General features: G+C 41.6%; 2 protein-coding genes across 6 annotated transcripts in view; one reads left to right on the top strand and one right to left on the bottom strand.

Annotated features, from left to right (window-relative positions):
* Positions 1-7,336, bottom strand: part of LOC134619024 (ecdysone-induced protein 75B-like) — a 51,662-nt gene extending 44,326 nt beyond the window's left edge. For 2 of the 4 annotated variants that reach the window (XM_063464709.1, XM_063464712.1), the window contains exon 1: positions 7,229-7,312. The gene's annotated coding sequence lies outside the window, so the exon portion shown is untranslated. Of the gene's footprint in view, positions 1-4,512; positions 5,031-7,228 lie in introns of all 4 variants that reach the window. The other 2 variants (XM_063464711.1, XM_063464710.1) reach the window with 2 other exon arrangements.
* A 30,669-nt stretch (positions 7,337-38,005) lies between these two features.
* On the top strand, positions 38,006-99,470 carry LOC134619169 (PDZ domain-containing protein 4-like). Of its 2 annotated transcripts, none has more exons than XM_063464943.1 (17): positions 38,006-38,289; positions 76,306-76,359; positions 79,351-79,453; positions 81,912-82,152; positions 82,272-82,356; positions 84,588-84,686; positions 85,549-85,611; positions 87,985-88,086; positions 91,625-92,088; positions 92,197-92,401; positions 93,604-94,036; positions 94,269-94,683; positions 94,791-94,861; positions 95,066-95,412; positions 95,853-95,993; positions 96,255-96,367; positions 97,520-99,470. In XM_063464943.1, exons 1-17 carry the CDS (start codon positions 38,230-38,232, stop codon positions 97,761-97,763), a joined length of 3,240 nt encoding a protein of 1,079 aa, XP_063321013.1. In that variant the 5' UTR covers positions 38,006-38,229; the 3' UTR covers positions 97,764-99,470. The 2 variants fall into 2 exon arrangements, with proteins under 2 accessions (XP_063321013.1, XP_063321012.1); XM_063464942.1 differs by having other exon boundaries at positions 94,791-94,876.
* The last annotated feature ends 44,709 nt before the right edge of the window (positions 99,471-144,179 follow it).

Here is a 144,179-nt window from a genome sequence, read left to right as displayed (position 1 = left end):
AAAACACCCACTAATCAGCACAGAGAGGAGAACAAAATGTCTTCACAGAAAACTGAAATTATCTGAATGTATTTGTTGGTAATGGAACTTTAAACACTTCATACCAGATTGATCTTGGGGTCACTGCTGTGCTTTAGAAGACATTTCAGCCATATGGACTGCACCATCACAGACAATGTCCTTGTTTGCATGGCTGTTTTGTGAACGTGTTCCCTGATCTACTGGCATCATGGAGCTTCTTACTCCAACCTTAAAAATGACCACTAACTGCATAATTCCCACCCAAATGCAGAGCTGATCCTAAACCTAACCCTAAGCCAAGGCTTTACCCTCACACAGTCTGAAGGCATGTGGGAACCAACAACGTCCACACTGACGGTCTAAAAGTGAAACCGGTCCTCAGAAGAACAGCTCTACATGCTCACACTCTAGTGCACAGCCTTCTGGTGTCTATTGCAGCGCGGCCAAACAGTTTCAGTTTTTATATCCCTTCCCATTAAGCACATTCAATTATTCATGGCTCACTAACTGACCACCATCCCTCTCTCTCTCTCTCTCTCTGCACATCACTGCTTTATGTCTGCTCCACACAGAGCGTTTGTGTGTAACTGTTAAGTTCGCTCACACTGAATAGATTTTAAGTTTGTTCCAGCCAAGACATCAGTTATCAGCGTTGATATGAAGCCAAACTTTGAGGACAAAAACTGACAGTGTTTCTGTTGATGACAAAGGACTTAAAGAGGAGCGAGTTAATGATGAACAACTGAATCATTAAACATTTCTTTACAAAGAAGTTGATGGTGGAATTGCACTTTAACCCTTTCTTGGCTGTTTGAGCATCTAAACTGCGCCTTCGGCGCTGGCTGGACAAAGGCTGCATCAGAAGACTTTTCAAGCTTATTGAAAGATCAGATAGTTTTACTCGTTTAATTAGCTAACATAGGATAACTGAAATGGCTAATTTCTTACTCTAACATATTAACAATCATCCTTAGTTAGCCCAGCAGCGCATCCTCAAGTACATCCTTCTCTGAGTGTCCATCAGCGATTATAAGATGAATAAATGCTTACAAACTAACAACAAACAAGTAGAAGCAGTCTTCTTTTACACAGTGACCTCATTAATGGACGAATGATTTCAGGATCAGATGTGCACAGCAGATCTGGTGTAAACAGTGTTGCATTTAGCAGATGAAGAACCAATCGTGTCCCTCGATGCAAACCAGAACAGACCATCATTACTCACTTCAATCACAGTTTGCATCCATTTATTGCTCAGTCGCACTGGAACAATCTGTGGATGCACAGTGATTGCGCTGAATGTCTTTGTATTTGGTGACTGACAAAGTAGTCGTGGTAACCAATTGGTTGAGTACAGGTTAACCATCTAATTTTATTTTATTTATATGGCACCAAATCACAACAACAGCAACCCCGAGGTGCCTTATATTGTAAAGACCTGAAAATAATACAGAGAACACCCCAGCCACCCGGCCTGTTGGTGAGGGGAGGGAGAACCCTCAGCTCCTAGAGGTCCATTTTAACAGGTGGGAAACAACCTCCAAACAATCAGACTGACTCACTCTCAGCCAATGAAAACAACTCGTCAACAGGGGACTTCATTCAACTGGTAGCCCACTGCTGTATTCTGGTAATATATTCTATATAAAAGAAAAGTTGCTCATGGAATTTTGCAGTTAAACTGTTTTCCTGCAGCAACTATGTTGTCTATGATGTTATTGCTGGACTCTGAATATATTATGGGGAATTCCTGTACATGCAGGTGAATGCCTTTCCATGTAGTTGCCAACTTGGCAACATTCCTTTGCTATCTGATTAGACTCTTATTGCTGTTTTTTTGCCATCTTTATGCACCAAAGTTGATTGAAGATAGCAAATGGCTGTAAATTGTCACAGACTCGGTCTCTTTCTTCAGAGTAACCATTTCAAATTCAGTAATTTTAGTCGTGCGGCGATCTCCAGCCACTGTTCATTTTGAGTACCACTGTAACATTAACTAATTGCATTCCCACATTGTCTTTCTTGGCTCCGTTTGTATTGCATCCACAACTGCTGAATCCGAGTGGTCAAAACAATCACTTATTGCAGGCTTAAGTGAATTACAATGACTTTTTCAGATTTTATAAAAAAAAAATATGGGGATGCATTTTCTCCATTTGTCTTGTTCTTTTGAGCTTGAGAGATTTAGTGGCTTCAAAAAACCAGCAGCATGTCTCCAAACACAACACGCGGTGGATAGTTTCTCTTCGTTCTTTGTTTATTATAACGTCTGTTTTCTCTGCACAGGAGCCAAGCTAAAACTTCAGCAGCACAAACATTACAGTAGACCACATTACTTTTCCACATATTTCTCACACTGCCCCAAGTGGTGCTACACAGTTAAAACATCTAAGCATGGGTTTGCAAACGTCTGGTAGAATTTACTGACTTCCACAACAGGAGAGGTAATCCATCCACGTGAAAGATGCTGCGCTATAGACCTGGATACAGTTTGACAATATTAAAGCAGACATGTGCAGAGGTGGACTTTGGATATACTGGACAAAGGACGTTTCAGAACGAGCTGCCAGGCAGGAGCAAAAAGAGGAGGATGACAGAGAAGATTCATGGATGTAGTGCAGAGAGTTGGTGTGACAGACGATGCTAGAGGATAGGATGAGTAGATGATCTGCTTTGGCAACCCCTAAAGGGAGAAGCTGAAAAAAGAAGAAGAAGAAGAAAAAAAAACCTGGATACATAAGTCTGTGAAGGTTCTCAGTCATCACGGTCATTGTAGTCTAAGGAGCTGGGAAAGAAAAGCGTCTGGACTTCTTTAAGTTTCTTGAAGATGTTTCACCTCTCAGCTTCTTCAGTGAGTTGAAGCTTCTCGGATGAGACGCTTTTCTTTCCAAGCGCCTTACAATACCCAGATACAGTTTGTATTTGGAGTCTGGTGTAAGAGAGTGCAGTAAGGTTTGAGTTACTTTTACTGTTGCAGCACTTGTTGTGTTTTAAACTGTGTTTTTCTGCAAATAAGGCAGGCTACGTGTCGTATGGGTGGTGCAGGCCTACTCATAACCAGCAGGAGGATACACAGTTAGCACTGATGGTGGTGCAATTATCATGATTGTAGCTTTCTGTGTTTCTGCAACTCAATTTAATGAAATTTATATAGCGTGGTTTACAAGATGCTTCACAATGTAAGTCAGGAACCCCGCACCATCAGGACCTACGTGCTCGTTATAAATCTTTGCTGTAGAAGAATTTTTAACTATGGTTGATAAGAGTCTCAACAAGTGGAAACAACCTGTTTTATTCGTGGACATACAGAAAAGTAATTCATTACATTTATTTTCTTAACAGCGTATCCATCACAGCGCTGCGGTGGGGCTGGGTGGTGTACACCTGGACAGGTTGCCAGCCTATCACAGCACGTGGTATTTCCAGGCAGCGCCTCATCCAAGAACTAACCCGGCCTGGCACTGTTACACGTGTGTCATCAGATGAAATCAGGGTGTTATGGTATCAGCTGCTCTGAATTTTATTATTTTTCCTGCCTTTACCATGGAGGTCACAGGATTGGTTCAATTTGTTGGTTTTTCAGAAAGAAATCTCGAAACGTTCAAGACTGACATAGACGACATGTTTCTAGAAGTGAGGCTTTGTCTAAATCAGAAATAGACCTTTATTGTTATTGTACATGTACAACAGAATTATGGGAAGTGGATTCAGGCATTTTTGAAAGGTTTCATTACTTTTGTGAGCAGAATTGGACAAATACATATCAAATTTTAACTTTAATGGTCTTTATGGTCTAATATGGATCCATTCACGCCGGACATGGAGGAAATGCTCAGCCTTGGTGGAGGTACGGTAACCCAGACTGATCTCGTTAAACTACAGTTTCTAAAATCGCTGATGAATTTTAAGTATTTCCATAAATCTTTGTTATTATGCACTGGTTTCATGGGAAAATGCTTAAGAAATAGCAGAAAAACAGTCATTTACTGTGTGACATAATCCTATTTCTGAGTTCTAAATTTTACACTGAAATCAATCTTCACTCTTTGCTCTGCATGTGCACACAGTTCATCAGTGTGTGGGCGGCCTGAACCTTTTTTCCTCTATGATCTTTTACATAATTTCGATCTTATTTAACAGCAGCGGGACTATTTTAATTGGCCATTTTCAGTCATGTTATTTGCCACAAACACACAAGTTCTTACAACCCACACGTTTCACACACAGCAGCCTCATTCCACTCGCATACACACGTGAAGCACATGCAAACATACACACGAACATGTGCAACATATGCACAGTTAAAAACAGGCCACACACACACACACACACACACACCATAATGGTCTGTGTGGCCTATATAGCTGACAGCTACACGCACATGACACACATATGAGAGCGCACACTCACTGACAGACACACACACACACACACACACACACACACACGATGCAGCATCCAGAAAAAACAAAAAACAAAACCGAGTCTCACAGGTTTCAGCGGCTCCTGCAGAGGTGATGGAGGGATGAAGGTGGAGGAGGAGGAGGGAGGATTATTGATCCAAGCTCATCCCTCTCTCCCCTCCTTCGCTGACGCTGCTGTCACCATCATCTCTCTCAGAAAAAAAAAAAAAAAAAAAAAATGCTGCTGATGCTCCGAGGTTTCGCTCTCTTCTTTTCCCTCTTCACCAGATTACGATCAGTTCAATCCCTCCTTCTGTTCTCGCTCTCCGTCTTCACGTATTCCTCTGCTCGCCCCGCTGCTGCAGGCCGGCTCCTCTCCTCTTCTTGCTGCCGAGTCAATCTCTTTCTAATTATCATTCCTCTGCGTCTGACAGACGAGGGATCCGCTGCTGCGGCGCTGATGATCTCCCCTCTTCGTCCGCGTGAGCATGTGAACAGATGAAGCTTTGGTTAATGTCACTGATGAAGTATTAGTTTTCTTCTCCTCCTCTGCTATGTTGCTGTAGAAAGAGGAGGAAGGAGGGGGAGGTGTTGTGTCCAGAAAGGCTGCTTGGATGGATGGATGGATGGATGGAGGAGGTAGAAACCGTAGAGAGGGAGAAAGGAGGGAGGAAGAGTATGTGTAGGTAGAAGAGAGGGAAAATGTGCACCGTCAAACAGCGACACATGCAGAAAACACATCAGCTGCAAGCGCTGGTTTACCGCACGACCAGAATCATTGCACCGATATCACAGAGGGTGTTAGAGGCTGAATGCAGTTCTGTAGTTCCTGCATATTTTACTAATACTGTGACAGCGCTGTGGTCCAAAGACCAAGTGCAATAAAATCTATCCATCCTTGATAAGAATGCAATTAATAAAAACTTAGCTGGTGGACCCAGGTATGCTAAATTAACCTCTAGCATCTCATGCTCGACAGTTACATGTCAGAGTTAGGGCTTGTTCACATCTGTTCCTTTATATGGAATTTTCACCTATTTGTTCCTTAGGGCGGGATATTTGTAGCCAAGAGCATGTTAAAGACTTGATCTGATAGTTAGCATCTTTTAGTCTCTACAACTAGTCTAAAATTTAGCATGTGGCTAAAACGCGAGCTAACCCTAACCCTACCTACATGGTTTACTCATGACCTGTTGTTGGTTAATGGCCTTGTTTTAGATTTATTATCTGGTGGTTATTTACTCACTGCAATAACAGGTCACTTTTAAAATGTCTGATATTTAACGACAGGTGTTTCTCTTGTAGACTGTGCATAAAATCACTTGTAGAAATGCCTTAAACCTGCATTCTGCCAGCAGGGGGCGACTCCTCTGCTGCATTGAACACACCCAGTGAACACTTTCCTGATGAGTTTATGGGCTACATCAGCAGTCTCCAACCTTTTTTGTGCCACGGACCGGTTTATGTCTGAGAATATTTTCACGGACCGGCCTTTAAGGTGTCGCGGATAGATACAACAAAATAAAACCAGTATCTGTACCGAAAAAAAAGAAGATTTATTCATAACACACGGGAAAAGACCCAGGAAAACCAAGTTAACAATAAAAAACAAAACAAATACCCTGAAAACCATAAATTTCACACCCGAGCCTCAACTCCTGCAGCCTGTTACCAAACGACTCATGGACCGGTACCGGTCCGTGTCCCAGGGGTTAGGGACCGCTGGGCTAAATCACTAGTTCCAGGCTGCTAATGGTGTTCCTATTAGCGTGAGAAGGGCATACAAAGCAGCCCATTCTCATTGACAGCTCAGACCAAGTCTTCACAACAAGAATTCACTAACCATCGGGTAACGTCACAGTTGTGTTCATCATTCATATACAGTCTATGTTTTGTCTCTGGTATTATGTGTAGTGAAGGAACCATAAACACTGTGCTGGAGATATTAATCAGTAACTTGTGCATTAATGTCAGAGTAATTTTTGGCTGGGGGTTGATCCAGATTTGATCCTTCTTCATATTTGGTTCGTGTGTCCTTGTGGTCTTTCATCTCTCACTACAGTCGACTTTTTCTCATTTTGGTCAGCAGCAGCAGCCTCTGACCCCTCAGGCCTGCACCACGTTTCGGTTTTCACTAATCCTGCCTTACATAAATAAATGACAGAAGCAGCACATAACAGTTATGACATTAAATAATAACCTGAGATATAAAAACAGTAAGAAGATTAGAGACACCATGCTTCTTTAGCTCGGTGGCTGCAGTTAAGCTGCACTGGTACAGTTTGCGACATCTATAAAATCATATGTAATTTGAATAAAAGGCCCACACTTAATAGCGCAGGGTCAGTTCACACGCATCACAGTGAGGATTTCACTGGACTCGTGTACAGGCTGATTTAGGCCTACAGGCTGCTGACATGATTCAGAGGATCGATACAGCTGATCGCAGATTCTGAGCGTCTCCGCGGAGATCAGGGCAATGTTTTCGGTTATGGTCTCATTCTGCGCGCGCTGTTTTCACGCTATGTGACAGGAAAGCCAATTAACCGCCAGCGCTAATTAACGATGACAGCACGAGCGCTCAAACGTGACAGCAGAGCTGACAAAACTGTTTTTAATAAAGCACCAAAATGAAAAGTTGACGCTCTCTGCTATCTGCGGTCATTCATACACGGCAGAAAATACGCACGCGCGCGCGCGCGCGCACGGTCCATCACAGCCGTTACACACACACACACACACACACACACACACACACAGTCGCCGTTACGCAAAGGTTCATGAAGGACTTGAGAATAACTCACCTCGTCCTCTGTCCTCTGCTGTGAAATGAGAATAATCCCCATCTCACACACACAGACACACACTCTCTGTCACCGCGATCCGCTGCTGGGAGCTGTGGCTGCAGACGGAGCCAAAGATCCTCCAAAACCAACAGGATGCACCACTCTGTCGGTAAAAGCAGGCTGAAGCATTAAGATAAGGCGGAGGCGCGCGCGCCTGCAGTTCCTGTGATGGCTGCTTGAGGCAGACTCCAAACTGAGTCCGTCTCCACAGACTCTCATGTTAAACTGTACCTGAGGTTTTTTTAATGGCTCATACTGAATGCAGGGAATGCTTCAGCTTTGGCTGACTGGCTGCTTTGTTTGTCCTCACATCCACTAACACAGGGGGGTCCAACTCCAGGCCTCGAGGACCGCTGTCCTGCAGGTTTTAGATGTGTCCTTGATCCAACACAGCTGATTCAAATGGCTAAATTCTTGAATGCGGCTAGTGTCAGTCAATCAATAGTTGTCACGTGATGTTAGACCTACAGGGACACGCCCACTTAGAGGACAACACAATACTTTGGTCCTTTGCCAAACACAGACATCCTTTGAAAGTCAACATTTATTTCGAGCTGTCAGCAGGACGTAGAGTGTGGCACCAGCATGTCAGCCCTTCATGTTTTGAACTTCTGAGACCTTTTCTGTGGTTCGTTCCAAACTTGGACAAAATCTCACAAAGCTGAACATTAAGAACCAGGAGGGGGTGAAAACGCACCAGAGTGAGACCTCCTGGCTTTGTGACACTCTCTGATGGCTCGGTTAATCAGAGTCCTGCATGCACTTCTGCTGCTGCACCTGCTGCAGCCCCTTCCTGCTCAGCTTCCGGCCCTTCTACCTCCTATTGGTGTGTTCCATCACCCATGCTACCATTCGGTCTACATTTTTTTTAATGCACAGAAAGCATTTTTAGTGCTGCGCTGTTCACAAATAAATGCTAATACTTTAACATCTTAAGGTTTAATATCATATTGCATCACCATTTGTCTTTGAGGTAGAGTGCACAGCTATATCCTGCTGCCAAATACTAATAAACATCATAAAAACATCATAAATGACTTCTGTGCAGCTACAGTAATGTATAATAGAAAACATCAAGATTAAGATTTGTATTCTTTTACAGAATGCCCCCAAATGTGATTTTCCACGAAGATAAGGTAACTGTAACCAATAATCCAACTGAAACATCAATATGAAACACTGTAGTCTGGATGGAAAAAAGCAAACATTTGTTTTCTTCTGTAACAAGTTGTTACAACCGTTCACTCACCATAATTTTGCTCTTCCATCCTCCATGTTTGGATCTTTTCATAACCCTCCTCCTCCGTGTTCTGCTCTGCCTCCCTCCTACTCTCTCTGTAAAAGCTGATTGGAAAGAACATATTTCTCTATGGGAATCGATAAATTTGAGCACACGGACCAAACCGAGATCCAGCCTTACTGCATGTTTCCATGTTTCCAAGATTGTTTTCAAGGTCCACGCAGAGAAAACAAGTTAAAAAAGAATCCGACTTCTGTAGAGCTGCAACTTCTCCAACAGTAAATCTATAGTCTGTCCTCTGAGAGCACACACATGTGGTATCATAGTGGTGTTTGAACAAAGACCTGCAGGAGTGCTACCAGCAAAAGTTTCATATTTTACAAAAGATTTATAACAGTAGCATTTTGTGAATTATCACATACTAGTGGGAAGAAAAACAGCACAAGATTGGTATCATTCTTGTATCTGCGTATTTAACTGAAGCGAGGACGAGCCAAACTAGCCCAGCACAAAAACTAGAAGCATCAGCAGCAAACACCGGGAACCTGACGTCCTCTCATCCAATCACGGTCTCAAACCAACGTGCGGTAGGCCAGAGCGCTAAAGTCGAGGCTTTAAAATGTGGAATCAATGGGTGATGAGTCCACTTTCACTCTTGGCTGTGTCTCACAGAAACACCAGCATCTTCTCTCAGAGTCTCATGACTTAATTCTTAAAGTCAAAAGCTGCCAGTCACTTCGGACTTTTATGTAGTGATGCATGACTCTGTTTTCCTTTTGCTCCTATGGAGACAGTTATGATTCATAGTCCCAGTGTAAAGTGTTACTGTTGAAAAACAACCTGTAAATCATACATGATGAATCTTTATAACAGCCTGTGCTCATGGTGGTGCTTAGCCCAGTGTAGCAGTGACTGACGCTGATAAACATCAGATATTCTGTAAGACTTGACATTTAATCGTTACTCAGATCAGTCTGAAAGTGTTTTTTTTACTGTGATGAAATGAATGCCTGTCAAAAGCTTTGCCTACTACTATATATTTTATATGAATACCAGCTAGGCTTACTATGAACTCAAAGGAGCTTCATTATTATTATAACAATGATCATTATCAGTTTCATCCCTCAGAAACACGGCGCTGCTCTCTGTCCTCCTCTGCACATATTTATAACAGCAGAGAGTTCAGCAAAGTATAATTAGTTGGAGTGATCAGTGGGAGGATGAGGTGTGTGTGTGGATTGTAATGCCATGATTTATACAGTTATGTTGTTGTGTGTGGAGGTGTGTAATGTGCTTATACGTTACAGTGTTTGCGTGTGCAGTGTCTTGAAGAGGCAGCAAAGGAGCATCAGAGCTGTGATTATCCCCGCGGCTAGCTTCAGTGTATACATGCATTTCTGTACAGATTGATGTTTGCACGGTTGACTCCGTGGGCGAATGTCAAATGAAGCTGTGTGTATCGTGTGTGTACATATACACTGTCCGTACAGAAGAACAGCTACTACAGCTCTAAATATTTTCAACCTTTTGTCACATCAGCACATTTTCTGTGACTTTTTCAGTCCTAAAAAGATTGAATTGGTTACTTAAAGAGGTTTTTGAATAAGCAGCTTTCTGAGCCGACCTGTAACACACTGGGGCTGAAAAATCCAAGTTCCTCCTATCAGTCAAAACTGAGTCAGTCCCCACAGACTCCCTGTTCAAACAGCCATCATTACAGCAGAAATTAAAATGTTTACAGTCTGTTAGACATCTTTTCTTCTTCTTCTTTTGTCCACAACTGTTGGTCAGCAGGGGAGGTCGTCACTGTGGGTCCCGTAGGGTTTCCGTCTTGGTCAACGATGCACTTCCAGGCCTTGGATCTCTGGCCTTGACCTTTGCTTGCTCGAGGGTTAGACATCGTTGTTTAAGATATTCTTCAGTTTGCTCGATCCAAGTCTTCTTGGGCGCATCACGCTTGATTCTCCAGTGGGCGGGGCGCTGCTGCAGCAGAAGGCAGTATAGCAGGCGATGGTTACTCATGCGGCAGACTTGGCCAAACCACTGCATTCGTCGCTTCTGGATCAGCTCTTCCATCAAGGGCTGGTGGTGACATTGACTACGTATCACGCTGTTGCTGAGACGGTCATGGAGAATCTGATGCAAACAGCACATTCTGGTCATTCCCATCTCGACTGTAACATTTGAAACTCCCTGTGATGATGTACAGAGTAAAACTACAAAAACTGTCTGTGTCCAACAAGTTTGCTTTGTGCCTGCTCTGAAGACTTCTGTCACTTTATTACCTGAACCTGTGAAGCAGGTTAGCCATGCACCATAAACCTTCATGATAATCTGCTCTTTAGAAGTCAGCTTTGTGAGTCCAGAAATCTAAAGAAAACAGGGTAACACATTAATCTCTGATTGTGGTGCAGGCCAAGTAGTATATGAATGGTAACCCAAACACTCTTTGGTCCAAAAGCACACTGATGATAATTCTGTTTAAAACTTGAGGCTTGGTGAAGTCCAAGTCCAAAGAACTGAAATCCGCCTACATAGAGCCCAGACTCTGTGAACTGTGCGGCCATGAAAGACCTCAAGGGTTTAAATACGTAACATTTTCTTTTGTTAAGGTTTGTTAAGGTTTAGTATTCTGAGTTCACTGCCACAGTCCATCATAAAACATACAACACTTCACACTGCAAATGTTTAAAGATTAAATACGTTGTATAAAAGCTTGTAGCTTCATCCCTGCACACCTGTACTGTACATGTGAACATGCCTCTGTGTGTGCGGAGGCCGAGGTGTCCTCCCCTGCCCTCCGTGCTTTCAGATAAGTTGCTGCTGGTCCGTCACTTCTCTACTGTTTGCTAATACAGACCCACCTCTGAACCCTGATCAGTGTGTAGGCTGCAGATCTGCAGGCTGTGTGGGAGAGCAACACAGTGTGATCACACTCGACATCTGAGGCAAGATGTACAGCAGATATGCTATACAATGGTAATAATAGAGATCCAGCACTTCTACACGGTTAGAGGAAGACGCTTTTCTTTTCAGGTTTCAGTCCCCTGAATGATTCTTTATTAAAAGTTCAGAATGTAAGAGTGAAAAAAAACCCCAAAGAATTTTTAAACTCTCATTTTTATGCAAAATGTATATATACCTGTGTGTGTGTGTGTGTGTGTGTGTGTGTGTGTGTGTGTGTGTGTGTGTGTGTGTGTGTGTGTGTGTGTGACCATAACTGAAAGCACCCAGCTGATCATCGTTGAGATGCTCGGCTCTCATCTACACGAGCAGGAGAAGGAGACTAGAAGCCAAGATTAAGGCAGCATGAAGGGAAGTTAGCCGACTACTGGAGCTGCTGAAAGGTGCGATGAAGAAAGGGTAGCTGAAGAGTGCAACAATTATCTGATGTTATCCACTCTAGAATAAAATTTTGATAAAACACGGCAGCTAGCAACCAGCAACCAATCCAAAAGCCAATTTTTATTTATTTATTTTTGTCTTGTACAGCTGGTTGGCCAAAAGTGAAGGTCGTCACTGACCAAATGAAATCAACTCCAGGCTTTTTTTTGTGATAAGATTAGCTTATGCTAGCTTACCTGCAAATATAAAAACAAACAAACAACAACAAAAATACTGTAATCTACTTTACATTTCCAATTTTGTTGTACTATTGTACGAGGTATGACTGTGCAATGACAATAAAGAGTTATCTTATGTTATCATACATAGAAAATGTGTATTGAGTGGATCAGATTAATGAACCTGGAATCATTGGGGTGATCTGCTGGAAAGATAATTGGAGGATGGAGCCATTAATTTTAAGCTCCTGTTTTATTGTTCCTAATAACACTTTACAATATAAATGTTTGATGATGTTCTGTTGTTTGATTTTTGCCTCTGAATATTGATTACATCGATAGTTTTGTATTCTGGACACAAACTTGAAATATAGTTTTATTTAAAAAACTTCTGTATTAAAATACAGAAAACCTCGGTACTTGTACATTATTTGTACATTGATCTCCTCCCCACCCCATCTCACACAGGAGCCTTTCCGGTGTGTGAAGTACCCTCAGTTGTGATGTGCTGCCCTCTAGGGGACAACATTTTGAGTTGCACATTAAATAAACGGTTTATCCAAATACATCAGAGTCAAAATGAAGGTGTGAAGGAAGCAAAACATACTTAATCAGAACTTTTGCAAATAAAAGAAAACTGGATCGCCAACTCTAAGAAAACTTTCTCAAAAACAAAAAGCACAGGAATGAGGAAAAACAGAGTGTGTGTTTGAGAGAGTGTCTGTATATGTGGCAACAGCGCCCCCTGGAAGCCAGAGGCAAACATACCCCCCCCCCCCAAACAGTACTGCAACGAAGAAATAAGGAGGAGAAGACGAAGGGGAGAAGGCAGCTGTAGGGAGGGGGCAACACCCCACCCTCCTTGAACATAGCCCACAGAGGCCAAAGGACAACAAGCCTCAGACCAGGAATAGAAGTGGGAGTGAATCTGCTCCACCAGTAATCAGAGCTCTGAACCCGAACTCAGCATTCAGCCACAGCATGGACATGGAACGCTCAATGTTCCTGTTCCAACCTTTGTACACACACACACACACACACACACACACACACACACACACACACACACACACACACACACACACACACACACACACACACAAACACACACACCTAGCCATAACCCAAGAGTGTAACCCTGACACATAAACAACTGTGTAAATATTTGCAATTTATTAATCAATTAAGGAAAATCAGAGTCATATAAATACTTACGTACTTGTTCTTTTACACACTTTTGTAATGTTATTGTTACATTCTTATGCTTTTTAAAATTATTTCTAAATGTAAACAAAATCAAATGTTTGCAGTGATTATCAGCTGCGCCCTCGGTGACCTGGGAGGGGATCGAATTCCCAGCCTGAATTCTTCTGGCGGTGACTCGGTGTGGCTGCTTCATGAAATGCCTCAGAAATAGGTTCTCACTCCAGGAACTTCCATGAAATGAGAAATGAGAGGGCCTGCAGTTGTTGCAGTGGGACTGAAGCAGTGGGGAAGAGGGGAGATGAAACAGGAGTTGGGTGAACCAAATAGTTGCTGGGTAGGTTTGAAATATCAGACTGCAGGAGGAGGCCGGAGAAGGCAGGCAGGAGAAGGCAGGCAGATAGGCAGCGGTTTGTTGTAGCGTCGCTGTGCAGAGTGAGTCGGTCTGTTCCCATATGACAGAAGACACACAAGGTAACGTATAAGAACTGACACTATTCTGTGGAAGCGGTTTAACTGATAATGCTGAATGGTTTATGTAATCTGCATGATTATGGAGTGAAAGACATAAGGAGACTGAAGCGCTCCTCTCTGTCTGTTGTTTTCTTGATTTCTTATTTTCCCCTTCCTGCTGAACCTTATTCAGGAAGTAACCTGTTACATCAGCTGTGAAATCCATCAGTTACAGCAGTTTTAGTTGTGTTACTGTGAGAGTCGAATAGAACGGAGTATGTAACCCTCAAGTTGCCAAACTCATATTTATAAATGCACATGTTTTATATGATAGAACGTTTAATGCCAATAATTGTTGCTTTTATATATTTTTTAAAATCCAAAAACAAGTTAAAAATGTACAAACAGTTATTAAAACTTACTTCTTAAAAAACAAAATGAATTTGTTCAGAACATTTTCATTCAGAAAACTGATGCTCACAACTGGTTATAGATTAAAAATATACACGAAAAAATGTGATTCTGTCCTTTGGTTCTGATGCTGGTGGTTCTACATTTGAAGTTATGAAGCCTCAAAAATGGCAGATGTGTTTTGACTCTGTGAAAGGCTCCAGGCTCCCGAGCTCTTGAGCCTAAACTTGGGAGTCCGTAACTCAGAAAATATTCTTAACAGGAATCTTGCTAATAAACTAAACTTATTGTACTTTATTGTTATTTTGAACATTTTACCGACTGTGAAAAAAAACAAACAGTTTTTTTTGCCCCATTTCACAGTTTTTATACTTCTGCTGTAGATATAATTTATATGCATTTGGCCCCCACAAGCGGGCCCTCTGCTCTGAGGGACTGAGTGAGGAGAGGTTGTCTGGGTTTCATGTGTTCCTGGTGCTTCATCTCTGTCTCCTCCTACAGGAAGATGATCGACAGAGTCCTGCTGCTCATCATCCTCCTGTCCTGTGTCTGTGGTTCGTCTAAACCTTCTCTTCATTATGCCATGCCATCATTTACATAAGCTCACTCACTGATTCGACTGCTTTAAGCTTTTTTCTGTTCTCAGCGTGGGCTCCTCGGGTTGTGTCTCCTCCACAGGATCGCTGATCGTGACGGTGTCAGAGAGCTTCTATCAGGCAGAGGAGAACGACAACATCACTCTGGAGTGGAACTTCAGCACTAGAACGAACAGCTCGCCCAGTCTGCTTTTTGTCTTCTGCGACCTGATAGCCGATCAGGAGCTCTCAGTCCTGTATCGTGTGCAGGATGGCGTCGAGGTCTCAGAGCTTCAAGATAAACGGTTTGCAGGGCGAGTCTGGAGCGACAGCGATGCCCTCAGAGAAGGGCGAATCGCGCTTCAGCTGTCCGGCCTGACGACTCACGACTCAGGTCTGTATGTGTGCAAAGTGAGCACGGATCACGGCTACGCCTCTGACAGCTGCCGGCTCAACGTCACCGGTAAATCTGTTCAGTAAAACCTTTCAAACATGTTTAACAATGCAGCGTCTTTAAAATCAAACGTGTTTCTTAATGGATTGTTTTTTAAAATGACCACGATGACATATCTGCTTGGTCTTTCTACAGCAGCAGGGGACCTGACCGAACCTGAGACGTCACACGCAGGACGGGTCGGCATCTTCGTGGGAATAGCTCTGATGGGAACGACGGTGCTGGTTCTGTTCTGCTATCTGTTCATTCACTCTCTGCCTAAAGAGCAGGATTACGACTCAGAGTCCAGTTACGAAGCTGAGAAAACTTTCAGTGCGTCAGACGGATCACTTTAAAATGAGTCCGTGTGCACGGGCGTGTTTATGGCTGCCCCAGTGTCATGAGCCATTTCCCAAGACGAACCGGCTCACCCCTCATTAGCTCGTGAGGGCTGCCATTGGTCAGAAAATAAAGCCAAACAGATAAAAACTATTTTGGATCAAACTTATTCAGCTGTGATGCAAACCTGATGCAGAGGAGAAAGGAAAGGGGACATTTTAGGAAACTTCACATTGAGCCGACGTCATCAGTGTATTTCTGGGAATTTTAATGTGAAAGTTTACAGTCACAAATTATGATTAAGGCTGATTCTGATGCTTCTTCACTTAGTTTGGTGGACCCACACTTGATGAGAGATCAAGATCAGAGTTTAAACCGTCCTCGCCCACTCCCCCATTTATCAGGGTTTGGTACCAGCACTGCGAGTACACTGGTTTGTGTCTCCTTCATGTGGAAGGTGAATCTGCAGCTGGTCCATAACGCTGTAGAAAGAAGGTTATTGATAAAGCAAAACTAAGTAAGAGTCGTAGTTTGTAGATGGTCTTTCTCACTCGTCTCACAGCAGAATGCATGAAAATAGCAGCAACTTCAATGAAGACAGCAAAAAGTGTGAAAACGTGCAGCTCAGTGCTTCCTCATATAAGAAAAGCTGTTTATAACCCTTTGACTGCCTGCTCAACCATTTGGTTGAGCATATACATTTGTTTGTTTGATTGTGATCATTATTGACCTAAAGGAATAGAAAATATGGACAAATAATTCTTTCATTGTATTTTTCTTGGTGAGGCAGTCAAAGGGATAAACACGGGCAAAAATAGAACATGTGAAAGAGGTTTAGTGGAAAAAGATTAGCAGAGGCAGAAATGGACATACACACTCATGAATGGTTGACAGTAGCGATGTCAGCCGTCATTTATTTTGCTGGAATAACTCAAACAGGTCAGGTCAGTAGCAGTGTGCTCACTTCACCTGCAGATGGCAGTGCTTACATTACATGTGGAGCTCATAGTGTGACTCTTATTTTTGTCATTTTCATAACCTTTAATAGCGTGCTTCTCAGCCAGGTCTCCCTTTAATATGAAATTTACATTTCATGAAACTAAAAAGAAACAATGAATAAAAAAGAGAGTTATTTTTAACCTTTGTTTCACTAACAGTTCATTTACAGTTTCAGTTCAGTCAGAATGTTTTGCACGAGCAGTGATGGAGGACGATGTAGACCTGTGAGGGAGGTTAATCCAGATTCATGTTTATGGTCGGAGGAACATAGAGGAGATTTCTTAGCCTTGTAGATCCATAAAAGAGATGAATTTATCACTAGATCTCCACAGATTTTGACTGTATCAAATGCTTCAAATGACAGATTCCAAAATAATTTCAAAATAATTCGCTTTGCTGCCTTTTAAAACTTCATTATCCTCACAGCTCTCACAATGATTACAGAGACTCTGCTCTGCCTTACTGCTTGCCAAAAATGCAGTACAGGTTCAGATGTGTGTGTGTGTACATGTTTAGACATCTTTGTAAGGGCAGAAAATTTGCCATGCCACTATACTTGTGGGGACCAACAGTCACTCCTCATGAGTTTAAAGGCATGTTTGAGGCTCAAAATGTGGTTTTAGTGTCAGGATCACAGTTAGGTTATGGTTAGGTTTAGGCTCAGGGTTAGTTCATGTTTGATGGTTAGGTTAAGCTGCAAGAGAAAACATTATTTCAATTAATGTCCTCACTAAGATATGAAAGTGTGTGTGTGTGTGTGTGCATTACCTATATTGTGACTTCCAGTCATCAACTGCAGTGCTGAAAGTATAAAAAGGCAAAGGGTTCTTTCATAAACAATAAACTTGATTTTTTAAATTGTCCTCACATCTCTGCAGTGATTGTTTTTTTTTTACAGTGGCCTGAAAATGGAGGTGCAGTTCCTCTAATGGCCACTTGAGGTTGAATCTAGAAGTGAGTCAGTCCCCACAGACTCCCATGTTAAAATGTCCAGCAGAAATAAACATAATAATACATTTTATGTATCACAGCCTGCCACAAAAAAGTACAACTGTACATCTCTTTATATTCTTTACTCTCTGTGTAACTCTTTATTGACTCAAGGTTCAACAAAGGCAGGAGTAGCAGCTGGCAGTCTGCTGAGGCTTCATCTCACCTCACCAGACCTCTGCAAATGATTTGGCTCCAAAAATAAAGAAATTTGCAGCCAAAATAGAATAGAATAGAATAGAATGTCTTTATTGTCGTTGTCACACATACAACGAAATTGAAAGTGGTCTCTGGTCCATGCATCATCCAAAAAATTAAAATGCTTCAAATGTGGACATCGCTATGGCCATGCCATCTTTTATATACAGTCAATGGTTTTTCCAACTTTTATTGTGTTGCTGTCACAATTTTTAAATTTTTTTTTAATCTACCCTGCTTAAACTGCAGTAAGCAGTTCAGAGTGTTCAAAAATGTGCGATCATATTTCTGAGCACATCTCTCAGCTCAGAGATCTTGATTTGAATCAAACGGTGACCTTTCCTCTGCACACACCGTCAGGCCCAGTGAATGTGATGTAAATTAGAATTCCTTCTGACAGAGAGGGAGAGGTCGAAGCTATTGACCAGTTTGACCTCCTCCGGTCTCTTGTGGTCCCTGCTGATCAGTTAATGCAGCCTCCCTCTCACAGCAGGGTGGACTGCTCGCAGCACTCGCATTCACAAACCGGTCAAATCGACGATGTGAGTCTTTCTGCGAGACGACGGCAGCATGAAAGCGCCACTGAAACATCCACACATTCAGTCCACGGCGTCTCCAGGTCCCGCTGTGCTGTCGCTGGTTTCAAAGGACAGCTGAGAAGAAAGCCAGAGCACCAACTCACCGAGCTGAAGAAAGAGCAACACAGATGAAAACAGAATTCATCAAATATATGGAAACAGCGAGGAGCTGAAAGATGTCATGTGATGAATTTGTTCAAAACGAAATACATTAATTATGATCACGTTCAAAATGTTATCAAGGAAATTACTTCTTTTAATAAGTAGAAAAATATATGAATAAGACAGAATGAAGCACTCAGAGGGGCTTAATGAGGCCATACAGCAAATTAAGAGCAGTTTAGGAGAATATCAGAGGATGTGGAGACGATTAAATGAATTCTTTTGTCTGTTTTAATGTTCAATAGGCCACAATTATTTTCTTTTTCTTTTTTCCATGGCTGCTCTTGATGAGTTAGCCTGGAATATAAAATCAAGCAGCAACCGTCAGAGCTTAAAAATGATGTGGAAAACCAAAAACCGCAGTTCCTTCGATGACCACTGGAGGCTGGCTCCTACAGTGACGCAAGGACACGTCAACAGTAATAGCACACATCAGGGTAAACATGACATTTTTATTAATTTAATAATAAATAAATTCAGCATTAACTCTGCAACAAATCTACTCTGTTATGCTCCCAGAGAACATTTTGGATGTTTTACAATCTGAAAAAAAAAGTTTTTAAATTTTGCTTGTGTTGCTGTTTTTTTTAATTTACCTGTCCATGAAAATGTTTGCTCTGAAACCGACTGAAATGTGTGTTTGGCTTATGTTGTTCTGACAGAGCTCTTCCTGAAGAGCTTTTTCATTGTTTGGGCTTTTAAACCAGATGTATTCGAGTACTAGGCTTCGTGTGTTCTGATCTTACTGAAACAAACAGCTGAGAATCTTCACGCTCTCAGTGATCTGGGACTTTCGAGCTCTATGCACAGACTAGTCGAGTCTCCGTGAGCACACATTCCTTCCTTCAAAACATTTTTATTGAATAAACAGGAGGAGCCGGCCTCAGCGAGTCACTTTCTAAAACTGAATAAGAGTGTGTTCAGTTATTTTAGAACCACATGGTGACATTCAGCTCTCTCTCTGTCCTCAGGTCTGATAGAGCATCAATCAGTGCGGTCGCTGTTTGATCACACACTCATTAACCTGCAGGTTAAACCATCGGCAGGCTGGGTTTTCTGTCCAGCAGGATAATTAACTCTTTCATCATCAGAAAAGCTGCTGCAGCACGCACATCTGCACGTTTTTGATCATAATGGAAAATCATGCTCTGTGTGAAAAACTAAGAATATTTTACATGAAAAATATTAAATATACTCCAGGATGACCAACAGTGAATATGTCCAAGTCTGGTATCAACCAGCATCTATTAAAAACACATCAGTGGAACGTGGTCCTTGAAACACAAGCATGCGAGTATCATATGGCACGGCTCTACAGTGTAGGTCCTGCACTGTGCTGCCAAAAGAGTGAACGTCACGTGGATTAATCCATAAGGTTTAATATGATGTCGAGCCTTTGCAGCTATAACAGCTTCAGCTCTTCTAAGAGGGTTTCCCACAGCTTTAGGAGTTTTATGGGAATTTCGACCATTCTTCCAGAAGAACAGTTGTGAGGTCAGAACTGATGCTGGACAAGAAGGCGTGGCCTGTCTCCGCTGCTCTACACCTCTTCACCTCTTCACCTGATGCTTTGCACTTGGTGATGTAAAGCTTGGATGCAGCTGCTCAGCAATGGAAACCCACTCCATGAAGCTCTCTATGTGCTGTTCTCCAGCTAATCTGAGGTCTGTGGTGACTGACTCTGCAGGAAGCTGGCGACCTCTGCACACTCTGTGTCTCAGCATCTGCTGACCCCGCTCTGTGATTTGACTTTGCCACTGAGTTGCTGTTGGTCCCAATTAGTCTCACAGTGTTATTATACCAAATGAATTCTAAAACCACAGGTGTCTGTGGAATATTTAGTATTGTGGAAATTTCATGACTGGGCTTGCATCCTGTGACAGTTCCACGCTGAAATACACTGAACTCCTCACAGCGTCCCATTCTTTCACATATGTTTGTAGAAGCCGTCTGTGCTCGATTTTATACACCTGTGGAAGTGACTGGAACACCTGATTTCAATGATTTGAATGGATGAGTGAATACTTTTGGAAGCAAATGCAAAAATTAAGACCAAGCAAATACAAAAAGTAATCCACAGATAGAACCTTGAAGTCCTCACAGCAGGAGGTCAGACAGAGTTATAATCTCAGTACATCCTCTGACTTTCTCCTCATTATTTCACTGCATGTTTTTTATTTAGAAAGCCTTTTTCTTTGTTCTGTTTAACACGTCTTTTACTCTGAGTCCATTCCTGTGTTTGTACTAAAACCCCCTCTCTGTGCTCCCTGTGACCTCCCTTTAATATAGATCTCAGATACCAGGAGGACAATTAACAAGATTTACTCCTTCAGCCTGAAAGCTCATCGACTCGCTCTCTAAAATTCATTATGAGCTCACAGAGAATAGATTTTTTCCCCTCCCAACATGAATAGAGCGATCACACCTCTGTGCAAAACACCCCATTTGTTTCCTTCTGAGTGCAGTGCTGATCAATTTTATCAGTAAAAAAATCCACTAGGACTGAAGTGTTTGCAGCCTGGCATCATGACGTGTCACATCGCCAACACGACGAGTCACTTTGTGCAGAATCACAACTCGCTTTTTGGTTTCTGTGTGAGAAAAGTTTCCCCTAACCTGAACATTGTCACACGTAACACAGAAAACAGACAAAAAAGTGCAATTTTCACCAAAACTATGATTACTGATAAATAAAAATAACACTCAGTTCTGATGAGTTAAGAGAATGAAGCTCCATATTTGTGTGACTCTGTCTGCTTGCAGGCAGCTAACACACGAACACACTAACACACGAACACACTAACACTAAACCCGAGTTCAGAGTTAAAGAAGTCTGCAGCGCATTTAAATGTAAGAAACAAACATTGCGCCTCAGCTGGGAGAGAAAGGTCATTTATTTTTGTTTTCATTAATATTTCACTTTATCTTTTGTTTTTGAATAACTGAAATAATCCACGGGTATTTTATTTTGAAAGTCAATCCCACAGATTAATTGAACTGATTAAAAGGTGAACATATAAGGGGTATATAAGAGAAATCTGATTGAATCTTTATTGAAAAAGGTGAACTATAACTGGATAAATAAAATAAATAAAATGATAGTGTGAGGAGACATGAAGGCCTCCCGTTCTGCGTCTGCGTTTCGATTATTTTTCTCATTCCTTCCTTCTTTGCTCCTTTTCTTTTTCCAGCCCATAATCACTTCATCTCCTCCCTCTAACCCCCCTCTTCACCGAGATCCCTGTCAAATGATTTCAACAATCTCCTCTCCTCTTATTTTCTTCTCACTCCTCCCCCCTCTTCCTCGCGTTCCTCTTCGCTGCCTCTCCTTCTTGACCTCTCCTCTTCTCTAAATTATTCCCTCTTTTTCCTTCCAACATTCCTCCTGCTTGTAGGAACCTGTCAAAGTAGCTGCACAGTGAATTTCCGTGCCTTGTCAATCAAACAGTGTCTCAGGTCGTGTGGCTGCAGTCTCTTTCACTGCTCCTTACATAACCTGTGTCGGATAATTGTCTTTTAACGCACGTGATTTTGTTTTAGGTTGAAAAGAAGCTCTTCTGGGGAGCGAGCTCTCCTCTGTCCTCGTCACCTTCTCTCCTCGTTTCGTCTCCTCTCCCGGTCTTTACTTCTTCTCTCTGTAATTGCTTGTCAGAAGCCGCCGTCTCCCTCCCTCTCTCTCTCTCAGTGTGATTTTATGGCAGATCTTCCAATCTGCTGCTGTTGAACTGTCACCCTGTCAGCTCCCCCCCCCGCTGTGCTTGTGTGTGTGTGTGTGTTGGTACAGTATGTAGTCTGTGCGTGTAATCGATGATGATACTGTGTGTGTTTGTGTCACCTTTAACCTTCAGGAGACTGTTGAGGCTTTCAGTCTGTCAGCTTGTGAAGATTGTGTAGGTGCTGCTGCTCGCCCGACATTCGCACAAACACACTAATTCATCCCTCGACTGCCACTTACTATGTCTGCATCCCTCCCTGCACACGCACACACACCCTGACCTCCTCTCTGCATTATGCGACTCTGAGCTTTGAACAATGACTGAAAGCAGAAAATGGATTTCAAAATGTCACAAATGGAGAGAAAATGTCATAAAAACATGTGAGTGTTTCAGTGTTGATACGGCTCAGTGATAAAGACCCGACTGAAACCAGTTATGGACGTCATTAAGCTTCCTCAACATCACACACACACACACACACACACACACACACACACACACACACACACACACACACACACACACACACACACACACACACACACACCCCATTGGTGTCATTTTGATTTGATTTGTATAAGAAGCCAGCTTAATAAAATATTTTATATGTACTTTAGCAGAAGAGAGGAAACACACAGAGAACATGACAGAGATAAAAATCCAAACAAAGCGAACAGAACACGAGGGATGAAGAACAGACTCACGGAGGCAAAACAGACAATCTGACAACAGACAGGCAGCAAATACAAGCTGATTAGACACAAATGAAACCACTGAGGGGGGTTAAAGGAAGGAGCTCTGACACAGACAAGCAACAGATAGAAACAATCATGGAAGAAGAAGGCAGGACGTTAATGCAAAGGTGACACACGAGGAAGAGCAATGACTAAAAATTAAATGGGAAGTGGAAACAAGGAAGACAAGGAGACAACGCAAAGAGAAACAAAACGAGGAAACACTGGAGACTCAAAAATCTATGAACACAAGAAATAATGTCAATAAATACAAACAAAGATTACAGAGACCAAATATTGAATCTTTAAAGACCAACAAAGGACTGAGCTTTGAACATTTAGAAAGGTCTTTTTTCTGACTGAGAAAAAAGAGAAAAAAAAATATTTTTGGGCGACTTTTAGACGCAGATTCTGTTCTCATCTTTCTGATTTTGACTGGCTACGATTTTAGCATCTCGTACTATCAAAGCTTAGACATGAAGGAAGAGCCCAGCTCAACAGCTTCGAGTCCTCCTTGTTTCCATTATTTGCTTTATGTTTTTGTGAGTGCATTTGATTACTAGAGTCTTATTTCTTTAGGAGACAGGACTTAGGACTTGACTGCAGCGTTGCATGTGTTTTCTTTAGTTTTTGAAAGTACAACAGAAAATATCTGTGAAGCTCTTCTCGCACTCATTTTAAGATTTAACTTCAGAGCTGATCAGAAGAGTTTGCCTGAGCAGATCGGTGCTTCTCTCCCTGCACCGTCTCCTCCGTCGCTCCAAGTGGTCGAGGCAGATGGCCCTGAGTGCTTCTGTTGGATGAAATCTTTCCTTCCAGTGTCTCCAAATGATTCTGTAAGGGAATAGATGATACAAATACTGTGTTAGCTTAATAAACTATAAAGTACTGCAGAAATGGACTGAGATGACTTCTGATTGAAGTGAATACAGACTGATACATGTGCACTGTACCATGTCTGCTGGGTCCTTTCGGGAACTTGACAAACTCACACACGTAACCACAGGCAGACACTGTTTATGCTAAAGCGACAGAGATAAATGGATGTTTGGGCAGCAGACTCACTTCAGCACACACGTCACCATTGCGTTTCAGACAACAGCAGAAATACACACTAACCACTCTGTGTGTGTGTGTGGGTGTTTGAATAGTGAGTGTGTGCAAGTGCAGAAACCTTCTAGTTCAAAATAGCAAGAGTGTGTTGTTTGAAGAGATGTGCATGCCTGTGTGTGTGTGTGTGTTTGGTGGGTGGGTGTGACACACTGTAGACACTGCAGAGGCATCTCTCCCTCTGTCGATGTAATTACTGTGTTGAGCTGATAAACTGCTCTCACAGGACTCACCGTCGGGGGGGGGGGGGGGGGGGGGGCAGAGGAAGGTGGGAGGAGGAGAGGAGAAATTACAGGATGGAAGGAAAGGAGAGAGGGTTAGGAATCAGGACAAGATGACAGATGAGCAGAGGAGGATGCAGAACAGAGAGCAGCAAGAGAAGGGAGAGGAGTGTGGACAGATGGAGGTGAGAGGAGATGCTGTGCAGAGAAAACAAAGGATCTGAAAAAGGGTGGAGGGGAAAGAAAGGGTTGGGGAGGAGAGCAGAGCGAAAGGAGGTGAAGAGGAGGAGTGAGGATGAGTTAAAGGATGGAGAAGGAAGAGAAGATGAGGAGAGGGGAGGTGTATTGATTCAGTGCTATGACAGTGTTGTGTATTTCATCTGGACAGGGCTGGAGCCATAAACACACACACACACACACACACACACACACACACACACACACACACACACACACACACACACACTACAAAGTGACCTTTAAGATGATAAAATGATAAAGATGAAAACAAACAGTGAAATCTACGTCCAGGCTCTACACAGCAGGTGGTGTGTTTAATGACCTGCAGTGAAAGTACGCAGAAATATCAAAGTCTAATGATTCATTTGTTCATCCAGTTTGAAACATATTTAGTGCCATCTTGTGGATTTGGGGTAATGCCACTGATGCCCACTGGATGCTCTGACTAGGGTTTGGTTTTCCTCTCTAGGTCCAATGGTTCATTGATCTGATTGGCTGAAGTTTGCCCATGATAGACACTGTTAGCCAGATGGTTTATCCAATCAGCTGCCAATTTTTCTTTGAAAGTGCCTGACCTTTTCCAAACCATTTCCAAGGACAACTTCCCAGATGGTGTAACTAAGCATCTGGCACGTGTGGTTTTGGACGTCTTTAGTTTACGTCAAATATCTTCATATGGTTTGCCATCACATCGTGCTCGGGCATTCATGTCCCCCTGAGGATAAATTAGAACAGTATTTTAAGAACTTCCTCATTCGACACCATCACTAAATGAAGAAGATTGATAAAGACTTGAATTCCCCAGTTCTGTGTTTCATGGAATCTAATGAATGATGAATGGTCTTTTTTTATAGAGCAACTTTATACATAAAAAAGTTATTTTCATTTCTTTCACACACACACACATGTAACATGTAAGCCTTGCACAAGAACATTTTGGCATGTATGCACTACAACCTGAGCCACAGCTGCCCATAAATCTGAAATCTATCTATCTATCTATCTATCTATCTATCTATCTATCTATCTATCTATCTATCTATCTATCTATCTATCTATCTATCTATCTATCTATCTATCTATCTATCTATCTATCTATCTATCTATCTATCTAGGCACTTTAAATTGTAAGGTAGAGACACTTCAATAAAAAGATCAAACCCCAGCAATCAAACAATCAGCAAACAGTCAGCACTTGGTGACAGTGGGAAGGAAAAAACTTTTAACAGGAAGAAGAAACCTCCAGCACAGCCAGGCTCAGGGAGAAGAAGACGGGTCAAAACCAATGTTCCCTCTAATTTTTCATGTGTCTGAGCGAACACACAAACTCCCTGAGCGGTCCCTTGGACCACTGTGAGCAACAGCAGACGTGTGCACTGTGGTCACGCCAGCATCGAATCCATCCAAGTTACATGGTTTATTAAAATAATCAAATTACAGCATTTACATTTATGTTAGACTACTTTTACAGTTTTTCTCAGTTGCTTTGGTGCATTTCTCACAACAGAATTACACTTTGCACAACAGTTAGTTCAACCTCCACAACATGTAGTCGTTTTGGCACAACCTTGTGGCGGTTTCATGTTCATTTCGTCCAAAGGCAAATGCCTTTGGACATGAAGCAGTTGAGTAAGTACAAATATCTAAAGAATGGTCACTTTTGACCTGCTATTCATCACTATCTCCTTGCTTTCATCATGAATGTCACAATTATTTATACTTGTACCGGCTGAATAGTCATTGTCGATACAACTAATAGTCTTCATTTCATTGCTTGTGTCAGTGCACTCAAAATTGTTGAACATCTTGTCAAACAATTTGTACACCCATTTTGAAAACCCTATTTTTAAGGAGTTTCCATGAAAATCTCCATAAATTACTTTTCTCAGGTGAACTTTATCTCACATTAATGAAAATTGGTGTGTGTTACTCTTACTTGCAACCAATGAAAAGCCTCTTCTACCCAGTCACAGGTGAATTGCGTTACAGTATCCCCTACCCTACAAGTATATATATATAATGTAAACCAACAGACAGGATTGGCATGAGGTGCATACTGAATCTACAAAACTGGACGCTCTTTATAGGGACCTAATCCCACAAAATGAAAGGGATGATCCTGGTGACAATCGAACAATGTATGTAGTGGTTTGGGATAATGTTAGCTTCCATCACTCTGCTGTAGTCAGGCAGTGGTTTGCAGCACACGACAGGATGCTTATGGAGTTTCTTCCTCCTCACACTCCATTCCTAAATCCAATTGAGGAGTTTTTCTCTTCCTGGAGGTGGAAGGTATATGACAGGCATCCACATACCCAAATGACCCTGCTAGCAGCTATGGATGCAGCTTGTGATGACATCACAGCAGAGTCCTGCAGAGGGTGGATTCGACACTCCAGAAGATACTTTCCCCGATGCAACGATAGAGCTGACATTCGCTGTGATGTTGATGAAAATATGTGGGCAGACAGACGGGAGCGTCTAGATATCAATGGTTGATATGCAGCAGTGTCTGTTTTTCAGTTTTTTTTTTGTTTCATAACTACTGCAGTAAGGTTTACTGTCTAAGTGAGTTTATGTTTGCTGTAAAATGTTTGATTTACTGTATTTCCCCAGTTGCACAATGCTGTGCACAGTTTCAATTGAATATTATCAAGAGTGCATATGAAGTGTCTTGATTTTCCTTTACAATTTATGGTTTTCAACATGCCATGCATGCTGTCCAGACTTGACATGTCATTGGGAAGCACCTCCAAAGAAATCCGTCACAATGAGAACATGTTCAAACCATTTGATTTTGTGACCAAAGGTGCTGGTGTAATGACTTGTAATTGTGACAGCCCTGACACTTTGATTGATATAAGTACTTGCTTTTGATGAATATATTATCTGTTTTGATGAAGGGACTTGCTTTTGCAAGTTATCCACCATGTTTTGCAGTTTGCACTAACTGTTTTGAGAAAAGCCTTAGTAGTGGTGCAGAGATCAATTCTGTTGTGAGAAATGCACCAAAGCAACTGAGAAAAACTGTAATTAACTGCTTTAGCCCACTTACAATGAAAATGTAAAAAAAATCTTGTTCATGACCTGTGTAGTATGTTAACACTATTGGAAGTAAAAATAACTTGAACTCCAATTTTGAAAACAAAACTTTCTTTCTTTTCTTTAATAAAGCTCTGACTTGTATTCTGACTCTGAGTCTGTGGTCTGGGAGAGAGTCCTGTAACTCTGTCTGCAAAATACAGTAAATAATGACCAATGTTGGGCAATTAATTATATAGTTACTTCTTCAAAAAAGTAACTGAGTTTTGCAAACAAAGTTTTTTGTAGCTGTTTACCTAAAAATGCAGCCAAGGCGTTTTTTTAAATAAACATTTCAAACTATTTACAGAACAATCAGCTGTTCTGCATCAAATCTGATGCCACACAAATTATTTGGCACAAATAATTTGTGTCCACTATGAGATAAAGGAGAACAACAGCCTGATACCTGCAGGCCTGACAACAGGAGATGTATCACTGCTGTAACACCTGTAACATTCAGCAGTCGCCTCATTGTTCTGACACACAGAACAAAACTATTGACTACACTACACACTAACTACACACTAACTACACAAGATTTGCGCTAAACGTCGCAAATCTCTCACATCTCAAAACACCGCCGTCACTCCTAAAACTTCCCCCTTCCCTAAACAACTAAATGCCATGTTGCCATATCAGTTTTTGATTGGTCGACATGGTAAATTTTTCCACCAATAGGAAAGGGTGGGGTTCTTTGGTTTTGTTATTGCTCACAGGCGGAGAGCGTTTTCCTTATAAAACGCCGTTTTTACCGTTTCTTCCCGCAGTAAATATAAACAACGATAGTATTCAGGAAGAAAACCAAACATTGCAGATATTTTTATCATAACTCTGGTTTTACGTGGCCGATCAACAAAATTTAAAAACTGGTATAAAGTCCACACTTTTCCCGTCAGTTGTTCCGTCTGTCCTGCTCACATCTCCAATGGTTGTACACGTTGTCATTAACGTGGCTTCACTCCACATCAGCCGCGCCGCTTTGCTAGCTGAAACACCGGTGTCGGCACATAAGGACGCTGTCATAGCCTGTCAACCACGTTGATTAGCTGCGTATATACGAATGTAAATCGCATCATTGGCTGGACTATAGGATAAGGTGGCATCGTTCTAATCCCATACGGGAGCAGCCAGTCACTTACTGACTAACACTGCAAAACAGAATTGTTAAAGTATTTATTTTAATTTCAATTCAGGTTAGATTTTTTTTTTGTGCGCAACGCAGATTTTCTGTGCGCAGAGACCGTGCCAGCAGTGCGCAATTGCGCACAAGCGCAGCTTAGAGGGAACATTGGTCAAAAGGTATTATGAGGTCTTTAAGAAAAGATGGGGCGGATTGTATGTGAGGGGAAGGATTTGAGTCCAGTAGCAACCCAAAGAAGGGCTGCAATGTGTGTGGGCCCAAGATGGGCAGGAAGACACAGGATACATGCATCAAGTGCAAGAAGCAGATATGCAACACTCTCACTCAGGTACAAACAGGTTATTTGTCCATTGGTGCTGATGGATAGTGTAGAAGGAGTAAACCTCAATAATGATCAGAAACCCTGCTTCATCTGTAGATAAACATGTTGCTTCAACCCTTGTCTTAGTTATGATTGATTTTTCTTTTTTATTACATTTCATCACAAAAAAGGACATAAATTCATAAATTAGTTTCAAGAGGTGTAAAAGCTAATTATTAACCATACACGTGGCCTGTATTGCTTGGAACTCAGTTAAAGTAAACACCTTTTTTATATAGATTATTGTTGGTGCATTGATTTAATAATCCAATAATGAGGTGGTTCCACCAGACCTGCCAATATTGGCTGAGTAACAAAAACAAAAATGCCTCATGGGGCTTAATTACAGCTCAAGTGTTAGGACCTGAAATTGAGCGTAGTGCTAGCTCACAGCTGGCACCCTTCTTCACACCACGTAACCAAACCTCATGTAGGATGGACTGTTTAAGCTGCGTCAGAGGCAGGATACTGTCCCTGTGGATCTGCATGCCACTTTGCAACCCAGTTCACCCCAGCTCCTTTCAACTGGGTTCCACTTCCTACTTATAGAAGGACTTCCTCTACACAATCTGTACTTTCTATAGATTAAACAAATCAGGTCTGCGGTTTTTGGTAGTTTTCTGAGCTGTTTGGAGATGCCATCACTTTAACCACTCAGCCACGACGCACAAATACAAACACAAAAAACAGACTGACAGACAGACGACTGTCTACAGACATGTCCTGATTAGCTGAGTGAGAATATTATTGGCTGTTGTTTCTAGCTAGGTTAATCAATAAATGAACAGCAGTGCAATAACAGCCGATGGTCTGCTTCGTAATTATTTAAACCATGATTATTCGAGTGTCGCTGGGTTGGTCCTGTAGTGGTCAGGAGACACTGCTCCACGATCTTCCCACTTTAATAAAACAAAACAACAGCTGTGTTCATCGAGGCCAACGTGCTCCAAAGATTTACGATTGCATTCAGATGTCATGAAGTGACATACTCATTCTTAAATTATCCAACTCCATTAGCTAGCTTTGTGAGGTGATGGACATTGGCTGTTTTTGCAGTTGCCTGGCAACAGCAGGTGGACGCTGTCTGTAACCTGTGTCGTCTGTGATCAGCTTCACCTGGTAATTAAATACATTAGAAATCGATATCTGTTGCTGTGGCACTATAATAACATCAGAGTGTGATTCCTCCGGGCGATGGAGCTGTTCATTGTTCACACACACACACACACACACACACACACACACACACACACACACACACACACACACACACACACACACACACACACACACACACACTTATACTGTTATAGCAGGACTCGTGGTGCCAGTGACGTTTATCAGTGTTTATGAGGACTCATTAAAAACAGATTCACATTAACACGCAGGCACAAGTTTTTAATCTTCATTTCATGTATGTTAATATGAAAGTAATTCATGACTCTGTGTGTGTGTGCGTGTGTGTGTTAGGGTACGACGACTAAATTGAATTAAACTAGATACATATAAATGTCTGCAGAGTTAATTTATAAGAAGATTAATTGGTTAGGAAACACACACACACACACACACACACACACACACACACACACACACACACACACACACACACACACACACACACACACACACTGCAATCCTGTAGTTAAATTGTTGAAATGTTTGCTGCCCCTCCCCCTCTGAGCCATTATCTTTTGCCCTTTCTGTTTCTCTCCTTCCTTTCTTCTGCTGTCACCATGTTTCTCTCTTTTTCACCGCACACACATTCAGTAAAAGAAAAGCAGGCTGCCGTGGTAACAAAGACGAGAGGAAGGAAATGAAGACAAAGACAGAAGAAAATAAGAGAGATTGAGGACTTGAGAAATTCGGGTTTCATGGTTTTTATTCCTCCTCTGCAGCTGAGATTAAATTATTTAAAAAAGCCTCGGGAACATTAAAAATAGCAACAATATAGTGATGATTTTACTAAGCTCAAAGGGCAGAAGCTAGAAGTTTCGCTAAAAATCTAAAGTTTGTGGCATTAGAGAAGCAGCGGGATCATAAACTGGAATGTGATCAGGAAGTTGAATGGAGGACGTTTTGTGTTGCACAGGGATTCATTTGGAATCAGGAATATGTGCACAATATGGATTTGGCTTCTTTCTCCCAATCATTTCTTCTCAAACTGCCACTTCAGGCAGGGCATGGATAATCAGGGGAGTAGGTTATCAGTCAAGAAAGTCTCTAACTCCGCTTTTGTCTCATGTTAATGACACAGATCCCTCGAGACTCACAGAACTAAATGATTTCTTATGCTGTGCAGATAGAGAGGTGAAGACGGTGAATGGCAGCTGAAGAGTAAAGTGCTGTTCAGCGGTCCAATCCTTCACAGGGCTTCATCTGTGTCAGCATCATACACACGCCTACACCAGGGACGCCAACATACATGTGATCCAGAGAAACACTGGAAATTAATATTATTCTCACAAACGATCTGACCTCAGGGAAGAGTATAAATAGAGAATTAAACCGAGCCGAGGCTCATCCCCTGCTGTTCCCCAGGACTTCATCCTCTTCTCTCCTCTGCTTGCCTTCAGCCCACAAGGCAGATGGCTGCGCCCCACTGAGCCTGGTGCTGCTGGAGGTGTGTTCCTGTTAAAGGGGAGTTCTTCCTCCCCACTGCTAATTCTGTCTATGTACAGTGTAAAGAGCCTTGACATAACTGTTGGTGTGATCAGTGAGGACGTCATCAGACTGACGCAGACTACTTCTGCTGCTGTGTCATTTGTCTTTTTGGGTGTTTATGTGCATAAATTATGACCTGCATTGCTTTTTACAGAGAATTAATTAATACCATTAAATCACCTTCTGTTAAGGTTAATGGGGTTACTGGTTTATTGGACTGGAACCAATTTATACCAGTCTCTGTGTGGTGTGTTTGTATGTGCACAGTAATCGGTGTACTGTTGTCTTCATTTTGAATCACAAATCATCCTCAGTCTTAAATCAGCTGTTTTAACTCCTCCCACATTTAAGACCACTGTCTTCTGATTGGCTGCCCCTCAGCATCAGAGGGTTTGAAGAGCAGGTGGGTGGGGCATCTGTACTGACAGTCAGAGACTGAGATGCAGGAGATGAACTGAGTGTTTCACAGTCTGCAGCTGGAGCTGTTGGCTCAGGCACACGTGGACAAGTAGGACAGAAAGTAAGAATAATAAAGAAAATAAGGTCTACTTACAGATGTGTTTGGTTACAGACTGCTTAAACTGTTTAAACTAGAAGATTTATTATAAATATGGGATAAATACACTTTCTAAGTAGAATCTAGTGTATTCTGCTTGCTATCAGTGGGTCTGAAAACCCCCCACACATGCCTGCTGTGTTCTTTACTGTGATTTTTTTCGTCTTGCCAGAACACAAAGCTGACACGTTGACCGTCCTCTGCAGGAAGAAGAAGCCAGCCGTGTAAAACTCAAATGTTCCTGCTGGTTTAAACTGTTAAAGTTGACATTTTGAAGATAAGAGGATTCCCCCTGACAAACAGCACGCACATGCAGATAACAGTCTGCTCGGTGTTCTTTTAACCGCAAAGACAACACAAAAAAATGTTTACATGCATGCACGCTGAGTAAGAGTTAAATGTCAGAGAGATAAATGAACAGGTGAAGAACAATAAGAAGAAGAGACAAAAAAAGGAAAGATGGGAGGGCGGACAGAGCAGGTGGGAGGGAGAAGCAGAGGAGGAGGAAAGAGCCATCGTGGAGGGGAAAATTAATTGCCCGCTGCAGGTTATTGGCTGGCCGCACCGCCACGGAGGCTGCTGTTGTTCCAGCGTGGGGAGGATGCTGCAGAAGAAGAGAGAGCGGCGAGCAGAGAGCTGCAGATCTCTCTGCTGATTCCCGATGCACCGCCGGCTCCTTTTCATCCGTCTGTAGAGAGCCACGGCCGCTCAGACTGGGAGGGAAACGCCACATATCTGTTTTAATTTGGAAGAAAGCAGAAGGAAGACGAGCAGGTGGGGACACAAGTGTGCCGGTTTTACCCACTTCAGGATCACCTTCTGTGGGAGGAGAAGGCGACTGATTCCCCTGGGGAAATCAAGGAGTTGATGGTTCCCAAAACATCTGGAAAGGTGCAGCTGGTAATATTCTTTAAATGAGATTTAAAATGAAATCACTTTGGCTAAATTCTGTTTAGATTTGTTTTTTATTCCAGGAGCGAGAGAGGGCTTTGGAGTTTCTGAATTTTACTTCTTCTTGTAAAGCTGAACTTCAAAAATCCTCTTCTTATCCATCTGCAGTTTCAGTTCCTACATATTTTATCTATGAAAGTCTTATTTTCTGGTATTCCAGTGCAGTAAATTGTCTTTTATCACTGGGATGCTTTAACGAAGCTGAGATGAAACATTCTTCATGATCTTATTTGATCGACTGATTATTTTCTCGATCGCTCCCAGAATGTCAGAGTCGGTAGTTTTGCATGACTGAACTTCAGGTTTTGATCCTTCAAGTTAAAGAAAAAGCCACAAATCTTGCAGTTTGACAAACTGAGCCTGAACATTGTTGGTAAATTTTATTCAGTGTTTACTGATTTACTGTTGATTTATTCAGTCATTTCCAAATCACGCTTTCTGCCCTGAAAAAAAAAATCCCCACCATTTAAAATCTTTTATGGTCGATCTGCATTCCTGCTCTCACCAACGGTCGTGAGCTGATGAGCAGTGCGTGGTCTCATGTCGTGGATAAACCTCTTCTTGAGGCAAAATACTTTGTAGCAATATTAGTATGAAATGTCAGCGTTAGCCTTAGCTGCTGTTCATCTGCAAACCACTTTGGAACCCACCCCCACCCTTTCACACTGTATCTGACTGAATCGGTGTCATATCTGATGTTTGGCTTTCTGAGGTTAGAGTGAAATTAGAGGGCGGGGTGTCAGAACAGAGCTATACCTACAAATGCTGCGAGAAAACAGGATTGTGGTGGTTTTGTGGCAGTTTTCTGCTTTAACAGTCCGATCGCACAGATTTAACTTTCACTCCGGATAGCACTGGATTTATCGACTCATGGTTGTAGATGTGAAGTTTAAAGGTTGACATATTTTCACTGGATTGATTCTTGAAAATAACTGACAGGATGAGCATGTCTGTGGGTCTGAAAGGTCAGCTGCACTGATAAACTCTCGCAGGGCAAAAAACTCAATGACATTCGAACAAAAACAAAGAGCTAAAAATGGAAAAGATTAAAAGATTTTGACCAGCGAGATCAGCTTTTGGCTGCAGACATGTGAGTCTATTCGCTGCTCTGAGCAGAAGGACAAAGAACAAATTCATAGAAATTCAGAGAAATGAGCAAAAACCAAGCCTGTGTGTGTTCATGTGCTCATTCAAGAACCTCTTTCTCTCTGTTTTTCTGCGTCTCTGTGTCCAGGAGCGAGACTAAGCCGGATTTAACCTCTGTAGAGAAATGACGGAGCAGCAGAGGAAATCAAAGGATGAAAGGATAGAGGAGGAGAAAGGAGAGAAGGCCGGCACTCTCAGGGTCTAGCTCCTCTCAGAAAACCTGCTGGCTGCTCCTGGAGGAGGATTTTTTTGGGGAGATTACACGGAGAATAAAGTCAGCTTCATGGCAGACAGAGGGCGACTGTTTGAGGCTGAAGTTTGCTGAAACAAAGCCGGTCTTCACCTGTGTGGATTATCACACCTGGAGGAGGAGTTTTGGGGATTGAGGAGTTCACAAATTGATTTTTCTTTCTGGTCAACAAAGATGTAAAGATACTTGGAATTCAGTGCGGTGACCTAAACACTGGAAATTTCATCGACTGAGGAAAATAATTAGTGTAATTTTCTGTTTAGTAGCACATTTGGAAAATACAGATCCACCAGCCTCGGGTCATTTGCTGAATTAGACGCATGTAACTGAAAAACAAACTGTCAAAAAGGCATTTTGAGAAATTCCCAGAATGGCATCTCTCCATTTAAACGACTTTCACGCTGCAGTTTTTCTCTCCCTCTGTTTTTTCCTGTGAACACACTTTTTTAATCCTCCCTCTTTGTCTGGGTGTGTGTCTTTTGCTCCTTTTCCCTCTGAGACGTCTGACAGGAATCCTGTGTTGGATCAGGGTGCATAAAACAGGTGCTGATGACAGATAACAGGTGCAGAGAGGCGCAGGTAGACTCTGATAAAGCCAGATAACTGATGCTCGGTGACAGAAGCAGCAGGCGATACAGGCTGAATGTGCTTCTGCAGAGAGTCGATCCTGTCTGTCATCTTTCTGCAGGCTAATCGAGGACCGTCTGTGGGCGAGGTGGGCGGTGATAAAACCGGAGGGAGACGCTGTTCTCTGCAAAAAACCAACATGCAAAAGGAGAAAAGTTAAACAGCCCCGAGCAGCGAGTGAGAAATAAATCTTTACTTAGAATAAAAAAGTGAAGGAAAAGATTCAGAAACTGCAAAGCACTGATTTTTAAAACAACCTTTTACACAGAAACATGCAGGCACAGGAAACACCTGTCAGTAAATATTCATCATCAGATCATTTTGGAGCTCACAGGTTTGTCTTTGAAGAAACTTCAGCTCTTTAACACAATAAAATACAGTTTACAAAACTAAATGTGCTTCGAGACTTTGCAGCTAACTTTAGATTTTTTGAGGTAGAAACAGCAAAAAGGACTGACACCAAACAGAAATCAGGCTCAAGAAGGAAACAACATGTGATATTCAACTGGATATTAAAACACACAGACATAAACTGAGAGACGCGAAGTGTGCATGTGGCAGAGACAGATGTGAGCCGTTAGTGAACCAGGAGGAAATTGGCCAAAAGTGCACAAAAATGACAAATTTACTGATATAAGATGGGAGCATTTTCCATCTGCAGACATCAAAGCTGAGTGCAAACGTAACACTTTAGGTGGAAACGCTGGATTCAGAGAGGAGAGGCTGAAATGTGGAGTCACTGCTAAAAGCACAAATGCTGCTTCTCCTTTCTGACCCTACAAACGCATCATTAATGCCACAGTGCTCAAAGCATTCAGCTCTAAACACAACCAACCTTTCAAAAAACACAAAAGCACAAACTTTGATACGTAAAATAAAAAACAAATTGTTTGGTTTGTTAGGTGAGCGGTTTGGGTATAAAACCACATTTTAAAGTTCAAGCAGTAGAAACAGATGCCGGCTGTTTCAAAAGAAAAAAAAAGTTCTTGGTCTTTTACTTCTGCACAGACACGATCAGCTCGAGTTTTGGACAAAATGTTTACAGTGGAGCCGCAGGCTTCTTATTTCTTGTGGTGATTCAAACCCTCAGATGAATTATTGAGAGCTCTTGAACCTCTCTCATCAAGAAACTGTTCCAATCTTTTATTGAAGCTCTTGGCGTTTGCAATATTTCAAAATTTCTGACACAAGCCAGCAGCCTGTTAGAGTCAGTCAGTTTGGGGGAGAAGGAACGTCGCTCTAAACGCTCACTGATGTTCACATGAATTATTGAAGCGAACTGAAAACAGTTTACAACCGGGAGAAGAGTTTCTTCAGTTCTTATTAAAGTCACAGACCTCGATTCCAAACGCACCTCAGGAGACACACAAACTAACATTTAGCTGGAGAGTTTGTGTTTGATTAGAGGCGTAAAAAAGAGGCTCAGATTTAATCCATTTTGGAAAAGCAGGAAAAAGAATTTTTTAAGCTAAGAACCTTTTCCTTCCTGTTTGCAGGAACACACACTTTATTTAACCAAACAAACAGAGATCACACAAACGTCATCCTTCATTGAGTTTGAAGTTTGTCGTCTATAAACTTTCAGCTGTTACATTTACTCGAAACAGAAGCTGAAAACACACAATTTGCAGTCATTTTCTTCTCCATCAGCTTTTCTGCACTCATCATTTTTTAAAAGCACCACAATTTGGATGTATTATGTTTTTATTCATCACTCTCGCAGAAGCTACCAAATTTATTCAAAACAGAGAGAGAAGCAATTTGTTTGGTCATAAAGATAAAATATTCAGTGCAAGACAAAAATCAAACCATTTCTGCTGCAAACATCCAACAAACTGAAGCTTAAGTTGATTTAAACTATTTGATATTTGCACTGAGACTACAGCTGCGACCAACAGCTGAATGATGCTGTAAGCACACGTGTACACGCTCTCTGTGGGAGCCGCGAACCAGCACTCGGACTTCATCCTTCCATCAGGAGAGATTCAGCCGCTGTTCGTTTTTGCTTAAACAAATTGAACTGATTATTCATGTTAACAGTTTCAAGCACAAACCGGAGATCGCCTTCCTCCTCCTCCTCCTCCTCATCTTTCCCCCTGTAGGGCTGAAACAATCTACCGTGCATGAATAGAAATTAATTTTGATGAAAAGTGTCTCGCCTCCTCACTGGCCGCAGGACGCCAGATAAAAGCTGTTTACTGCAAGGAGCTGTTCGAGCAACAGAACGCAGCCTTTTTACGACAAAAACAGAGCCGAACGACGTTTGTGCTGCTTTTGTCTTCGTTTCATCATTATTTCTGCTTGTGAGTGGGAAACAGTGAGAAACAGAGAAGTGGGTTTTACTTTTGTCTTTAGAGCAGAAAAGAGGACACGACGCAAACTCAGCTTGACTCTCAGCTGGGGTTTCCCTTTCTTGTCTTTGAAGGAGAACTTGTGACTTTGAGCTGATAAAAGGAGCTGCACATTTTTGGAGACACTTCTGGGGATTCTCAGATGAAGTGGAAATCTCACTTTACTGTATAAAAACTACAAGTACCCTACTTTGGAGCATGTTTGTCTAAAACCTGACTGAGTTTGAAGAACAAGCACAGATCTGCTCTACAGATAACTGCAGCTTTTACGTGTTTGAAATAAATCAGCATAAATTTGAATCATTTTTTGATACATTTCTTGACAGATTTCCTCACAGCCTTATGGTTAACACAAAGAACAAGAATAAAACTTCTTAGATACAGGATCTTTATCACAGAATAAAGATTTCACTTCATTTTGGCTCAAACCTGATGATTTGATCTCAATTTGGAACCTCATTTTAGGCCAAAGGTCAGTGGGTGATTAAAAAAGGTTAAACAAGCAAGATCGCGAACACTGACCCAAACCTTTGGAGGTCAAAGGTCAGACAGACAAGCTGGATTATCGATACGGACTGGCAGCTGTTTCCTGAGGGACCTGCGGTGACAGAGAACAGACGACAGAGATTCAGATCAAGAGGACAGACAGACCGAGACGCCATCATGGGCTGCAACATGTGCGTGGTCAAACGTCCAGAGGAGCAGTACAGGATCATGTTCCAGGTAAGAAATCTGAGTGCTGGTGGCTGAAGCTTAATGCTCAGTTTATTTTATGGTGTAAGCATTTTTGAGGGGCAGCCAATCAGAAGAAAGTTAAAAAAGGGCATTTTAGTGGCTCATTTCAGATATGGATGTGTATCATCTGAACGGTGAAGCTTGCAAAGAAATACCATGTTATTAAAGAACTGAGGCAGAGCAAAAGTTTGGTATTTGCCTTTGAACTGTGCTGTGGGATAAAGTCCAAAGATTAAAGAAGGAGATAAAAATAAATGCAGATGGATTTAGGATTCATGAGCGCTCACAGCCGAGAGGCGAGGTGGAGAATGTGAATTCATCAGCTTTTGTTTCGGAGAGAGAAACGAAGGTTGAGTAAAGACTGTGTGTTTGTGTGTGTTGATAGAAAGCGTGGCACCATTCATCACTGCAACTCGGTCCAGTTACTCTGTAAAGGTCGCGGTGTTATTCTGCTCGGGGTTTTTGTCCAGTGGAGGCTGAAAGTCACGAGAGACTCAGCTTTCAGCTCGTTTATGGAAACATAAACTGATTCTGTCCTTGTAATTTGCTTTTTTAGCATTTCTCTCAAATGAATCCTAATTCTGTCGGCACTTCATTGATCATGTTATGAGGATTATTTATTTTTCAGGAATGAAACAGCCAGTTCATGACTCCAGATTTACCTCACAAGACAGCTGAATTTTATTACAGTTTAAAAGATAAATGAAAGCTCTGTGATGTTTTCCATTCACAAAGATTCTTTTCAAACTTTAACTTTACAATTTTGGTTGCTGTTTTCTTGGGTGTATTTGGGTTGTCTAACGATAGCTAAAACAACTAGCAAGAAGTACTCATGAAACGAACAGACATACTAATAATGGGAATTTCACTCACCATAACTCCATAGCAGTACATATTATTTTTTATATAATTGCATAATAAATTCTTCAAAAGATGCAAACAGCACAAAGTCCAGTTTATTACAAGTTTACAATGATACAATAAACCAGTGTAAATAACAGTGAAGAGTGCTCTTTTGAGAATAAAATAAAATAAAATCAAATGGGTAAGTTTCTTTAGACCTGACTCCTGATGAGCAGGATATTGTGAGTTCAATACTTTTCCAGAGGAACGAGCTGTATTGAAGTAAATGGTTTTGTTCTTGCTTATCTGAAATTCTGCGATTTGAAGTGGTTCAGTCTGTAGATCGACACTTGCATCCAAAACAGCTGGACACGCTGCTCTTTGATCCACCAAGAGTTTTCACAGGGTCTGGGCTCACCATCAGTATCTGGAACCAACTTCAGGATCACAAAAACCCAGTCTGCACATACAGTACAGAGCAATGAACAAAAACAGTTCTTACAGCTGTTTCTAAATAAAATGAGATCTCATAAAGTGTTCAAAATCAAGTACACTTTTGTTTTAACATCGTTTCTGTTTCTATGAATTCAGTTTGGATTGCTTTACAGCACTACAATCAAATATATTTGCACACCCCTTTTTAAGGCATGTGTAATCAAATTATGAAATGTTTGTAACTTAATTAGTTTAAGCAACTTATTTATATGAATTAACCCACAACTGAAATGACAAAGTGCAGAAGTGTAGTCATGTAGAGTGAAGAGTAACATGTACGACTAAATGAAAAGTGCATCTTGCATTATTTTGGTGCATTTGTGAAAGTGCTTAATCAAGTAGACAATAAAATAAAACAACTTCACTCACAGTTCGAGTACTCTGACTGGTTGTAGCTTTCTTTAGACAATACAGAGTTCACACTGTTGTAGTGGTTACCACGTGTAAAATTAGCATAGTTTTCCCTGCTAACTTGTCATTTTTAGTAACTCGCTGGAATTTCCAAGAAAAAACATACACTCTATCTGGTTTGGTTGAGAGCAAAACATATAAAAGGCTCTGGAAAGTGAAAGACTCACTGTGTAGCTTGTTAGTTGCTCTCCCTGTCTTGCTATGCCTTGTCTAGCTTACCCCGCAGCACCCTGTGCTTATGTTGCATTCACAGGACTATGAAAAATCACGGTGCACTCAAGGGGTGTCAGAAATAATGATATAAGGCAAAAAATATTAGTAACAATGTCTGTGGGGTTAAAATTCCATGTTAGATATTTTCTGTTTATTTGATTGATAGACATGCGTCAGTAAGCTGCTTCTTCCATGAAGCATCTCACTGAGCTTGCTGTAGTGCAGGGGTGGGAAACTCCAGGCTTCAAGGGCCAGTGTCCTGCAGGTTTTAGATAACACCTTGGGTCAACACACGTGAATCAAATGAACAGTTCATAGCAGGCCTCTGGAGAACTTCAAGACATGTTGAGGAGCGAATTTAGCCATTTAAATGAGCTGTGTTGGATCAAGGACACATCTAAAACCTGCAGGACACCAGGCCTCGAGGCCTGGAGTTCCCCCACCCCTGCTGTGGAGTGTAACATGAAGGGAGGTCTGCAGTGCTGAACTCTGAGGCCATTCTTACAGGAGAGAGGATGAGGAGCTGTCCCTGGTGCTGATTCGGTTAGAAAGACTTGTTGTCTGTGGAGGTTCTAAGTCATGAATGGAGCTGTCCATGGTGTTTTTGAAACGAGTCACACTTTTCTTCTTACATCACTAACTGTTCCTACATCTGTCTCATTTTAGTCAAGCAGGTTTGTTGTATTTTTTAAAGTCCAGTTTATATACTGCCTATCTTTATTATTACCTTATACAGAGTGCTTAAAACTACATAGCACAATAAAACAATGAAATCCGTAATATGTAATTTAAAATATGTACTGAAAGGATTTCACTGGCAAAAGATTAGATTCTGGGTGAAAACTTCATTAACTTGTTGTTGTGCTCTTTCAGTGATGAAAGAATTTGATATTTACATAAACTTAGCTTTTACTTTCCAACTTTGAGAACTGTATAGAGAACAGAGTCAAATACCAACAAGCTATGAACAAGTGTTTGAGTTATTAGGAGTGAGTAGCTCTACTGAACTGCACTGTATTATTCAAAGAGTTGTTTCTCTTACTTAGCTAGCTAACAGGGTAAACGTCAGAGTGAACATAGTGAACATAACTGGCTTCTAGCTCCTTTGAGCACAGAGAGTTAAAGCGAACCTCAGACAAGTCATGCCAAACTTTTACCAGCATGTCTCGTGTCCAACGAGGGGGGATCGAATTTTGGATCACTGCTACACGCCATACAAGCAAGGCTACAAAGCTGTCTCACACCCGGCTTTTGGGAAGTCTGACCACAACGCCATCTTCCTCATTCCCCAGTATAAACAAAACATACGGAGGGAAGAAGTAACCACGAGGGAGGTGAAACGGTGGTCTGCCCAATCAGAAGCTACGCTACAGGACGCACTCGACGACGTCGACTGGGACATGTTCAGAGAATGCGCAGTCGACATCAACGAGTTTACGGAAGTAGCAGTATGCTTCGTCAATATGCTAGCGGAGGAGATTATCCCCACTGCGAGAGTCACCACATTCCCAAACCAGAAACCGTGGATGGACAGATCGATCCGCGCTGCAGTAAACGCCAGGACCGCCACCTACAACGCAGGTCTCGCCACTGGCGATATGAGCGCCTACAAAGCGGCCTCGGGAGCGTGTGGAGTCCCGCTTCCTCCAGGGCGACACACGGAGTATGTGGCACGGACTACGCACCATTACGGACTACAAACCCAGGGACACTGCGCCGATCAACGCCGACTCTGCATTCACCAATGAGCTGAACCAGTTCTACGCCCGTTTCGAGGTTAGCCAGGCGGCTAATGCCATCTACCGCCTGACTACCGAGGACAGTGACGTCATCAGCGAGAGACCGGTGACCAGCATCGCGGAGCATGACGTCCGAGCGGCATTGAGGAGAGTGAACACAAGGAAAGCGGCGGGGCCAGACGGCATCACCGGCCGTCTGCTGCGCTGCTGTGCTGACCAGCTAGCAGGTGTGTTCACTTCCATCTTCAACGAGTCCCTGGCGAAGTCTGTGGTCCCCACATGCTTCAAAAGATCCACCATCATCCCTGTGCCCAAGAACAGCAAACCCTCATCCCTGAACGATTACCGGCCAGTTGCGCTGACCTCGGTAGTAATGAAGGTGTTTGAGAGGCTGCTGAAGAACATCATCTCCTCCTCCATCCCAGACACCACAGATCCGCTCCAGTTCGCCTACCGACCCAACAGATCCACTGAGGACGCCATCGCCCACGTCCTGCACACCACCCTCAGCCACGTGGACAAGAAACAGGGTAACTATGTGAGAATGCTGTTTGTTGATTACAGTTCAGCGTTTAACACAATAGTGCCCTGCAGACTGTTCACAAAGCTGAGGGATCTGGGACTCAACAGCCGTCTGTGTGCGTGGGTGTTGGACTTCCTCACTGGCAGAACTCAGGTGGTGAGGGTGGGTAGGTGTGTCTCCGACAGCATCACCATCAACACAGGAGCACCACAGGGGTGTGTCCTCTCGCCACTGCTCTACTCCCTCTACACTTCAGACTGTGTGGCCACCCACGGCTCCAACACCATTGTGAAGTTTGCTGACGACACAGTGGTGTTGGGTGCCATCTCCAACAGCGATGAGGCGGCCTACATGGACGAAGTGAAGAATCTGGCATCATGGTGCCAGGACAACCACCTCCAGCTGAACGTCGGCAAGACCAAGGAGCTGATGGTGGACTTCAGAAGGAGTCAGCACAGAGACTACAAGCCCATTATCATTAATGGAGCTCCAGTAGAGAGGGTGCAGTCCTTTAAGTATTTTGGCGTCCACATCTCCTCAGACCTGACATGGGCTGCCCACATTCAGGCCCAGACCAAAAAGGCTAGGCAGCGCCTGTATCACCTACGACAACTGAGGAAGTTCAGGGTCTCTCCAAAGATCCTCAGGATCTTCTATACAGGCGCTGTGGAGAGCATCCTCACACAGAACATGACATCGTGGTTTGGAAACAGCTGTGTGAAGGACCAAAAAGCTCTCCAGAGAGTGATCCGTACAGCAGAACGCTGCTGCAGGATTGCTCTCCCCCCGCTTCAGGACACCTACACCAGGAGATGCCGGACTAGAGCAACGCAGATACTGAAGGACCCGTCCCATCCTGGCAACAAACTGTTCCAACTTCTACAATCTGGTAGAAGGTTCCGCATCATCCGGGCAAGGACAGAGAGACTCAAGAGGAGCTTCTATCCTCAAGCCATCCGGGCCCTAAACCAACACCCCCCCCCCCCCCCCCCCCACACACACACACCCACACACACACACCCGCCCTCTCACATCATCTATAATTGACTGAGACTCTCCTCCAGACACTCAATTCCTTTAACTTTAAATATGTTTATATTGTCCATTCTGTAAAATAGTCAGATGTCTATTCATATTAATGTACAGAATTCACCTGCTTGCTGCTACTACTGCACATTCACCCAATGTATATACTATATATATATATATATATTTATAATGTTATTCCTCTACCCCTCCCCCCCCTTTTTTTTTGCACATGTTGAGGAGCGTGTCAGGATACATTTCACTGTGTGTTATACTTGCATAACTATGCATGTGACAAATAAAGAACCTTGAACCTTGAAGAGTTAAAGTGAGCACGTGTGAAAATGTTACACATGGAGCAGAGCTCAGTCAGAATGAATGAATGAAGTCAGTGACATAACATGAAACATACATGAACACACGTGGTTACTGCAGCTGAAATTCAAATGGGTTAAAATAAGGATCACACACACACACACACACACACACACACACACACACACACACACACACACACACACACACACACACACACACACACACACACAGAATAAAAACTGAACAAGAACCTGAACTCAGGCACAAAATGTTTCACAAAGAGTAACTTAATTTATAATGTGGAGATTCAAATCAATTCAGTTATATGTATTTCACTAAATCACAACAACAGTCACCTCAAGGTGCTTTATATTGTACAGTATATCCTATAATAATAGATACAGAGAAAAACCTAACAATCATATGACCCCCTGTGAGCAACCACTTTGGCGACAGTGAGAAGGAAAAACTCCCTTTTAACAGGAAGAAACCTCCGGCAGAACCAGGCTCAGGGAGGGGCGGGGCCATCTGCTGCGACCGGCTGGGGTGGAGGGGAGGAAGACAGGATAAAGACATGCTGTGGCAGAGAGACAGAGATTAATAACAAGTGTGATTCAATGCAGAGAGGTGTATTTACACATAGAGACTGAAGAAGAAAAACTCACTGCATCATGGGAATCCCCCGGCAGCCTACATCTATTGCAGCATAACTAAGGGAGGATTCAGGGTCACCTGGTCCAGCCCTAACTATATGCTTTAGCAAAAAGGAAAGTTTGAAGCCTAATCTTGAAAGTAGAGATAGTGTCTGTCTCCTGAATCCAAACTGGAAGCTGGTTCCACAGAAGAGGGGCCTGAAAACTGAAGGCTCTGCCTCCCATTCTACTTTTAAATACTCTAGGAACAACAAGTAGACCTGCAGTGTGAGAGCGAAGTGCTCTAATAGGGTGATATGGTACTACAAGGTCATTAAGATAAGATGGGGCCTAATTATTTAAGACCTTGTATGTGAGGAGCAGGATTTTGAATTCTGGATTTAACAGGAAGCCAATGAAGGGAAGCCAATACAGGAGAAATCTGCTCTCTCTTTCTAGTCCCTGTCAGGACTCTTGCTGCAGCATTTTGGATTAACTGAAGGCTTTTCAGGGAGTTTTTAGGACATCCTGATAATAATGAATTACAGTAGTCCAGCCTGGAAGTAATAAATGCATGAACTAGTACATCCTACAATAATACAGGAAAAAGCCCAACAATCAAACAACCCCATGTGAGTAGGCACTTGGCAAGAGTGGGAAAGAAAAACTCCCATTTTAAAGAAAGAACCAGGAGATTATTTTTACGTGAAAGAAATCAGACTCACAAACAAACATAATAGTCAAATTAAATCTTAATCTAAATGAAACTAAATCATCTTTGTAGAAGAAGTTTTACACTTCAATTTCACAGCCTTCTTTCTTATCTCATGCTGTGTCTGTTTCACTGAAGGCTGAAACATAGTGGGAGTGGAGCGCTCCACTCTGACTCACTCTTATGTAGGGATGGGTATGGCACCGGTTCTGACATAAACGGTAGTAACCAGACCGAAAAGCAGCGCACATTTCGGTGCTTTATTTCGGTGCTTTTTTTTTCCCTGAGATGTCATACACTTTGGATTCCAGCCAATCATTTCACCTTTGCGAGCGTAGTAGGCGGGCCCAGGTACGTACATTCTTTTAGAGCAGAGCTACAGATTAAAAATGCCCAAGGCGAAGCGGTCAAAGTCTGGCTGTACTTCACAGCAAAAGATGCAAACTCAGCAGCCTGCAACAAGTGCTTTAAGCTGATGCTGTGATACTGTCAAAGGAGGTAACACCTCGAATCTGATGAAACACCTGGCGACGCATAGCGTTTTTTTAAAAGCCGAGAAATGCGCCGTATTTGATAGCTTGCTGCGAGACCTCACACCGTGCACATCTACTGCGGGTGTGGTGCCTGTTATCGGACCCGGAGTTAGCAACATCCCCCAAGAACCCGAAGAGTAGAGTCCTGGCTCCTAGCCCTGCCAGTGTAGCAGAAATGATGAGGATGATGATGGCAGCAGCAGCTGTTCTTCTCTGCGTGAGTAGCTTAATGTTGTTCGTGTGTAATTCACGGTGAGTAGGCTAACCACGTTATTACATTAATGCATGTAAGGTGAACTAGCAAACACCGTCGTAGTTACATGCGGCTGTCTTCTTGTTTGATGGCAGATACTCCCTTCACCCTGGCCAAAAAGGCTAAAATGACCAAAGATAAAGTGGAAAACAGCTAAACATGAGAGGTTTTTGGACAAAGTTCGTTTTTTTTCCATTGTTTAAGCACTGCTTCCAGCCAAGAGTGATACCATATATGCCCCATAGCTGCAGAAAAGGCTAACATTGTTATCTTTTTACAAAAAAACAGCTGAACATGAGAGGTTTTTGGACAAAGTTTGTGTTCTCCATTCTTTAAGCACCGTTTCGAGCATTGTTTAAGCACCGGCACCGTTTCAAAAGTACCGGTTTGGTACTGGTATCGGATAAAACCTAAACGATACCCATCCCTACTCTTATGCATATTTATGTGGGTCAGACTCACTCTGTCACACATGAACACACCTTTGAACTCTCTTTCTGTTATAATCATACAAACAGATTTTAGTCCCTTCAGTTAAACTGAATATGAATCTGCGCTGTTAGTTATAAAACTGGCCATATGATTCTCATCTTAGTGAGAAACTAACATCACAGATTTCAAGATTAAATGCTGAAGGATTTCTCTCATACATATTTTTCATGTTACCATCATTAATCAGCGCAGGTGAGTTCACTGACGTAGTCACCGCCCTCTGTGGCAGATCCCTATGGGTGGATGTGCGATTGTACTACCAGACTCACCTCTGCAGCACTGTGTGAAGGTCTGGGGTAGTTCCTGTGAAATAGAATAGAATAGAAAAGAAAATAATAGAATAGAATAGAATAGAATAGAATAGAATAATCCTTTAATTGTCCCAAAAGGGGAAATTTGGTTGTATCAGCAGCAAAAACACACATATACAAACAGAACAGAAACACAATTTTTACATATTTACATCATGGACAATAGTTACCAAAACAGTACTGTACAGTTATTACAATTAGAGTACAGATGAGTGGCAAACCCAGGTTGTAGAGTGCAAACAGAGCAGGACACTGAAAGATGTTTAAATTGTTTAGAATATTTAGAATAATTAGAAAAGTGCAGATTGTGTGATTGTACCTGTGGATTAAAAAGTAGACATGTGACTTCCAGTAAGTTAGTGTATATAAACTGAGAAAAGTAATGTGCAAGTTATAACAGTAGAAGTTGTTACAGCACTGATGTAAACATCTGTTTGTTGGGAGCAGTTTTGATTGTACAGTCTGACAGCTGCAGGGAGGAAGGACTTGCAGGCTTGAATGGCAAACGATGTCCTCTAACTTCAAGGAGATCACACTACTCAGCCTCCCTGGAAAAGTGTGCACCGTGTACTGTTACTTGTTCTTGAGTGGAGGGAGAGTGAAGCAGAAAAAACAAAGTTGTTGATTTACTGGCAGATCTGCTTTTGTGTGTGTGAGGTGTGTGTGGTAAAGTGAAGAACAAGATAAAGGATTTAAGTGGCTGGATGAACGTCCTCTGAAGGGCTCAGTCTTAGAGAAAAGGTTAGAAGCTCAGTCATTCGGGAGGAGCTCAGAGTAGAGCTGCTCCTCCTCTGCACTGAAAGGACCAGCTGAGCTGTTGACTCTGATGAGGATGCATGAGGTGTTTTTGGACATGTCCAGATACAGGACATGCTGCAGAGATTACACCTCATTTGTGGCTTGGAAATACCCACTGAGCAAAGTAACATGGGAGTGACATCTTTAATAAGTCATTTTTGGATGTACAATTTTGGTCCTCTGAAGGGTTTGTTCTCTAACGCCAGACGACGCCTTTTTATCAACATCTACTGAACATCGAGTGCTGACGTCTGTAGGACCTCCGTGTACAGGCTGTTTATAGTCCAAATGTGGTCGATGGGGACGTCTTTTATACTGCTTCTATAGACTCTATATGTTTCCAGAAGGTGGAGGACATGTGCTCTGTAGACAAACAGTTATGTGTGAAGGAATGCAGAGTGATCAGCCGACATCTCCACAGTGGATTTGGAGCAGATACATGAATGACATGAATTTAAAGCTGAAAATGGAGAAGACTGTTTAGAGGTGTTATTTTTGTCATTATCATCATGAACATTTTTATGTAGGAACTAAATTCTACAGACAGACGACACCACACTGACACCACACGGCCAGCAGACACAGGCTGTTTCAGAGGTTTCCCCTCTCTGTGGCACACAGGCCTGTTTATCAGGGGAATCCACACAGTTCTAATCGAGGTGAATATTTTACAATAGTGAGTCTGAAGCTTTGGTCATAAAGCAGCTGCTCGGCTTCTGTTGCTGTATTAAACCTTATACTGTGGCGTAATGTTCACAGAGTCACAGTAAGACCTGACTGACTTTCGCTATAGAACATAGGTGAGGGTCTCTCTCTCTCTCTCTGTCTGTCACACACGTACACACACACACACACACACACACACACACACACACACACACACACACACGCACACACACTCCTCTGAGGGTTGCGCTTTCATGCCGTCTCGATGATTGTTAGACATCATTACTGGCTGCACTAGGTCACCTTAGGAGAAACACACAGACACACACCTGGGATTCACATTCATTATAGAACTGTGTTGGCCTGATTGATCTGAGCTCTCAGGGAGTTACAAGACTTCTGCAACCCCCAACACACACACACACACACACACACACATGTCTGGTTTGCTATCCTTGTGGGGACATCCCATTGACATAATGCTTTCCCTAGCCCCTTACCCTAACCCTAACCATTAAAAATGAATGCCTAACCCTGACCCTTACCCTAAACCTAACCATAACCTAATTGTAACCCTGACAGTAAAACCGCATTTTGAGTGTGAAAATTGCTTTCAACCCCGAGGGGACCTGGATTTTGGTCCCCACGGTGCAGAAAGTCCCCACCAGGATAGTAAAAGTCAGATTTTGGTCCCCACCAGGATAGTACGAACCCGTACACACACACACACACACACACACACACAGGTCAACCTTCCCGTGTTACCCCCCCCCCCCCATCCGAATAAAGTGTTTTTGTTCATGATCCGGTCTTGGTGGAGTGATCACGGTCGAATCTTTTTCTCGTTCTTGTTAGAACAAAACTAAACATACAGTATGCTAAAGAAATGAGGCAGGAACCAAGCTGTAGCTTTGCTTTATTCATGTGTTTAAAATAAAGAAAAGACCGTTCTGGTCAACAGGAACCTCAGACTGAAAATGTTGTTCGTTATTACATCAGAGAAAAATGATCACAAGTTGTTGTACAGAGATAAAACCACCTCTGTGTTTTTATTGTCCGTTCATCTGTCAGCTCACTTGTTTGTTCTCCCTGCTGCACACTCATTTCTCCAGTACTCACAGGACACACACACACACACACACACACACACACACACACGCGCGCACACACACACACACACACACACACACACACACACACACACACACACACACACACACCTGTCTCCCCAAGCAGCAGTTATACAGTTATCGCTTCATTATGCAAAGCTGTCTCACACACACACTGAATGCCCCCTGTCACCTTGTCTATATATGGGAATAAGTGTGTGTGTGTGCGTGTGTGTGTGTGTGTGTGTGTGTGTGTGTGATTAATTATGTCTCTAATAGATTCTGATGACCTCGTGGGGAACAGTTGATAATCACACACACACACACACACACACACACACACACACACACACACACACACACACACTGGTTCATTCATTGTGAATATGAGGCTGATATTAGTGTTTTATAGCTCTTACAAAATCAGTGGAAAAACACTGAGGTGGGTGGTGAGGACATGTTCTCAGTTCTGACCATAAAAAGTCGTCATGTTTAAGTACACCTGTTCACCTTCTTGGTAACCCAAATATCTAATCAGTCAGTCACTCAGTCCATGGATTTAGGTTTATAGATGTGGTCAAAATGACCAGCTTTAGTTTAAATCGATCGTTAAAATGAGCCGGGAAGGTGATTTAAAGATTCCTCGATGGTCTAATTTGTTGACATAATGTCACAGATGCTGGAGAACATTATTCTTGTTCCTTTTTCTTGTGTTCTGTTTTTGGTTTTCCATTTTTTTCACAAATTTAATTTCAAAATGTTTTTTTTACTTGAGCCACAGTGAGTGTGTCAGGAGAAATTATAATCAGAAGCTCTTTTATTTCAGTGTTACTTTTTCTTTCTTTCTTTCTAAACATCATTTATAATAACTCAGTGGGACAACTTGGACAGCTGTCCTTTACATCCTGTTTTTAAAAGCTGTCCTTTCTGGCTTTCTCTTTGGACAAAATCGTTTCAGTTTCTTCAGTCCGACTTTCTCCTTTTTTCGTGCCTTAGAGGTCTCGGCTTCTCTTTTGAAACATCATCACCACTTCCTCCACTTCAGCTGGAGGTAAATGTGTTTCCTATGTAGAGAAATGGGAGCATGGCAGTATGCAGATGGCATAAGGCTGTTGGTTTATAATGAGTCTCATTTACTAGCGTGCTCATGGTGGTACGAACAAAACAGGCCGGTCCACATGATTCAAGAGTCTGATGGCAATTTTGTGTTTGCACTTGTTTTTTTGTGCAGGGAAACGATGTTTCCACACACACGTCAGTGAATGAGAGCCATTGTTTCAGACGTCTTGTGGCTATTTTCTGATGCAGCTTTGAAAAATGAAGCTCAGGTGCCAGCTTCATTTTAGAGAGAAGAGGCTTCTTCCTGCAACCCTTCCATACAAGCCACATTTGTTCAGTCTGTTTCTAACCATACTGTCATGACCTTTAACCTTTAACATGCTAACTGTGGCTTGTAGAGATGGAGCTCTTGGTTTTGTTGTTTGTTTTTTTTTAGCTCCGCAGAGTCTGACCTTGAGGTTAATTTGAATTTACTGACTGTAACTTTAAATTAAAATCATTAAAGTCTGTTGGTGTGCTGGCCAAACCTCACTGATACAACACTAACAAGTAATCTCAAGGTCAAAGGGTCTCTTCCAGAAGCAACCGTGAGAGTTTGAAGCCTTTAATTAAATGATTATTTAAACCAAAGTCCTGTCTCCTACCTGGGCTATAAAAGCATTAACACTGGAATCCAGTCTGTTAGTATTGTGATGTTTCCTGTTCCAAGTGCACATTCTTTGTTCTTACAGTTGTCTTTGTCAACTCTCCTGAGATTTAAATTGAATCCAATGAGGTCTTTAGTAAATTAGTCCCCATTTCATACAAACACTTGATATGTAGCATTTACTGTAACCAAAACGATTAGGTCAGCATCCTGCTTTGATTTATTGTCCTGCATTTCACTTCCTGGTTTAATTTCAACTGCTTCAAGTTTATATTTGTACTTTGATGTTTTTCTCTTTTGTGGAAGGAATCCATTTGTACCCCTAATGCGAATGGGTGTTTGATTTGTCAGTTAGTCATGCCTGCCAGCCGCAGCCTCTGGTTTGTCCAACACTGCCTCCAAACATTTGAACGGCCCTCTCGTGGCTTCAGGCTCCATCTGTCTGTCTGAAGCTAAACGACTGCCAGAAAGCAAAAAAACCTCAAAGTCTGAATGAAAATCAAACGTCCAGATTCAAACTGAGCAAATCAAAGAAGGTGTGTAAGTGTGTGTTACCCTCAAGGCTCAGCAGAGCTGTACAGGTGTGTGCGCTGAAGCTGGCGGGTGTTATTCTGATTTCTTTTCGATTTCATTTCATTTCCTCGCTGCCCGGCCTGTCAGGAAACCACACAGCGAGTCCTTCCACACTCACAGTTGGATGAAGATGCACATAAATACACATAAATGCACACTGCCTTCTTTTGTTCAGTTCCATGTCGCTTTACATCTGTTACTGTATTGGCTTTGCCTCGCTTTAAATGCATGTTTGACTAATTTCTTCTCTTTCTCTACTTCTTCTCTTCCTGTAGACTAATTTTATTTTTGAATTGATCTCCAGACACTTTTTTTCTCCTCCCCCCTTTCTGGAACATCCCCACCCTCTCTTCTCCAACAACCTCTCAGCCTGCTTGCTTCTATAGTAACCCTGTCTTAAGTTGCTGCACATACAAAACACTAGAACTTGTTCTGTTTGTGTAGACACACAAGATTGATGCTGTCCCCTTATAAGGAACTCTGCAGTTGTGGAATAGGAAGGTTTTACTCGAGCAGCCAGGAGAGGGTTTTAGTGGGACATACACAGAGTTGGTTTGATCTGCATAACAGTGACAATGAATTTGTTGTGTGGGTAAAAACAACAGTAGTTTGTGGATGGACAATGCAGATGCTCAAACTGAAACCAGCTGCATAACTCACATTAAGCTTTTGCTTGCTCTTTGGATCAGAAATACTATATATTATTATAAATACGTTAGCTGCAGTCGAAACTTCAGACATGCAGTTATGAGTCTTATAGAGAGTTTAACATGGAAGTCGACCCAAAGAAGAAATTCATTTCAAGCAGGAGGGGCTCGTAGATTTATTTCTTCTATTTTAAGAGTAATCAGAATAATCATTAATTATATATATATTTTAAACTAAAATTACCAACAAATAATTATTTAAAGGACAGAATCTCCCCGTGCTAACAACCACAACTCATCATGCTTTCTAGCAACAACAGGAGAAAAGTGCCAAAAAATGACATCTTGCATTTACAAACTCTGTAGTAGTGCTAATATTACATACTGACCATTTTGATACACTTGCATAAAGCTGTAATTGCTTTTAAAAAACAGCAACAAAACAAACAAAAAAATCTATTGAAGATTCTTCAGTTCTCATGATTTTTATTAGACTCTCTGTCCTGATAAATGCATTTAGAGGTACTGCCTCCTTCATCTGATACAGTGGCTGCACTCATGTATTACTGCCAGAAACAGCAGCAGCCAGTTATCTGCAGGTCTCTCTCTGTGTGGGTCTCTATTGGTATGCACATATTACAGGAAAGCCTCATTCTCTGAGTCAGGATCTGACAAAAGCTCTTATTTCCCATGCTTCAAAACTGAAAGCTTAAAGCACCAGATTCCTGTGGCAAAAGAAAAGGTCTGAAATTAAAACTAGTGCATGAAGTATAACGTATGTATCTCATCTGTTCTCAGTCTCTATTTTTCCATGAAATCGTCCTCCACCTTCTTCGTGTTTGTCTCTTAAATGTAATCTCTACCACCGTCCTCCCTCCTGCTCTTTCTCCCCCCTTCGTTCCCCAGTAACCCCCAACCCCACTGCCTCTCCATCTCCGTCGCCTCCTCCACTCACTTCACTGTCAGATTTGTCTCAATGGGATGCTGTTGCCACGGTAACCAGGGTCATTAGGAAAGCTGTATTTATGCTTTCTCACACTGGAGTTGGCAGATCTGGTGTAATGAACACACACACACACACACACACACACACACACACCTGCTTTTATAACACACAGAGAAGAAGAAGGCGAGGTGAAAGATCCACAGACATGTGCCGTTAAGTAAAACATTTGTTTAACAGATCAGAGAATCAGCAATCAAAACACAAAAAGAGGAGAAGAAAACAGCTGATGGTGATTTTAAACACATTCATCTATTTTTTAGCTGCAATCTTACATTTTTATAATTTCTGCTCTTCTTCCACCAAAATGAGCCACATTACATCCATCTGTTCAATTCAGTTTTATTTATGTAATGCCAAATAATAACAGGAGTCACCACAAAGCGCTCAATATTGTAAGATAAAGATCCCACAATGATAACCCCAACAATCAGACTTTGTACTTCGGTGACAGTAGGAAAGAGAAACTCCCTTTTAACAGGAAGAACCTCTGGCAGAAGCAGGCTCAGGGAGGGCAGCTGCCATGACCGGTTGGGGATGAAGGGAAGGAGACAGAATGAAAACATCCTTCATGTCACATATTGTGAGGGATCACGCCTCACGTGTGGATTCTAGTTTCAAAATATCTGTTCTGTCAGATGTGTATGAACTCGATGATAAAAAACGTACCCGCCTGTGCTCGCCAACTGTCTCTGACAACAACACCAAGCACACAAACAGCAGATACACCCTGGTTTGTGAGGAAGGCTAGGCCAGACCAGTTGTTTCATCCTGCTTCCTGTCTTTATGCTAAGCTGTTCATAAACAGCTCTCAAAAAGAATACTGGAGATAATTTGTGTGAATTTCAGGAGCGACGACGCCTCCTGGTTCTCTGTGTTTATTTGCCTTCGTACACTACAAGCTGTTTGGTCTCAGTTTATTGAAATCAGTTAAATATAGAAAAAGAGTTCTGGGATGGATGTGTTTGTGAATGGGTGAACGAGGCATGCTGTAGTGCTGGAGCCCAAAGCTAAACACACACCGACTAAACAAAGTAAAAACAAAGCCTAACTGTTCAGCCTACTTCCACAGGACACCTAAACTGTCTCCTTTAACGCAATGAGCTCATCGACCACTGGTGTTTCTTTTCTTTGTGGTTCCCATGGCAGTGATGTCATTTGATCTTCTATCATACTTTTGTGTTGCAGTGATAGAAGTAATGGAGTACTTCACTGTCTGACTCTCAGTCATTTCAGAATAAAAAAGAAAATCCTCTTTTTTACATCAACGCGTTTACATGTTGCTCTTTATTCTTTATTATCTGAGAGTCGTCAAAACTGCATTAGTCTTAATGAGCTGCCGCCTCATTAGGCCTTCAGCAGCTGAAAGAAACAACACTCCAGGGACCGAATCGGCTTGTTTGTGTTCAGCTGTGGATCTGAGTGGAGCACCAGGTGGTAACGTGTTGCTACGATTCCCATGCTGCACTGCTGCTGCACCGACAGGAAGCACACATTGGAAAGAACTCAAGTCAGAGTTCAGAGTAGAAGACCGTCTGATATGCACTCGCTTCAGCAGCTGGAAGACTAAATTTCAGAGGACTGAGCCAGCGACCAAATCTGGGTTTGATTAAATGCTCAGAAAATTAACGGCAAATTATTCTTGCCATTTGTCAGAGAAATAACTGGAAGGAGAGAATTTGAGCTCTGGGAAATTAAAGTCTTTTCTTTCATAACATTTAATAAACAAAAAAATATCACATTTTATTACAAATGTTAATTGTGGAGGCCTTAAATAATAAAAGCCATTTAAAGTATTACTTGTGTGACTGTTTCTCAGCTATTGTGTGTTGGCCTGGTGGGTTGGGGGGCGACAGACACAAAACTTTCTTTTTTTTTTTTTTTGTCTGTCAGAGACACTGTACACACAATCACACTCCCCAAGCGTACTCTAAGCCCCGGGTCTAGGTACCCTTGCCCCTGGAGGGGGAAACTGCACCCAGACCCAGGTGGTGTTACCCTTTTCCCTGCAGTGGGGAGAGAAGCAGACCGCCCCGACTCCGCAGCAGCAGGGAGGCCCCACATCCAGACCCCAGTCGGACGGCCAACTCCTCCTCCTAGCCCCCCCACTCCAGCAGGCTGCAGAGAACGGGGGTGTGAGAAGACTCCAAACCTCCCTCCGCCCGCTCATATGTAGTGTTGATGTATGTGTGTTCTAAGGTGCATTTAAAACCCAGGAGGGCATGGAGCTACCTGCCAGAGAGCAGCAGGTAAGCGCATAGCCCCTCCTGATAGCCCTCAATGTCTACATGTATTTAAAATTGAGAGGTGGGCAACGACGCCAGGGGTGAGGTGTACACCCTGATGGTAATTTGGAGTCCGTGTAGCATGCCCACCCCCAAGATCCTATATGTATGTGTTATGAGAGTGTGAGTAATGTGAAAGTCTAAGTTGTGAGATAAAATTGAGGCACAGGCAGCCAGAAGGGGACAGAGGGGGGGATGCCTCCCCTGCACCCTGGTGACACACCTTTACCCCAAGGCCCGGCATGTGTGGGTGATTGTGGTGGGAGCGGGAAGAGGGAGGCAGCTGGAGATGGGGAGGGAAGGAAGGGAGGGGCAAGTGACCCCTCCCTGGGGCCAGCTCCCCCGCTGACCCCAGTAGGCACCCCCATGCTCTGCAACCCGCCAGGGAAAGGGGGCCCAGGCCCATCCAGACCGGGGCCCAGTGCAGCAGCGCCGCCTGGCCCCACAGAGTCTGGGACAGCCCACCCGACCCCACCGCAGAGAAAACTGCACCCACCCCATCATCCACTCATCTTCCAGACTTTAAGACAATAGACGCCCAGGCTGAGATCTTCCTCCACCTCTCCTGTATCTCCCCCTCCTGCAGAGAGAATTCCTGAAGAGAGGAAAGCTCCTGCAAGATGTAACAACCTCCCCCACCAGTTGAAGAGTCCCCCAGGTGGCTCGATGCACTGGCGGCACCCCGTGCCAGGGCTGGGCCCCCATACACCCACCCGCCCACAACCCCGGCAACACACCAACCAGGACCCAAGCCCCCGAGGCCCAGCCAGGGCCCTAGCCCAGAGACGGAGCGCCCCCAGAACCCCACGCCCGTCCCGGACCCACCCAGGGGCAGCCAGGCTACCAGGTCAGTAACCCACGTCCATCAGCACAGACCCTCCCCTAGCCCCGCTGCACGCAGCCACGAGGAAACCGTCACCTAAGAGCCAACAGAGCCCCTAATTGGCCATGACCGCTACCCCGGGTTGAGCCCTCCAAGGAAGATGCTCCTGGGGAACCCCCCGACGCCCTAAGCCTGTCCCTACCCCCACACCAATCACAACAGCGAAGGTGGGACCAAACTATGACCCCCCACCCCCACTAGGTGATGGAGCTGATCAAACGAGCCCAGAGCAATTGATCTGATGTGGTGGCAGAGGCTGTATCAAGACTAATGTAATCTAATAGATAATTTCTATATTGGCTAGAATTAAGATTATTTTTATTTTTCCAGTTCATGAGGACTGTTTTCTTGGCGATGCATAGGGCAGTGAAAACCATATGGGCTATATTCTTTTCCGTAGTGACATTATCTAAGCTGCCCAACAAACACACTAAAGGGGAAGTTGGAATGTTACATTTCAGACACTTCGATAAGTCTTCACATATCTCGCGCCAAAACCTCTGAACTGGTGGACAGAACCAAAGAGCGTGGATATAATTGTCCGGTGAATTGGTTTGGCAGTGTGAGCAGTTGTTGGTAGACGTAAAGCCCATCTTGAACATCCGATGTCCTGTATAGTGCACTCTATGTAGTATTTTATATTGAATTAATTGAAGACTGGGATTTCTAATTAGATGAAAGGTTTTTAAGCAAATCTGAGACCAGAAGTTTTGGTCTAAGTTAACTGATAAATCCGCTTCCCATTTTGCAATAGGAAGTGATATTGATTCATCTGTTTTAGAAAGCATTCTGTATATTTTGGATAGTAATTTGGGGGTTTTAAGAGCAAGAAAATGAACCACACTTGGTGGTGTTTGTAGTTCAACTTGACCCGGTTTAAATTTCTTTTTTACTATGGATTTAATTTGTTGATATTCTAAAAATCTTTTATTGTTGATCCCATATTGTGTAACTAGTCTGTCAAATGAAATAAATTCTGTTCCTTCTAGTATATGTTCTAAATATTTGATTCCTTTACCACTCCAATCTGAAAAGTTTATCATATTAATGTTTTGTAATATGTCAGGGTTGTTCCAGATAGGTGTACGTTTGCATGGGATTAATGAAGACTCCGTCAATTTTAGAAACTCCCACCATGCTGTCAGGGAACAGCTGATGTTGACGCTTTTGAAGCATTCATGTCGTTGGATGTTTGAGCTGATAAATGGTCGATCTGAAATCTCTAGATTATTGCAAAGTGCTTGTTCTACATCTAGCCAAGGTTCATCTAAGAGGGTATGTTTTAGCCATCCTGAGATAAACTGAAGCCTGTTGGCTAAGAAGTGGTGCTGAAAGTTAGGTAGTTCTAATCCTCCTTTATCCTTGGTCTTTTGTAGTGTTTTTAAGCTTATACGTGGGGGCTTATTTTTCCAAAGGAATTTGGACATATATGAATCTAGAGATCTGAACCAATCTTGTGGCGGTTTAGTTGGGATCATTGAGAATAAATAATTTATTTTTGGTAAGACCATCATTTTTATAGCGGCAACCCTTCCCATGAGTGATATGGGTAGACATTTCCACCTAGCCAGATCGCCTTCTACTTTCTTTAAAAGTGGGATATAGTTTAATTTAGTTAGATCTGCAAGCTTGGGAGAAACATTAATACCTAAATATTTTATATTTCCCGATTGCAGTGGAGTAGAAGAGGAATTATGGAAGGAGCAATTAATCGGAAGGACTGTAGATTTTGACCAGTTAATTGAGTAATCTGATATTCTTGCAAAAGAGTTTATCAATTCAATCACCCCAGAGATATTGGTTTGTGAATTCTGGAGAAAGAGTAACACATCATCCCCATAAAGGCTGATTTTATGTTCCACGTTGTTGCATTTTATGCCCTTAATTACTGAATTCTGTCTAATTGCTGCTGCTAGTGGTTCGATAAAAATTGCAAACAGTGAAGGGGAGAGTGGGCATCCCTGCCTGGTGCCCCTCAGGAGATAGAAGCTGGAGGATGTCTGGTCATTTGTTCTGACACAAGCTGTTGGGGAATTATATAATATTTTTAACCAGTTGATGAAAGAAGATCCAAAACCAAATTTGTGTAAAGTTGCAAACAGAAATTTCCAGTTAACTCTGTCAAATGCTTTTTCTGCATCTAAAGAAAATATTGTAGTTTCAAGGTTTTTACTGTATGAGTAGTCTATCAAATTAAGTAATCTACGTGTATTTGTTGATGAGTGCCTACCTTTTATGAAACCAGTTTGGTCAGGATGAATTAAGAGGGGGGTTATTTTCTCTAGTCTCTTTGAGAGAGCTTTGCAGATTATTTTAAGGTCTACATTTATAAGGGATATTGGACGATAGCTTGAGGGATATACAGGGTCTTTGCCTGGTTTTAGCAGGAGATTAATGTTTGCAGAATTCATATTTGATGGAAGTCTGCCATTTTCTTTGATTTCCAACAACGTTCTGTAAAAAATTGGGGCTAAAATCGTCCAGAATTCTTTGTAGACTTCTGCAGGAAAGCCGTCTGGACCTGGAGCCTTATTATTGGGCATACTTATCAGGGCTTCCTGGAGTTCACCTGGCGTCAGTGGTGAATCCAATGCCATTGCTTGAGTGTCTAATAATTTTGGAAGAGTTATGTTGTCTAAAAACTGATCAATTTCCTTTTTAGATGGGTTTATTTGTGGTGAATACAACTTTTTATAGAAATCCCTGAAGATGTTGTTTATTTGTTTCGGTTCATATATTGTGTTCCCAGATGAATCTTGAACAGCACATATAGTTGTTTTTTCTTTATTTATTTTTAGCTGGTTTGCTAGAAATTGACCGGATTTATTACTATGTTCATAATTTTGTAAGCGTAGTCTTTGTACTAAGAATTTTGTTTTTTTATCAATTATCTCATTTAATTCTAGTTTTGTTTTGCGTATTTTGTTCAGTGTTTCCTGATCTTGGTGGGACACGTAGGCTTCTTCTAGTGATTTGATGGTTTTTTCTAATTCCTGGATATTTTTGTTTTCTTTTTTCTTTTTATGTGATGAGAAAGAAATTATTTTACCTCTCATCACAGCTTTCCCTGCTTCCCATAGAACAGAAGCAGATGTTCCGGGAGTGTCATTAAAGTCTAAATATGAAGTCCACTCTTTTTTAAAATATTTAATAAAGTCTTCATCTTTAAGCAGTGATGTATTAAATCTCCAGTTTTTACTTGGCGTAGTATTATTCTTGTGCATTAGTGTTAAAGATACAGGAGCATGATCACTGACAGCTATAGGGTGAATCTCAGTGTCTGAAATGTCCCTCAGCAGTGAGCTGCTGACCAAAAAATAATCCAGACGAGAGTAGGAGTGATGAACATGTGAGAAAAAAGTATATTCCTTACTGGTGGGGTGAAGGGAGCGCCATGCATCGCAAAGACCAAAGTCGCTCATATACTGTTTGATTATATTTGTGGACTGCCAATTACGCTGAGTTCCATTTCTTCATTTAGTCCAAGGTTGAGGTCGCCTCCAAGAACAAGTGTGCCATCTAAGTGTTCAGAGAGTGCACTGAAAAAACCGTGAAAGAATGAGGGGTCATCAACATTTGGACCATATACACTTACAATACATAGCTTTTTATCAAGTATAGATAGTTTAATGATTAAGAATCTGCCCTCTGGATCTATAACTGTATCGAGTACTGTGAAATTAATTTTTTTATGGATTAAAATTGCTACTCCCCTTTGTCTAGAATTATAACAAGCTGAGAACACATTAGGAAACTCAGGTGTTTTAAGTTCATTTGAACCTCTAAGAGGTCTGTGGGTCTCTTGTAAAAGAACAACATCTGCCTGTAGTTTTTTGAGTTGGTTAAATATTTTTAACCTCTTTTCTCTGGAGCCAGCTCCATTTACATTCCATGTAACAAACCTTAGTGCACCCATAGATGTCTGTGTATAACTAGGGGTGTGCGCTGTGTGTGTCGCTTAGACAGGTGGAGAGAATACATCACTTGTTCATAAATAAAGAGAGGGAGAGAGAGAAAAAGTGTGTGGCGAGATGCTCCCTGAGTCTGACTATGTGTTTGCATATTTAGTAATATGAGTACGCTTGGCTTAAGTGTGTGTATCCTATACGACTGTGTGCGCTGTCTGACTGATGTAAATGTGCTGCCGTTGAGCGCATGGCTGTGCGTGATCGTGCTGTGCGTATGTGTCGAAATAAAGGATGGTGTTTGTGGATGAGTGTGGAAGCAGGTGATTGAAGCAGTGAAAGAAAATAAGAAGAAAGAAACCAAGGACAAGGGTGAGCAGCATAAAAGCAAGAGGGAAAAGGAGAGAAGAAAAAAACGAGAAGGAAAAAAAAGACCGGAATCCATTGACGGAGAGTGACGGTGTTAATTCTGCTATGATATCACACTTAAGATGTGATTTGATACTAGTAAGTTAAACAGATGTTAATGCAAGTTAGTGTGAGTGGGTGGGGAAAGGGTGTAGCGGATTCTTATCTGGTGTGAAGTTAATACAGCCACGGAGTGATGTCGGGGTCGCGGTGGAGCTGTCCGTCCACGTACAGCCGGTCCACAGCGATGACAGCGCGGGAGCCCTTCTGGATGAAGCCGCGTCGGATTGGGAAGAGGACCCTGCGTCGTTCCAGGATCTCTTTGGGGAACTGGTCGTTCACGCTGAAGTCCGTTCCTTTTAATTCCCTGCCGCGGCTTTTCACCTGTTCCTTTTGTTTGAAGTGGCCGAATTTGGCCACAATAGGACGTGGTCTCCCGGCCGCAGCCCGAATGGGGCCGAGGCGATGCACCCTATCGAAGGTGATGTTCTTCACCGTGTCCTCCGGCAGCTTCAGGTGGGTTTTGATGAAGCTTTTTACCGTGGTCTCCGCGTCTTCTCCAGCGGCTTCTGGAATACCAGAAAATACCAGATTATCACGCATGCTACGGGCTTTTAGATCTATAACTGTTTCTTTTATTTTTTTATTTTCTCTATTGAGCTGGGTAACATTTTCTGTGAGACATTTCACCGACTCCCTTAGCGTGGCATTTTCAGCAGCGAGCGTTTCCACCTGCTGCTGGCTGAACTCCAGGGACTCTCGCAAGGATTTAAATTCCCGGTGAAGAATCTCCACCAAGGACAGCCTTGCGTCGAAACTGGACAATCGCTTGTCAATTGACTCCAGTATGTCGGCAATATCTTTGCCGACTGGCGATGTTGTGCCGGGGGAATCTGCCGGGCGAAGTCTTTTCGTCGATGGCGTCTCAGATTTGGCCGGGGAAGCTGCACTCTGAGCCTTCTTCATCACGAGATCCTGGAAGCACTGGATCAATGTAATCTTGGAGAGCCTCTAAACTCTCCCCGTTGTTGTCCAGGGTGTTGGAGATGATTTAGACAAATGTTGTTAGTTATAAGACAATTGAAAAGTGTATTTGGTAATACTGAAGCTTAAAGGAATTTGTTCAATCAGTTACCTCTCCTCTCACACAAAACTTTCATTACATCACATTTGTTTTTCTAAAGGTCTCAGAGTTGGTTTAAAAAACTACAAAGAGATAAAATGATCCCAGAACATCCCCAAAATTTCCACAGCAATGACCACAAAAAGACAAAAAATCAACCACGCAGAGATGCAAAACGTCAATCAATAACACAATAACATGCTTATCCTCCACCAGCATGTATGGGACATGAAGCTGATAGTGTTTTCGGACAACTGAGGACAACAGGGAGTAAGATTTGGGTTTAATAGTGCTGGAAGGAAAAAAAAAGAGAGATTATTTGTGCTGCATCTGCCAAACAATAGTGAATATCTTGAGCTAGCACCTGTACTTATTTTGTGGAAACGTGTACTAAACAATTGAATTTAAGAACTTGGTAAAATCCGAGCTTGCCCACAAGGACTTGAGCTTCCTGGAAACTTTATGTTCTGACATATTGAAGGCAAGTAAATGATTCAAAACCTCGATAAATGAGGCGTAAGAGCATCTTCTGCAGGGACCCTGGGAATGTGTTTACAGTATAGAGGGTGTGAAATGTGTCCACAAACACGATCACTGACTCAACATGAGCGTTAAAGGGACGTTGTTGTCAGAATCCATTATCTGTAACGACGGCTCACATCATCAGAGAAGCCCCCGGGGGCTGAGGAGGGGGGTGGATGATGGCTTGGATCGGCATCGTGTTTACTGTGCAGTTATGAATCTTAAACACACAAGATGGAGGTAATCTATGTGTTAGTATTCAGATTATGTTATACAGTTAAACTCAGAGCAACAAAGCATGCATAACCAGCCGTCTTCATGCAGATATTAAACTCAGACAGCTCAGAAAGCTCTAAATCAAAGCTGTGAGGTGGAAATGAAGAAAAACAAAGTTTTGCGTATCTGAAATGGATCTGTCAGAGACAGAGGCGGGAGCTGCTAGCATACCCCACATGGAGCAGGTGTGGGTAGTTGGATAGGTCAAAATATCTCGTATCCATCACTTTATGAAGTAACAGCATTCACATGTTTCCCAAACACACGTGAATGTTTCAAATTAAATGTAATCAAAATGTTATTTTGTGTGACTGAGTCGGTCTGGCAGCTACTGTAATTAGCCGAACCACCAACGAGGGGAAAAAGGTTTATGCACTCAGAGTGTGGAAGTCCTTCAGGAGGCAGAAATGACCTGCATACTCAGAATGCTTGAAACCTCCAGTGACTACAGGTTTTATAGAGGTCAGAGGTCAAATGTGATGTGATATCAGCATGCAAACTATAATGTGATACTTCGAGTCCCCATATACCAGTATCATTTCTTACATGTTGCCAGTACAGCAGATAGTTTTAAAGATTAAAGATTTTTCATGAAAGTTTGATCTTATTTGATCTTGAAGAAGAGGTCAGAGGTCCAAAGTAATGTGATACTTACAATCCTCCTATGTCATTTTCTATTTAATGTAAATATAACAATACCGTTATAAAATATAATTCCTTACTGTCACTTATTATCACTTTGACCTCCAGATTAATCTATTCAACCTAAAGGAGAGGTCAGAGGTCAAATGTGACATGAGATTTTAAATGTTTACATGGTTCTTTCTGTATGTTGACAATACACAGAACACTTATAAATATCATAGTTTCTAGTTATAAGGCCAATAAATCATCAAGTTGAATTTGAAGACGTCGGTTGATGTAACCCAAAGATTCCTGCTAACATGACAAACATAATATTTTTCTGATGCTGACTCCAAATGTGAGTTGATCCTTTCAGACTCTCATCTTAATAACAGAAATAAATGACGATGATGATAAAATGGTTTTTGTTTTATTTGGAAAGTTTTTCTCCTTTGTGGAAACCGTACTGTAATTTTCTTTTCATCCATTTGGATGCTGACAAGTTTTAAAGTTTGTGGCTGATGTCTGTGTGATGCAACATTAGCTGACAACACAGCAGCTAACCCCGTCCTTCTGAATATGGTCACATCTGGATGTAAATTAGAACACATAATAAAATACAGAATTGTGTCCTCATAGGGCTGCATCAGGCTAAAACTCTGCCAAATCAAACATGTAAGGACATCATCATCATCATCATCATCATCCTAACTGTTGTAATAAAGGTTCTCATGAAATCATGCCTAAACGTGATGACCTTTATGTGACTGCTGTGTTACTGCAGGAATGCAAAGTTGATAAAAGAAATGATTTTTAGGTCATGAATATTAAAACCCATCATTGCAGTAATGCATGTTTATGCGAGGGCAATTTTATAGCAAGCAGTGTGGATTTACATAATGGGCACATGACTGAGAATCAGCATAGATATGTTCTGTAATATGTGCCAGTGCCCATCATGTGCAGCTGAAAGCTAATAATGCACAATCTGAATGATTTGTGTTCATATTTACATGCTACATGCTTTGTTTGCGCTTTCAAAATGAAATGTATGTCTGTATGCTGGTGTGAGCACCAGGGGCAGGCTGAATGTTCCGAGCCACGACTCAGTAATATCGATGGTGGATGGATACATCATACGAAAGAGAAAAACTAAAGGAAGAAAGAAAAATGGTGATATTCTTGCAGGCGAGTTTTTCATACACCTTTGGGAGCTCTGTTTGGAATAAACATGTTTCTGTGTTTACATACAGTCTGAATCTCAACCTTTTCCCATGGTGCTCATTCGGACTTGTGGGAACAAAATGCAGAATGTCTGAAACTAATGAAAAGAGTCTGCTCTCCCAAATCACACTCTCAGCTTCTTCTGTTTCTCCATTTATTTGACAGCAGGAGCAGGACGTTGGTGGAGAGTTTGAAGTCCTTAAACTTTGGTCTACAGTTCTGTGCAAATATCTTGAGCTACATGTCTTTTTGCTTCCAAAGAGCTAGACATTTTAGTTCAATTTAACTCAAAGTTACACACACACTCATGCTAGCTTTCCACACAAACTGCTGCTCTTAACTGATCTTAGAGTCAGCGACAGCTTGCCTCACACTCTGGTCTCCATCAGTCTTCCCACAAAGAGGTTTATCAAACAAACTGCAGAGCTCTCAGCTTGACAACATCAAGTCTTTGTTAACGGCGTGTGGACACTCCTGTGGAATGGAGGCACGCTACAGTTCCTAATCGGATTTAAGTCAAGTGTAAAGGATCCGTGCAGACAGACAGGAAGCTTCATGACTGAATGATGTTTGAAATAACTTTGGTACATTTTCATTGAGGTTGATTTTTAGGTAAACTAGGTTGGCGCCGCTTGCCTTGTTTGTTCTGATGGAAACAGTGGAGTGCAGTGAGTCCTGCATTTAAAGAAACCAAATAAGTGGAGGACAAAAGAAGACGAAGAGTATGTGAAGGTCATGTGGTTAGGAAGTAGGAAAACAGATCTAGCAAAGACCGGACACGGGTCCTGAATGGAGACCAACACATGTCGTGGTTTAGTGTTGCATTTCAGGCAGGAGTGTTGGAGATCTTATTTGTCATCAACAATGATCTCAAACACATCTGCAGTGCAGTAGAAACACACACAGAGCTCCATCATGGACTGACCTCCTCAGAGTGCAGACCTCAGTGTTACTGAAGTGTGGGATCATCCTGGCACTGAACAGAACGAAAGGCAGAAACATCCAAAGAAGAGCTCTGAATGTCCTTCAAGAAACCTGGAGAACTGTTCCTGAAGATCACTGCAAGAAATTACAAGAAGCTGCAGTTAAAGAATAAAGGTGGTTAAACCAGATATTGATGTTTGAGCTTATTGGAATCGTACAACTCTGTTTTGCTTTTATATACTGGATGTACATAAAAACATTTTCCTAGCAAAATATCAAGTACTTTTACCAGGTACTGTAGATGTGTTTCAGTGGGTGTGAGGGCCCCTCCCCCCTCTCCTCTTCCTGCAGGTGTCTGCATATAAGGAGGATTGTTGGGCTAATATGGGAACACCTGTGCACACTGCTGCTCAAACAAGCCCGGGGCACTTTCAGTCTGGACACTGTGTAACATTTTCCTCTGGTTACTGAATCGAAGGACATTGAAGGACGTAGGATTTAAGTCTGTTTGCTCGATGTGCCAGCATTCCACCTTAAAAAACCTCGGATTAATCAGGGCCTGGCCTAACTATCGTGTTTCTGTCTCCTCCGATCCACAACATGTTTTTGTTTTTTATTTGCTTTTCAATCTTCACTGAGACCGCCTCCACGTCACTGAATCCTCTTCTCCACAAACGTTTAGCGTTTTTTCTTCTTATTTATGTCTTTGTTAAAAAAAACAACCTAATAATTGGCATCGTAAATGTACGTTTTTCCCTCTGTCACTAGCCACCAACTGACTTGGAAAAGTGCACACACATTTCCACACAGACACTTGAGTGGAGCAGTGCATTAAAGGATGGCATCTCAAACCCTTGCATGAAACAAAAGCTTTCTGTGAAGCTAGAAACCATTAGAGAGTAAAAAGAGTGTTTTTGTGGTTGTTTGAGTAAAATGATCCTTAAAGAAAAGCTCTGGTCTGTAGCAGCAGTTGGGTGCCAGGATACACGCTCAGTGCAAAGACTGGTAAATTGGCTGGTGTGAGTCAGATCTCAGTTTTCAGTCTGGTCATTTATCTACATGCACACGGGCAACAGTCACATTTCTGCAGGGAGCTGATTTCTTCAGTGTCAGAGAGGTTCTTGTAATTGGGTAAAGGGATGAGGAAAAAAGTATCCAGCTGTGTTTCTTCTTAAAGCCAGATGTGTCTACAGTGTCTGAGCAAAGTGCACGGCAACAGAGGCAGAGAAAGTATGGATGTGACAGCGGAGCTGGAGGGGAAAAGGATGCACACATCCAAAATAATTTCCTCCTTCCAGAGGCTGAAGGAACCTGCTAGAAGTCTGAATATGTTGGTTTCCCTCATTTGTAAAATTAGTCTTGTTCCATTAGTACATGTTTGTGTGCATGCTGCCTCAGTGTTTGAAACTTAAACAATGGCACATGGACAACATCATCCAAAGTCTCCAAACAAAGCTTACAGACTCATAATGGTCCTCTTTCACAAAGGGTCAAAGTTCACATTAGGAGGCTGGAATTCTGACTCAGTAAAAGGACTAGATGTTACAGTCCCTGATAACGCATTGCTTTAAATGGAGAAAATCTTAAAGGATGGCTGTTATGAGGAAAGGCAGCAGAAACTTTACCAGCAGCACACATCGTTGTGTGCCTCAACTTTCAGTCTTTTACCCAGGCTAATCTGCCATTTTTTCTTCATTGGTTAGGTTTAGGGATTAGAGATCTGATCTAGATTATCATTTTAAAACTTGGGACACATCGTCAGTAGTGGACCTTGGATTCATCGGCTGTTTCGGCCGTTATCACTAGACACCCTCATCCAAGGAGGCCCTGCCAGGGTTGATCAGGCCCCGGAGTGTGTCACTGGTTTATGTTAAATTGTTATTTCCCTTTCTCTTTCTTCTGTTTAGACTCAGTAAAGCCACATCTGACAAAGACGATCAAACTGCAGCTGGTCTGTTTGTTATTACAGAGTGCTGAGTAGCACCACGATGGTGGTTTAACCCTGGAGAACCCATGGGGTCAGATCCGACCCCATTGGTTTTCTAGGGAAACCATGGGGTCAAATTTGACCCCATGGGTTCTCCAGGGTTAATTACCAGTAAAATGCTGTAATAGTTTCCAGCTAGTACTCTGCCAGTGTGGACATATGCTGCGTTTTCATTTTCATCCCTCTGAATGTCCGTGTAGACTGTATGTGTTTCAGTAATTGTTCTTCTGTGTTTGTTAACCTGATTTCATAGCCCTGCAGAGTAGTTTGCATTTTGATTTGTCATTTTTACAGACAGGACAGCCCCGTCTCACTTTTATGTCTCTGTACATAATATTGAGATTGCAGACTGATGCTGCCAAAACAGCAGCATTAGTCTAATTATCTCCTGACTTTATTGAGTTATGGTTCATAATGTTTTCAGTTCACATTGAATTTTCATTAATCTTTTGGCCACGACTCACTGTTGTATATTCACCTTGTTTATTATTTTACTTTATTTTACCATTTATTTAACTTTGATTCTGATGTTTGTGCATTTTAAAATCCATCCATTCACTTTTTAAATAATCTGTTTTCTCATCATCACATCAGACCAGAGCAGCACCTGCATCACATCTTTCCCTCTTTCCCTACTCAACTCATCTCAGCTCTTTTAAGATGAGAAACACGGCCTCAGACTTCGAGGTGCTGATTCTCCCCCGACTCACTTCACTGGGATGCAAACCCTTACAGCTCAATGAAGATGAAGCCAACAGGACCACAGGAAACAGTGATGAGATCCTGAGACTGTTAAATCTGACATCCTTGGCTATTTCTAGAAACCCTGCCCATAAATGGTTTGAACAGAGTCAAAGGGCAGCGATTCCACGGGGAAACAAGTCTGACATACCGCTGCCATGAAAACCAAGCTCTCGCTGGATCGTTTCAAAATCCATGTCTATGAATAGCCTGAATATGAGCTTTTATGTGATGCCCAAGCTGACCTTAGCAAACCTAAACCATCAAGCTATCTGATTATAAAACGCTTTTGTGAGTTGAGGAGCTGCTGGTTTCGATACTGTTTAAAGACTTGTTGTTTCCTCCTGTCTGTGTTACAAACAGGCTCCATCAGTCAGGCCGACAACAAGGAACAGATGTTGTGTAGGCGGAACGTTGTGGATTATTGCTGCTCCGGCAGAAGCATCAGTGAAATGCCTGGAAGCTAAAATGGAAATGTTTGAATCATGAATCATAATTAAGAATGTTTCAAGGAAACGCTGGAGGTTTTCAGTGGGTTGGAGCTCTGTGGAGACTCCACTCAATGTTGAACACAACAGATGTGATTTTGCTCTGTGAGAATGTGAGCTGAGGTGTTTGTGTGAACAAAGGTTGAACAAAGTGTGTCTGCGTTGTTTGACGGGACGTGCAAATGTGCACGTTTTTAAATTCTTAGATGTCTGTTCTTCAAAAAAAAAAAAATGTAACTGCAGTAACCAAGAAAAAAAATGTCACGTTTACTGAAATCCCAGCTCAATTTAAATTTAAGAGTTGATTATAATAATCACGACTGAGTGTAATTTGAGTATAATGACTGAAAACTGGACCAAGTTGGACCGTGTCCACTGAAGCCTGGCCCAGTTTCAGATGCTAGCTGTGTTTCAATCACAGTTAATTTTGCTCATTGATTATTTAATGCAGAAATTATGATTCCATTTTTTAAAGCTTTGAGTCTGGATCATCATCACAGGTGTGAGCTGGGAGGACTTTTTAAAAGTTTTAATTACTTTTTTATTTTATAATAATAAAGCTGAGATGTGGGGTTGCTATAGAGACACAGACCTACGGTCACCATGGTTGGATGCTCGATGTCAGTCTGTAAAAATATATTAAAAATGTTTGAAATAAATAAGAAACTCAGTGCGGTGTAAGAAAGGCCTCACTGGTGATTGGAAGTGTTTTGTCACTTCCTTCTTCTCTTTGGCCGAGTCATCTGTGTGAGCAGGAAGCAGCAGGTCATTACTGATTTTTTTAAGTTCTGTGTTAAATAAAGATTATTTTGTTATGACAACCTGTCGGAAAACATTAATATCACTTAATTTTCAGTAGCACCAGTCTTAGTACCATCCTCCCCCTGCTAGCAGCTTCACTGGTTTACCATCACCTCGTTTTAATGGTGGTTGTTCTGCTTTGCTGAACAAAAATAATGGGCTGAATCTGTGTGAGGACGCAGGAGCTACGAGTCTCAAAGTTCAGATTCAACTTTGTGTCTGACTCAGACTTTTCACAGCCCGCTTGGTTAGGTTTGGTTAGTGTTGTTGCATCACCCCTCCATGTGTTCTCCCTACATATACATGCAACTTGTGCAAAGAGATTCTTAATCGCAGTCGTTTTATGGATGCATTCAAAAGAATGTATTTGCTTTTTCCACTCATAATGTATGTGTAGAAATTAGAGACCTGTCCAAAAACAGGTGGATGTAGACTGACCACAGAGGCTGTGCATGCCGCGACAGCAGCCCTCCTCTAAATGAAGTCAGTACTCCACTGAGGGCCTCTTTGTAGTCTCCACTAATCCTCAGATCTATTCTGAGCTTCAAACCTCAGCTTGACTGCTATTAGACTCTGAAAGTCCAGATGACTGAAAGAGGTGAGAAAGAGAAAGGCAGAGTGACATTCACCCCCTTTTTCATCTTCTTTGTCACCCATCCCCCATTTTCTCTCTTTCTACTCCTCATTTTTCTTGCAGTTTGTCCTGATTTCATCCTCCATCTCCTCTTTCTTCCTCTCTGACCGCTCCCGTCTCCTCCTGCTGCTCTCTCTCTCTCCCTCGGGTATGATTATAGTATCTCTGCTTTCCCCTCGGCGTGCTCTGAAATGAAAAATGGATCCCTCACACATCTCTCTCTCCTGTGTGTGTTTGTGTGTTCATGCGCTATAGAGACCGGGTGGGTGAAAAAGATAAATGACAGGAAAATGTGTTCATGTGGAACCAGTTCTGTGTGTGCGTGCGTGCTGATAGATGTGGTGGAAGTGTGTGTTGATGGAATCAGTAAATAGTTAATGAGCAGAGAGAAGAAACGTGTTGAAGCCCCAGGAGCTGCTGATGCAAACTGAAACACTGAAAACACGGCAACAACAATACAGAACAATAAAAGGAGTCACCAGCGGCTCCACGTGCCACGACGATCAGAGCAGCTTAAAGCTGATGGGAGTCATTTTACTCAAAAGCCCAGCAGGCCTGTAAAGTCTCAGCGCACCGTCTGCTTCAGTGGCATCTTTTACTCGTCTCTACTTTCGTTCTAATCAGTTCTGCTGCCTGTTTGCAAGTCAAGTCCCATCTCAGACTCGGCTGTGACGGCTATTTGTGTCAGCCGGTGCTAAACGTTGAGCCCAAGTGCAGGAATAATAGAGTCCAGTCATCCTTTTAAAGGTTTGTGTTTTTCACATGCCTAAAACTGCACTCTTCATGCTGAGCTTCCTGATGGTTTTAGGGTTGGGGTTTTGTTAATTTGGTGATATGGTGCTATAAAGTCATTAAGATAAGATGGGGCCTTTTATGTGAGCAGAAGGATTCTAAATCCGATTCTGGTTATGGGAGAAAACATTTGTTTTTCTCGACAAACTGAAGCTGCTGGGCCTATTAATTAAAAAGGAACACATCATGTGTTCTTTGTTAATATTGGCTGAAGAAGTCAGGAGCCAAACAGTAACGGAGTCTCCCCCACAGGGTTAAAAAGGATGATTTTAGGAATTCTTTCCACTTGTTGAATACAATCAATAATCCATCTTAAACACAACAGGCTTCTGATGGAGATTCATCCAGCTGAACTGAAAGCTCCATCGGGAAAAGTAGAAGGGCTGTTTCCAACAAAAGGCAACAGTCAGCACTTTTTTCTCATTCAATTATTAATTTCACACTCCACTTAGCTGTGATTTCTGCCCGCCTAATGTGGCAGAGCCCAGTCGGGACGAGTATTGTCATCGTCCTGTACCCACACGTGCACGCCGCCGTAATGAGCCGGAGCGCGGCGGGGGGGTCGCTGAGTGCTGTAATTATCATGGACAAGAAAATCACACACTCAGAGTTAACTTCCACATCGACACAAACAAACACAGTGACACCAGCGTGCTCATCAGCCACGCCATCAGTGGCGATAGCTAAGACACGCACGTGTTAGTCGCTCACGCACACGTAGCGCAACTTAAAAACCAAAAAGCAACTTTTTAAATATTAAATCTGCAACGTGAAATATTCAAATAGAAATATTCTGCCTTAAAACCTCATTACTTTATTGAAATGTGAAACATTCAGAGTCATATAAAAGGACTTAATGGTGCTTGGGTTTATTTAGTGAAGGGTAATACGTGCTGTTTCCTTTCATTGCTAAGCATCCTGAAGTGTTGCTAATAGCCTGATAACACTGAGTACATGTCATAGATCAGGTACAACCAAGTGTTCTGTGTTCTAACAGGAAGTATAGCTTCCATCTTTTTGCTGTACTTCTAACTTTTTATTTTTTTAATTTTTGTGGGAGGTGCTGAAAGTAAGAGAGAAGAGCATTTCCTGAATCTTCACGCCTTAGCTAAATTTCTAAATGACAGTGCAGTGAGGTGTGATCTCTCTCCAGTAAACACCCACAGGATGTTAACTTTATTGGATATTAAAAGGCTAAAAAAATTTAAAATTTAGGAGTAAACCATCTGACTACATTGCATCACTATGACTATAGTTTATGGGATGTTTTCCCCTAAATGTCTTAATTTGCCTCACACACAATGAAAACGACCAACCGACAGGAAAGAGCAGAGTTTAATACAGACAGAGGCAGTACTGAGGCTCCAGCTGCCATGATGCTTGTTGCACCACAGAACAGGATAAAGATGCTGTATGCTACGCTGTCACCAAGAAAAGAGAAGGTTTTAATACGCTGTGTGTCCGGAGCGGGTCAAATAAATTTTTTAAAAAAATGGTTGAACAGCATCTTGGACAAAAACTGGTGCCGAGTTTCTCCTGAGTTTGTGTTTGCTGTCAGTGTGAAGACTATGTTAGCTCAGTATTACTGTGCAGTGCAGATGACTCCTCCTGCTCCTCATGTTTAATAATTCTCTCACAAAGGTTTCAGCCCATGAAGGTCTGCTCTTGACCAGATGCCGTCTTTGAGCGGTGTCATGTTGAAGAGGTGAGGACCCAAATACAGGATGCAGAGAGACAGAGTGCAGGAACAAAAGATCAATTATTTATTCTTGACCAACCATAACCAAACCAACTTGACCAGTCCATAATCATGAATGCTACAAGTACAGTTAAAACTATAGGAAACAGACAGGCCAGGAAACAGTTAGTTTAAACTCGCATGACAAAGAATGAAGAAGGAAAACTGGGGCTTAAATACACAGACGGGGTAATCAGGGAGATGGAAAACACAGGGGAACACAGCTGAACTTAATCAGGGAAAACAAAGCAAAACTAAATACAACACACATGAACAAAATATACCAGGAAGTAACAAACAGGGGAAATCTAATAAAGCAACAGACTACAGGGATGCAACAAGGGCAGAGAAACTGTAACAATAAATGAACTAGTTACAAAAATTTTAAAAAAGATCTAAGCTAAATATAAAGTGATGTCAAACTAAACAGGGCTTAAAACTAGAATAAGAAACTCAAAATGAGACCTGGACTGAGTCATTACTGAAGCCACAGTGTGTATATAACTGCACACGAACAGCTTTCATTTAGATATGGTCCTTACTTTAAAATGAGTGCCTGCTGATGGCTGCTGAGTCTCAAGTCTTCCCCCCGGGCAGCAGCAACAACAGGGAAAATACTTCTAAACTTCTTCTACCAGCCACGGATCTTTAATCGTAGAATACTGATTAATATCCTCAGCAGCTGGTGATTTTTTCACCTCATCAAGTTTGGGATATTTCACCTGCAAAGCTAGGTAATATAATCATCATCATCATCATCATCATCCTCCCATCAGCTGCTTCCTCTTCAAAAAAGTCCAAATCGCTCAGTTATTTTCCAACAAACGTTAAAACGGAGGACACTTAAACATGAGCTTTATGTACAACACACTAAAGAGCAAATGTTTGTGTCCCATATGCACACACACACACACACACACACACACACACACACACACACACACACACACACACACACAGAAATGTGTTTAGTCAGTGCAGAGATTCCAGGCAGACGTGTTTAATGGGAGATGAAACACACAATAACAGTGAGAACACCAAAACAGGCCTGATAGATGATTGTGATTATTGACTGGATATTGACCGTCTCAAGCCTCATGTTCACTGACACACACATACAGATGCGCGCGCGCACACACACACACACACACACACACACACACACACACACACACACACACACACACTGCCAGACAACCTGCAGAGGGCATGTAATGCATAACAATTAGCTCTGAAACAAAGGCAGGGAGGAGGAGGACTGTGTCTCTGTGTGTCTGTGTGGATCCATGCAAGTATTCATGAGCTGGTGTCTGTGTGTCTCACCTGGAAGTAGCAGGTTAGGCTGTGCGTTTAGTTGCTTCCTGCATGTGTGTCTTCAGGCATTAGTTTGATGAGTGTGCGTCTGCACACATTAATCTGATGAGTGATGACTCCAGCACGCCTGAGCAGCTAATAGATACAGTGCATTAATTATTACAGCACATACCTGTAGAAACACTGAACAATCTCATAAATAATTACCTGCATGTTCATTTCTAAGCAGGTGTTTCCTTTAATATCTCCCCCTGAGTGACGGCTGCACACCCTCTGTTCTGCTTACAGCTGTATTACTTATGCTAATGTGTGCAGCTTGCGGCTCATTGCGTAAATGCTTGTTATAAGCTGTTGATTGAGGTGGGAGCCAACTAGAGGTGAGCGGCTAGCTTGTAAATTGGCATCTGTTCTGCCTTAAGTGTGCGCCTTTGAGCAAAACACTGTGTGGGTTTCATTTGACAGTTTGTGTGCTGTAACATGTGGCACTAAACCTGAAGTCTGGACGTGGAGTGGGTCCCATCATAATGTCCACCATGAGGTTACTTAGTGGTAATGTTTTCACCAGGGCTAAAAACGCTAACAGGAATGATGCTGCACTTTGTGATATCACATGAAAACAGGTTTTATGCTATTTTATATTTTTGTCCAAAATGCTACAACAGTCATGTTTGAACATCTTCCTGCTGCTGATTGCTCACTAAATGGGAGATAATTGTCTGATAATCATTTAAAACAGCATCAATAAGCAGAAATGCTTCAGTGTGTAATAAAGCTCATGCTTCACTGTGAACAGATCGCCAGCCCCTCCCACGGCTAACACAGAGAGGGACCATTCATGCTCACACCCATGACTGAGTACTGTGAGCCAGAGAGAACCCACACAGCCGGCCGGTGGATTCAAACCCAGGACCGTCTTGCTGTGAGGCAGCAGAGGCGCTTTTCTGATGTCATCTGAGCCTTTTGGTTCTGTTTGTAACGTTGAGGGTGGCGTCTTCCTAACACTGCATGAATAGCTTAAAATGACTGAAGGATACCCTCAGAGTACAGTATAGGAGTACTGCATGTTGTTCCTGAACAATAACTTGAAAAAATACCAGTTATGAATAATTCCAAAAGTAATTAAACTGTAATTAATTGAGTAAAAATACACAGATGGAGAAAAATGTTTACTGCAGGAGAAGAACTAGCTGAACACAGACAGGAGCGATGTCCTGTTTGTGAGACGCCTCCTTTTCTGATCCAGACCAAAACAAAAACCGAGAAAAGTGTTTGATCACAGCTCTCCAACAGCGACAACAAAAATCCACAAAGATCCTCAGCGAAGCAGAAGCTCCTGTTTTAAGCTCAGCTTGTCAGAAAGATTCTGTCTAACATGGCTATAAATCTGTAAAGTGCCAGAGCACAAAGGCAAAACAGTGGTTTGCCATCATCTTAGTGATGTGTTTTAAAGGACGTCTATTCGACTCATTTCCAGCACATCATAGCGCTCCGGGTACTCCGACCTGCTCCCACAGTCCAAAGACATGCAGTCAGTGGGTCAGGTTACACGGTGATTCTCTACAGGAGTAAATGTGACTGTGAATGTTTGTCTGTGGCTCTGTGTTAGCCCTGAGACGGGTACCTGACTAAGGTGTACCCTCAGCCCCAGACAGGCTCCGCCCCCACACGACCCTGAATTGAATAAGCAGAAGAAAATGAACAGATGGATGTAATGCTCCTTAGTCTGCTCCTTTAGTGCAGCCCTCAGTTCAGCCTCTCTTCTTCTCTTCTTTTTTTTGGCTGCTCCTCACAAACAGCAGGTGGGTGGAGCTTCTTACACCCACCTCACGATGACATCACACAGATCAAAAAGCAGAAGTGTTTCAAGCAGTCAGACAGAACTTCTACACACACTGACTGCATCATTATTACAAACTGTTCATTCATAAAATCAGCAACAACAGAGCTGTGCGTCCAGTTTGTAACAAAATACAGAAAAACATTTATTTATGTTTATTTTATTTTTAGACGTCATTTTACTGTTAAAAACATTAGACCCTGATTGTGTTTGTGCGCCTTTTATTTTATAGCCTTTATAAAATAACAGGTGGAAAAATGAAATATTTGAGTGGTTTTTAAACAAAATGTTGGAGTCCAGTGCAGCCAATGAGGAATGTTACACTTTATCCTAAAATGTGGAAAAACCCTTCGGAAACATTAATGTGAAATCTCTCCATGTGTTAGAAAAGAAAAGGGAAAAAAAAGGAATTTTGTCTCTTTTTCTGTTCCTGGACAAACTCCAGGGTCTCTCTGTGACCTCACTAACCACCAGTCTGTGTCTTTCTCTCTCTTAGCAGAAAGGCTGGAGTAACTCCCTGCGGCCGATGGACAGACACGGAAACGTAAAGGTAGAACACATCTCACTGCTGCCATCCGTCAGCTTCCAGTGATCCTCCTCCGTGTCTGACTTCTCTTCCTCTTTGCCTACTGTCCTGCTTCCCTCCATCCGCCTCCTATCTGTCATCTTTAATAAGGTTCCACTCCCATAAAGCTGATGACAGATAGAGAATATTTCCTCCCACTCTGCCGCCTACACAGTTTTTAATAACTGATTTATCGGAGGAAGGTCTGATAAGTGTGCGCCAGCTCTCTGAGCAACCAGAAGCTCTCTTTCATATTTCCACATCTACATTTTAAGCTTTCTGTATTCACTGCCTCCATGTTTCAACACCTTCCTTTACTCTTACAATACAGCTTCCACCTCTGATTCCAAAACCTTTAATCTCACAGGAATAACATTTTAAATAAAAAGCCCTCAGTAGAATATTACACAGTGACAGGTGGAAAGACTTGGCTTAGAATATTTTATTAAAGAATAAATAAGCAGAGTGTTTTCTTCGGTTTTCTGTTGGGCTCTGTCACTGTTTCTCTTTAATAATATCAGAGAGGTTCAAAGTTCAGTAAGTGACCGAGCAGCAGTCATTCTAAATAGAACCCACCAAGAAAGTTCCCATCTCGTCCACTCACAGCTCGGGTCCTCTACCAGAGGCCTGGGAGCTTGAGGGTCCTGCAGTATCTTAGCTGTTCCTAGGACTGCGCTCTTCTGGACAGAGATCTCCGATGTTGTTCCCGGGATCTGCTGGAGCCACTCGCCTAGTTTGGGAGTCACTGCACCGAGTGCTCCGATTACCACTGGGACCACTGTTACCTTCACCCTCCACATTTTTCTCGAGCTCTTCTCTGAGCCTTTGGTATTTCTTGAGCGTGTTCCTTCTTCCTGATGTTGCTGTCATTGGGAACCGGTACATCAACTACGGCTTTCTTCTTCTGTTTGTCTACCACCACTATGTCCGGTTGGTTAGCCACCACCATTTTGTCCGTCTGTATCTGGAAGTCCCACAGGATCTTAGCTCGGTCATTCTCCATCACCCTTGGGGGCGTCTCCCATTTTGACCTCGGGACTTCCAGTTTATACTCGGCACAGATGTTCCTGTGCACTATGCCGGCCACTTGGTTATGGCGTTCCATGTATGCCCTGCCTGCTAGCATCTTGCACCCTGCTGTTATGTGCTGGATTGTCTCAGGGGCATCTTTACACAGCCTGCACCTGGGGTCTTGCCTGCTGGGATAGACCCCAGCCTCTATGGATCTTATGCTCAGAGGTTATATATACACATATATATGAAGCATAGCGAAAAACCACAACATTAAACACATCCAAGATTAGTGACCTTTTAACAAAGATAAGCATCAGATTAGATATTGATTCTTCATACAAGAAAATAGTTTAACACAACTCAAAGAATAAAAAGAGCCTGATTGAATTAAATAAAGTAGAATTTATTCTTTTCTTTTTTTCTTCTTGTTTTAAATGTGTTTTTGTTTATTGATTTTAATCCAAATCCATGTCCATGAGTTTGGCTAAAGGCTGTTTGAGTTCTTTTTCATCAGCCTCTGTGTGCAGACTTCCCTCAGGACCAAATCAGAGCTGGAGCTGATTTCCAGCTGTGTCGATCGTAAATGTCTCCATCTTCTGTTAAATGCAACACTTCCTCCTGCAAAACACATTAATCGTCCGACTATAATCAAGTTACTACTCCTTTTTCCTGATTTCTGTCATTTTATGATTTTATTGTGAAAAGTTGATAAAAATGTATTTAGGGAAAAAAACGTTTGTTAGACTCACAAAGCTTTTAAAAACCAAACGGATTTATTCATGTAAACCACAGAGACCGCAGCGTGCTCTATCCTGATTATTAGTCGACCTTGAAACCTTTTTCCGGTGCTCCACCGCCACCATTTTACTTGTTAATCAGATTCTTCAGACACCTGATTTCTAAATTCGGGCTGATTGATTAATCACGGCTTTTGTTCGTCAGATTCATTATTCCTTTTGCGGTTGGTCCTGGTTTGTCGGGAGCTTTTCTGACTCATCACCATGCTTGCACTTTCATTCTCAGGAAATGTGAATATGAAATATTAGACTCTGCTATTTTATATTCAGCACGAGGTTTCAAAAACTGATCATATACGAACATCTGCTGTTGATATTCGAGGTCACCGCAGAGTGAATCCTAATAACTTTCGTTTACTGAGCCGTTTAGCGGGCACAAAAATGACAGACTTGTATTTCTGAAAGTAGATGATTATTGTTGTATTTACTGCACCGCCCCACAGATGATCAGCTTTTCCTGCTGGTCTCATTACTCCACATAAAGATATTTCACTGTAAGGCAGGCAGACTTTTCCCTTTAGCACCACAAACAGCAGAATAACAACATTTCTCCTCCCTGCTCTTTAAATATAAGAGCAGATAAATCAAACCAGCATCCTTCTGGTTTGTTTGTTCCGTCACACTTTACTCTTTTAGTTTTTCCTCATTCAGATCTGTTTCTAACAGAATCTCATGATGCTTTTACATTTTGTTCTTTGAAGACTGAAGCTGTCGGTCTGGGTTAAACTTCTCTTGTATCTGCAGCTGCTGGAACTTCACTTTAAATTTCAGCTGCAGCTCAGAAAGCAGTGTGACATCAGACACTAACCCGGTGGTATACAACTATTCACTCCTCCAGGAAGGCATTCATTGTGTAGCAATCACTTATAAATGGGCTGTGACTGACCCACAGACACTGATATCAGTGGGTGACAGTGGCAGAGCCTGACATTTTTATAAAGGTTTCCATCCTGCTGTAAGTGCAAAGTGGTGCAGCTGTGGTGCTTTGAATGATCTCTGTAGATCAGCAGGGACCCAAACGTCTGTGATGTGATGTTAAATTATTGTGTCTGCATACATTTCATCACCGTCTCTGATTTTTGTTTTCCTTGTGAACTTAATTTATTCTTCATGCGTTCATTGTCTGCATATAAATGAAGCTGGATAAACCTGCATCCTTCTTTAGCTCAGAGGAAGAAGACCCTCTCAGCTGCTGCTAGACCGATCACAAAACTCCCAGGAGCCTTTGAGCCAGTCTGGGCTGGGTTGCAAAAGTCACAGGAGGAAAGGTAAACAGTTTATCAGATATTAGACACATGCAAGAGCACAGACTGTGCCAGTGCTTTTACCTGCTTCTTTTCACACAGGTGCTTCCTCATGTCTTTTCTGCCGTCTTTGAAGTTTTGTGTTTCTGTCAGACACAAATCCTTTTTCCTTTCTTCCCGTCTTTTTCCGTCTCATCCTTTAACCTCACTTCTCTTCCTCACTTTTCGCCCAAACCACACTTAATGCTCTCTTTCACCGTTCCCATATTCTTGCCTCATTACATCTCAGCTAATCTTTTCATCCTTTTCTTTTCGTTCTGCCTCATTTAAGCTAATGTTGCAGCTCTTGCTTGTGATATTTTATCTGTCTCGTCTTTCTCCCTCATTTCTTTAAACTTTTCATCTCTCTCCCTCTTAGCATTAAATATTCGTGTCATTTCTGCAGTTCAACCATCTTTTCTGATGTAACTGCAGCGTTTTAAGATCAGTGCCTCTGTTTCACTATCACTCACGTCACCTGTCTGCTTTCAAGCCTGCTCACTTCAGTTACTCGAGCAAACAGTTGCTGATGAAAACGCATGTATGCTGCAGTTAGTATCTCCTGCTCATTCTCATGCTTTTACTTCATCATCCACTTTGATCTTTTCCCCCTTCAGTCTCTTGTTGATTCTCTAGTATGATCATGTTGGTCCTAAAAATGGGTTTTCAGACATATTTTACCATGTGCTGTGACTCGGCTCGGGTCGTCCTGATGAGGGGATAATGTTACTAATAGCTGGTAGGTCATCATCTGTTATCACAACCTTTAAGTACATGCTGAAAATTTTAAAGGGGAAGATTTTATGACAAAGTTCACCTTTGAGATATTGTCACCTTTGCCTTCCTTTAAATGAAAACACTCCGACTCTAAAAATGATGTCACCAAGCTCACCGTCAGAAAATCTATTTAAAGGACGTCGACTGTGAGCCAGTTACAAAGAAATAAAGAAATCTTTGATTAAAGCTGCAATGTTAAGTTCAGTTGTAAAGTTCATACTGTAAAGATCCTATAATATTACTATGAAAAACATACAGTCACCTGTGAGTCACACATGATGACAGTGGGGAAAAAGAAAAGACCTCCATCAGTAGGTAACATTTCAGACAACTGCAAAGTGAAAGCAAGGCGATCGAAAGGTCCCACAGTCAGTGAACGCATCTACTGCCACTTGGTCCTTTCATATGAGTCACAGTTAGCCAGGATTAGGCCACGACTCTAAATCAACCACCACAGGAGAACTTACTGAAGGCCAGTATCATGGTTTGATTCAAAACCTTGTGACCTTTACGTCACCTTGGCTGAATTGCTTTTGTTACTTGATCCCAAAAAGTGAATTAAGCCAAATTCAATTCAATTTTATTCATACGGCGCCAAATCACAACAACAGTCGCCTCAAGGCGCTTTATACTGTAAGGTAGATCCTACAATAATACATACAGAGAAAAACTCAACAATCATATGACCCCCTATGAGCAAGCACTTTGGCCACAGTGGGAAGGAAAAACTCCCTTTTAACAGGAAGAAACCTCCGGCAGAACCAGGCTCATGGAGGGGCGGGGCCATCTGCTGTGATTGGTTGGGGTGAGAGAAGGAAGACAGGATAAAAGATTTATAAATGTAGCCTCTACATGCAATCCAGCTGTTATTGAGAACTAAGAGGTGATTTGTGTTTGTGAACAAAATCTCCAGCAGATAGAAAAGACAGTCCAGGTCTGATGTGGACAAAAATGTTGGTGAGCGACAGATCACAGGTGCAAATAGTCTGTAAATGCTGGGAGTCTGGGTTTATGGTGTTCTACAAAAAGGTGAGATTTCCATTTCACATTCTCTGTAGTGCTTCTGAAGGTCAGCTGAGTGAATCTGCAATTTTAAACTGAGAAAAAGCGAAGCCTGAAATGTGAAGGCAGCGTTTTGCTTCAGATGGACTGGTACTTTGTGTGATATCATGACGTCTGAACTCTTCATCATGTTAGACGCTATGACAGCCTTTTTAGGCCACCTCTGAAGGTTGTAGCTCAAAGCTGCTCCTTTGATTTCGCTGGCCTGATCATGCATAATGCAGCATTAGGTCCAACTAAAGACTGCACCACAACAAGAATTACATGTCTTAATTCACCCAAAAGCAAACAATAGCATTTGTGTGCCAAACTGTTCATAACATTGTAAAATGATAACATTGTGAGTGGGCAGTTTTTAACACGTCTACGTTAGTTACACTTTTCACATCTTTCTGCTGATACATGATAAGGCTGGGTTAGCAATAAGCACCCCAAATTATAACTATTTGTTTGGATACAGTTTGTTTGGACGTGGTTCCATGTGGGACATCTTCAAATCATCAAAAATATTATAACGTGTAAGTTTCAGTTTGTCCACATTTCAGTTTAAACTCGGCTCCGCTCCGTCATCTGTGCTCCTGAATCTCCTGCGTCTCCTCCTCAGGTACGTTGGTGTGCGGTAACGGGACGGTCAGCTCCTCCGTCTCTTCTGTTGCCATGGTGGCGATCCCTGACTGTGTGGACAATGCAACGCAGACTGACATCAGTTTCCAGAACACTCTGACCCTGGGGAGAAGCAGAGGTCACCATCACCACCATGGTGAGGGAGGCTCCTCCTCTCCCCCACCACCTCCTCCATCACCTCCCCTCCCTCACCTGGCAGTGCCGTACGAGATCAATGAGTTGTACGTTCTGACTCGTGGTCATTTCTTCACACTAAAAAAACATTGATTTAAAACTTTCCACACATTCCACGAATGTCTCAAACACTGGATACGATGGTGATTGGTTCCTCTGTCTCCAGCTGTGTGTTTGAATACAACGACCCCAATGACTACTTTGATGTATCCAACCACGAGGTGGACAGGCAGGATGACCTGGAATATGAGGTGAGAAAGCTTCAGCTGCATTTCCAACAACCAAATGACACAAAATGAAAGTGCTCAAAAATTCCTTCGGCAGTTTTTCCCCATTCACTAACACAATGGTTGTCAACCTTTTTCAAGCACTGGACCCCACCCTGAGAGGAACCTCCATATACCCGGAGGCAAATTTGTGACTCCATGAAAATTACATGCACAAAGCCACATGCAAGTCACTTATCCTGATGAATACGTCTGGAATATAAAGCAGGGCTCCCAGCTGTGGTTCATCATGTCAGCTCAGAGCAAAGACTCAATTTTCATGCATTTTCAATCACGTGTCTCCCCTGTGAAAGCAAGAGAGAAGATCCCATTCACTGTTTCACTACATGTGAAGGATATCCAGAATAAGACTGAAACACATTAAAAAGCCTGGCTGTGTTCACATTTTAATTTTATCCATATGAGCCACACAGTGGATGGATTATCAGAATGTAACTGAAGCGCAGCTCTTTCTTTTTTTTAGACTGCATCGTAGGAGACGGTAGTTTACGTCTCCGAGACAAATCTTTGTTCGTTGGTCTGGAGATAATTTTGCACAACTGATGCATATTAAGACTTAAAGTAGCACACTCTCTATTTGAGTCCAAACTAAACTGACTACTGTGCTCACTCTGCATGCAGCTTTGTGGGCGACGTTTCCATCGATCCACATTTTCTGTTGCTCGTCCAGGACGGGTTTCAGGGGCAGCAGTCGGCACCTCCTCCAGCTCTTCTGGTGGGACACCGAGCTGCTCCCATCCCTGTCCAGTGTGCCTTTGAGCCTCCTCCCTGCTGGGCACAGCCAAGACACCACACCTGACCTCAGCCTCACCTGACTGCGGTGTAGTTCATTAGTACTCTGATACTAGTCTGTTTTTAATTTATGAAATTAACTTGTGTATAATATTTATCTGTATCAGATTTAGTATTTTTGCATAAATGAATTCTAAAACCTTTGGTTAGCTCATTGTCCTTTTCTCATGGTGGAACCAGTTAAATGATCATTCTTTTAAAGGGAGCACGAAAAAAGACGAGGAAGATGTCAGAGATGAAAAAAATCACTGGAAATAAAAAAAATCTAAGAATAGAGACATTTATACTTGTGCAGCAAAAATCAGGCCATCGGGAGCGTGACTGAAACAAAATGACTTATTTTGTGAGTAAAGGTCAGATCAGTCACATTTTTGGTGTATAAATATCTAATGGGCCGATGTTTTAGGCTGAATGGACGCTTTTCTTTGTTTCTGCTTCACTGGTTTGACTGTTTCCTCAGACAAATGACAGTTTGGCCATTAGAGAGATCAGCAAAGTGGAAACGTCTTTTCTGGCTGCTATATCAGAGACTTCCTCTGTCATTCAGTTCTTCAAATTACAATCATTAGATAGTGTGCCCCCTTACTTACATCCTTATCTCCAGATTTAATTGCCTTCCTTGAATTTCATCCTTCATTTCCTTCCTAAATCACCTTCTCCTCTCTGTCCATTTCCTCTGTTGATACCCTCCAGCTAAAACCAGTGAGGTGATTGCTGGATATATGATGGTCTTAACTGGTCTTTACAAGCCTCATCTTATTATTGATGGTTTGAGGTGGTCTTTGAAGAGCGCTCACTTGCTCTGTCTACTCAGTTTTATCCTTCAATAAGGTTTCCATTCAAAGTCAGTTCGATCAGGCATTTTAATCGTTTTTTGGAATTTTTATCACATTTTTCTGACCTCATTATTGTTCCTAACTCCTTTTTATTTGCCCTCTTGTTCCCCTCACAAACATGGATGCTCTGACCCTTCAAAATATTTGTCACGTATCAATTATTAGCAAGTTCTGTGTGCCAGCGTATAAAATACAGTGAAAGAACTGAGCAGATAGCACAAACTTTATCTGATCAGGTCTCAGGCTGTGTGAAGTTTCAGGTTATGGGTCAGTAACTTTAGAAAAGCATTCGGTTCTCTGTTAGAGTGGATGGACTGAGAGCCTCAACGCTATTTCAAATGTTCAGATACAAAGAGCAGTGAGATTTTTCACAGACAAGTCATGTTGGACCGTTTCAGCTTTACACTGAGCTGTAAAGGAGACGGGGAGCCACTCAGATAATATTTATGATAATAACTGCTTCACACTTGCAGGATCACAGAATTGGCTATTGAACAAACAAAGCTACGTGAAGACCTGCGAGGCTCACCAGGAACCATCTAACAGTGTTACCTGTGTTTCCTGCAGGAGGTGGAGCTGTACAAGTCCAGCCAGCAGGAGAAGCTGGGTCTGACGGTCTGCTACAGGACGGATGATGAGGAGGATCTTGGCATTTATGTTGGGGAGGTAACTTCTTTTAGCCCTTTATTTGAAAGTCATTAGTGCATTTACTAATTCACTCACTAAACTCACTCTCTAGTAGTTTTTCTGTACATCATTTGGTAACACTTTATAACACGACCCTCGAATAAGACGCAAGTACCCTGTACTTATGTGCAGTTTGAGGGCAGCAAGTCAGGTTTTTGCAGAAAACAATAAAACAAGTACACTGTAAGTATCCTGTAGTTTCTATGGCGTGGTTTGTGTTATGCAGTGACTAAGGTACTAGTACTTATGTGCAATTTACAGGATTTTACAGGGTACATGGATGTAAAATGGGGAAATATTGCTTGATTTTCTGGAAATTTACCATGAAATGACCCAGTACTTAAAATGTTATTTTTTGCTATTATTTTATTGTTTCCTGTAAAACTAAAAACAAAATTGCACATAATCACAGGGTACTTGTGGTCTAACAGCGTAATTATTTTATTGTTTCCTGCAAAAACCTGACTTGGTCTACAAAATTACACGTAATTACAGGCTACTTGTGCGTTAGTCGCTGTTGCTGCTGTGTAATTGCACGTGACTCCATAAAGTACAGAGTACTTACAATGTACTTGTTTCATTGTTTCCTGCAAAAACCTGACTTGCTGCCTGCAAAATACACCTAAGTACAGGGTACCTGCGCCTTATTCGCGGGTCGTGTTCTAAAGTGTTACCGCTCATTTAATGCATCCATTTAATGACTTCATTCATTACTTCTCCTAATTTCTATTAATTAGACCAGCCTATAGTGACTTACTCATGTATGTATTAATTAATTTATTATTAATGGATCTCTTTCCTAACTTATGAGGTAATGTATCATTTCTCACTTTCATGCGAGGTTAATCCGAACAGCATCGCAGCCAAGAACGGACGCATCAGAGAGGGCGATCGAATACTGCAGGTACGCAGACTCAAAACAGGGAGGTCATTAAGAAACACTTTGACACTTTCTACAAAGCACAGATATTAATAAACACAGGTGTTGTTTTTAACTGATTTGAAATTTTGAGTTTCGTCCTTCAGGTAAGTCAAAAACACGTCCTGCAGAAATAAAGCACAAACGCGTCCTCTGCCAGATTTAATGACTCTGTGAGGGTTAAAACAGATTCAGATCGAACTATGTAAATTTATACCTGCGACCCCTGGGACACTTCTGTCCAATCAGAGCGAGCTGTCAGCAGCCCAGTTACTGCTTCCCTAAAAATAGACTGCCAGAGAGAAATGGTGGGGGAGACAACATGTCACCCTGCGCTTCCACCACTGTTCCTCTCTGTTTGTCAGAGAATAGAGACCAGCATAAAACAGCTGTCAGTCAAAGTTAATGTATCTCATTCTAATAGTTCTTGTGCATGAACGCTGTGCATGTGAAACTTTGTGATGGTTAGAGCTGCTCTAAAACACAGTGATGGTGAGACGCTGAAACACTTTAAGTGGGACGCAGCAGTAAAATAATGGTAATTAACCTCGGGTCCAGACAAAAAAGGAACCAAATTTGAGTTAGACGTTGTTTGTAATCTGTTACAGAGTGAATATAGACTCAAATAACAAACAGTCAGCTCCTGTTGCCAACATGATGCAGGAAGGAGAAAGAAGAAGGTGTGAAAGCCTGATGTCAAGTTTTGAAATGTGAAAACAGGAAGAAGGATCCCAGAGACGGCGAGCGAGGACAGCTTCGTGCTTTAAGTGAAAATTAGACTCGCAGTAGGAAGGAGGGTAATCAAAAAACAGGACAAACAGGAATTACATGGCAAGAGCAGACCAGCAAAGGAAATGAGAAGGACACTGCAATCTGAAAAGCTGTCAAATTAAAATGGTATAAATAGAAACCTACAAACTCAAAGCTTAAAACGACCTGCTTGATGGTGTATCGATGCCCAGGCTGGCAGCTGCCATCACCGGCGATGACTCAATAAATCTCTTCATATCAGAAATATGTGCAGGCATTTTTCCCGACAGAGGAAATGTGGAGACAGCACCATGGCAACCAAGTAAACAAAGCTTAATAAAACAACAACTGTACTTTTAACAATAAAGTATTTTTAGTGCCTAAATTAAAGAAGTCACTTTTAATTGTGGACATCTCTGCGGTGCACGATCAAGCCTCACATAAGTGGTAAATGAGCTGTGCTTCCACAGCCTTCCCACCACCAAACGCAGACCTACAAACATAAATGAGCACATTAAAGGCTGTCACTGCTTTACCAACCACTGTTAGACTACTGTGAGGTTGGGCCGTCTGCAGGTGCTTTAAGCACATGGAGTCTGTGGCTGATCCTTTTCATGTGTGTGTGGTTCTTCATGCTTTAGCTCAGATCCTAAAGTCTTTATAGACAAGTGACACGGAGTGCTAACTAATGAAAACCTCACACTGACGCTACTGTCTGCTTATCATTTTTGAATCCTTATTGCTGATTTAGATTTCCTCTTCATGGGAAACCCCCAAACTCCACAGCCTCATATGTGATACTGCACAGCGAATTCCCCGTACCTTCTGATTGGATGGGAGCTTACAGCCTGCATTTAACGTTTTCTACTGTCGTGCCCATCCAGACAGGCAAACACCTCCTCACAGAATAATCTCCGGTGGCTCCAGCGTGCCACCATCTGGCATTGAACCAGCAACCTATTGACTGCATTTCCTTAATATGCTGAATAAGAATAGACTCTTATTATTTCTAACCCTAAGAGAACAAGTAACAGCATGAGAACATGAGTGCCACAGATGGACGGGTGTAATTTCTGGAGACAATTCCACCAAAAAATGTAAAGAGATACAAAATTCATTACATGTGACAAAGACTGAGTAGTAGTAGTCTCAGCCACTTTACTGTCTGAGGTGACTTAAGTGGAAGTTTAATTAAGATTTTAACCCTTTTAACATCCGACTGTTCTCAGAGTTTGGCTGTCAAAGCCAAATATGAATAAAATTTATCTTCCTGACATTTCTACTCTCAACCCGCCGACTCACAACCCTGTGAAAACAGTGTCGGGGCAAAGGTAAAGCTGCGATGTGATAAGAATAGAACAGCAGCACCATCACCATGGTAATCCTGCTGTGGACAGATGATGTAAGCACCGGTTCCCATGACATCCATCCCCACAGGGAGGAAGGCCCTTTAAAACAGATGTGCTGTCTCCCTACAAGTGTGGGAAATCCACCTATGTGGGTCTATTAAAATAAGAAAACATTTAACAAAAGACTAGTTTAAAAAAGACAGCTACCTTTTTTTATCACTTCTAATGATTCTAAAATAACTCATCTCTTCTCTTCCAGATTAACGGCGTGGATATTCAGAACAGGGAGGAAGCCGTGGCCATTTTGACCCGAGAGGACAGCATCAACTTCTCCCTGCTGCTGGCCAGGCCCGACATAGAGGTAGCAACACGATTCAACCAGCCTCCTAAAAAAGTGCACATACTTTACTGATAAATACTAGTCCTCTTTAACACAGATGAAGATTACCAAAAGATTTGAGTCCTGTTAACTGCGTTTAAAAACACTAAAGGAGCACTAAATTGTCCCCAGAGGATGAATCCTACAAACTTTGATTCATCATCTTTTCAATCCCTCCCTGACTCTCTCCTGGTGTTGTAAGTGTCCATAATGCATCCTAGTCAGACTCTTCAACCACCTGAATTTGCTAAATAATTAATAAAATAATCCTGATTCAACCAGTGTATAAATAAATAAATAACACAGTGCTTTCCTTCCTTTTCGGGAACAGAACAGGAGCTCTGGAACTTCAGGTTGAACAGTGTCGCTCCTGTTTCATCACTCAGCTCGCCTGCAGCCCAGTTTACTAACCTACTTTCTGTCACTTGTGCTGCCATGGGTGGCCGACATGAGAGGAAACCTTCATAAAAATCATATTCTAGTTCACAGCGTGCTTACAGTCCTGGTTTCCTCTAACAGGAACGATATGTGTTTGCTGCTTCTATCCATCAGTCTGTGACCAATGCAGATGGAAAACCAACAGCTGGATTGACAGTAAATTGATCTTTTTGATGGTAAACGGACTGATTCTTATATAGTGCTTTTCTACTCTCCCGGAGTACTCAGAGCGCTTTATACAACATGCCTCATTCACCCATTCACACCCACTCATACAAGCACTTCTAAACTAATAAACATACACACACATTCACAGGGCAACTTGGGGTTAGTATCTTGCCCAAGGATATTTGGCATGCAGACTGGGGAAGCCAAGGATCGAACCACCAACCTTCCAGTCAGTAGCTGAGCTGCTCTACCACCTGGCTTTGTTCAAATATTAAGTCTGGAGCTCTGGTGACCTTTCCTGTCTCGCTACAATCATAATGAAAGACACCATATAAGGTTTCAGGGTCACATGAATTAGGCAAAAACTTTAGTTTCCTTTGGATCATCACTGAGCTGTAAATATATCAGTCATTGGGACACACACACACACACGCACACACACACACACACACACACACACACAACACACACACACACAACACACACACACACACGCACACACACACACACACACACACACACACACACAACACACACACACACACACACACACGCACACACACACACACACGCACACACACACACACGCACACGCACACGCACACGCACACGCACACACACACACACACGCACACACACACGCACACACACACACACGCGCACACACACGCGCACACACACGCGCACACACACACACACACACACACACACACACACACACGCACACGCACACGCACACGCACACGCACACACACACACACACGCACACACACACGCACACACACACACACGCGCACACACACGCGCACACACACACACACACACACACACACACACACACACACGCACACACACACACACACGCGCACACGCGCACACACACACACACACACACACACACAGAGCCATGATAAATGTTTCTGGGATGACAGCAGGGCCCACAGTGTGTCCATATCTGCTGACAGAGGAAGAACGGCAGCGCACCACATTCACATATTCATACATGTCAGTTCAAGCACACCTGCACATACATAATTATGGATGAACGTTCACAGAGTGTGTGTGTGTACTCACATCAACCAGACGAGTGAGCCGTCAGTCAGTTACCAACACACACATTTATGACATCTGCATGTCTGTTTTTACATCCTGGTAGAATTGCAACCAAATGAGCTAGAGCAATATTTTTTGCATATATCATGCATTCAGCTTGTCCCAGGGCACAGTTCATTCCACTAATATCATGTAATTCATGTGTAAAATCATGTAAAAAGCATATGTAACAATAAAAACATTAGAATCCACAAACATCCTGTTTCGCACTTCCTACTGTGGAATAAACATCAACACGTTGTCAGCACAAACTATCACATGTCCAACAAACCTAAAAGATAAAAGTGTTGGAAGTTCAGAGTGAGGTTTAAGAAAGCCACTGATAACAGCCGACTCCAGTTTATATGACAAAGAAAAGAGACAAACACAAGATTCATCTTTCTGGAAAATTCTAAGCAATATTTTCTTTTATTCAATGGACAATATAGCTATGGCTGCTTTAGTTCTGACACCCATCTGTCTAATCAGAATAAAACATCTGGATGCTGCCGTCAGCACTACAATTACTATCCATCACATTCCTGACCTGCCGATGAGGAGCTAGTTTACCTCTTGCCTCTGTCACACGCCGCAGGCATCAGTGCAAATATGAAAGCTTTTTATAATGACTGTATAAAACAAAGAATAGTAGATGAACACACCTCTTAAAATGAACCCAAGCAATAACAAATAAATAAAAAATCAATCAATAAAAAGATAAAATAATTGATAAAAACAGAGAAAATCTCTATAAAAACTAGTAAAATGCAACAGGAGGGGAAAAAAGTGGGTTTCAGAGCTGAAAAGGGAAGAAATGGATCAATAGAGGAAAATGAAAGTAAAATATTCCTTCTGTCAATATGTTCACTGCATATACGACTCCCACAAAAAGTCCAAGCTCTTGTAAATAAAGGCTCATATTTACAGTCCAGTAGACCCTCTTCAGTCCAATCACATAAAATACATTTTTAGACTTTAGTAGCTCTGAAATTTCTCTCATTATAAATATTTACCATTTTCAGCTGGCCTTCCTAAGCAGCTGGTTTCTGTACTTTTAAGCAGAGACTATTTTCCACCATGGTTTTATCCAGATTTGGGTTTTGAGCAAGTCGCTGGGCAACAACACATTTCAGTGTTCATTTAATAGTTTTTAGCTAACAATGAGAATTTATGTAGACAGTGACAAAACAAGCAAGCCTCTGAAAGCGTGAGGGTCGGACAACCAATCCTGTTTAAACACACACACACACACACACACACACACACACACACACACACACACACACACACACACACACACACACACACACACACACACACACACACACACACTCTCAACAAATCAGTACTGTGTGCAGATTTTAACAGACGACAGTATAATGTTGACATTAGTCAAAGTCAAAAAATCAATTTCATAAGGAAACACTGATGCATGAGCTCTCTAATAAGAAATCTGCAATGTCAATAAAGCACATTAAAGTCACATGAATTCATTTTTCTTGTCAACAACAAACCTGTTACAGCAGCTCCCACAGAATACTCCTATTATAACCCAAGAATGGAGCTGGTGGCACGTTTCTACTCTGTTGTACTGAGACTAGTGGGGAAATGTAACTTTTAGCTCTCTGTACTCAGTGATGCGTGACGCTGTGCAGCTCCTGTTAACCCTCAGCCAGAGTCTGCACACTGAGCTAACACTCTGTGCTGAAAATCGTTGCCTAACCTGAGAAACTGTTACAAAAGGATTTTTCTCACTGCAGTATGGCTCTTGACCTCTTTAGTTCGTTTTCACCTGGACTGGCTTGTGTGTCTTTCCTTCCAGAATGAAAACCCCATCGATCCAGAGGAGGACATGGAACTGACTCTAGAGGGAGCAGACTTTCCTTCAAACCCACACACTTCATGCTCTCTCAGCTCCTCTCATAATACTGGCTACTACCGCCTCCACCAAGGAGGAGAAGGCAGGTCATCCTTTCCTTTAGGAGGAGCAGGGGGAGGCAGAGAAGGTGAGGGGGAAGATGAAGAGGATGAAGAAGGAGAGGATGGCGAGCAAGGAGAGAAGGACGACAAAGAGCCACCGGTCCCCCTCCCTCCTCTGCTGAACTTGGCACCTCTGCTGTCCAACAGCCAGGAGCTGGACAGCGGGGTGGGTCGGACAGATGACAGCACCCGCTATGAGGATACATCTGAACATGACCTGCTGGGTGATCAGACCAGTGCCTGTAACACCAACACCACCAACACACCAGGCAGCACCAGGAAGTTCAGATCTGGACCCAGCCCCAGGTACCAGAGAAAGAAAGTTTATTCAAATTATTAGGAAAAAAAATGACACTCACAAGCTACAATTTGAGTTTAAGTGTTTTTCTGTCATGCTCATATTTCTGTACCCAGGCCAAGTCCTAGACCTAGTCCTGGCCTCGGCCCCAGCCCTAGGCCTAGCCCCAGCCCTGGGCATGGTCGAGGAGACACCACCCCTCCTTTTCTCCACCTGCGCGATCTCCAGCTCAGCTCTGACTCTCTCCCAGGTCTGGACTGGGGAGCTGGAGGAGGAACAGCAGGAGCAGCATACAGTCCTCACCACCATCACCACCATAAGGTATACTAAGTTCAAATCCTATTAGGTGATCATTTCATTGACTTATTGTCACTAAATAAAAAGCTCCAAACCTGGTACTATCCACTTTGTCTGCAAACAGTCAAATACATCAGCACAACTGTGCAATCACAGATGGTTTGTCTCACCCTAGAGACCACGATCATTTGTGAGGTGTTTGTAAAATACTTCTGCAGGAAACAATGGGCTTGAAACTGAGTACCACTGACATGGGTCAGAGAGTACTCTGATGGACTCATACACTTAATTTCTATGGCGCATTATGAAATGAGCAGCATGGAGGTACAGCAGTTACTACTTTTGCCTTACAGCAAGGAAGTCCTGGGTTCAAATCCAGTCTCTGTGTTGTTTCCAACAGTGCAAAGAAATTCTTGGGTTTAGGTTAACTAGTTTCATTTTAAACTGACTGTGTCAAGAATGTGTGTAAAATGTGAGTGTGAATGGCTGACTACTCTGTGACAGACTGGTAACCTGTTCAGGATGTACTCTCACTCTATGATAGCTGGGGCCCCGAATTGTATAAGAGGAAGAAAACAGGTTTATAAAAAATGCAAAATAATAAGACATTTCTTTAAGATGTCCCTAATAATGCAGGCAGATTCTCTGTGGGATGTACTTTATGCTCAGATGTGACTCAGCACCAAGGAAACCCTCAAAGCTGTTATCTGAAGTGGTACTCTTGAGTTGTTTCATAGCAACAAGGCATGGGACCAACACTTCCACTGAAATGGGAATGCAAAAGCAAACACCTACCAGTGCTTGTCAGATATACTGATACTGTGTTACCAACCATAATGCAGCTATGAAGGAAATTCTATCGGTCATGTCAGAAACATCTGAAGCATTTCTCTGACAGACTCTGACATTTAAGCACAGACCAGAGTTGTGAAGCAGCTGACAAACTTAGTGCTACTTGTAACACATCTCACCAACATTTCCTGAGATCTGTCATTGGATATACCATTGATTTAGTATTTAAAAAAATACTAATAAATGTTTCTGGTAGATTATTTTGCACTGAAAGGACCCAAACCCAGACTTTGTATTTTGGGTATCCTCAGAAAATATGAAATCATTATTCATATTTATCGTCAATAAAAAAAGCTGATTATCAATATTTGTGGTTACACACCATCATATATAATGAGCTCTATCTGATGTTACACCTGATGTCCAACCTGCAGCATTACCACCACCATCACCAGCCTCTGACAGTGACCATGATGATGCCGGGCCTGACGGAGGAAGAGTGCCAGCGTTACCAAGAGCTGTTAGAGATCAAATATCAGTACGAGAGACATTTGGAAAGACGCCGGAGAGAGCTGGAAAAGGAAACCGCTGAAGCAGAAGTTAAAGGTCCAGAGGAAGGGGACAAGGCAGCAGAGGAAGCTGAAGGCACAGCTTCTGAATCGGTAGTGGACGTGAAGAGCAAAGAGATGCTAAGTGAGCACGAGTTGGCGTTGATCGAGGAGGAGCTGCGCCACCTGGAGTTTAAGTGCCGCAACATTCTCCGAGCGCAAAAGATGCAGCAGCTCAGGGAGAGATGTCTGAAAGCCTGGATGATGGAGGAGGAGACGGTGGCAGGTGGAGCGGGCCGACCAGGACCCTCTGAAGGAGGTAACAGCCAACACCAGGGTAGGAAACAAATAACAAGCCCGGACATCTCGTCTGATGTTTAGGAAACATGTGAATTATGACACAGAATTATACTAGAAAAAAACTGTGATAAAACAACAAGCCATCATTTATGTATCCAGTTTACTTTGGTTTCATTAGACAAAGCAAAACAGTTTTGATTTTTAACAGTTCATTTATTTATAAAACGACTCTTCTATTTCTGAACTTATAGATTTGGATAACGAGGACAATGACGATCCTCATCACCACGAGTTGTCAGCCATCAACGAACTTCCGGAGCGCGAGCGATCGGATGACAAAGACAGCACCAGTGCCTACAACACCGGAGGGGAAAGCTGCCGGAGCACGCCATTGGTCAGCACCGAGCAGATCCCGCCTCTTCAGGAGGATGAAGATGAAGGAGGCAGACGCCTGACCTCTCCACCTCCGCTCCTCCCCCTCAGTCGCCTCCCCCCTCTAAACTCCCCCCTCACGCCTCGACGTCACAGGAGGGACCGAGACAGAGAGCGGCGTCACTCAAACCTCAGCGGCTCCTTCTCCCCGAGCACCTACAGGAAGTACGAAACCTCCAATGGAAACTTTGCAAATGGCTCAAGCTCCACCCCCTCTACGCCTTCAAAGTTCAGGTCTTGGTTTTGCTGCAATGAGCGTTCGTTTTATTTTCATATGCATATTGACCTTTGTGTTATGTTTTAATAATAGTGAATATTTTGATGTATTTTGCCTTCATCAGATCTCTGACCAGAGAAACGGGGTCAGCTTCTAGAAGGGGTATGGCTGATGGAGGGCGGAGCTCCAGAGGAGGTATAATCTTTCTCTGTAAGCATATCGGGGTCATTTTAAAAGCCTTTCCGCAGGTTTATAATGAAGAAACAAGCATATGCTCTAAAGAACACTCTCCTCCTTCAGCACTAAACTGTAGCGTACTTTTAAACTGATGTTTGTGGGTAACGTGTAAAACATCTAGCAGGTTATTGATGATTATTTCTATTACTTCTATGACTGCAGGTGGAGCCACCTACAGGCCTGAAGGTGGAAGTGCAGAGTCGAGCCCCTATTTCACCCGGAGGCAGCACAGACACAGCAAACCATTAGAACGCTATCAGAGCTGCATGACCCTGCCCTCCGAAGGTCTGGTGGACCCCCTGGACCGAGTGAGAGACAGAGCCAGGGCAGAGGGGGAGGAAAGGGGGGTAGCCACAGGCAGCAGTGGGCCAGCAAGCCCCAGGAGTGTGAACAGCGCCCCCTGTGGTCTGGAGGACCACCGTGCAGGTGCCTCACGGTTAGGACTGGCCTTACCTCTTGGACTGACTCACTCATCACCAAACGCGTCTCCACAGCGCATGGAGTGGAAGGTAAACGGTGCAATAACACTGAAGGGAAAAGAATAAAAGTTAAACTGGTGGAGTAGCTGCAAAATGACCAGTCCAGCATATCAAGGGACTCATCACAGGTTCCTCTCCTACAAGGCTGGACATCATTTGATGTCTGGCCTTAATAACAACAACAAGATTGTTATGTTTTTGATTATGATCACCAGGAAAGAGATTAATTCTTTCCCTGCTGTGTTTTATCTTTTGAAAGATGCACTACTACTGAATTCCTGGAGCTACGTAATCAATAAAAAATAAACTTTCTACATTCAGCTTAAAGACTCAAGGCCGAAGAAAAGCAAGAGATCCATCAGCAGCATGCAGCAGCAGAAACATTTCAAAGCAAACCTTCCAGAGAGCTGAAACTTTAAATGTCTGGTCTTCCGTTGAGATGAGATGCTACGTGTTCTTTTCGTGTCCAGGTAAAGATTCGCAGCGATGGGACTCGTTATGTGGCCAAGCGGCCGGTCAGAGATCGTCTGCTGAAGGCCAGAGCCATGAAGATCCGCGAGGAACGCAGCGGCATGACGACAGATGATGACGCTGCCAGTGAAATGAAACAGGTAGAGTCTGCAAACATTAATGACAACATGTCATTGGACCAAAAGAGCTGAGATTCAAACAAAAATGTCCAGTATGTGCTGTTACTTGTTTTCTGATGAGCAAATCTCGATTCACATGCTGTGACATCATTTTCAACTGTCATTAAATCCTAGTTTACATAAAACAGAAGTACTTGAGTCCCTATATTTTGCTTCTTAGCCCAATAAACATGACAAAGTCTCATTAAACCAGCTTTAAACTGGTTTCTGTCCTCTGCACAGGGTCGATACTGGAGCAAAGAGGAGAGGAAGCAGCAGCTGCTGAGAGCTCGAGAGTACAGAAGAAGAAGAGAGTTCATGATGCAGAGCCGCCTGGACTACATGAGAGGAGACAGGTACAGGGCAAAATCTACAACGACAGATTTTTTAATCATTATTACAGATACAAACATAAAAGGTGCCACATTTATCCTCAGAGTGTGAAGTTTATCACTGTCAGAAGTCTTTTCAACTGTCGTCTGTCGGTAGAAATGATGGTGCTGAAATAACACATTTACTTTTGCCTAATGTTTAAAACGTTGTGCCATAAGAGTTTACCCACCTCTGTATTCATCAGCACAGTTGGTGTGAAAATCCATAAAACATCCCAAAGACAAACTCCTCGTTAATCCAGACCAACAATCCATCAGTCAAGCGGCCATTGTGGTTTTCTGGAAATACAGACACTAAAATGGTGAATTCTTTGTCTGTGGGTCAGTGAACCATTACAGACCCGAGATCCTTGAGATCACCTGTGAAATCCTGTCAGCACAGACCTTTAAAGGGTCAGAGGTCAGGAGAGAAGAGCGGAAACCTCACATACCTTCAAAGTAAATAACAAAATAATTATAGAGACACTGGTGCTGAAAATCAATGTTTTTAAAACACAGGTCTGACTTCATTGGTCCATCTCACGGTGCTCAACTGATGAGTGAAGGCAGATTACAGGAGGACAGTAAACTCAGTGAGAACAGGAAGAAAATGGCGGCACTGTGGACAACTGAGAAGAGAGCTAATAGAGTTTAATGAACACATTTTGAATACTGAATAATTCATATTGTACTATTACACACATACTGATATTACACTGCAGTGCAGCTTTTTGATTTTATGTGTAGCTTTAAATATTGCGTAACTTTGTTATGCACTGAAATGTCGTATCTGTGGCTCCGACCCTCCGACGAGTTCCTCAGGCTTCCCTTCAAACAGTAATAAGGACTTCATGTGTACAGTTGTATGAAAAGAAAGAAGTTTGAGGTGTCTGCATGTTTAGTTTTTTTTTTATATTTTATTTTAACACCTTGAAATATTTGAAGCAACTGTTTATGTCCACCAGGGGGCAGAATGCATCCTACTGGTGAGAGCCACAGGACTCAATCGTGCAGTAGACAAGTGGATTAACAAAAGTGTTTACACAAAAACAAACTAGAGAAAAAGAATGAAAATGACACATTTACCTCATTACGTGAAGTTCATGAAGGCACTGATCACAGTCTTTTTATTTTCAGGGATCTTTTGTCATCAACAGGGGGCGCTGAAGAGCCCCATTTATCCCAGAGCCTCCAGTTTAATGTGCAGCATAACTCCCCCAGCAGCAACATCCTGCAGCTGAGCCAGAAGAAAATCACAAAGAGGAGGAATCGTCGCATTCTCGACAACTGGATCACCATCCAGGAGCTGCTGGCTCACGGCTCGAGGTCACCAGATGGAAAGAAAATTTACAACCCTCTGCTGTCTGTCACTACTGTGTGACCTCAACGAGGAGAGGAGGAAAGAGTGAGATCAAGGAGACGATGGAAACACACAGTGTGGACCTGGAAGTGAAGCTCAACGCTCTTTTATTGTGGAGTTAAAAACATGAACACACCAGAAAGAGAGAAACTTAAAGAATTATAAAAAAAGGTCGATAAGAAGAGGAGAGACTTAAAACAGAAACATTTGGCCTCAGAGGAGGAATCGGAGATGAGTGAATACAGAGAATGAAGCTAAAACTTTAGAGTTTATACTAAACTGTTTGGATGGAAAACAATCCTCTTTACTTTATGACGTCACTTCAAACTCATTAGAGATACACATAAGGACGCACGAGCCTCGAAAGGAAACAGAAACGTCCTGTTCTGGCTTCGGCTCTTAATCTCCTGCACCGGCCTGGCTGTGACAGTCTGAAAAAAAGCACAGGTTTGATCTCCTGGTCCTTCAATCAGGTGCAAAGTCACATCGCTGTTAATTACAAATTTTCCTGTGAATAGCAAATTTGTGCTCATGCTAAGATTTTTCCATCAAGAAAAAATGACTAGAAGTGTAATTTTAAGAGAAAAAAAGGCCAGAAGAATGGACGTTTATGGAGGATCAAAACTGAAAACATCACAAATAAAGGAAGGAAAACATGAACGTTTTCTTTCACATTCATTATTTTTTGATATATTTCTTTCTGTCCGTGTTGCTGCTGAACATGAAGCAGATTCAAGGTTCGACCCCCCCCGTCAGCTGCGTGGGGTCCTCATGTTTGCTGTGTCTGTGGCTTCTCTCGGTACTCCAGCTTCCCCTCCACACTGGTCGCAGGTGTGAGAGCTCTCTGTGATAAACTGGCAGCCAGTTCAGGGTGGACTCTGCTTCTGACCCCGTGGACCCTCGAATAGGAACAACATTCCTGCCACCATCAGTTGGATAAGCAATATTTATCCCTATATGATATGTGATATCCCTACTTATCTATCCAAACGTATTGTTGTTCATTCAAAACAAATCAGTTTGGGAAGAAATAGGAGTGAAAATTCCAAAACTTTATACATAAAAAATAAATAAAGTAATTCATTTAAAAACAAACTAAATGAATGAAATGATTACAAAATGATAAAAAACAAACACTAAAAACTGTAAAAATTCATGTATTTGAAAAGTTTTGGTCCTTCATGAACTCCTCGGCGCCACGTGTGAAGCAGCGACAACACCGCCAGGAAGGAAGTGACATCACTGTTTAAGGACAATACATATTTACTCAAACATTTACTGATACTGAGTAAAATATGATTACACTGTGGAAGATGAGCATTGAGCTGCTGTGTGATCTGTGCTGTCACGGTTACGTTACACAACACCTGTCTTCTAATCATCATTTGTAAATCGCTTTCTCAGAAAACCTTTTAAAGTTATAACTTTTGTAAACAGTTTATTCATGTTGATGGTTGGTATATGTTAAATGTTAAGTCTAATATTGTTGTTAAAATTTTATAAATTTTATAGATTGTGTTGTTTATCGTGCAGGAGCGAGCTGCAGGTCGGTCGTTGTGCTGGACCTGCAGACTGCGCAGGTGTTCAAAGGAGAATGCATGACAATGATGTACTGGACTATTATTGGATATCATTCTTACAGTGCTGTAGAGTACATTTTTAGCAGTGAAAGGTGTGAAAGTGTTAAAATAAAATAAAAAGGCAGATGAAAGTCAAATTAAAGTCAGATGAGAAATAAAACGTGTTTGCTGCTTTCGTTGGTACATTTGGACATCCGTTTGTTTTAATTTATCAGCTGACAGAAATTTATTTACTTTATTAATGAATCTTAAATAAATAATGCTGCTAAGATTAAAAGAGTTTTGCTGACACGTTTGAATTTGGAATGTTCATTCTTTTAGTTTCCATCAAGAAGTTAAAGCCTTTGTCACTTTGTCACAGCAGTGTGGTTTTATAGTAAGAGTGTGCAGCTCCGCATCAGTGTGCTCAGTTCTTCATACTGTCTGTGGATATATTATGAAAAATATTGATCAGCAGGCCGAGTGATGTTCATTTTGGATATTTTGGGTCCTATCAGAGGTAATAATGCTCATTTAGGGAACAGCTCTTTGTGTTTGACGCGTCCACAGTCAGATCATCTCTCTTGTGAAACTAAAGCAGGAAGATATCAACAGCTTCAAAGCTAAACTTCACCAGTCAGTGACATCATCAAGATGTGAGTAAAAAGACTAGACTAGCTTTAGCTGCTTTGCCTTTATTGCTTCCTAATTAACACCATGTTCTGTGTGACTGTTAGGAGCCTCAGTTACAGTTAAATATAAATCAAACATACATCTATGAGACACCACGATGAAAGAGACACAAAACAACTCCAGTTTGTACCACTTTTTATTCTCTGCGGTTGTTTTTGTTAAATTGTTAATGACCCTTTGGGTCTCTGTACCCAGTTGTTCTGGTCAGTTATCCAAATATGATAATAAAGGATCACAGTCAGCTTTGTGCTTCTATCAGAGGACCTGAATGTGTGCAGGACACGAAGAAAATCATATTCTGTGGAACCAAGTGAACACTTTCACAGCGTGGACGTCACATGTTACATCCATTACAATAAAATCTGAAATCCATATTTTGTAGAAGCTGTAAATATTATAAATGCTGTAAAATTCATAACAAAGTAAAGGATGTAGTTTTAGAGTGTGTTTACAGTTTTTTCTGAATGCTTAAACCCTAACTGTGATTCTTATAGCACAATTTCTAAAACTATTAATACTTATAGCAAAACCACTCACTGAGTTTGCAAAACTAAAAGCACAAACACTGCTTTGCACTCAGTTTGCCATTTTGTAACACACACTTTGCAAACCTGTAGGCACAATTCACTGCACAGCACTCTTTTTGCAGAACTTTAAACACAACTCACTGCTTTACACTCAATTACCAAATTTCCAACACACTCCTAGCAAAATTATACACATGTATGGCTATCATTAACACTATTTTGCCAACTGTCTGGCACACTTTCACATGGGAAAACTGTTTTAGATAATTAGTCCACTTTGCAATCAGCCTAAGCACTATAAACAGGCCACAGGTAAGCTGTCTATGTGAGTACAATGGAGGGAGCAGCAAGAGTGGGAAGAGTGAGAATCAGAGGAGGCCGAGGGAGAGGACGTGGAGGTGAAGAAGTTGGAGGAAGAGGACGTGGAGGAGCAAGAAGAGGACGAGGAGGGGAAAGAGGAAGGGTAAGAAGAGTAAGAAACAGAATAACTGATGACATCAGAGCTACAATAGTGGACCATGTCATCAACCATGGGATGACCCTGAGGGAAGCTGGCCAACGGGTTCAGCCTAAACTGAGCCGCTACACTGTGGCAGGCATCATTAGGACATTTCAAAATGAGAATCGGTAAGTACTTTGTAGCACTGCCATACTCTAATGAGAAACACAACAGTACCATACATGCAAAAATACTGAAATTGTTACTTCACAGAATTGCCAGACGTCCAGCTGTTGGGGGCAGAGGCAGAATGTTCACTCCAGAGCAAGAGACCCATATAGTGAACATGGTGATTGCCAATAATGCAATAAGACTGCGCGAAATACAGCAGCGCATAATTGATAATGACACCATCTTTCAAAATATACACAGTGCAAGCATTTCTGCACTGAGTCGTGTACTTGCGCGCCACAGAATAAGAATGAAGCAAATTTACAGAGTTCCTTTCGAGAGAAACACAGAACGTGTAAAGCAACTGCGATATGACTATGTGCAGGTAAGCTAGTGTCATTGGTTCTGAATTTGGAAGTGCATACTGTAGTGCTGTGCATGGGCCTGATGTGTTGCATTTATTTTGTCTTGTCCAGAGAGTGATGGAACTAGAAGCAGATGCAATGGGACATGAGCTACTTTTTGTGGATGAGGCCGGTTTTAACCTCAGTAAAACCAGGAGACGTGGCAGGAACATTATTGGACACCGTGCCATCATCACTGTCCCAGGACAACGTGGTGGTAACATAACCATGTGTGCAGCTATAAGCCAAAATGGTGTTGTTCACCATCATGCAACCATAGGCCCATACAACACTGCACACATTATTGCATTCCTGGACACCTTGCATGACATGCTCACTGTTCAGAGACCACAGCAGACCCGATATGTCATCATATGGGACAATGTTAGTTTCCATAGGGCTGCTTTGGTCCGCAACTGGTTTACAGACCACCCATCCTTCATGGCACTCAACCTCCCTCCATACTCTCCATTCTTAAATCCCATCAAGGAGTTCTTCTCTGCCTGGCGCTGGAAAGTGTACGACCGTCATCCTCATCAACAGGTAGCCCTTTTACAGGCAATGGAGGAGGCATGTGGAGATATTGACCAGGCATCATGTCAGGCCTGGATACGGCATTCAAGGAGATATTTTCCCCGGTGCCTTGGACTGGAGGATATCGCATGCGATGTGGACGAAATTTTGTGGCCGGACCCAGAAAGACGACATGATGTAGGCTGATTGTCTTTTTTTTCCTTTTTTTGTGAAATTCCTATTTTGTGTTCTGACTTTGTCTTGGTTTTGATGAGTGTGAATAAACACCAATACTTGAAGTTTGGATCCTTGTATGTTTACATGACACTATGACAAAAGTGTGACCTCAAATTGACATCTGTACACAGAGAATGCAAAAGCCAGGTGTGTTTTGTATTCATACCATCAGTGTGCAGGTGGCGCATTGTGTGCTTAGTAGATGATGGCTTGTGTGTACTGTTTGATACGAAAACACCATTTTTACGAAGGTGTGAAGAGTTAATCTAGCTGTGTTCGCTTTTGCAAGAGAACTACAATGTTTTGATAATTGGGTGACAGGTTTTCTTATTTGTGTGTAGAGTTTTGCAAAAATAGCCAATAGTTACAAAAAATGTGCTTAAGCAATCAGAAAAAACTGTAATAGACGCACACCAAATGCTGAACAAGTCTGGAGGAAATTGTTGGTCAACAGTGACACCTGCTGGTTGGATGTGGAAGCACTTTTCACATGTTTGAGCTGGGGGGTGTTAGAGTTCCCCTCTGTGACGCCCCATGAGACATTAATACCACATTAAATACTCTAGAAAAAGCATTGAGCTTAATATTAAATTAAATGCAATTTGACTTTAAAGGTTTTTTACATTTTAGCATTGATATTTGATATTTTTCAATCATTTTTCATCTTACACATTTACACTGTCGTAGACAAGAGCATGTTAGTGTCTTTGAGGACAGTGCGCTCCTTCCTGCTTGTAAATGAGTCACTTGCTGATTTGTTTTGTCTGATGAGTTCAGAATCAGTTTGTTTCTGTCAATGAAATTTGATTTTAAATCAACAGTTTTTATTATACAGAGTACTGAATGACAGCATGTGAAGCCTTGTCAAGGTGACTTAAGACTAAAATAATAAAATAAAATAAAAATGAACCTAATACTACTCCAAATATCAAAACATGAAACAAAGCTAAGAATCTGGACAAAGTAGTAAAATAAAAATAAACATAGTAAACGTAAAAAGTCACAGCAAGCCAAAAGAGAGAGAAAGATTTCAGTGTCAGGTAAGAGTCGCATTTCACAGAAGGTACACACAGTTTGTTAAACAAGTCTGTTTGTTACAGGAGGCCAATCACAAACTCACTATTACTTCAAAATGTGCCAACAGGTGTGCTGAAGCTCACGAGGGTGTTGGATCATTTCTGTGGACCAAATTGTATTTAGGAATATCACTTCCTCATGTGCCCCAAACACAAACTGAGGTTGACACCCATGACCTACGTGTAGCTTATATTTATTTATTTGTTTTTATAAGAGTGTGGTCATACACATGGGCATAAAACTTTATAAAACATCAGTTTTTCATAGATGATTGTAATCACTCTTGAATCCCCTTGTGAATCGTGTGAGTGTGTAAGAGTGTCGAGTAGGTTGGGTCCTGGTCACTGCTGATTGGATCGAGGCTCTCGTAGACGGCGTCTTCACGTGTGTGAAAAACGCAGTTTTCATAAGGTTCAATCTGAAAATAGAAACAACAATTTTAAAAGAGTATCTGGTGAGAATGTTTCCACTGAAACGAAACAAAACAAACAAAACTGACTTTAAGTTTCCTTTAACTCTGCCCAGCTCTTCAAATAATCCTGCTTGTGTTGCCATCTAGTGGTGACAACTGTGTGTGAATGGAGTTACACGGGCGTGGCATCCCTCTGAGATATGATGCACGGGCAGCATGGTGAGCTGCCAGCTTCTCTTTGTTCTGTTGGTTTCATAGTGAAATTACCCTTTGCTGTGGTTCTGTTTATATGCTTGGAGCTGAGGATGTCATTTCTAATAAACACCTCTGTGATTCTGCTTTGAGGTAATCTGAATACATTTTTTGCATAGATGGAGATACAAATAAATGAAATTCTCACACTCTCTGAGGTTCAGACAGATTTCTTTTAGGTTTGGATGCATTTTATTACAAGTATCTAAAACACATTGTGTTACTGCACTGAGCCTGTTAGTTGATGGTTGGAGGGATTTGCTTTTCTGATTTTTCTAAAGCAGACTTTCCTGGTGGGTTTAGACGGTGATTAGGTTCAGGAAAAAAAATATTGTGCACATGGTCAACAATGACAGTAAAAACAATAAATAAAAATAAACAGTACCTCTGTGTTTCTGTAATCAAGGGTTACTCCTGTGAAACGGAGACAAACAACAGTCTTGATTTGAATACATAGCAAAGAAATGATAAACATGCAGTTGGAGAATACTCACCATCAACCTTCCTTTGTGTCTTCTTTTTGCAGCGCAGGAACAGAACGGCTGCCAACACCAAAACGACCACAGGAACACATACAACCAGAGGCAGGAAGTGCTCTGAGCGTGCGTTGGAGACCGAGGCTGAGGAAAAGGAGAAGGGATGTGATGAGCCACCAATCAGAAGAAAGATGCCATTAATGGGGAAAGAGCTATGAGACCCTGCTGCACGTTAGAAACAGAATAGGTCCATTTTGGCATGTATTGAGTTAAAGTCTTATTAACTGATTGTGTATTTTGAGTTTGTCATGCAGTCACTTGCTGAACATAACTGCATTTTTGTGACTTTTATGTTTTTCAGCACAAAATGTTGGTTTTTGAGGAATCACACAGTTTAATCTCTGCACCTTTAAACTCACTACTTACCGTCTTCCGTGGTGCCTCGAGACAGAGTGATCGAAGGTGTTGAGCTGGGTGAGCTGGTAGTTGGAGCTGTGAACAACACAAAGACCCAACAGTGAAACGTAGTCTGTTAAACAGAGGTGAACTTTTCGTTTTTCAAATATCCCAAAACAAGTTCATTTCTGGTAAATGTTAATAATAATCTAATAAAACTCACCAGCTTTAACAATGAGTTTAACCTCCTGTTCTGACTTCCCAAAGAATCTGCTTATACCACACATGTAACGCCCAGCGTCAGACTTGGTCAGTGGCTTGATGGTCACAAACAGGACAGAAGAAGACATTGTACCTTCATATTCAATGCTAAATTTGCCTTCTTGTGCTTTTTCCTCAGATGTTTCAATAAGAACATGGCATTGTTCGGAATTTCCCTTACAGAAGAACTTCCTGCTTCCAGAGACAGAAAAGTGGCATCGCACTGTGATGCCTTGTCCTTCAGTTCCTGTTACTGATATAACCTGTGCACTGATGAGCCCACACAACGCTGCTGGAAAGAGAAGACGCAAACTCAAAACACGTAACCTAGTAGTGAAACGTGTAAAGAAAGCAGAAGCAACAGTGAGCAACGTTCAGCCTTTCACAGTTACCGCTGTAGCTTAGTTAATTTTATTAGTCCCAAAATACATAAAGCTTGATAACTTCTCTGAGATAAGTTTAGATTGTTTTTAGTTTGTCTTTAGATCAGTACAGAGCGCCGGCTGTGTGGTGAGAGAGCTGTAAAACAAGGTCAGTTGTATCATTTCCTTATTCTATAAACAGACACCTGCAAACAGACGCACGTCTCATATCAGCCAGCTCGCTTTAACAAACTTATGTAGCAAGCAAACAAAATAATGTTTCATTATATGGTTCTTCTCAATTTTCTGAAGGTGTGAAAGATTTCTGGAGACAGAGAGCGTGCACAGGCGACACCTCGGTGCTGATAGTAGTATCTCATATTCACTACACGCACAAAGTGAGCGGTCCTCATTTTGTGCTTTGTTTTTACTCTATTTTAAAGCTTTTGAACTTTACTACTTTAAAAGATAAAAACAAATTTAAAGTGACTGTGAACCTTGATCTCCTCTGGAATAGAGACTAGACTAAAGTAAAAGTAAGAATAAAAACAAGTGTCTCACCAATCAAACGTGGCCTTGTGTCTAAAACAAGCCCCTTAAAGAATTAAAGATCTCACCATATATGAAGCAGCAGAGCAGAAGAGGGTGGATGCTCATTGTTGTGGAGAAAAGTCATTAAACTGACAGAGAGCGGTCTGAACTGTCTCGTCACCTCACTTGCTTTGCCGTGTTTGATCAGTCAGGAAGTTCTGATTTTGAAAGGTGATACGTCCTTCCTCTTTTCTCCCTTCTTCTGTGTAACTGTCCTTACAAGATAAATGATGCAACCAATCATCTTAAATTTATAGAAAAAAAACGCAATGTTTCTTTATCATTTTATTAATAGTTTCTCTTCCTGTATGTCTTGAACATAGATGAGGATGTAGCTTTGTATTTTTCTTTCAGTTCTCTGTCTTGACCATTATCTAGAGCTGCTATGCGTGAATGAGGCGTTCACTGAACCTTCAGTTTATGTTTCCATTTGTTTCTCCAGGAAGAAATAAGAAATCACACTTTACATTGACTTTAAATTAAGTGATGTGTGAAAGAAAAACTATATATTTGCAGTAATATTAAGTTCAGTGACCCAAACTTACTTCACACTGTAGGACACAAACAACGGTGGCGTGTTTGTGCTGACAGGAAATGGTTGGTTTTTGGACAGTATGAAGATTTAATCATCTACCAGCCAACTGTTGTTTTCACCTGATCAGCATGTGGCTTTCTCATCACACACGCACACACACACACACACACAGGCACAAACAGACACAAACAGGCACAAACAGGCACACACACACAAACAGACACACACACACAGGCACAAACGGACACACACACACACACACACAGGCACAAACAGACACACACACACACACACGCACACACACACACACAGGCACAAACAGACACACACACACACACAGGCACAAACAGACACACACACACACACACACAGGCACAAACAGACACACACACGCACACACACACGCACAGACACACACACACAGGCACAAACGGACACACACACACATAAACAGGCACACACACACAAACAGACACACACACACACACACGCACAACCAGACGCACACACACACAGGCACAAACGCATACACAAACGCACACAGACACACACAAATACAAATGTGTCTATCACACATTTAAAAGCAACACAGTTGAGACAAGTTAGTCAGTGAAGAAGAGAAAAACCCCTGAAACAATAAAATAAGACATAAGAAGCAAATACGGTAAAAATCTAACAAAAAAAACCCAAAAAACAAAACGAAACGAAAAGGAAAAGGAAAAATAAAACATGGTCCTATTACAGGAACGCCCCCCCCTTTTTTTCTTTACAAATTGGTGCAGCAACCTATTTAAGAATGCACAAATATAAAGTTGAACATCAGCATTTGGTGCAACCAGCTTTATTTTACAGTCCCAACTCTTCTGTTTCTTTGTCACTCACTATGTGTTAATGGACCTCTCTGCATTTAATCATTAGTTATTATTCATCTGTGGCTCTCTTCCACAGCATGTCTTTGTCCTGTCTTGCTGCCCTCACCCCCGACCTGTCGCAGCAGGTGAGCCTGGTTCTGCTGCAGGTTTCTTCCTGTTAAAAGAGAGTTTTTCCTTCGCATTGTTGCCTAGTGGTCATAGGTGGTCATCTGGTTGTTGGGATTTTCTGTTTTCTCTGTAATATTGTAGGAATTGCAGTATTATTGTGATTTGATGCTATATAAATACAACTGAACTTGACTGAACTAAATGGAGGCCTTACTACTGACTGCTTGAGTAGCAACACTTGTGTTTCCTTGTGTTGGAGAGCCATCTTGTGGCTGATTTAAGAATTGTTCAAACTAAAGTTTTTGCATTATTTTGTAACACGATTAGACTGATGCAGCTCTTTAATAGGACTGAAATAATGGTGTTTGAGGCCAGTTATGTTGACCTTATTTATCTTATTTATTTACCTTATGTTCTTGTTGTTTGTTTTAAAGATGGCGGTAGACTCTCATAGCCATCTTAAAGGTCTCCCCTGACCCTCTGTCTGAAATGATCACTCCTAAAACCTGTTCCAACTGATTTTCAGGCCAGTTCATGTGTAATTTGGCACATCTCAGCCTTTTCTACCTCTTTTCCATCCTTAACAAAGGCTTCTTGATAGTCACGCTTCCACTGAGATCATTTTTGATGAGGCTTCAGTGAGCAGTCGATGGATGAGCCGGAGGTCCAGTTCCGTTCCACTGAGACGCTCCATTGGCGCCTAACCACCAAACACCTCTATCTAAATTCTGTTCATCCATAAATCATATTCCTTCTTTCTAATGATCTCTCCTTATTGAACTAAGACTACTGAGGAAGTGATTGTTCAGCTCAAGAGTTTCACTTCTTTCTTTTTAAAAAAAGAAGTTTTAAAAAATGATGTTGTGAAATCACTTTTTCCAGCATTAAATTCGTATGAATTTAGAATTGACGACACCACTTACAAAAGAGAAAGTGAGTTTCGGTTCTCTCACTTCAGGAGGTCCAGCTAACCGGAAAAAGGTGCGACATACAGAGAACTTCCAGTTTTCTCACTTTCTTTTCTTCAGAATGTTTGATTTCAAAAATTTCTATGATTACTTATACATCAGGTTTTTTAAACTGGCATTTTATATTGACAAAAACAATAAAGATCTTTTGAAAAAGCAAAAATCCTGTCAACACCGTTCTTTTACTCATGCACACACACACACACACACACACGCACACACGCACACACGCACACACACCTACACAGACCTACACACACACACACACACAACCACACACACGCACACGCACAACCACACACACGCACACACACACACACACGCACACACACACACACACACACACACACACACTTTCACCCATCAATTACAGAAAGTACATGCAAAGTACTGCCTGATGTAAAAAGAGTTGTAAATTGTAAAAACTTCCTGTAAAGCAGCGAGCGCGCACACAGTGTGACACTAATGGCTGATTTAATTAGCTAGAAATGCACTGGTGTAATGCAGACCAATCACAGTAGGTATGGGATGTGTTGACCTCCATGGAAATGTGTAGTTGTATTTCCATGGACATGCATGGAGATTTAACACAGGAACATGAATCCCCTGTCAATGCAAAGACTGCATTGCAAGCGTATGTTACATGTTTTCAAAGATCATGCTCCAACATTATCTGTTAGTGTTTGAGCATTCAGAGAAGAAAAGCTGTGACTGTCTTCAGTTAAAAAATATAAAATAAGAAAATAAATTGAAAGAAGTAAACCTCAGGTTTCTAACTCACAGACAGAAATTGGAAAGCGTAAAGAGGAAGACACGTTTGATGTTTTCTCCAACAAGATCAAACTCAGAATGAAAATCCTCCATGGACTGAATATTGTACTGACTCTTTAATGATGCACAGTGATTTTGGACCACTGTTTTTTTTTCCACCAAAGCTGTAAAATAATGCCCTCTATAAATAAGAAATATTGCAAAAGTGAACTCTGTTTCACCTCAAGTGGCTCTTCAAAGCCATCCATGGTTTCTGAGCTGCACATGCCTGAATCTGTAGTTATTTCTCTAATGGGTCCACAGCAATATAAGAGCACTGGCTACTGATCTAATAATGTATAATCATAATAACATAAATGCATAAATTGTTTTTGTTTGTTTCCGTAAACTGGACATGTAGCATTTTGCAACCTACCACACATTATGCTTGATTTATTAAAGTGTTCAATGATCATAGAGGCAGCATTACCTAAACAACATTATGTATTGACCTGGATCAGGATCAGTTTGAGTGGATTTTTATTTTGTGTTTCTTCAGCCTCCACAGCACAAACAACAACACAGAGTTTTACCCCGGCCATCTCCACACCATCTTCATCAATTTATCCTAAATCTAGGAGCATAGAGGTGAAATGGGATAAGGAAGTATTAGCTTTCACAGCTTAAAGTCCACCTGACAACAACACAGAGTCACAGTTTCACTCCAGGATTCTCCAAACCTGCATCAGATTGTTCAGACTTCTTCTTACCTCTGGTTGTGTGTGTGTGTGTGTGTGTGTGTGTGCGCGCGTGTCCTTGCTGCGAGCTTTACTGCTGCTCGTATCCCTGTATAAGATAAAGAGGAAGGTTGTAGTGAACATAAAAGTTACTACAGAAACGTGACGGTGAGATTCTCAGAGTGTCTGAGTGCTGAGCTGTGTTTGTTCTAAACACACATAAATAAACATAATAGTCTTCATGGACAAATAACATCGTCTTCAGTTATTATTCAGTCTGCAGACAAAATTTCTGTGTTTAGTCATAATTTGAGTCTGACTGTGTGGATGGCACTGCCCAGCTATTATTTGAGGAATGTATCCCAGTCAAAATCAGTGATGATGATGATGATGATGATAACCATAATAAAAGACAATAAATGGAACAAGAAGCTGATTTCTTTTTTCTTTTTTTCTTTTTCTTTTTTACACTTATGCCATTTACAAGATGGAAGAGTCCTGCTGGAGATGAACACTCACATGTCAGGGTTTCATATGTGTGAAAGCATTTTGTAGAACTGCTGCCTGACACAGCGATGGTCTGACTGTATATAAGTTCATGACCCCATCACTAAACACTCACTAAACAGTTTCACTATGAGTTTTTTGTGTCATTCACTAGTTTCGGTTCTTATTGAATACATAATGAATCGGGATCCAAGTCCCTGTGTCAGTGTTAAAGAGAGTTTAACCTCAGTCATCCTGCAGTGACACTCTGTAACCCTGCTGCTGAAGCAGAAGTAGTGTTCATTCAGTCAGTGTCCACAATCCAAAGAAAACCATAGCTCAAGAATGATTTCCCCATTTGCACATATGGATGTACCTGCTTGTAATTAGTAGAAACGGTGGTGTCAAAAAATTAAACTTGTGTAACTACAAGCATACTCTGGCCTGTCCAAGTTTGAAAAGAAATACCTTAAACAGGTATAATGCTGTGTAATTCGTTGCCCTCATGCAAAATTAGAATGCAAAATATTTTCCTTGCAGGAAATGGATGGAAGTCAAATCAAAACACGTCATGCATGTTTGACTGATTACTGTTCAACATCACAGAGATGAAATTTGCATCACAGGGGCATCAAAAGTATGTAAAACTGTGCCCTAAGTTTTGATGTCTCCCATGTGCTTCATCTTGTGTTTGAGCTCACACACACGCGCGCGCACACACACACACACACACACACACACACACACACACACACACACACACACACACACACACACACACACACACACACACACACACAGAAAAACACCTTTGAATAACACTTCAAAAAACTCTTGACTAAAACCTTCTTCGGCTCTGGTTTTAAAGGATGCTATATCACACTTTTATCACATGCTACGCAGTGCTATGTTTTGTAAGCAGCATGAACAATGGCCTATAAATTACTTGACTGATTAATTCCCATTCAGCCATGCAAAGGCTTCTGGAGCACGCCGAGCTGTCATAGGGTGAAAGGCACGGAAGGTCAGACAAGCAGGGCATACCGTGCTGTCCAGCTGGTCACATCAGGTCAGCGGGCAGAGTTTTGCACTTCCCTGTGACAGTCTCCCTGGGCCAGTCTCCTAGTGAATTAAGCTCTTATCACTGAGGACAACATAAAATATCATGGGCACCATTTGTCTGTCACTTTTACTGTCATACTGCAACATATTGTTAGAGCATGTTATTTTGAACACTGCGTCCTATATTGTCAAAAGTATTCAGTCACTCATCCAAATCATTGACTTCCGTTGTTCCACTCACTTCCATGGCCACAGGTGTACTGGTGTACTATTTATATTTTATAGCTGCAAAGTTGGTGTGGAACACCCACAATTTGATTGCATATGTAAATTGACAATAAAGGGCTATTCTATTCTATTCTATTGTGAAATAGAATAGAATAGACTACTGTGAATGAGTTGCTCTGAGGAGCTCCGTGAATTCCACTATGTTACTGTTATAGGATGCCACCTATCACAAGTCCAATCGTGAAATTTCCTCGCTACTAAATTTTCAACAGTCAGCTGTTGGTGGTCTTATAACACAGTGGTGGTGCCAGTGCACAGTTTCTCCAAACTTTGTGGAGCCTTCAGATTAGTGAGAACAATGTGTAGAGAGCTTCATGAAATAGGTTTCCATGGTGGAGCAGCTCCATCCAAGCCTTACTTCACCAAACCCAGTTTAAAGTGTCTCATGCAAAGGTGTAAAGCATGCCACCACTGCCCAGGGTTAAAGTCTTCTCTGGGTCAAGGGGCTGGATGTTCTGCCTCTACATTTCTGCAAAGAGTCCCTAAAATAAAGTTCCACAGAAACTTCCAGTGCTACTCACTGATGGAAATCCTTATTTCCAGGAAGCAACAAGGAAGCTGCAAAATACTTATAAAAAATGAATATATAATGTTTTATAACAGCTGAAGAAGGCAAAGTAATAGTCTTACATCAGAACACACACCAACACACACCAACACACACCACAATCAACCTGAGTGAACAGAGAGTCAGATGAGACCTTTGCCTCTTTTCTGGGTTTGTACTTCCTCCATCAAACTGCATCAATACAAGCATGTTTCTATTGTCTGTTTCTAAGAAATTAGAAGAAAAGAGAAAAGAACAAGAATAGTGGATGATCAAACTGTCTTTGTGTTCCCCTGCTTTGGTTTTTGACCTTCTTCCTCTGTCTGTTGTGAATGAAGTTCAAAGTTAGTTGTCTAAGGAGCTTGGCAAGAAAAGCATCTGGACTTCTTTAACTTGCTTGAAGATGTTTCACCTCTCATCTGAGGAGCTTCTTCAGTTCTAGGGTCAAATGGTGGAGAGACCCAGATTTAAGCCCCGTGGGAGTGGGAGGGACAATGGACCCCCTAATGATCCTCCTTAGACTACAATGACCTGGATGACTGAGAACCTTCACAGACATAGTTAGTTTTGCCTTTATTTTTTGTGTCATCCTTTTTTAAACCACAGTCAATGCAAATGAATAACAAGTTACACAAAAAACTGGATCACTTCTTTATTATCTCCTCAAACAATTGTATAAGCATCAACATTCTCACACATGATATTTATTTAAAGGTTGATGTGAGTAAAACAGAATAAAACATAAATCCAGCTGATTCAGTCTGATTCAAAGAGCATCTAATGTTTGCACAGACAGGCCGTTTCCATTGCTTAATCACTTTAGCTCACTTTGTTGCAACAGTCAGTCAAGACTTTAAAATAAAGACTTTGGTTAGTTGAAAAGATACGTAAAGTTGAATATTTGAAATCAATAACTCAAGCAAAAATAAAACAGCAAAAGAAAAAAAATACATTAAACGATGACCTACCACCACATTTTCATCAAAGCGGTCTGAGCTGACAGATGCTGCAAAAAATATTACAAAAATATTATAATTACAGAGCGTCCTATCACCAAATACCCAACAAACCTGCTGTATCTTCAAGTCTAAGTGTTAAAAGGTGTGACTAACATCTGAAACTATGTAAAGCCTTACTCACTGACAGTAATCACAACAATTTTTTATAGTTTTCTATTCATAAAGTTATCTGAAATAAGATTTGTATGATTTGCTTTATTTGAGTTATTCACACAAAGTATAGAATAATATAATAATATTTCACAATAGAGCCTGAAACTTTCAGACGATGCTCTTCTTCTTCATTTCCTCGTCATCCTTTTGGAAGACTGATCCATCTGACTGCTTCCTCCAGCTCAGTTTGATGTCTCCCTTTACTCCCTGCTCCTTCAGCTTCTGTTGGATCTGAGACACACAAAAAAGGACTTTCTTGAATAACACTCATCCAGTCCATCACTCAGTCTTTCATAGTCAGCTTAATCCTATAGTTCATGCTTAGTTTTTAATGAAAAATGACCAACATTGTAATTTGACTTTGGCAGTTCAGTGTTATGAACTCCAGAGGAAAAGTAGTTTAATAAAATTCAAGAGATTAGAGGTGAAAGAAAAAACATGACCTAAAGTTTCATCACTCCAGCCATTAAAAAAATCCCTTATTTCTGCTTTTTGTTGTGGCTTTCAGACTCTGGTTACTATCTTTAGATCGCTCTGTGAAAGCGTCGTACTGACCAATTTTCATAACCAGGACTACAACAAACTACAAACCAGAGACCAAACAGGATCATGGTCCTAACCCGAGGCATCACCTTTTGGCTTGCACACTGTGGACTGTTGATTTTCACAGTACTCAAAGGATTACTCACCACAGCTTCATCTGCCAGGATGAAACAGACTGAGACTTATGACTCTTACATATTGCTTTTCTAGCCTAACTGAGAACTCAAACCCTCACTCAGTCTAAGGCACTTAGGCTGCATTTAGTCAAATGCAGGAATCATCACATTGCTTTAAGCTTATATTCAGAAAAGTATATTGTTAAAGTATTGTGTTGAAGCAGATACAGTAGGTTAGTATTAGTATGTGTCTGTCCACATCACCAGTACAGACCTGTGTTAGACTTAGTGAGATCTTGGACAGACTCCTTGTTGTTTATTAATAAGTACACCTTAAAATGTGTCATGACTTACCTGGTTCAGCATGGCTTCCATCACATCAGGGTGGGTCAGATCAGGACTGGAGTTTATCAGATTCACTCTCACCACTTGCTTGTAAACAGGCGCTTTGCAATAACCAAGAAGAAAAATAGTTACATAGTTACTGCTGCATAAGAAACAACATACAGAACAACTGCTTACAATGAAACAAATCTGAGTGCAATTTCTGCAATGCAGAAAATGTCAAGTCATGTATGACCCAAGAGTCTGTGTACAACAATGGTAGATCTTCCCTTTACAGAATGGGGCACAAAGCAAACCATCGAATTATGATTATCTGGTCATTGATTGGGTTAACAGAACTTTTAATTGTGTCAGATTACTAATCGTTTCATACATCTTAAGCTAAAACCGTCTTTGTTTATATGAATGCGTTTTGTACATTTTGGCCGACAGCAGCAGGATCAGAGGCCAGACTAAGACTTTCTGAAACATGGCTTACCAATGTAGCAAACAAATTCTTTCATGGAGTCACAGGTCCAGTCCTCCCATTTTGCATTTAGTAAAAAGTTTGCTGCCACACAAGACTCGTGTCCCAACAGGTTGTTAGGTTCAATAATTGTCCAATATCCTAATGAGGAGGTACTTCCATTTGTCCACTTCCAGGAATCTCTGAAAAGGCCAATCCACACCTTCACCCCTGCAGGTACCACCTCATCTATCTTCTGGTTCTCTGTCATGTTCCTCACACTGGCCAGGTCTGTGTAATGAAGTCTGCAGTAGCTCTGGGCCTCCGTCCACGACATGAGATAGTTAATGTAGACAAATGTCATAGTCGACCCTGAAAACAGACCATACGCAAGTGCTGTGTACAACCATAAATGCATTTTTAAGTCTGAAGAGTTAGGCCGTTGTTGAAACGTCAATAAAAGTTCGGCAACAAAAATTAAGAACATGAGCTTTGTTGAGAATCCTCACCTCTGTTATCAGAGCAGACGAATCTGTAGAAACTCTCACAAGGATAATCAAACCACAGTCCATCAAGCATCAGTACGCAGTATTCTTGACTCATTTGGTTGTCTGGTTGCCAAGGTGACCAGTTTCTGAACTCAGCCTCACTGGTTTCTGACATTGACCACCTCCAGCCGTTGATGTCATCATACAGCCCGATCCAGGCTCGCTGAAAGCACCAATGGATTTGTTTCATTAGACATAATATCTATGAGTTAGGCTGTCAGATGATCAGTAAGAAACTAGGTTAGGTCTCAGGGCAGAACATCTCAGTTTGGTATTTCATTACAAAATTGTGTAATTGAGTTTTTAAAAATTACTGAGCTTTTATCAGATTCACTAAAATAATTATTTGCTTGTAAATTTTAAATTCTTTGACGTGTACAAGCAAAAAAGATTTTTTAGCAGACAGATCCTGACCCTGGATGGGATGCTACTGACCTAGTGAAAGTAAGAAACATAAATCTGTGTTATGAAAAAATGATAATGTATCACAGTTTTATTGTCAAAGAATGAACATATTTGAAGACATTTTAAAAATGTAATCATTTATGGGTTCTCCTAAAGTAATTTCTATCTTAAGATAAGAACTATTGTTAACTATTTTTTCAAATTGATAAGTGCAATTCAGCCAAAGCAAATAAATACAGCTTTCTAAAAAAAATACTGTAGCAGTTTTAGTGCAGATTCTTTATTTGTTCAGTTTCTCCACACTCTGCACTCTGTGATTGTCAGCTATGTCTCCCTGCTTCTCTCCACAGCTGCCTGGTTCCACGTGAGTCCGGTCACCTTTGTCTGACCCACTCTCTCACACGTTCACTTATTATTCTGATTTTATCTAACTACACTTCATGATATATTTATCTTTCAATCACATTTATCTGGCATTAACATGGATTTTTATGGAGTCAGAATTAAGTCTTCAGCAGTTCTGGGTGTAAGTGGTCATAACCTTTTTTTCCTTTTTACACCACATGTCCCAAATTTATTATTTGATAAATAATACATTTTTAGTAAACATCATGGAGTATGAGATGGTGGGGTTTTATTTTAGCAGATTTTTTACACAACTCTTAAAACAGCAGTGAATCTAGTGTTAATGACTGCAGACTGAGAGGATGTTACATGTATGTTTGGTTCAAAGAGTCAAAACACTCTTTAACACAGAGTAGCTCTACATGATGGATGAATTCATTAGAGTGCACTAACCAGCAATCAGCACAACCAAACTGTACAAAACCACATTGAAACAGAAAGCAGTGAAAATCTAACAAAATTTAAAAACATTCAGTATAGTTCAGTATGTTTAAAGTCAAAAAATTCGCTTACAAGTTTCAAAAAGACAAAAAATTAGAGTTTACATTGCCGTTTTCCATGATGCTCATTTTGCTCAGTTTCACCATGTCGTTCAGCGTCTGCACATCCTGCATGTCGTCTATAGCAGCCAGGTCTGTGTATTTGTCTCTGCAGTAACTCAGCGCTTCGGTCCAGTTCTTCAGCTCATAAACAAACTGGTAGTAATGTTTGGAGGTGACGGCACAGAGCCCTGTAAAAACAGCATATAAGCAACTATTTGGATTAAATGTGGTCTCAACATTTTAGCTTCACTGTTACATTACATTTCTATATAATTACTATTTGGTGTAATTATTAAAGAAAAGCAAAAAATACTGAAAAAATGCATTTTTATGTTTTGAGAAAAACAGTGAAAGGGAGAATTTTTTATGACTACAAGTCAAGTGGCTTTATTATCATTTCAGCCGTGTGCAGTGGTACAGTACACAGTGAAACGAGACAACGTTCCTCCAAGACAATCACAGTCAACACAGGACCACATAAAGTGCAAGTGTGCAGAAACTGCAAAAAACAGTGCAACACCAGACAGAACAGAACAATACAGACACAAGACAGTGTAACAATGACAGTGGGTTGTGCAAAAAGTAAGTACAGTAATAATGGAAGAAGAATCAGACAACTTGCCTGTTGCAGCAATGATGAACAGAACTTTCTCCATCCCTGGATGTTTCGTGTTTTGTCCTTTAGTCTGCTGATATTCAGCAGCTGAAATGACTTTTTTTTATCTTTGTCTCCATGCAAAATGAATATGCAAGGTATTTCCAAGAGGACTATGAATACATGAAAGCTATGAATGTATGAGTGTGTGCAGAGGTCAATTCAAAACAAGTCAAATCAGTTTCATTTACATTCATTATTTTGCATGAGGGGGGATTATACAACAAATCCACCTCTAAACTTTTCAACTAGAAACACTTTTATGACACTTCATCGAAATTATGATGTTCATGGTCACTCTTACATGTACTGACATTTTATTTTTCCACTCCACAATACACACACACACACACACACACACACACACACACTAAAAACTAATAACACTAAAAACACATCTTGAGCCTCAAAAATGTCTTCAAACTCGTGGGGATGGGCATTTTGTCCCCATAAGTGTCTGTCGGTCCCCACAAGTATAGTAGCATAGTAGCATCTTCACATACCTGCACTTTAAAACAGGTTCAGTCTTTCTACTTGTACATGATGTTGATTCATGGATAATATCCAAATCCATGCAGAGACATAAATCAAGCTGTATGAAGCACTTGCTAGAGCCAGTGAATGGAACCAAAGGCAAAACCAGAAATGGGCCACACCCAAAAACATTGGTTTGCTGTAAGACGAAAAGGCTCTTTGTAGTCATAGTTACAATAGCAAAACATGGCAGTGGTGAGGTAACATAATAACGAACTGACATCCATCATGACTGATTCAATCAGGCAAAGTGTGGCCTGCTGTTCTTTGGATGTTGTCCTGGCTTCTGTTGTGAGCTACTTGAAGTACTTCAGGATTATTTTTGGCAGGCCAGTCCTGGGAACGTTCACCACTACTCCAAGTTTTCTCAATTTCTGGAAAATGTTTCACACTGTGGTTCACATTAGAAATGCAGTCTTTTCCAGACTGATAGATATCAGTGAGTTTGTTTCTCAAGTGTTTGCTTAGTGTCATAAACTGGCTGCACAGCAGGCAGGAAAGGACCCACAAGCAGACTCATTTATTAAATTTAACAGAGTTAGAAGTTAGCAGGAAGTTAGCTCGCTGAGAGATTTGTGAAACAAATTAAAATGTACAGCTCTGCTATCATTTCGAAAATAAATGAAGACAGGAAACTAAACAGCAGTGACGTTTGTAGGGTTATTGAAGTTGGACTAGCTGGTATATAATGATGTGCTACGTGATCGCTAGCGACACAGCTATGTTAGCATAAACACAGTGAAGCTGGAGGATGAACGCTAACTTTTTTCCACTCGATAAAAGTTAACGTGAGGGTTCCTGATGGTTAGGGACAAATGCAATCGCATGGCAGGATGCTGTAAACAGACCAAACTTCAGTCAGGAGAACAACTGAGATAATCCATCCACAATACCAGGTTAGTCATTAATATACTGCAACAACATGGGAATAGAGCAGCTGCAGAGAATTCAACATGAATCAATGGTACAGAAGTGGAGGAAGCAAGAAGAATGAGTTGAATAAAGTTTAACTTATCTCACTGTTTTGTTTGGCTTAATGTGCCTTATAATCCGGTGCGCGTTATGGTCCAAAAAATACGGTAGACATGACAAGACCAGGGAAGCAAAATTAAACACACTGAACATGGAACACAAGACCTTCACAATAAAATAGGAAATGAATGACTGCAACACTGACACATGAGTTTGACAAAGGAGTGGAGGAAAGGCAAACGAGAGGGAGCTAGGGAACGAGGGAGAGAGAGGAGACATGGTGGGCTGGGGAAACATGAACTGGAACACAAGAAGGGAAACAAGATGCAAGGGCTCATACAAGCACACAAACACAGACACACAGAGAGAGAGTAACAGAGGGCAAAGACATAAGGGGAAACCAAATAATCCAAGAAATAAACAGGGACTATAAGAAATTCAAAATAGAATACCTGAGACTATAAATGAACCTGAATATAACTGAGAACTGTGACACTTATATTGCAAGATTATCTTTTATTTTTGGACATATTCAGCCTACTTTACTTTTACTTTGTCAAACAGACTCTGTTTGAGGTCCTTTTTTTGGGCTTACTTACAGTAATCAGTAAGTGAAGTGCTAGTCAGCAGATGTTTCCTGGTGTATTTTAAGAAGACTTTTGTAAATTCAGCACTTGTATATTAACTGTCAGCATGTGAAACTGATTCAAAGTTATGACACACAGAAACTGAGCTTATTTTGTCCAGTAAGGTCCGTCCCTAATGTAATGTTAACTGGAAGAGGTTGTGGAAGTTCAGTGAACTCCCAGGTAACTTCCTTTATTTTGTTTATGACTTGCAGTTTGTGTGTGTGTGTGTGTGTGTGTGTGTGTGTGTGCTTATCCCTGCACTCTTTGTTGGCGATTGCTGAAAGCCACAAAAGTTTACATCAACGCAGAAAAACAATAAAAATCTTTTAAATACGCTTCAAACTTGTCACCTGCTTTTATTCCTCTTGAATAAATTACACACACACACATCATACGGATTTTCTCATATGATGAGAATTGAAATGATTTTGTGTGTGTTCCTAAAATGTGCACATGCACACAGAACAGACAGAAAGAGGAAGTAAATGTTAAATTAAAGCAGCGTCAGCTCCTGATTGATCAGACACAGAGACAAGCGACTGACAAGGTTGAAGCTGTTCTCCTGAAGTGTAACATATTTCCTCCACTTGGATCACTTTGACAATGAAGCTCCTGCATGCTGTGATCTTCTTCTTATCAGGTGAGATCTGATGACCTTTGTATTGCTGTAGCTGTGTGTGTTTTTTCAATTAATCTTTTTATAATATTGATGCTAGCTTCTACACATGGTGCAGAGGTGCTTGGTTGTGTTCCTGAATTTTTTTGACATGGCTGATATACAGTGGGATGCAAAAGTTTGGGCAACCTGGTTAATAGTCATTATTTTCCTGTATAAATCGTTGGTTGTTACAATAAAAAAAAAAAAAGTCAGTTAAATATATCATATAGGAGACACACACAGTGATATTTGAGAAGTGAAATGAAGTTTATTGGATTTACAGAAAGTTTGCAATAATTATTTAAACAAAATCAGGCAGGTGCATAAATTTGGGGACCACAAATGAAATCAATATTTAGTAGATCCGCCTTTTGCAGAAATTCCAGCCTCTAAACGCTTCCTGTAGGTTCCAATGAGAGTCTGGATTGTGGTTGAAGGTATTTTGGACCATTCCTCTTTACAAAACATCTCTAGTTCATTCAGGTTTGATGGCTTCCGAGCATGGACAGCTCTCTTTAACTCACACCACAGATTTTCAATAATATTCAGGTCTGGGACTGAGATGGCCGTTCCAGAACGTTGTACTTGTTCCTCTGCATGAATGCCTTAGTGGATTTTCAGCAGTGTTTCGGGTCGTTGTCTTGTTGAAAGATCCAGCCCCGACGCAGCTTCAGCTTTGTCACTGATTCCTGGACATTGGTCTCCAGAATCTGCTGATACTGAGTGGAATCCATGTGTCCCTCAACTTTGACAAGATTCCCAGTCCCTGCACTGGCCACACAGCCCCACAGCATGATGGAACCACCACCATATTTACTGTAGGTAGCAGGTGTTTTTCTTGGAGTGCTGTGTTCTTTTTCCTCCATGCATAACGCCCCTTGTTATGCCCAAATAACTGAATGTTAGTTTCATCAGTCCACAGCACCTTATTCCAGAATGAAGCTGGTTTGTCCAAATGTGCTTTAGCAAACCTCAAGCGGCTCTGTTTGTGCTGTGGGCAGAGAAAAGGCTTCCTCTGCATCACTCTCGCATACAGCATCTCATTGTGTAAAGTGCGCCGAATGGTTGAACGATGCACAGCGACTCCATCTGCTGCAAGCTGATGTTGTAGGTCTTTGGTGCTGGTCGGTGGGTCGACTCTGACTGTTCTCACCATTCGTCGCTTCTGTCTATCTGAGATTTTTCTTGGTCTGCCACTTCGAGCCCTAACTTGAACTGAGCCTGTGGTCTTCCATTTTCTCAATATGTTCCTAACTGTGGAAACAGACAGCTTAAATCTCTGAGACAGCTTTCTGTATCCTTCCCCTAAACCAAGATGGTGAACAATCTTTGTCTTCAGGTCATCTGAGAGTTGTTTTGAGACCCCCGTGTTGCTACTCTTCAGAGAAAATTAAAAGAAGAGGGAAACTTACAATTGACCCCCTTAAATACTCTTTCTCATTATTGGATTCACCTGTGCATGTAGGTCAGGGGTCACTGAGCTTACCGAGCCAATTTGAGTTCCAATGATTAGTTCTAAAGGTTTTGGAATCAATAAAATGACAACGGTGCCCAAATTTATGCACCTGCCTGATTTTGTTTAAACAATTATTGCAAACTTTCTGTAAATCCAATAAACTTCATTTCACTTCTCAAATATCACTGTGTGTGTCTCCTGACATTTTTTTATTGTAACAACCAACGATTTATGCAGGAAAATAATGACTATTAACAAGGTTGCCCAAACTTTTGCAACCCACTGTAGGTGCTTCAGACCTGCACTGGTTAGCATGTTGTTCATTTAGTTTCCCCTGTCAAACCTACGGTCACAGACAGAGGGAGGCAGAGCTGTCTGTTAGGGCTAATTCCCCGTTTAGCTGTCACAAGAAACGCACAGTTCATGACCATGGCACAAACAAACAGATCACATTTTGTACCTGTTCAACATCTTTTATTGACACTGAGCTGAATCACCTGTTTTCACTGTTTATCTGTCCAACAGGTACAGCTGGGTTTGTCAAAGCCAGCATTTGGATTGTACCTGAAGGAGGGAATTTATCACTTCATAGTTACTTCACTGTGTCTGGAAACACAAAGTTCTTCTGTAAGGAAAAATGTGAGAGAGCAGAAAACATCCTCATTAAAACAGATGAAACCACAGCTCAGAGCGGCAGATTCAAGATTGAATACAGAAATGCATCTTCAGGAAGAGGAGAGCTGACTATGAAAATCACACATATGACCAAGTCTGACTCAGGAATGTACCGGTTTGGTTTGGGTAAATCTTCAGCTCCAGATTCATACTCAGACCTTGAGGTCAGAGTTTCCAACGGTGAGTTTCTACTAAATGTCATCGAATTCATAACTGTGGAACCATCCACTGTGGAATGCCAGGACTGCCATAATGAATGAGTTAAATACATCATTAAATAATTAATTAAATGTGTAAATAATTAATTAAATGTGCCAATAATTAATTAATTCAATGTGTCGTAAATATTTTTTTTAATTAATTATTTCCAATTTTAATTAATTATTGCCACATTTCATTAATTATTTAATGGTGTTTTTAATTAATTCATTATGGCAGTCCTGGCGTTCCATAATCCACCTGCTCTCATACCTGCATAAACTCTCAGGCTAAATACAGACCTATTTTAACTCAGACACTTTAATTAGTTATTATATAATTCATAGATTACACTGACTCATTGAATACATTGTGTTGTATCTCATGCCAGACTAGATTATAACACACTTTGGGTAATAACACACTGAAGCTCTGTGTTAGACGAGCACAGGAAATGTTGTCATTAGAATGTAACAGCTGACAGGAAGTACAGATAGTACTTAATGAGTTTTCATCTATTTTACAGAATTTGATAAAAGCTCTGGATTCTTCCGTGCACAGACTGAGGGAGAAGAAATCTCATTTCCATGTTCCAATGCTGTCCATGGACAGAGGAAGTTCCTTTGTAAGAATCCGTGTAAAAAAGAAGGAAATATTTTCATTGACACAACTAATGACAAAGCTGAGAATGGCAGGTACAGCATCAAATACATAAAAGGATCTGCGTTTGGACTGTATGCAGCCATCAGACAGCTGACCAAGTCTGACACGGGGCTGTACTGGTGTGGTTACGGCGACCCTTTGTCTCCTGATTCATACCACACTGATAATATTTTTGTCGTAGAGGGTAAGTTTCTTTACCAAATCATGAAAAATTTTCTTTGTGTATTTATAATTGAATGTGTTTCAGAATTTGTAATTAACCATTTTCACCAAAATCATTATGTTTCTAACACAGACACACACACACACACACACACACACACACATACACACACACACGCACACACACACACACACACACACACACACACACACACACACACACACACATACACACACGCACACACACACACACACACACACACACACACACACACACACACACACACACACGCACACACACACACACACCATCAATCCTTTAAGAGGTTTCCTAGTTAGATGTGTGCAAAGGGATCAGCTGAGTCATAAGCCAATGTGGACTATGACTGAAATCAGCTGATCTTTGATGCTAGATTTACTTTGTTATGATCTCCATTGGCACATTTTGTGTTAGATCTTACCAATAGGATTATTTAACAATTATATTTTCTTATTGTCATATTGGGTATTGATTTTGTATCCAGTTGATTGTTTTGTTTATTGTTCACAGCTTCAAAACCTTCTGCCTCCACACCTTCATTGGGTCAAACTGAATCTGCAAGCAGGAGCTGGGATCGAGGTGGGTTGCAAAGCAGTTGCAGCTTCACAGCATCTGTAGGGAGGTTAAATGAAAATACATCCTATTAAACCTTTATGGCCGGTCGGAGCGGGCACGCTCCATTTTGCATAACTATTTTTAAAACCTGGTAGAACTGCAACCACATAAGCTAGCGTAATATTTTTTTTGCATATGAAACCGGAGGAAGTGTACTTACATCTTATACATTCAGCTTGTGCTAGTTCACGGTTTCCTTCCACATATAGCTTTGCAAAAATTGCATGAAAAGCATTTGCAGCAGCAAAACCGTAATATTCCAGAAACACGCTTTGCCGATCTGATCAGCTGTTCATAACATTTCCTACGTGGAATAGACGTCAGCACGATCTATCTGATGTCCGCCATTACCTGCCCGAAACCAGAAGTGGCGCCATTTTCACAAAAAATTAATTTTTTTCCTATAGGGCATTTACATTGATATGCTGGTGTTTTTAAAATTCATGTTTGAGTTTATGCCTGTCTGTATAGTTTCTGGGATGCTTAGAATTCAGATTACACTGTGGGAAATAGTTTGTTTTGATGCAAATGCTGATTATTTTGCAAATTTGAATTATATTATTTATTTTCATTTCTTCTGCAGTTTATAAAAATGGGTGTATCTCAAAAATAAAACTATGAAGACACTCAAAATAAATTTCCTGTGGTTAGAAACTATTTTGTGAAACTTTTTTGCATTTACAGTTTTGAGGGATAAGCCTCTGAAATTTCTCTGTGCAAACATTTTCATTTTTTTGTAGTTTATTGCACTGTTTTGCAATTTATGTAGTTACTATGGACTTAATCCATCCAGGTATGTGCGCTGGCACTGAGGTCAGCTGACCTGTCAGGTTGTGACCAACTTTGCGTTGATTGTTTGCAGCTTCAAACCCTCCTGACTCAACACAACAGACAACAACACAGGCAACAACACAGAGTCCCACTTTCACTCCGGGACTCTCCAAACCGTCATCAGACTGTCCAGACTTCTTCCTGCCTCTGGTTGTGTGTGTGTCCTTGGTTGGAGCTTTACTGTTGTGTGTTGGTGTCCTGCTCTACTACATTAGTAAATTGAAGAGGAAAGCTGTATTAAACATCAGAAACAATGACTACACGATCATGAAGGTGAGTTTCCTTAAATCATTTTGCTTTTTTAAAAGATTTATAATGATAATCACAGAAACCAAAGACAATGAAAATCTGTTTATTTTACTGCTTAAATTTTCTGATTGATACGTTTCATTACGTTTTCACCAACAGTGAGTCTGAACAACATCAGCTTCAAAGTCTGATCAGTGTCTGAGAGAATAAACATTCATAATCTGTGTGGAAGCAGAAGGACACACGGTCATTTGGATCAAACTGATTCAAGAATTTTAAATATGTTGTCGGCTGAAACTTGTTCTTTTATTTTCAGTTGTCTTCTATCAACGATGGTTAGACTCCTTCCTCTGCACATGAAGACTCCAAAAGGACCAGGACCAGAACTACCCTGCATTTATAAAGATGGACATGTAAAAGTAATGCTAATGTTGTGGAGCTTAAGAAGTTTAGTCAAAATTAAATTTGCGTGAAAACAAAAAAAATCTAATTGAAGTGTGTGCAGCATTTTTGTTTGTCAGTCAGAGCCACCACACTAGTAAAACATCAACATGATGATGGCAAAAATGCCATAAAAAAGGATTCAGTACATTACAAACCAGTAGCTGTTTACATTGTTGGTATGTTGATCTTTTACAAAGATCTGTGAGCACATCCACATATCATGGTTGAACTGCCTGTTGTGTATTTGTGATGTTGACAAATAAAGATTTTGAGCATTTAGTTCATAATTCTGTCGCCATGAGCGCAGAGCGAGAACGTGCATGTGTTTTGTTTTTGTTTTTTACCTTGATTCACTTTTATACTTGTTTTTTTATTTGTTTACCTCATAGTTTTATTTTGTTCTACTAATGTAAGGTGACCTTGATGGTCTTTTAAGGCACCTATAAATAAAATGTATTATTATTATTATTATTATTGTTATTATTATGTATTGATTTCAGTATATTTTAATCATTATAGCTTCTTCTTACTGTGATTTGTTGTTACACAATAAATTTCATCCATGGCCTCTGTTGTATATAAAAATGAGCTTAACAAAACTGGGTTTGAAAATTTTCAGCTTTGTTTCTGCTGTGTTTAATGTGAGTGAAGTCTAAGAACCATGGCTTTGTCTGTAGTTCATGTGCATTCTTAATTTTAAAATAAATCCCTATAAATTATCTATGACCATATTTTATAAGGAATTTGGTTGCCCAAAATTGATTTCTTCAGTATCTTAGGTGATCTTCATGAAAAGAGGCTATTGATGCATACAAATGTGAGACTGTTCTGCGTCATTACTACAACAGATTTATCAGTTTTTAGTGACGCTCGTCTGGAGGATCCACACCAATCACAGTGACTGTTCTTTTTTTTTTTTACAATGTTTTATTCCCTCTTTAGAAATGTGTAAGCACTTGAATAAAAAACAAACGATTGCAGTTCAATGCAAAACAACAATCTCATCATCAAGTTTGCTGTTGACACCACGGACTCATCTCAAAGGGAGACGAGGCAGACTACAGAGAGGAAGTCCTGAAGTTGGCAGCCTGGTGTTCAGAGAACAACCTGGCACTGAACACTAAGAAAACCAAAGAGCTCATTGTCAACTTCAGGAGACACAGCACTGACTTAGCCCCCCTTTACATCAAGGGGGAGTGTGTGGAGAGGGTCCACACCTTCCGGTTCCTTGGTGTCCTCATCTCTGCTGACATCTCCTGGACAGACAACATCTCAGCAGTCATCAAGAAGGCCCAACAGCGGCTGCACTTCCTGAGCCTCCTCAGGAAATACAAGCTGAACTCCAACCTGCTGCTGACCTTCTACCGCTCGTCCATTGACAGCCTGCTAACCTACTGCATCACGGTATGGTACGGCAGCTGAACTAAGGCGGACAGAGCGAGGCTTCAGAGTGTAGTCAAGACAGCACAAAAAATCATCGGCTGCCCTCTCCCCTCCCTGATGGACATTTATTCCTCCCGCTGCCTCAGCAGAGCAGCAAACATCATCAAGGACAGCTCCCACCCTGGTTTCAAGATGTTCAGCCTGCTTCCCTCAGGGAAGCACTACAGGTGCATCAGCACAAACACCCACAGACTCAAAAACAGTTTCTTCCCTAAAGCCACAACCACCCTGAACTCACACATGCACCGGTAACACAGCCCCCCCGCCCCAATTTTTTTCTTCCCATTTCCTCTATGAACCACCACTGTGAAATACCAAATTCTATGTGCACTAACCCAACTGTATATACACAACACTATTTATTACATATTACTTTTTTTAAAAACTGGCTTGTATATTTGTACATTTTATATATATATAATTTTCCCTCTTTTAATACTGTCCTTATGTATATAGTGCTGCAGAACATGTCCCCCCTCCCCTCCCCCAGCATGTTTGCACTGAGTAGGAGATGCTCTGTATCTCATTGTACAACCATATAGTGACAATAAAAGCATTCTATTCTATTCTATTCTATTCTATTCTATTCTATTCTATTCTATTCTATTCATTTGATGAGATTCAGTGAGATAAATATGACTCCTCTCTCCTCTTCCTGAAGATGAGTTTCTGTATTCAAAGTCAAAGTCAAAGTAAACTTTATTGTCATCTCTGCTATATACAGTACAGTATATAGAGAGATGAGACAATGAGGCTCCAGTTCCATTCACTGCAAAAAACAACAATAAATATAGGAAGAGTAAGAAATAGATATACACTATAAGACTAAGGTAAGCGGAGTAAGTATACACTTTGAGGTAAAAAGGATCAATAACAGTCTAACGTGACCTTGAAGTGGTTTAAAATGACCGACATAGCAGCTTTACAGTTTACAGTGTGAGTGATTTAAAGTGACCTTGAGTGAAATAAAGTGACCAACATGAGTAGGATTCCTGAGAGTAGGATTATCCATAGAGCAGCATCTGGACTTACAAGGGCATTGGTATGTGGAGTGCAATAGAGTCAGTTAATGGTTTGTTTGGATGTGTGTGGTGGGGGGGAGTGGGGCAGTGAGTTCAGGAGTCTGATGGCTTGCGGGAAAAAGCTGTGTCGCAGTCTGGAGGATCGGTCCTCGATGCTGCGACAGCGTCTGCCGGATGGGAGGAGGGAGAAAAGTCCATGTGAGGGGTGTGAGGGGGCAAGCATGATGCTGATGCAGCGTTTGTGAAAGATGTCCTGTAGCAGAGGGAGAGATGTTCTGGTGATGTTGGCAGCTGCTTTGATGATCCGATGTAGCTGGCTGAGGTCGTCGACTTTGCAGTTTCCATACCACACGGGGATGCAGCTGGTCAGAACGCTCTCTATGGTTCCCCTGTAGAACATGGTGAGGGTGGGAGGAGGGAGGTTGGCCCACTTCAGGCGTCTCAGGAAGTGGAGGCGCTGCTGGGCCTTTTTGGTGATGGTTGTCCTGGTGAGGTTGTGGAACTTGAAGCTGTTAACAGTCTCTACCATGGAACCGTGGATGCTGATTGGTGTGTGGGTGGAGCGAGTCTGCCTGAAGTCGACGATCATCTCCTTGGTTTCGTCCACATTCAGTGCCAGGTTGTTCTCGCTGCACCAGGACGCCAGCTGCTGAACCTCATCTCTGTACTCTTACTCAGCGTTGCTGCTGATGAGACCAACCACGGTTGTGTTGTCAGCGAACTTGATGATGATGTGGTTAGAGCTGTATTCAATGCTGAATCTGCCGCTCTGAGCTGTGGTTTCATCTGTTTTAATGAGAATGTATTCTTCTCTCTCACATTTTTCCTTACAGAAGAACTTTGTGCTCCCAGACACAGTGAGGTAATTATAAAGTGAAATATCCTCTGCTTCAGATCCAACCCAAATGCTGGGTTCAGCTTTGACAAGCTCAGCTGTATGTGTTGGGCAGATAATGAACATTCTTCTTTCTATGTGACTATTCAGCTCGGTTTCAAGGCAAAACATAAATTAGACACAAAATGTGATCTATCAGTGTGTGTACGTGACCATGAATTATCAGGTCCTGACGTTGAGCACAGTTTTGTTTCTCGGTCGTGCAAAAAAACCTGTTGTTTTGCACTCTGGGACCTGAAACATCCAGAAAGAAGAAACTGAAACGAGTTTAGGGATGCTGGGTTCACCTATGATTCATCAGCCTGTTAGACCAATAAATAATTTGAATTGAGTTTCTCTTCCTTACAGAAACATATCAAAGTCAAGAGGAAACTGGAGGATTCATAATCTGACCAACCGACTGATAAAATTAAGCCTGAAAATGTGCTAAAGGTGTTTTAGCCAAAACATGGATCTTTTTCTATACCCATACCACCCAAACAGTTCATGATTCACCACAGTAATGGATGAATAAGGAGCAAAGCTTCCATTTCAATCCAGTGGACCAAGGAATATGAATGTGTGTCAGCGTCGACCAAGTTTATGGTCCAACTCGTGCTCCACCTTTCCATTCAACTTTAAACCCGGTCATTTTTCACTCAGCTGCAAACTAAGATGCTGATAGGTTTATCTAGGCACAAACCTATTACTGGAACAACCGAGACAATCCTCTACAATGGCAAAAGCAACACACACACTACCAGAGCTCTTTGTGTGATCTCGTGCACGAGGGAGATGACCGAGAGCAAGCCTGTTCCAACCACTTGAACCCCGTCACTCTCGGTCAGCCCCTCTGTAGCACTGCTCTTTATTGTGGTTACATGAATTTGCATAGTCTCATTAACATATGACATCTTGAACAGGCATGTATGTGAACAAAGAGTACCTGTCTGTATGTGCTGGTGTGTGTGTGTGTGTGTGTCAAAATATGACCCTGCGAACAACTCCCCAAAGCTGGTGCCAGGAGTCCAGCGGTCCACCTAAACAAAGGGCTCTTATACTCAAACAGATACAGAGTAGGTGTCCTCCCATACCATATATCAGAAAGAGAAGGTACGACCTCTCTCATGACCTTAGGACATGTGTGGTACATTCTGGCACGCACACAGAGTCTTTGCAGACTACTAAGGATCAGACATCCTATCATTCTACAAATGATTATATACCTCTAAGCATAAATGATTATATGTTTCTAAGTACAAATGACAGATGCTATTCTCAGACTGGAAACAACAGCCAACCTGGGGGATCCAACACCCACTGAAATTATGCTTCACTTTGTGCCAAGTTCACAGACACGGCTCTCACTTTGGTTCTGTAAGGAGCTACTGTGGTGGGCATCATACTCACACACCACAGCCCACATGTGTCCACAAAACACATGTAAAAAAAAATAACACAGATCATTAAAATGGAAATTTATATCAATGAACACATTAGAAATGAATGTGGGTTTCTATTATTTATGGCTATATTGTTGTTACTTTTTTAACATTTCAGGTAGCCACAAAAACAAATGAGTAATTATTGATTCCATAATAACGTCAAGGAGACATTGTACAGCCTCTAGCAACAGAAAACATCAAACATTTAAAGAAACGTGACAGAAAGATGACTCTGATGTCAGTAATTAAATATTTAAAATACTCAATTATTCAGACAAAAATGTAAAACCAATATATAAAATGTTGAAAACAATAGTGACAGCGTGGCTTCTTGTGATTTCTCTATAAAATGTAGTTTGTGACTGAATTAATCTTTTTCCTATTTCCAAAAAATACATTTCACAGAGAAAGCAGATAAACGATCTTGAGCTGACTCCAAGTGCTGAAAATGTATTTCATAGCATTACACTGGACCTCAGTATGAGGTCGAAAGAGTTGGCAAGGCATGCAAGAGAATCCATGATTAGGCTGAAATAAAAACCAAACAAAAACAACAACAATCAGAGAGTTTGCAGGAGTGATAAAAGCAATAACTCCTGAACCGCTCAGCAACACCAAAAGGCCTGAAGAAACAGAGAACACAATTAAAATGCACAAGGACAGAATGAGGCCAGCCTGGTGGAGGATTGTTACCTCACAGCAGGATGGTCGTGAGTTTGAGCCCAGCACCCAGCTGGGGCCTTTCTGTGTGGACTTTGTGTGTCCTCCCTGTGTTTTTGTTGGTTCTCTCCCGGTACTCAAGCTTCCTTCCACAACGTGCACTTAGTGAGGTTAGGTTAATTAGTGATTTTAAATTGCATAATGCAGAAAATATAGATTTGAGATGGTAAACTGGTGTCTGAGTACACTGAGAGAGAGCTGTGCAGAAAGTGTGATTATATGGTGGTGGAAGCAAAACAGCCAAAGAGGGAATTCATGACGATGTTTATCAAATGTGAAACGCAGTTTTGATCTTGTTTTGCTGCTGGTTCAGTGAATTTTGAAGTGATGAAACCTGCGTTTGTGTTCACATCTTTAATCGTTTGCTGTTGAAATAGTTTTGTGAGTTTTAAACAGCGATTCTGGCAAAATACACTTACATTTAAAAAAGGATTTCAGGATTTAATGACTCTATATCGCATTAGTCAAATTAATATCAATTTGAATTGGAAAATCAATTTTTTAAACCCATCCTTAATTCCTCTCACTGTTTTCCCTCAAATGCTTTCAGCTGTTACTGAATATTGAAAATACTGAAAATAAAAATCAAAAAATCAGTCATCATGCTCTTGATCATGCATCTTCTCTGACACACTGCACTCAGATTTCACAACTGTGGAGTCTTCAAATAAAAAAGAAAAACTACTGAAAACTGCTGGATGTTGGGACGTTCCACATGAATGTCAGTGTGCTGTGGAGGTGGAAGAAGAGATGACTTTGGAGGATGAGTAGGGTTCTTGGTTTGTATGGGACAAGTTTTGATTAAACCTCAAATGCTGCATTACAATGTATTTTTCTATATATCTGTCGTTATAAATGCAGAGCAGGTTTGTTCCTGGAACTTTGAAGTCTTCATGTTTGGAGGCTGGACCACAGTTTTCTTATGTGGCTGATACCTGAAAATAAAACATGCAAAATGAATAAATAAACATGCATTTGATGCTCTCATGAAAAAAAAATATCACAGTTTCATTCAAATGGAGGTTTAACAATAAAACTCTCACATTTCTTTTGGGTGAGAAGAGAATTAGATGCAAAAACAAAAAACTAAGTATAGAAAGAAAAACAGTAGATTTACTTCAGATCAGCAGGTTGCTAATTATGTTAACAGGAATAAATCCCCCAAAGTTGATTCTGTTCAGATCTACAGAATCAACTTTTTGGGATTTCCTTACCTGGATGATTGAGCATGCATCAAGACATAACAGGACCAAAGTTACTGCTGACTCACAGAGTGAGATGTGACACAGTGAAATGCTGAAGTTCTGTTGTTTAAATTAACAGTGACACTGCATTATGTCAGAATACCTGCTTAATTATATAAAGTTTCCTGTTTCAGACAAAAGGTGTTTGTTCTATCAGGCTGTGATGAGACTTTGGAGCTGATATTTTTAGTGCTTCTGTCCTGAGCGCATGTAAAAAAACATTGCGTGTGCAATGTTGCGTGTTGAAGAGAAAATTAATTTGAGCGAACAGAATTCATTTCTGCGAGCAAGAAATGTATTTCAGTGTTTGCGGTTATCCACACACACACACACACACACACACACACACAAACACACGTGTGTGTGTGTACGGGTTTCTACTATCCTGGTGGGGACCACAACCTGACATTTACTATACTGGTGGGGACTTTCTGCACCGTGGGGACCCAAGTCCAGGTCCCCACGGGGTAGAAAGCAATTTTCACACTCAAAATGTGGTTTTAGTGTCAGGGTTACAATTAGGTTATGGTTAGGTTTAGGGTAAGGGTCAGGGTTAGACATTCATTTTTGATGGTTAGGGTTAGGGTAAGCGGCTAGGGAAAGCATTATGTCAATGGGATGTCCCCACGAGGATAGCAAACCCGCACACACACACACACACACACATTAACAGTCCCTCTCGCTCAGATCTCTGCTCTATGTGCTCACAGACATCTGCGAACCCGCTCTCAGTGTGTGGTTCGCGCTCACAACTCCTCTGCTTTGTGCGCGCTCGACTCTCTGTACACCGTTATAAGTGTGCCACAAAACCAACCAATCACAGACTTGGATGCAAAAATTCTGATTGGCTGTTTTGGTCTCCAATCAGCTCGCTGGCTACTGTAGCCAAACCCAGGCAAATATATCTCAGAATGCATTTCTTCCAAAGCTCAAACGAGGCAGCGGCAGAGGAACGCGGAGTGTAAAATATTACTCTTCCTGGGTTACAAAATAAACTTTTAAGATATTTTCAGGCGAGAATGTAGCTGGGTAAACTTCAAATATCTGCTCGATTTATCAAGACATCACATATTTGCAAAAGTGCTCTAACATTTTCCGAGGTCCCTGTTACCCACCAGCTGACCAGCTGGACAAGGCGTGGACTCCCGGCACAGCGTTAAACATATCACAAATGTGGCATTTTCCACAGGCTGTTACCAGGGGATGTAGTTTTGGCTGACAGAGGCTTTGACATCAGAGATGCTGTGGGAATGATCTCCAAAAGTTGATTCTGTTCATCTAGCGTTTTGTGGGAGAAATGTTTCGTCACTCATCTAAGTGACTTCTTCAGTCTCAGCTGACTGCAGGTTTCCCCAATCTTATAAACAGTATAAACCAGCCCACTGAAGGAACAATGGGCCGTGAGGTCAGTTCCTTAATCTTAATTATGCAAATTCTCATGACCATTGATCAATAACCACTGACCAAAACCCACTGATCAATGGCCATGAGTACCATTCACAGAGAGTTGGGGAATGGCTTAGGAGGGGGCCTAACGGTACATCTGTCGCCATCTTACAATGCTGTGATTGCAGCCATGAGAACACAGAGCAGAGATTGATTGATTGATTGATCATACTTTATTCATCCCGAGGGAAATTGGGTTAAGGTTGCCAGCCGTGCCAGCGCCATCTTACCCTTCCGACCATACATACATTACACAAACATCACATGGGGAAGACAGGTCAGAGGGGTATAACAATGGAAAATATACAACATGAGGAAAGACGAGGAGAAAAAAGAACTCCCCCCAGACTGAGCTCCAACAGGGAGATCAGTTTGAGAACAGAAAAAAAAAACACCTCAGCGCATACAAAAAGCACATGACTATCAATACACCATAGAAACACAAGACAAGCAACAGGGGCGGGTAAAAGGTAATAGAGAGTCGGTGTAGACAGCGCATCCGGTCCTGCAGCATGTCTGCGCTGGTCCAGTCGACCGCCATCTTCCCCGGGAGGGGACAAGCATCGAAGGCGTTTGGAAAGGGAGGGGGGATGAGTGTGTATCAGTGTATGTGTGTGTGTGTCCAGAGTTCAGCTGAGACAGTGAGATCTGAGCGAAAGGGGCTGTTATTGTGTGTGTATATCAGGGGTGGGCAACTCCAGGCCTCTAGGCCTTTAGATGTGTCCTTGAACCAACACAGCTGATTTAAATGGCTAAATGACCTCCTCAACATGTCTTGTTCTCCAGAGGCCTGGTAATGAATTAATCATTTGATTCAGGTGTGTCGACCCAGGGTGAGATCTAAAACCTGCAGGGCACCGGCCCTCGAGGCCTGGAGTCGCCCACCCCTGCTGTATATGGATAATCACAAACACTGAAATGCATTTCTTGCACGCAGAAATAAATTTTGTTCACTCAAATTAAACTTTTGTTCGCTTAAAATAAATTTCCCCACAAGACGCGCTCAGAATAGAGACACAGAAATAACGCCCTAGATTCATCACAGACTGACTGGCTTCACTGCCCTCGGCTTGAGAAACTTTTTATTTTGATGAAAAAAAAAAAGCTTGTGTTGTTTTCTGTGTTTCCTTCTTTCTACATCAACTTCTTTCAGTTTCACCACAGCGGATCATCTGCCTCCATCTCACCCTCTCTCTAGCATCTTCTTCTGTCTCACCCACCCTCTGCATGTCCTCCTTTTCCACATCTGTGAATTTTCTTTGTGGCCTTCCTCTTTTCCAACACCCTTTGTTGAATATATTCTCTCTCTCTCTCTCATCTGCACATATCCAAACCATCTCAGCCTTGCTCTCTCTCTTTATCTCCAAACTTTTCAACGTGAGCTGTCACTCTGATGGACTCGTCTCTAACCCTGGCCATCCTGCTCACTCCCAGTGAACACCTGAACATCTTCAGCTCAGCCTCCTGTATTTTGTCAGCACCACCTTCTCCAACCCAAACATCACAGCAGGTCTCACTTCCATCTTTAAACCTTCCCTTTCACTCTCCTTCTCTCTCAAATCATCTCTGACACTCGTCTCCACCCACTCTCCACCCTACCTGCACTCTCTTCACCCAATGGCTTGAATGGTTGACCCCAGGTATTCAAACTCATCCACCTTTGCTACCTCTGCTCCTTGCAGCTTCACATTTCTATCTGTCTCCATCTCATTCACACATATGTATTCAGGCTTGCTGCTCTCCAGAGCATACCTCCACCTCTCCAGGTTCTCCTCCACCTGCTCCCTACTCTCACTACAGATCACAGTGTCATCTGCAAACATCAGAGACCACAGATACTCTTGCCTGACCTCATCTGTGAGTCTGTCCATCAGCACTGCAGACAGGAAGGAGCTCAGAGCAGATCCCCGATGTAATCCCACCTCCACCTTCAACCCATCTGTCACTTCTGTCGTATACCTTCCACTGTCTCTCTGTCCTCATACATGTCCTACCAGTACCTCAGCAGCCAATCATCTGCCTTCTCTGATCCACAAAGACTCAGTGAAGCTCCTTCTGACCTTCTCTAAAATCTCCATCAACACTCTCAAAGCAAACATCACATCTGTGGAGCTCTTTCTCAGCATGAAGCCACACAGCTGCTCACTGATCATCACCTCTCTGCTTAATCCAGCTTCAGCAACTCTTTCTCTCATCTTCATGGTTTAGCTCATCAGTTTTATCCCTTTGTAGTTATTGCAGCTCTGCACATAAGCCTTATACTTTAAAATCAGTACTACTACACTTCTTCAGTCTTCAGGCATCCATTCACTCTCTGAGTCACTGAAACACAGAAAAACAAGATCAAAACAAGTTAAAGAAACTTACCTGCATTCTTGTGTCACCGGCATTTTCACTAAGGCTCTGTGCAACGTTTTTCTTTTTCTTCCAAATGTAGAGGAGCACCAGTAAAACCAATAACAGTAAAACACCAACTGAGGTCACACAGACAACCAGAGGCAAGAAGGAATTGGGAGAGTCTGATGAAGGTGTGGAGACGGCTGAAGTGAAACTCTGAGTCTGCGTTGTTGGTGGTGCAGAGGTGTGTGGCTTTGAAGCTGTGAGCAATAAACAGAAAACAATCAGATGCTAAATCAGCATTGATCAAAGCAAATATGGAATACTAATAAATCATATTTCCACCACTTAACAACACAAAACACAGGACTGAATATTGTAATAGTGTAAATGGTGCAGGATTATTTCAAGCAGGCCACAGAATAAGTGAGCCCGTAAGTTCTTTAAGTTAAGTTAAGTTATATTGTTAGTTATAATATAACTAAATATAGTTATATTAGTTATTTAGTTATACAAGTCATGTAAGTTAGTTAAGAAGCTCTATGTCAGCTCCTTCAAAGTGCTGTAAGTGTTATGTTTAGTCATTCATATGTGTTCAATTTTTGTATAAAGTGTGTGTGTGTGTGTGTGTGTGTGTGTGTGTGTGTGTGTGTGTGTGTGTGTGTGTGTGTGAGTGAGAAAATGGTAAATAGTACTTATTAGGGCTGGGTATCGATTTTAAATTTATAACTGATCCGATTCAATTCAATTTTGTCTCAGACAGTCAGGAATATTATAATTATGATCATTTATCAGTATTTATCAATATTTTATTTGTATGTATTGTCAACCCTGGCAGGGCCTCCTTGGATGAGAGTGTTTAACACTAGAAGTCCCAGAGAAGAGCCATTTGGCTTTTCTACCTATAAAACCCACCGTCGAGCCAAATGGCTGGTAGGCTTTTAGCTAATATCCCTAATCACCTGTGAACAGCTGCTTTTGTTATGTAAATAAGGTGGGGCCATGCTGAATCACTTGGAGTGGTTAGTTTCCTGAGCCACAAGGAAACTTGTGTTTCAGTTTGCCTTAGGGAGAAATCAACACACATTGGTGTATTTCCTTTGTTGCTGAGATTTATTGATAAAACAGTACAAAAAAACAAAAATAAAAAAACAACCATTTGTACACATATTTACAAATAACAATAAAAAGTGAGTGAGTACATTTCAACATTTTCAGCAATCACTCACAATCCTGGCACTGCCATGGTATCTGTAGTCTGCATTTAGCACATGTGTATCTGTAGCAGTGAACACATCGCACAGTGGCATGATTGTTCTTGCATTTGTGTTTGACCTGACACGTGGCTCTTTTTCCAGGGCTAGGTGTGGAGGGTTGTGTCCGAAGCAACTGTTCTTTTCTTGCCTTCTTCCCAGCCATATGAGAGTTAGCCAACTCTCTTGCAAACTCCACCAGGAAGTCCACCCGTCTTTCCTGCGTCCCGGTGCATGCTTGATACAGCACATGTGCATTCAGTGCTGCCATGTCAATCATGTTATAGAACACGGCAACTGGCCAGCGCCGTGTTCCTCTGCGGACCGTGTACTCCCGCACCATCTGGTCCATCACATCCACGCCACACTTTGTGGTGTTGTAAAGGGTGACAGTGTTTGGCTTCCTTTTGGTTGTGTTATCAGTCTGAACCACGCTGTGCATGCTGCTAAGAATATAGACTGTCTTCTTCCGTTTGGCCGCATACGCCGTCAGCGTGGCAGCAGTGGTTGAAAACACCTAAGAAATAAGATAAATTGTTATTTCCATAGCACTTTTACACACAATGAAACACATAAACATAGAACCACAAAAGACCTGCAGCCTACCTGAGTGGTGAATTCATTGCGATTTGTGTATCTAGCGGATTGAGGAATTTCCCGGCGAATCTTGTTGACTGTGCCGAGGATGGTGGTTTTCCGTCTAAGAAGTTTTTGCGCAAGTGAAAGCGATGTGAAGAAATTGTCCGTGGTAACATTTCTGCCCTTGTGTAGGAATGGTTCCATCAGCCTCATCACTACATTTTCAGACAGTCTCTCCCCACTGGGACGATTGGGGTCCTTGCCAAGATATAGGAGGACATTGCAAATGTACTTGGATTTTAGGTCGCAGGCCACCCAAAACTTGATCCCGAAACTGTCAGGTTTACTTGCAATATACTGCAGTCTATATTCTTAGCAGCATGCACAGCGTGGTTCAGACTGATAACACCACCAAAAGGAAGCCAAACACTGTCACCCTTTACAACACCACAAAGTGTGGCGTGGATGTGATGGACCAGATGGTGCGGGAGTACACGGTCCTATAACATGATTGACATGGCAGCACTGAATGCACATGTGCTGTATCAAGCATGCACCGGGACGCAGGAAAGACGGGTGGATTTCCTGGTGGAGTTTGCAAGAGAGTTGGCTAACTCTCATATGGCTGGGAAGAAGGCAAGAAAAGAACAGTTGCTTCGGACACAACCCTCCACACCTAGCCCTGGAAAAAGAGCCACGTGTCAGGTCAAACACAAATGCAAGAACAATCATGCCACTGTGCGATGTGTTCACTGCTACAGATACACATGTGGTAAATGCAGACTACAGATACCATGGCAGTGCCAGGAATGTGAGTGATTGAAATGTACTCACTCACTTTTTATTATTATCTGTAAATATGTGTACAAATGGTTGTTTTTGTAGAAATATTTTTTGGTTTTTTTTGTACTGTTTTTATCAATAAATCTTTTGGAGATTTATTTTCCTGGATGATTGAGAATGCATCAAGACGAACACAAAATGAAGTTCACAGCTTTTAGCAGTTCCCCCTCCCCACACACAAACAAAGAGGCAGTTTGCAGTTAGAAATCCGCAATCATTCACACTCCCCTCCACAATTCTCAGGTAACGACCCAATTTACATATGAATTGATGCTAACAGACTAGCCAAGTTAGCTTCCACTTGGCTGACAGAGGGTTAGAAAAGCCTGGGACTTCTAGTGCTAGTGATAACGGCCGAAACAGCCGATGAATCCAAGGTCCACTACTGACGATGTGTCCCAAGTTTTAAAATGATAATCTAGATCAGATCTCTAATCCCTAAACCTAACCAAGGAAGAAAAAATGGCAGATTAGCCTGGGTAAAAGACTGAAAGTTGAGGCACACAACGATGTGTGCTGCTGGTAAAGTTTCTGCTGCCTTTCCTCATAGCAGCCATCGCTCAAGAGTCTCTCCATCTAAAGCAATGCATTATCAGGGACTACATCTAGTCCTTTTACTGAATGTATTGTGGTGGCAGATTTCTTTTCTCATGTAATCACATATTTAAATTGTATGACATTAGTAATAGTAACATCACATTCTCCCTTAGTGGTATGCACGTGTACTACAAATGGGCTTTATGCTCTACACACACACAAAAAGGTTTTAAGGATGGGGATTTTGCAATATGTTATTAAACCACTTCAAAACGCTCACTGTGTGTGTTGCAGGTTATTGTTAAAATTTCCATAACAGTATAACAACAAAGCTGAAATTTGTGCAGGAAGTATGATTTTGTCATGGTGGAAGCAAAAAAGCCAAAGTAAGAGGGAACTCATGACAATGTTTTTCAAATGTGTAGTTTTGATCTTCTTTTGCTGCTGGTTCAGTGAATTTTGGTTGGAAAGTGATGAAACCTGCAGATTCAGAATCTGTGAGCTTTCAGCACCTGACGGCGTGTCTTTGTTTGTGCCGTTGGGTGAACGATCGGCGCTTTGTGTCTTTGTGGGGAATCCGTTTACCTGCTGTCATTTTATGTTTTAGCCATTTCTGGCAAAATACATTTATATTTAAAAATTGATCCAGGATTTAATGAATCGATATCATTTTATTCAAGCTAAAATCAATTTGAATCGGGAAATCTATTTTTTAAATCCACCCCGAGTATTTATATGGCACTTTCCACCTCTGAGAGTTCAAAGTATCCTCGACTACTCACTCAATTACAGGTTCAGTCATTCACTTACACACACACACACACACACACACACACACACACACACACACACACACACACACGATGCAGTTTTGGTGAGAATAGCAGAATGAGTGGCATCTTTTACAGTGAAATTTAACGTAATCCCTAATTTTCAAGATTATTTTGGTTAACAACAAGCTATAGGCTGAACATATCAAGAATTTTTATTATTCTGAACAGAAACTTACCCTCTACAACAAAAATATTTTCAGTGTCGTATGAATCAGGAGACAAAGGGTCGCCGTAACCACACCAGTACAGCCCCGTGTCAGACTTGGTCAGCTGTCTGATGGCTGCATACAGTCCAAACGCAGATCCTTTTGTGTATTCGATGCTGTACCTGCCATTCTCAGCTTTGTCATTAGTTGTGTCAATGAAAATATTTCCCTCTTTTTTACACGGATTCTTGCAAAGGAACTTCCTCTGTCCATGGACAGCATTAGCACATGGAAATGAGATTTCTTCTCCCTCAGTCTGTGCACGGAAGAATCCAGAGCTTTTATTAAATTCTGTAAAATAGATGAAAACTCGTTAAGTACTATCTGTACTTCCTGTCAGCTGTTACATTCTAATGACAACATTTCCTGTGCTTGTCTAACACAGAGCTTCAGTGTGTTATTACCCAAAGTGTGTTATAATCTAGTCTGGCATGAGATACAACACAATGTATTCAATGACTTCAAGTCAGTGTAATCTATGAATTATATAATAACTAATTAAAGTGTCTGAGTTGAAATAGGTCTGTATTTAGCCTGAGAGTTTATGGAGGTATGAGAGTAGGTGGATGGTGGATGAATTACAAATTCAATGACGTTTGGTAGAAACTCACCGTTGGAAACTCTGACCTCAAGGTCTGCATATGAATCTGGAGCTGAAGATTTACCAAAACCATATCGATACATTCCTGAATCAGACTCGGTCGTATGTGTGATGGTGAAAGACAGCCTTCCTCTTCCTGAAGATGCATTTTTGTATTCAATGCTGAATCTGCCGCTCTGAGCTGTGGTTTCATCTGTTTTAATGAGGATGTTTTCTGCTCTCTCACATTTTTCCTTACAGAAGAACTTTATGTTTCCAGACACAGTGAGGTAATTATAAAGTGATAAATTCCCTCCTTCAGGTACAATCCAAATGCTGGCTTTGACAAACCCAGTTGTACCTGTTGGACAGATAAACAGGATTTTCACTGAGAATAGCCAACTCATTCTCAAAGAAAAAAAAAAAGACAAAATATGATCTATTAGTTATCAATTTTCATCAGTACAACTCATACAAGAAAAATATTTAAGTGGGAACTCTCAGATAAGTCCTGTGAATTTAATAAATATGTGTCTGGTGGGAATATTGAACCAGGTTAAATAGAAAGGAAGCTTTAAATGTCATGAAACATTTTGTGTGGCAGGCAGTTTAGGACCCAAATTTAAGACTATCAGGCTGGACTGAAGTTAACAACAGCTTCATTGCTGGAAAATAATAAAAGAACTAAATCCAAGAGGTTGTCTGATTTCGGAGGCTAATGTGGCCTGGTGGGTGTCGGGGAGGTGTGTGATCCTAAGTTCTGCCACTGCATATTAAATGTGTAACGCATCCCGTCTTACCTCAACAACACATATAAAAAAGACACTACAAACTGAAAATATTTATGAGCCCAATTAACTTACTGTCACAAATCCCATTTGTGCTAACATTAGCATAGCTACTGTACTCGCAGCTCACTTTACCTAGTCAATTAGCTTTAACAATTAACTTTAACAAGTCAATTAGCCTAGCATGACCAAGCTGACATCTCATTTTAAGCACAATACTTAGACATTATTCAGTTTACAAAGTTATACTTTTACTAATTATAACATTAAAATTACATTAAAATTACTGGGAAAAACATGAACGAAGTTCATATTCAAGTGTGTAACAACTTTGCATGTGACAAATAAAGGACTGATTAATTGATTGATTGAACTTTAACCCTCATAAATTATTAACTGACTTTTTATTGCTTGACTTTTTAACTATTATTTTAATCCATATTTATGTCTTAAACACCCATCACCTAATACAATATACCGTATTTTCCGCACTATAAGGCGCACTTAAAATCCTTAAATTTTTTCTAAAATCAATAGTGCACCTTATAATCCGGTGCGCCTTATGTACGAATTCTGGTTGTGCTGACTGACCTCTAAACAATTTTATGTGGTACACGGCGCTCAAAAATCTGTCAAAAAATGTTGTAGTACGACTTTGGTAAGCTACAAAGCCGCACCGCTTGATGGATTGTTGGATCATTACGGCTACCGCAGTCAGGAGCCTCACGGAGTAATCTGGGTCCTAAACTCGGTCTGCTTCAGGTCCCAAAGTCAAACGAACACTGCAGCATCACTGAGAGTTAAAAACTGTCTTAATTCTTTCATCTTTAATAAAATGATCAGCGTTGCTGCTTTACCAGGTGTAACTATGAAGTTTAACATCCAGGCATCCATGAAAACAGAATTATTGAATTTAACAGAGTTAGAAGTTAGCAGGAAGTTAGCTAGCTAGTTTCCACCTAAACATGATATAGCATGTTCTGACTGAGAGATTTGTGAAAAAATTCAAACGTACAGCTCTGCTATCACTTCCAACATAAATGAAAACAGAAAACTAAACAGCAGTGACGTTTTTAGGGTTACTGAAGTTGGGCTAGCTGGTATATAATGATGTGCTACGTGATTGCTAGCGACATAGCTATGTTAGCATAACATAAAAACAGTGAAGCTAGAGGATGATGCTAACCTTTTTCCACTCGATAAACGTTAACGTGAGGGTTGCCAATGGTTAGGAACAAATGCAATCGCATGGCAGGATGCTGTAAATGGACCAAACTTCAGTCAGGAGCAATGTTGGGAAGGTTACTTTAAAAATGTATTCCACTACAGATTACAGAATACATGCCCCAAAATGTATTTTGTAACGTATTCCATTACGTTACTCAATGAGAGTAACCTATTCTGAATACTTTGGATTACTTAATATATTATCATGCAGTTTACAACTACACGAATTAACTATTGCTGTGTGATTTATTACTTTTACTGAAGGTTATTTGTCATAGCAATGCCAACTAGTTTTTAAATCTTAATATAAAATGAATAACAGGGTAGACATTAGGTAAGGCTGCACTTTTTTTCAGCGATCTTGTAACTAACTATTCCGCGTGTATATAAAACAGGTCCGCGGCTCCGAACCGTAGTAAAGGGACCTCTGGCTAATACGTCGGGTTCGTGTCGGGCTCGTAGCTGAAAACTAGCTTTACTTTGTTGTCTGGGTCAACTTTGCTAGCGGCGTTGAAAGGCTGCTCCAACGGAACTTATTGTTTCGGAGGAAAACACGAACACAGTGTACAGTCGCGTCTTAATAGCGTACTTACAACTGGGCTCGTCAGGCACTCTTTTTGGCTGCAGTGGTTATTATTATATTTACATGCTTCCAGCTCCCGTTTCTGGTCGGTGACAACTCGTTCTTTTCCACTCTTCTTTTTCTCCCTCCCTCGCTCACAGACACATAACGGGTATGGCAGTCCATTCTCCCTGCAGCATGGACTACACTGCCCATGAGGCTACATTGTTTAGGGCGATGCGTGTAACACTCTGCCTGTTGCCCTTATATTAAACACATTTTGTGAATAATTTTTTTAAAATATTTCTTCATGTCATTATGCGGGCCGCAAGTAGGGGTGACGTGGGCCGCGAGATTGAGACACAGGCATTAGAGCCTCTTAATGCGTGTTTTGTTTTGGTTTCCACCGGCGTGTAATTACCAAAAGTAGAGAGGGCATAGCCTAACATATGAAACAGGAAAATACCGCTGTG

The sequence above is a fragment of the Pelmatolapia mariae genome, linkage group LG20 (genome assembly GCF_036321145.2).
Source record: "Pelmatolapia mariae isolate MD_Pm_ZW linkage group LG20, Pm_UMD_F_2, whole genome shotgun sequence".
In the NCBI taxonomy this organism is placed as follows: Eukaryota; Metazoa; Chordata; class Actinopteri; order Cichliformes; family Cichlidae; genus Pelmatolapia; species Pelmatolapia mariae.
The sequence above is the reverse complement of the archived record's forward strand: the minus strand, read 5'-3'. Positions and strand labels throughout refer to the sequence as shown.

Excerpts from the sequence above, each read along its gene's own strand:
- LOC134619169 (XM_063464942.1), top strand. The coding sequence starts at position 38,230 with ATGGGCTGCAACATGTGCGTGGTCAAACGTCCAGAGGAGCAGTACAGG. Across the intron at positions 84,687-85,548 it reads TTGGCATTTATGTTGGGGAG|GTTAATCCGAACAGCATCGC; the intron begins GTAACTTCTTTT and ends CTTTCATGCGAG. Across the intron at positions 94,877-95,065 it reads AGGAGGTATAATCTTTCTCT|GTGGAGCCACCTACAGGCCT; the intron begins GTAAGCATATCG and ends CTATGACTGCAG.